This window comes from Platalea leucorodia, assembly GCF_965183815.1.
Source record: "Platalea leucorodia genome assembly, chromosome: 33".
NCBI classification, from domain to species: Eukaryota; Metazoa; Chordata; class Aves; order Pelecaniformes; family Threskiornithidae; genus Platalea; species Platalea leucorodia.
In genome coordinates, this window is record NC_138855.1 from 363717 (window position 1) to 490102 (window position 126386).

A 126386-nucleotide genomic window follows, 5' to 3' on the forward strand; every position below is an offset into this window, starting at 1 on the left:
GGGGGGGCGCTGAAATCTGGGGGGCCAAACCCCCCCCCCCCAATTTGGTCTAAAGAGAACCAGGCGTCCGGGCCCCCCCGCAGCCAGGGCTGGGGGGGGGGCCCTGATTTTTTTGGCTAAGTCCAACGGGGGTCCCCCGCCCCCCCCCCCCCCCGTTGTGAGGCGCTTTTTGGGGGGCGTCCCCCCCCCTCAGCCCCAGCATCACCCCCCCCCATTGCACAGGGGGTGGGGGGGCACTGAGGGGGTCCCCCCCTTTGGCAGTGGAGGGGGGTGGGGGGGGCCCTTCAAGGGGGGGGTGAGGAGGGGGCTGGGGTCCCCTTTGGCTTGGGGAGGGGGGGACCCTTTGCTGGGGGGGGGCTCTGGGGGTCCCCCTTTGGCTTGGGGGGGGGGCCTCAGTGCCGGGGGGGGCTCCCACTTTGCTGGGGGGGGAGGGGGGTCCCCAGTGCCGTGGGGGGCTCCCCCAGTGCTGGGGGGGGGTCCCCAGGGGGGGTCCCCGTCCCCCGCCAGCCCGGGTGGTCCCGGCTAGTCGAGGGGGGGGGCGCGGCGGAGGGGCTGGCGGGGGCCGGAGCTGCCGGCGGCGGTGCCGGTGCCGCGGGCGCCGCTGTACTGGCCGATGAAGGACCCGTCCTCGTTGAACTGGACGTCGGCGCTGCCCCCCGTACCCCGCCAGGCTGTCGTCACTGCCCAGCGCCGCCCCGGTGGCGCCCAGCGACCGCCCCGAGCTGCCCGAGGCCTTCTCCTCCCCGTCGCTGCGCCGGCACCCGCACCGTCACCGCCACCGCCACCGCCACCATCACCAGCCACCACGCCATCACCCCCCCGCCATCACCCCCACCGCCATCACCCCCGCCGCCACCGCCACCAGCCATCACCCCCACCGCCGCCACCACCGCCACCCCACTGCCACCACCGCCACCCCCCTACGCTGGAGGACGCAGGGGATGGGGCGGGGGCCGCTGCGAGGGGGGGGACACGTGCGTGAGACCCCCCCCCCGCCCCCCCTTACCCGAGGACCCCCCCCGGCACAAGGACGCATGCCCAGGCTGCCCCCCCCCCCCCAGGGCCCAACAGCCTCCCCCCCGCCCCACCAAGGGACCCAGGTGGCCCCCCAGGGGCACGGATGTCACCCCTAGGGGGCGCGGTGTCACCCCCAGGGGCGTGGTGACCCCCCCCCCAGGGGCGCGGTGACCCCCCCCAGGGGCCCCAGCCCCCCCTTACCTCTCCAGGGACCTGCGTTAGCCAAGGCAGCAGCGGGGGAGAGACAAAGCATCAGGGGGAGCAAAAGCGGGGGGGGGGGGAGTTAACGAGGAGACGAGCAATTAGTGAGGGGGGCAATTGGGGGGGGGGCAATTAGTGGGGGGGGCAATTAATGAGGGGGGCAATTGGGGAGGGGAAGGGAGCGGAGGGGGCAGCTCGGCGGGGTGCAGCAGAGGGAGCTCAGCAGCTCTGGCCCCGCCCCACCGCGATAAGCCCCGCCCCTCCGTCAGACCACGCCCTTCCAGGCCCCGCCCCTCCGGGCCCCGCCCCTCCAGGCCCCCGCCCCTCACCTGTACTCCCCGAAGGTCTCGTCCTTCATGGGCCGGGCCTCCGAGTCCACCTGCGTGTCCTCCTTGTCCTTCACTGGGGGGGGCACGGCGCGGGTCGGGGGGGCGCCGGCACCCCCGGGACCCCCCCCAGCCACGGGGACGCCCCCGGGGACCCCCCCTGCAGCCCCACAGCCCTCCCCCCCCCCCCCCAAAACCAGGGACCCCCTCCCCAAGCCTCGGGGACGCCCAGCACCTCGAGAAACCCCTCTATGTCCCCTGCGCCGGGGGGAGTTTGCGGGGTGCCCGGGGCCCCGGGGGGGGTTTGGGGGTCCGGGGGGGGCTCACCCGAATACTTGCCCCCCTTGCTGCGCTTGATGAAGCAGAGGATGAGGAGGAGGAGGAGCAGCAGCACCACGGCGCTGACGAAGCCGATGAACCAGCCCTCGGTGGCGAAGCCGCCTGCGGGGCTCGGCACCACTGCGGGGGGTGAAACCAGCCTTAGGGACCCCCCCCAGCACCCCCCCGGCGGCCCGGCCCAGGAAAGAGCAGCTTTGGGGGAGCCCCACAGGCGCCTGAGGGGGGGCAGGGGGGGTCCCCATGGGGAAAAGGGGGGGTTCAGGGGGCTCTGATGCAGCTGCAGGGGTTTAGGGGTCCCCTTAACAGAGAAAAGGGGGGTTCAGGGGGCTCTGATGCAGCTGGAGGGGTTTAGGGGTCCCCCTTAACAGAGAAAAGGGGGGCTCAGGGGGCTCTGATGCAGCTGGAGGGGGTTTAGGGGTCCCCTTAATAAAGAAAAGGGGGGTTCAGGGGGCTCTGATGCAGCTGGAGGGGGTTTTAGGGGTCCCCTTAATAAAGAAAAGGGGGGTTCAGGGGGCTCTGATGCAGCTGGAGGGGGTTTAGGGGGGGTCCCCTTAACAGCAAAAAGGGGGGTTCAGGGGGCTCTGATGCAGCTGGAGGGGGTTCAGGGGGTCCCCCAAGGGGGAAAAGTGAGGCGAGTTTTTGAGGTGCCTTGAAGCAGCTTGAGGGGTTTTAGGGGTCCGCTTAATAAAGAAAAGGGGGGTTCAGGGGGCTCTGATGCGGCTGGAGGGGTTTAGGGGGGTCCCTTGGGAGAAAAGGGGGTTTCGGCGCGCCCCGGCCCGGCCGGAGATGGTTTCAGGGGTGCTGTCGGGGGAGAAAAGGGGGTTTCGTGGGTCGCCGGCGCAGCGGCGGCGGTTGCCAGGCGGCCCGCGGGGGGGAAGGCGTGTTGGGGGGTGCGCGGGGGGGACTCACGCGTGCCGTTGGTCTGCACCTCGCTCTCCCAGAAGGCCACGGGGTGGCCCGAGTGGTTGTGCCCCACGAACTGGACGCGGTAGGAGGTGCCGGGGCGCAGGTCGCCCAGGCGGTACAGCCCCAGCGAGGAGTTGGCGTGCCCCGAGGTCTGCCAGGACTCCTTCGCTGCGGGGGGGGGCTGCGGGCGGGGGGCACGGACAGTGGGGAGACCCCCCCACGCCTCACCCAGCCCCACGGGACACCCCCACACTCCTCACCCCCTCTTTTTGCGGGACGTCCTAAGCCCCGATCCCCCCCAAAACGTGCCCCCAGAGCCCCTGTGGGACCCCCCCCGCCGCCGTTACCCAAGGACCACCCAAACCCCTCCTCCCCTTGCCCAGAGCCACCCAAGCCCCACATGGGACCCCCAAACCCCCTCCCCACCTCACCTCTCCCCCCCCCAGGAGCCCCAAAACCCCACACCGGACCCCCCCCCCAAGCCTCCCCCCAGTCCCAGCGGGCCGCCCTTACTGGTTTTGCTCATGTACTGGACCTCGAACTCGATGTTGGCCTGGGGGGTGGGCGAGGGTCCAGTGCAGGACGGTGAAGTCCTCCCCCACCTCGCCCACCACCACTCTCCCCAGCACCGGCAGCACTGCGGGGGGCAACGGGGGGGGGGCTCAGCGAAAACGGGGGGACCCCCCTTTCCCCCATGTTCAGCAGACCCCCCCCCGAGGTGGAGGGACGGCAGCCGGCACCTGGGGTCCCCGAGAACGGAGCACCCCCAGGATCTGCCCTGCCCTCGGCATTTCCAGACCCCCCCCCCCGCCCCGTGGTGGTTTTGGGGGTACCGCGGTGGCCTCCGAGCCCCCCGGGGCGGCGTGGCGGGGCCCCCCCCGGGGCGGCGGGTACCCACCGGGCTCGGGGAGCAGGCTGCCCTGGCGCAGCAGCGGGGGGCCGGGCCCCAGGCGGGTCAGGGGCGCGCAGGGCGAAGCGGTAGCGGCCGCGGGGGGGCCAGGCGCCCCAGGGTGGTGTTGAGGGTCTCGGCGGGGAAGGAGATCTCGTCGGGCAGCCCCCCCTCCGTCTGGTTCACTGTGGGGCAGCCTCAGCACCCCCGCCCCAAACACCCCCCCCGCGGCCCCCCAGACGCCCCCCCAGCCCCCCCAACCCCCCCCCACCCCCCCCGCCCCCCAAAGGCCCTTCCCAAATCCCACACGTTCCCCTGCGCCCCCCCGTTCCCCCACCTCCCCTGAAGCCCCCCCAGACCCACACCCCCCCCCCAATCCCCAAACACCCCCAGATGCCCCCCAAGCACCCCCAGTGCTCTTAGCCCCCCCCCCCAGTGCTCCCAGTAGCCTCACCCAGCACCCCCAGTGCCCAACGCCGAGCTCCCAGTGCCCCCTAGCAGCCCCAGTATCCCCTCCCAGTGCTCCCAGTACCCCTCCCAGCACTCACAGAGCCTGCCCTATGCTCCCAGTGCCCCCAGAGGCCCCTCCCAGTGCCCCCCAGTGCCTCCCAGTGCCCCTAGCAGCGGACCTTGGTGGTACTGGAGCAGGAAGCCGGTGAGAATGCCGTTGGGGTGCCGCGGGCGCTTCCACTCCAGGGCCAGGGTCGTCTCACCCACACGCTCCACGTGCAGCTCCTCAGGGGGGCCCGGCACTGGGCGGGGGGCAGCGTCAGGGACCCCCGAACCGCCGAGGTGGGGGTCCCCCCACCGGGGAGTGTGGGGAGCCCCCCGGGGACAGAGGGGACCCCCAAAATGGGGAGAGGGGACAACCGTGCTGGGGCCGGAGGGGAGCCAGGAGGGAGCTGGGGGTCCCCTGGGCAGGGTTGGGGGTCCCTGGGATGGAGGTAGGGGCTCTCAGGGGCAGCTGGGGGGGCTCAGAGGTTTTTGGGGGTCCCCAAGACAGGGCTGGGGGGTCCCTAGGACAGATTCGGGGGGTCGGGGGAGGTGGGGGGTCCCCCGGAGGGGCCTCACCTCCCTCGGGGGTGTCGAAGTGGATCTCGTCGCTGGGGGGGCCGTCCCCCCGCCCGTTGAAGACGACGACCTGGAGGCGGTAGCGGCTCCAGGGGCGCAGCCCCCCCAGCAGCACCCCGCTGGCCTCGCCGGGCACCGTTAGCACCCCGGGGTGCCCCCCGGGCGGGGCGAGGGGGGCCTGCCGGCGCGCCCGCTCCCCCACCCAGCCCTCGCGCCAGTACAGCACCTGGGAGGGACGCACGTCAGGCAGCGGGGACCCCCCCAGGCTGCCTCGGCACCCCCAAACCCCGCAGCCCCCCTGTGCCCCCCATCCCCACCCCCAGCAGCCCCCCCCTTACCCGAAATCCCCGGAGGTGCCCGCGCAGGTCTCGGGGGGCCCCCGCCAGGCTCCAGCGCACCCGCACGCTGGTGCTGTTCAGGATCTCCACCCCCACGTTTTCGGGGTACACCAGTGGCACTGGGGGGGAGGGGGCAGCAGCGTGAGCCCCCAAAACCACGGGCTGGGGGGGGCTGCGAACCCCCAACGTGGGCATCCCCTGCGAAACCCCCAGATAGAGCCCCCCACAAAACGGGGAGCCTCCAACCCCACGCCCAATACGGGTTAGTCCCAGAGGGGCCCCCCAAAAGGCACCCCCAGGTCTGGGTCTCCCCCCTTCGTGACTCTCTGCAGCCCAGATTCGGGGTCCCCCCACCCTGGGGTCTCTCAGCTCCCCCCGCTCTGAGACTCGCTCCCCTCCCCGGGGTCCCTCCGCCCCCAGAACTGGGGACCTCCACCTTGGGGTCTCTCAGCACCCCTAGATTTGGGGTCTCCCCACCTTTGGTTCTGGCACGCCTCGATTTGGGGTCCGCTCCCGCTGGGGGTCTCCCAGCGCCCCCGAATTTGGGGTCTTTCCCCCCCCAAGAGCCTCTCTGCCCCCACAGTTGCCCCCCACCCCACAGAGGGGGTTTTGGGGGGCCCCCCGACTCACGGTCCTCTCCCGAGTAGCCGACGATGACGGGGGGCTCGGGGCCCTTCCCGGCGTCATTGACCGCCTGCACCCGGATCTCGTAGGGGCTGAAGGTGGGGGTGCCCCCCACCACGACGGGGGGGCCCCCCACCGTCTCCTCACGCCAGCGGCCCAGCGCTGGCTCCAGCGGCCGCCACTGCACCCGGTACCGCACCTCGGCTGCGTTCCACTCCCCCGGTGCCAGCGGCTGCGGGCAGGACCTCAGCATCGCCCCCGAACCCCCAAATCCACCCCCCCGGCCCCCCAAACCCACTCTGGCCTGGAGGGACCCCCCCAGCTCCCCAGACCTCCTCCAAGATAGAGGGACCCCCCAAACCTGCCCCATGTCCCCCAGAACCTGGCCTAAGAGAGAGGAACCCCCCCAACCAGCTCTGGGCCCCTCTGACCCCCCCAAACCTGCCCCAAGCTGAAGGGACCCTCCCCCAAACCCCCCCAAGCCCCCCCAAACCTTTCCCGAGCCCACCTCAAGCACCCCAGAGCCCCCCAAGTCTTTTCTGAGACCGCCAGAGTCCCCCCAAACCTGCCCCCAGCCAAAGGGATGCTCCCCAAACCTGCCCCAGCCCCCCCCGGTCCCCCCCAAACCCCCACCGGGGTCCCCCACCCCCCAGGCTGGGCTCCCCGGTCCCCCCGGCTCCCCACAGCCCCCGCTCCGGACGCCCGGGCCCCGGTACCTGCCAGGTGATGACCAGGTTGTTGGTCTCGTTGCCTTCCCCCTTGACCCCCCCAGGGTTGCGCTCGGGGGCTGGTGGGGGAACGGAGGCTCAGAGACCCCCCCCCAAATTCCCACAGACCCTTTGGGGGGGCTCAGAGACACCCCCCAACCCCTTTGGGTGGTCGGTACCAGTTGGATATGGGTTATGGGGGGCATAGGGGTAGGGTTTGGGGTCTCCCTGGGAGATTTGGGGTCCCCAGGAGCATTTGGGGGGGTCTTACCTGGGTGGGACGAGGGCTTTTGGGGTCCCCAGGGTGCCTGGGAGGCACCCGCCAGGGGGGTGGCAACGGGCCACTGCAGGGGGCCGCAGGTCCCCGGGCAGAATCTGGGGGCACTTACCCACCGGGGGGGTTTTGGGGTCCCAGGGGGCACTTGCGGGCGGGGCAGATGGGGGTTTGGGGGTCCCGGGGGGGCACTCACCGGCGGGGGGGGTGGAGATGGGGGCGCTGGGGGCGCTGGGCTCCCCCCGGCCGTAGGCGTTGGCCGCCAGCACGCGGAAGCGGTAGCGGCCGTAGGGCGAGAGGGTGAGGGGGGCCCAGGGCTGCTCCCCCGGCACCGTCAGCCGCTCCACGAAGCGCCCGGGCGTGAAGATGCCTTCCTCCTCCTCCACCACGAACTCTGGGGGGGCGCGGGGCGTGAGGCGTGCCCCCAAACCCCCCAGCACCCCCAAATCTCCACCACCTCCACCCTCCTCCTCCAGCCCTGACAACCGCAGACCCCTCCCCAAACACCAGGAGACCCCCTGAACCCCTCCAGTTCCCCCCAAACCCCTCACCCCCCCATGACCTCTGAACCCCTCCAAGACCACTCTGACCCCCCCCAGACACCCCAAATCCCCCCAGGACCCCCTGAAGCCCCCCAGACTCCCCTCCAGGACCCCATCAACCCCCAAGAGCCCTGACGCCTCCTGACCTCCCCATAGACCCCCCAGACACCCCAGGTCCCCCCGACCTCCCCTCAGTCCCACCCTGGAGACCCCTGGGACCCCCCAGACCCCCCCAGACCCCCCCTTACTCTCCACGGGGCTGTTGTGCTCGTCCCCCGGGGTCCAGGTGAGCCGGACTTGGCGCTCGCCCATCTCCAGCACCTGCAGCTCCCGCACGGGGCCCGGCCGGCCTGGGGGGGCCAGGGCAGTTAGTGGGGGGCAGTGGAGCAGAACTGGGGGAACTGGGGCAGAATCACAGCAGAACCAGGGGTAACAGAGGCAGAACTGGGGCAGAACTGGGGGAACGGAGGCAGAACCAGAGCAGACCCAGCCACGGGCGCGCGGTGGCACCCCGGGAGGATTTGGGGGGCCCCCGCAGCAGGGTCCCGTGTTCCCCCCGGGGCTTGAGGGGGGCTCACCCACAACACGGAGCTGCGCCTCGGCCTCAACGGCGTCCAGGAGGGTCCAGGCGCGGCAGGAGAAGGTGCCCTGGTCGGCGTAGTCCACCCCGGCCACCGTCAGCGTGTCCCCGGTCAGCGAGTACCTGCGGGGAGGGGGTGGGCGCTGTCAGCCGCCCAGGGGGGTGGGGGACCCCCCAGCCCCCTCCCCAGCCCCCTCACTTGTCGCTGTCGGCCGTCTCGCGCAGCAGCCGCCCGTCCCGGCGCCACTCCAGGCCGTGGGGGGCCAGCCCGGGGTCGAAGGCGGCCACGCAGCGGAAGGTCACCGTCTCCCCCTTCTTCGCCGTCGTGCTCTGGGGGGGCACCTCGATCCGCGTCGCCGCTGCCATGGGCAGAAAAGGGTTAACGGAGGGGGGCAAAGGGCACCGGGAAGGGTTGGGGGGGGGGGGGGCCTGGAGCACTCGGAGGGGGTCCAGGAAGAATTTGGGGGAACCTGAAGGGGCTCTGAGGGTCCCAGGAAGGATCTGGGAGGGCTCGGGGGGGGTCCCAATAAGGATATAGGAGGATTTGGAGGGCGCAGGAGGGCTCAGGGGGGTCCCAGGAAGGAGTTAGGGGTCCCTGGAAGGCTCTGGGGAGTCCCGGGAAGGATCTGGGGGAGACTGGAGAGCTCTGGGAGGTCCCGGGAAGGATTTAGGGGGTCCCTGGGGAGCCCTGAGGGATGCCAGGAAGGATTTGGGGGTCCCAAAGGCGCTCCAGGGGAATAAGGGGCATCCCAGGGGGTCACTGAGCAACCTTGGGCAGTCCTGGGGGGGCAAGGGGGGGTCCCCGGGGGTCCTGGTACCTTTGACATCGAGGTGGGCGGTGACGCTGGCGTTGCTGTGGGCGTTGTGGGCCCGGCAGGTGAAGGGGCCCCCGTCCCCCCGCACCGCCGGGCCCAGCCGCAGGGTCCCGTTGGTGAAGACGAAAGCCCGGTCGTCCTGCAGGGCCGGCTCCAGCCCCGGCGTCAGCCTGGGGGGGGGGGCGGGGGGAAGAGCGTCGGGGGGGGGCACTGGGGGTGCTGGGGGGGTCTGGGAGGGGTCCCGGGGGGGCTCTCACCACTCGACGGTGGGCGCGGGGGCCCCGAAGGCCCGGCAGTGCAGGAACACCGTCCGGTTCTCCACCACTGCATACGGTGTCTCGTCTGGCGTCAGGATCTTCACCGGCAGCTCTGGGGGGGGCATGGGGCAGTGAACGGGGTGCCCGGACCCCCCCGGGACCCCAAATCCACCCCCCGGGCCCCCCAAACCTCCCACTCCCCTCCCAGGACATAGAGGCAGCCCCGGCCATCACCACGGCAACAGGTACCCCCAGTTGCCATAGAGACTGCTGTCACCATGGCAACAACTGCCCAGCAGGGTTGCTGTGGGAGCAGTGATTGATAAGGCAGGTTTCCATGGCAACCGTCTCCAGGCTGGGTTGCCACAGTGATGGCTAGGTGAGGGGCCTGTTGCCCAGTTGCTGTGGCAATGGAAAGGGTTGCTACGGGTGGGGGGGAACGTTGCCATGGGGCTGGTTGCTCAGGGGTTGCCAGGGAAGGGTGTCACCCGGGGCTGGTTGCTAGGGAGACACGGTTGCCACGGGGATGTGGTTGCTAGGGGGATGTGGTTGCTAGGGGGATGTGGGTTGCCGTGGGGGATGTGGGTTGCCGTGGGGACGTGGTCACGGCAGGGACCACATCCGTGGCTGGGGAACACCATCACACGGGGATGCCGTCGCCAAGGCGACGCCATCACCGCAGGGACAGTCGCCAGGGGGGATGCGCCTGTAGGGGGGATGCCGCCGCCGCCGCAGGGACGGTTGCCAGGGGCAGCCTGTTGCCGTAGGGATGCGGTTGCCCAGGGGAACGCCCTTGGCAGAGAGAGGGCTGCGGGGGGATGTGGGTGCCCGAGGAGGGGTCCCGGTGACCCGGGGGGGTCCCGGTGGCCGGGACACCCCTCCACGCCCCCCACGCACCCACAACGTAGATGAAGGCGTTGGCCAACAGGCGCCCGTGGTGGTTGTGGGCCTCGCACTGGGCCACCAGCGTGTCGTTGGGCTCCAGGCGGGACAGCACCAGCGCCCCGTCCCGCACCGCCCGCCGGCCGGCCCCCGGCACCTCTGCAACGGTGGGGTGAGGGCACCCGCAGCACTCCACTGTCTCCCGGGGACCCCCACACCCCCCGGGGACCCCCTGCTGCCTCCCTGGGGACCCCCGGCCACCCCCAGGGACTCCCCGCTGCCTCCCCGGGGACCCCCGGCCACCCCCAGGGACCCCAACACCCCTCCAGGGACCTAATATCTTCCAGAGAGGCCCCAAACCCCCCAGGGACCCCCCCAGGGACCCTGACACCCGCCTCCAGGGACCCCAATAACCCCACCCCAAAAAGCCAGAGACACCCAAAGGGACCCTACCCCTGCCCACAGGGCCTCTACCCGCCCCCCCCAGCCCCCGGCACCCCCCCCCAAGGACCCCAATAACGCCCAAGGACCCCAGCACCCCCCCCGCCCTCTCAGGACTGTCCCAGGGACCCCAGCTCACCCCCGGGACCCCGCAGCCCCCCTACCTTCGATGGGGACCCCGTTGAGGCGCCAGGTGACGCGGGGCCGGGGCTTGCCCTCCACCAGGCAGTCCAGCCGCGCCGTCTCCCCGGGGCCGAACACCCCGCTCTGGGGGTGGCGCACCCAGTACGGGGCCGCTGCGGGGGGGGGGGGGGGGGGGAATGTCAGGGACACCCCGCTGCCCCCCGGAACCCCCCAGACCCGCCCCCGTGCCTCCCAGTATCTCCCACTGCCCACTCCAGCAGATCCCAGTGCCTCCCAGTGCCCCCCAGCACTCCCAGTACCCACCTCAGCAGATCCCAGTGTCTTCCAGTGCCCCCAGCAGCCACCCCAGTGTCTCCCAGTGCTCCTAGCTTCCACCCCTGTGCCTCCCACCGCCTCCCAGCACCGCACCAGTGCCCCCCAGCGCCCCCAATACCCATGCTAGTGCCCCCCAGTACTCCCAGCACCCACCCCAGTGCCTCCCAGCCACCCCAGTCCCAATCCCAGCGTCTCTGTCCGCTTCCCAGCGCCCCCAGCACCTACCCCAGCGGGTCCCAGTGCCTCCCAGTGCCCCCAGCACGCACCCCAGAGGGTCCCAGCGCCCCCCCCCGCCCCGTACCCTCGACGGTGACGTGGTGGCTGCGGCGCGCCTGTCCCTGGCTGTTCTCGGCCACGCACTCGTACTCGCCGTCGTCCGCCTCCTCCACCGCCCGCAGCCGCAGCGTCTTGTTGAAGTTCTCCAGCGAGGCCCGGCCCGGCGGCAGGGGCCCGTTCAGCCGCTGCCACCGCACCGCCGGCGTGGGGCTGGGGACCCGCGTCACCGGGGGGGGCCGGAACCCCCCCGGGCCCCACGCCGGCCCCGGCATCCCCCCCCGGCCCTCCCTCAGCGCCCCAGGGACCCTCCAGGACCTCCCCGACACCCCCAGCCCCCCCCCGGGCCCCCCCAGACTCACAGCCCCTCGGCAATGCACTCGAGGACCAGGGTACCCCCCCGCAGGGCGACGTGGCGGGGCTGCGGGTCCCGGGGCACCACGAGCTGGGGACGGCGAGACTGCACCGAGTTACCTGGGGGGGGGGAAGGGGGTTAGCGGGGGCTGGGGGCACCCCTAGAGACCCCCCCAGAACCCCCCCAAACCCCAGGGATCCTCCATACACCAACAGCCCCCCTCACCAGCCCCGAGGCCCCTCCCCATATTTCTGAGGACCCCCCCCATTCACCAAGGGACCCCCCAGAGCCCCAGGGATGCCCCATATGCCAACAGACCCCCCCAGTGCCCCCCAGACTCCCAGTGACCCCCCTATACACCAAGGGACCCCCGAGAGACACCCCCCCCCCAGACCATCCTCCCGAGGAGTGGGGGGCTCCAGGGGACTTTTTGAGGGGGGGACCCCAAGGTGGGGCAGCTCTGGGGGGTTGAGGGGGGGAGATCCCAAAGCGGGGTCCTCTCTGGGGGGCCCCCATGGGCTGGGGGGGGTTCTGCTGGACGGGGCAGTTTTATGGGTGCTGGAGGGCTGCGGGAGAGTTTCAGGGGGGATTTTAAGGTGGGGTCCCCTGGAGAGTGCCCCATAAAAGTGATTTGGGGGGCTCCCACAGAAGTGACTTTGGAGGGTTAGAGGGAAGGTGGGTTCTGGGGGGGGGGGCTCTGGGGACAACTCTGGGGGTCCCAGGGGGAAGTTGGGGGTCCCGGGCCCCCCACGCACTGGGGGCGACGCGGAGGTCGAGGGGCTCCTTCTGGATGATGGTGCGGGGGCCGAGGTAGTGGGCGTGGCAGATGTAGTCGGGGTGGCTGTCGCCCACCAGCGCGTTGGCGAAATAGAGGAACCCGTCCTGCCCCATGCTCACCCGCGCGTCCTGCGCGATGTGCACGATGCCTGGGGGGACACGCAGGGAGGTCAGGGGGTCCCCGCTGCCCCCAGGCCCCTGCCTTGCCCGCGGGGAGGACAGGGAGTGGGGAAATGGGGGGGGCGGCACGCTTGGGAGGGGGCGGTGGGGTGCAAGGGGGTGTCAGGAGGGCGACAGGGCGCAGTGAGGGGCAAGGGGTCACTGAGGGACGAGGGGTATCGGGACCCCAGGGGTGCTGTGGGGGTGCAACGGGGTGCGGGGCGATCGGGGGGTCCCAGGGGTGCAACAGGGTGCAGGGGAGTTACGGGGGCGCGGGGGGGATTATGGGGGTAAGGGGGTGCAGAGGGGTTGGGGTCGCTGGGGCAGTATGGGGGTGCAGCGGGGTGAGGGGATAAGGGGGTGCAGGGGAGCCGCGTACAAGGGGTGCAGGATCAGCCCCCCCAGCCCCGCCCCGGTTGCTCACGGCTGTTGAGCCAGTAGATCTTGGGGGGCACGGCGCTCTTGGGGGGGTCACAGGGCAGCACCACGGGGTCCCCCTCCTCCACCTCCACCGGCGTCACCTTCTCCTTGGGCCACTGCGGCGTGTCTGGGGACCACAACGGCTGGGGGGGCACGGGCGTCCGGGGGGGTCCCCCAAACCAGCCGGGGATCCCCCGTGTCTCGGGGGTTCCCCCTGCCCTCCCAAACCAGCCTGGGACCCCCCACATCCAGGGGGTTCCCCTCACCCCCCCCCCCAAACCATCCGGGCCCGGAGTGAGGGGTTGTGGCAGGGAAATTGGGGTTGGGGGGGGGATCTAGGAGGACCCTGTGGGATCTGGGGGCTCCCAGAGGGATTTTAGGGGACCCCCACTGGGCTCTGGGGGGATTTCAGGGACCCTCAGGGGGCTCTGGGGGGATTTCGGGGAGCCCAGGGCAGCTTTTGGGGGATTCAGGGAGGACTGAGGGGATCCTCAGGGCAGGTTTTGGGTCACCCGGGGGGGGGGGATTTGGAGGGGCCCCAGAGGGGGGTGGAGGCTGCCCGGGGGGTCTCGGGGTGCCCGGGGGGTTTGGGGTCCCCGTCTCACTCTCAGCGATGACGCGGGTCTCGAGGGAGAGGGCGGTGCCCAGGGCGTTGGCGGCGAAGCAGCGGTACCGGCCCTGCAGGCGGCCGGCCAGGGTGGCGTTGATGACCAGGGTCCCCGCGCCCGGGGCCACCGTCACCCCCGGGTGCTCCTCGGGGAGGAAGGGCTGGTCCTCCCGCATCCAGCGGTACCTGCGGGCGGGGGCGTCACCGTCACCGCGGGGGGACGGGGGGGACACGGGGGACACACGGCGGGGACACTCACTGGACGGGGGGGTTGCCGGTGGCGGCGCACTTGAGGACGACGTCGTCGCTGGGGAAGATGACGAGCTGCTCCGGGGGCTGCTCCGTCAGCTCGGGGGGCTGCAGGACTGCGGGGGGGTCAGCGGGTGGCACCCCAGGGGCACCCCAGGCACCCCAAGGCCCCCCCCAGGGACCCCATAGGGCCCTCAAGACCACCCCCAGGGACCCCTCCCAAGGGAGCCCTCCCTGGGACCCCCCCAGGGACCCCAGGAGCCCCCTAAAGACACTCGGGGACCCCAGACCACCCTGGCACCCCCCAGGGACCCCACAGGAACCCCCCAGGACGCTGGACACCACCCTGGGCACCTCAGGGACCCCCCTGGAGACCCCAGGGACCCTCCCCAGGCCCCACAGAGACCCCCAGGGTCCTCAGAGCCACCCAGAGGCCCCCCAGGACCCTCCCCAGGGACCCCAGAACCACCCAGGACCCCCCGGGGCCCCCCAGACTCACGCTCGTGCAGACCATCTGCACCGTTCCGGGGGGCAGCGGGGGGAGAGACACAGTGGTGAGCGGGGGACGCCCCTGGGCGTGCGGGGCCCTCGTGAGCAGCCGTGCGGGACGAGCGTGCGAGGGGTCCTCATGCCAGGGGGGTGGGCGTGCAAAGGGTCCTCGTGTGAGGGGGTGAGCGTGCGAGGGGGTGAGAGTGCAGGGGTTCCTCATGCAAGGGGCTGAGCGTGCGAGGGGTCCTCGTGCGAGGGGTCCTTGTGCAAAGGCGCCGGCAGCCCTCGTGCAAGCGTGCAAGCCCCTCCCCGCCCCCGTGCGAGGCCCCCCCGCCCCACTCACACTCCGGGGGGATGGTGATGGCGGCGCCGGGCCCCCCCAGCGCCAGCAGCAGGAGGAGGCCAAGCCCCCGGGGCAGAGCCATGGCCCGGGCCGGCGGCAGCAGCGGCCTGGGGGGGGGGACGGGGTAACTCGGGGGACCGTCGGGGGGACGGGGGGGGTGTCAGACCCCCCCGGGGGGACCCAAGCGTCCGGGACCCCCCCCCCCACAGCTCCATTGTGTGGCGGCCACCGCCTCCCCTCCCCCCCCCACGGATGCGCCCGTTACCATGGCAACGGCTAATGAGGGAACCTGTCACCTTGGCTCGGGACCCAGGCGTCCGAGCGACCCCCCCCACCCCCCCACCCCCTGCCCCCCGCAGGGGACCCAGGCGCCCGAGCAGCCCGCCCGCCCCCCCCCGCCAGCACCCTGGACAGGGGACCCGGGCGCCGGGGACAGCTCCCTCCCGCAGCGGGGACCCCCCGGCGGGGCCCCGGGGCGGAAGCGGGGGCGGCCCCGGCGGGAACAAAGATCCCTTGTTGACCCCGCATTCCTGGGGGGGGGCGGGGGGGGGGGGGCTGGGAGGGGACCCAGGCGCCCGGGACCCCCCCCCACCGGAGCCGGGGCCCGTCACGGCGGCGGGGGGCGGCCGCGGGGTGACGGGGCCGGGGGCAGCTGCCGGGGCCGGTTACATCGTGGCCGTCCCCCCCCCCCCGCACAGGCGGCCCCCCCCCCCCACCGGCCCCACCCATCTGTTGGACGCGGGCCGGGATCCTATGGAGCCCCTATGCAGACCCTATAGAGACCCCCGCCCCGAGCTCCCTGGCCTCTTAGGGACCCTACGGAGCCCCCCCCCGAGGTCCCTGTCCCCATAGGGACCCCATGGAGCCCCCCAGCCCCCTAGAAACCGCACGAAGACCCTACAGAGCCTCCAGCAGAGCTCCCCGGCCCTATAGAGACCCTGTAGAAACCCTATGGAGCCCCCAGCAGAGCTCCCCGGCCCCACAGAGCCCCACAGCGGACAGCAGGTACCCCCACCCAGAGGCACTTGGCCCCACAGGGACGCCCGGACCCCCCTCCCTGCTCGGCTTCAGCCCCATAAAGGCCCCCCGAGCCCCCTCCCCACACAGCCCCGGCCCCACAGACACCCCACTGCCTCAGCCCAGCCCCACGGAGACCCTATGGAGCCGCCTTTACCTCAGCCCAGCCCCACAGACACCCTATAGAGCCGCCTTTACCTCAGCCCCGGCCCCACAGAGACCCTATAGAGCCACTTCTACTTCAGCCCCGGCCCCACAGAGACCCTATAGAGCCGCCTTTACCTCAGCCCCGGCCCCACGGAGACCCTGTAGAGCCGCCTTTACCTCAGCCCAGCCCCACGGAGACCCTGTAGAGCCGCCTTTACCTCAGCCCAGCCCCACGGAGACCCTGTAGAGCCACCTTTACCTCAGCCCAGCCCCACGGAGACCCTATGGAGCCGCCTTTACCTCAGCCCCGGCCCCACGGAGACCCTATAGAGCCGCCTTTACCTCAGCCCAGCCCCACGGAGACCCTATAGAGCCGCCTTTACCTCAGCCCCGGCCCCACGGAGACCCTATAGAGCCGCCTTTACCTCAGCCCAGCCCCACGGAGACCCTATAGAGCCGCCTTTACCTCAGCCCAGCCCCACGGAGACCCTATAGAGCCGCCTTTACCTCAGCCCCGGCCCCACGGAGACCCTATAGAGCCGCCTTTACCTCAGCCCCGGCCCCACGGAGACCCTATAGAGCCGCCTTTACCTCAGCCCCGGCCCCACGGAGACCCTATAGAGCCGCCTTTACCTCAGCCCAGCCCCACGGAGACCCTATAGAGCCGCCTTTACCTCAGCCCCGGCCCCTCAGCGCTGCCTGCCCCACGGAGCTGCAGCCCCTCCGCGCTTCCCGCCTCGGGGAGGACCCCAGAGCCCCAGCCCCAGAGATGCTTTTACCTCAGCCCAGCCCCGTGTAGATACGCTATAGAACCACCTTTACCTCAGCCCGGCCCTATAGAGACCCTATAGGACCACCTTTACCTCAGCCCAAAACCATCGAGACCCCACAGAGCCACCTTTACCTCAGCCCAACCCCACAGACACCGTATAGAGCCGCCTTTACCTCAGCCCAGCCCCACAGACACCCTATAGAGCCGCCTTTACCTCAGCCCCAGCCCCATAGACACCCTATAGAGCCACCTTTACCTCAGCCCAGCCCCACAGACACCCTATAGAGCCACCTTTACCTCAGCCCAGCCCCACAGACACCCTATAGAGCCGCCTTTACCTCAGCCCCAGCCCCTCCGCGCTTCCCGCCTCGCCCAGGGCCCCCCCCGCTCCCCTCAGCCCAGCCCCACCGCGCCCCTGCAGACGCACCTTCCCCTCGGCGCCACCTGCCCCGCAAATCCCCCCGCCGGCAGCCCTTCCCCTCGGCCCCGGCTCCCCCGCGGGCAGCCCCGGGGCCGCGCCCCGGCCCCCCCGGCCCTACCTGCTCGCACCGCTCCCAGCTCGGGGCTGCGGCTGCCGCGGGGCTGACATAATCCGCCCGCAGGCCCCGCCCACCGGCGGGGCGACCCCGCCCACCGCCCCGGCCACGCCCCCTCGGCCACACCCGGGGGGGGGGGGGAAGCCGGGTTCCCCCCCGGGCGGGGCGGGGGGGTCCGGACCCGGAGGGGGGGGGGGGGGGGTTGAGGCCCCCCCCGGGGGCCTGGGTCCCCTCGGGGGGGGGGGGAGCCCCCCGGGACCACTCCCCGGCGGGCGGGGGTCCCGCCTTCCCGGCAGTCAGAGCCTGCAGCCACCCAGGGGATGATGGGAAACGCCCCCCCCCCCCCCCCCCGGGGACCCAGGCATCCGGGCAGCCCCCCCCCAGGAACCCCCAAGCTGCTCACTCCCCCCCCCCCCCCCCCCCCGCCATGAGGTCAGACCGCTTTGTCACTGATGACATCACTGCTGTCTGGGGCTGGGTGTGATGTCATCAGCCAGCCAGGAACAGCCCGGGTCCCTGCTGGGGAGGGGGGAAGGGGGGGGGCACCCCCAAAACAGACACAGGGAGATGGGGGGGGGGGGGGGGGAGACATTTATTGGGGTGCAGCCACGGGGGGGTGGTGTTTGGGGACACCCCCCAGGCAGGAACCGTGGGGGGGGACCCTCGAAACCCCCAGTTTTGGGGGCTAAGGGTGGACCCCCCCAATCTGGGGGCTCCCCCATGCCGAGGACACCCCACAACTCGGGGGGGGGGGCTGCCCCGCTTTTGGGGCCCAGCCCCAGCCAGCCGTTCCCATTGGGGGGGGATCCTTCAGCCCTGCCCCACAGCACCCCCACTTTTACGGGGCACCCCACAGCATCTTTATTTGTGGGGGGGGGCAGTTTTAGGGGCGCCCCACTCCCCACCAGGACCTGGGGACCCTCTCGAGGGGGCCGTGTTTGGGGGGGCGTTTTTGGGGGGGCCTACGCCTGGATGCTGCTCTTGGTGCTGAAGGCCAGGTAATAGACGACGAGGCCGATGGCGGCCGCCACCACCTCTGTCGACACCCAGGGACCGTTCCAGGCGCCCTGCCAAAACAACGGGGGGGGGTGTCACTGCCGCCCCCCGAAACCCTCCCGCACCCCCAAAACCTCCTCCCCGCTCCCCCCGAGCCCCCAGGGGCACACCTAAACCCCGCAGGGTTCCGGGAGCTCCACACCAGTTCTCAAAATCCACCCTCAAATCCTAGTGATGCCCCCCAAAACCCTGGGACACCCCAAAACACCCACCCCCCCCCAGATCCTGGGGACCCCCCCAAGCCCCCCGAAACCCCCTCCGAGAAGCAGCCCCAGCGCCTACCCCAGCAACACTCTCAGGTCACCCAAGGATTCTCCACCACACCCAAATTGCCTCAGTTTCTGCCCAAAACCCTGTGCACCCCCAGCTCCCCCCCTTACTCAGAGGGAGCCGTGCCAAGGACCACCCCAGACCCATGGGGACCCCCAAACCCCCCCAACTCACCCGATGGTCCACGTTGACGGTGAAGAGGGGCCGGATGCGGGAGACGTCCTCGTTATTGCGCTGAGCCTGAGAGTGTGGGGGAGTGAAAAAGGGGTTCAGAGCCGGGCTGGGGGCGCCCCGGGGTGCCCGCCCCTGAGGGACCCCAGCCGCGGGGCGGGGGGCCCACCTTGCGCAGGGCGCTGTACGACTCCTCGTCGAAGAACTTCACCTCGTAGGTGCCCGACTGGGCGCTGCGGTGCTCCAGGCTCCAGGAGACCTGCGGGGGGTGTGCGCGTAGAGAGTGCTGAACCCCCAGACCCCCCTGCACCCCCCGGCCGCCCTCCCCGGGGACCCGGGGCTCACCTGATAGCGCCCCACGTCCTGCCCCCGGGTGACGGGGAACTGCTTCCCGTTGACATCGGCGTAGAGAGCCACGTTCTGCGGGGAAAGGGCGGCGGTGAGACACGGGGGGGGGGGGGGGGCCGGCAGCTCCCCGCCTCCGCGGGGACTCACCTGGGCGCCGTTCTTGCAGGCCAGCGAGATCTCCACCACGAAGACGCTCTCGGAGGAGATGACGGCGTCCGAGGTGGTGTAGTACGAGGGCACGATGGCGGGCTCGGGGCACGGCTCGCCTGCGGGGGGCCGTGAGGACCGGGACGCGCCGGGACCCCCCCCCGGCGCTCACAGGCCCCAGGACCCCCCCCCCCCCCCCGGCCCTCAGAGGACCCCGGTGTCCCGGGACCCCCCGCACCCACGGAGCCCCCCCGGCCCCGGGACCTCCCGCCCGCCCCGTAGCGCCCGCCGGGGCCCCCCCCGTACCTGCGGCGCCGAGCGCCACCGCCAGCAGCCCCGCCAGGAGCGCCAGCACCGCCATAACTGCCCGCCGCACCGCCCTCCCGCCACAGACCCTCGCCCGGCGGCCAATCAGCGCCGCCCGCCGCCGCCGCGCGCCCAATCAGGCCCCGGGGGCGGGCCGCCGCGCGCCCTGCGGCCAATGGGAAGCACGCTTTTCCCTTCGCGGGCGCCTGCCCCGCGCGCGACGTGGCCCGGCCGCCGCCGCTGCCGCCGCGAGGGGGGCGGGGCCAAGCGGCGCACCTGCGCGGCGCCGCCGCCGGCCGGACAAAATGGCCGCCGCGACTTATGTGGCGCGGGGAGGCGGTGCCAGGAAAGGCGCGGCCGCGCCCCGGCGCACGCGCAGCGCGCCAGCCGCGACCCCTTCGCCTCGGCGTTTCCATGGCAACCGCTGCGGGGAGGCGGACCGGGCTCTCCCTGCCGGTTTTAGTAATGTTTCGCCTCAAAAAGGGGGATGAAACGCGGCCGGGGAAAGGGGTCCCCCCACGCGCGCCGCCGGCCCGGGACAAAATGGCGCGCGCCTCCGCCTCGCCCGCGCCCCTCTGAGGGAGCGCGCGCGGGGACACCCTGCGCATGCGCCCCCGCCCCGCACCTCCCAGGCACAAAATGGCCGCCGCGACTTTTGTGGCTCTGCCGGCGGCGTTAGGGAAAGCACGGGGCGGGGGGGGGGGGGGGGCATAGGCGGGAAGTCTCGCGAGACCTCGCGTCCCGCCGTCCGACGACGGTTCCGACATCTCGCGAGAGCTGCGGCTATCGCGGAGAGCAGCCATGGCGGCGGCGCTGGCAGCGGCGCGGCGGCTCTGGGTACCGGCCCTGCTGGGGCCGCGTCCGGTGAGTGCCGGGGCCGCGGGCGGGGCGGCGGGACGGTCCTACCGCCCTCGCCGGGCCCCTCGGGAGCTGGGCGGCGGCCCCGCGGCGCTGGCGGACTGCTGCGCTCCGATTGGCCAGCTGGCGGGCGGGCGGTGCGGGGGTGGACTACGGCGATCTGATTGGAGGCGGTGGCGCGGAGGGGTGGGACTAGCCGTGAGGCGATTCGGGCTCTGGTTGGCTCCCGCCGTGGAGCCGCCCGGGCCCGTGAATGCTGATTGGCTGTACGCCGAGCGAGTGGGCGGGCCGGGGCAGCGCCTTCCTCGCTGATTGGTTGTTATTTCTAGGGGGGGTTGGTCCGTGTGCCGGAGCCGCTGGGTGGGGGGTGACAAAGCGGGGGGGGGGGGGGGTGTCGGTGCTCAGTCCCAGAATCCTCCGCGGTTGGCCGAAGTTGGGGGGGCGGGCGTCGGGGTGCCCCCCCCCCCCCCCGCCCCCCGAGGGCCCCGGGCGCCCAGGCAGCCGCTGCCCTCCAGGTATCCCCCCAGCGCAGCCCCATCTCGGGGCTGGGCAGAGCCCAGTTAGCAGCAGCTGCATTAAGGAGGCACCCGGGGGTCCCGGGGGGACACCCAGGCCGTGACCTCTCCCTCTCCCCCAGGCGTGGATTTCCCACGATGCCGAGCGGCGCCACCTCCCGCCCGTAAGTGCCCCATTTGGGGGGGGGGGGGGTGTCTCCTTCCCCCCCAGTCCCCCAGGGCCCTCTAACACTCGGGGCGGGGCAGGGAGCAGGGTCACAGGGACCATGGGGTGCCCCCTGTCCCGGGGCGGGGGGGGTCCCCAAACCCACCCTGTCCCCTCTCGGGGGCAGGGGGAGGCTTGGGGACCCCCTTGGCCTCTCCGTTGAGGCTGGGGCACGGCAGCGAGAGCCCGCCCTGGGGCGGGGGGTTCCTCAGGGGCTCCCCACGTGCTTCTGCTTGGGCCCCGTTCGGGGGGGAGCGCGGCGTTTTTGCTGTGTGGATTGCGGAGATGGGTTCGGGGGGGCCCTGGCGTTGCCCGGGGGGGGGGGCTCCCTTCCCTCTCCGCCCCCTCCCCTCCCCGTTTGCCGGCACCGTGACTAACTGCCCCCGTTTCTCCCCCGCGCTACGGCCGCCCGCCCCCGCAGCAGCCCAGCATCGTGAGTATGGCCAGGCTGGGGGGGTGGGAACCCGGGGCGGGGGGACCCCGAAAGCATGCTGGGGGGGGGGGGGGGGGCATGCGTGGGTCTGCATGGAGGGTGCCGGGATGGCTGGGTTCCCCAGGCAGGGGATGGGGGAGGCGGGGGGCAAGGAGGAGGGGGACGGGGGGGCCCGGACGCCTGGGTCCTCACCGCCCCGGCGTCCCCGCAGCCACCCCCTGCCAAGTACGGGGGCCGCCACACCGTGACGCTGATCCCCGGCGACGGCATCGGCCCCGAGCTGATGCTGCACGTCAAGGAGGTCTTCAGGTGGGTGCCCCCCTCCCCTCCTCGCCCTGGCGAGGACCCGGGCGTCCGGGCCGTCCGCGGGACCCAGGCGTCCGGGCCGTTCCCCGCCCCCAGGCACGCCTGCGTGCCCGTGGACTTCGAGGAGGTGCGGGTCAGCGCCGAGGCGCCCGAGGACGACGTGCACAACGCCATCATGGCCATCCGCCGCAATGGCGTCGCCCTCAAGGGTGAGTGCGGGGCCGGTGACACCCCCTACCCCCCCACCCCCGGCAGCTTGGGGACACCCTGACCCCCGTCTCCGTCCCCTCCCCAGGGAACATCGAGACCAACCACAACCTCCCGCCCAGCCACAAGTCCCGTAACAACCTCATCCGGTGAGAGCCAGGGGTGCTGGGGGGGACTGGGAGCACTGGTGGGGGGCACTGGGAGCTATAGAGCCAGCAGGGGTGGGAGGAAGTGGGGGACACGGGGCGGCGGGACGCTGGGGGGGGAACTGGGAGCTGTGGGAGGGGCGTGGCCGAGGGGCGGAGCCTGACCTGCCTGTGGGGGCGGGGCAGGACCAGCCTGGACCTGTACGCCAACGTGATCCACTGCCAGAGCCTGCCCGGGGTGGAGACGCGGCACCGCGACATCGACATCCTCATCGTGCGGGAGAACACCGAGGGCGAGTACAGCAGCCTGGAGCACGAGGTGGGCCACGCCCCTGCAGGGCCACGCCCCTGCAGGGCCACGCCCCTGCAGGGCCACACCCCCTGACAGGACTGCTCAGGGCATCGCCCTGGGTACACGCCCTGGCCACGCCCCCGAGCAATGGGGCCACGCCCCCGAGCAATGGGGCCACGCCCCTGGGCAATGGCCACGCCCCCGGGCAAAGCCATTGACCTGTCCACGCCCCCTTGGCCACAACCCCGCCCCCAGTGGCTGGCAGGCTCCCTCTGGCCACACCCCCAGGGGGGGCAGGCCCCGCCCACAGCCTGGTTGTGGCCTGTTCCCTACCTCCGTGGCCCCGCCCCCTGACGGCCCCGCCCCCTGACGGCCCCGCCCCGTCCCGTCCCCAGAGCGTGGCAGGGGTGGTGGAGAGCCTGAAGATCATCACGGCCGGCCGCTCGCGCCGCATCGCCCACTACGCCTTCCGCCTGGCCCGCGCCGCCGCCCGCCGCTCCGTCACCGCCGTCCACAAGGCCAACATCATGTGCGTGGGGGGGGCGGGGGCGGCGGCGGGGGGCGGGGGCGCCCGCTGAGCCCCTCTCCCCGCAGGAAGCTGGGGGACGGGCTGTTCCTGCAGTGCTGCCAGGAGGTGGCTGCCGAGTACCCCGAGATCAGCTTCCGCAGCATGATCGTGGACAACACCACCATGCAGGTGGGCCCCGCCGCCCCGCCCCGCCCCGCCGCCCTCCCCGTCACCCCAGTAACCCCCCCTCCCCGTCCCCCCCCCAGCTGGTGTCGCGCCCGCAGCAGTTCGACGTGATGGTGATGCCCAACCTCTACGGCAACATTGTCAACAACGTCTGCGCCGGGCTGGTGGGGGGCCCCGGCCTCGTCCCCGGCGCCAACTACGGCCACGACTACGCCGTCTTCGAGACCGTGGGTCTGGGGGTCCCCGGGGGGGCGCCTGGCCCTGGTTACGGCCAGCGCGAAGCTGCTGGGGGGGGTGGGGAGGGCGGCGGGGGGTCCCGGGGACCCCCGGTCACCCCCGCCCTCCCCCCCGCAGGCGACGCGGAACACGGGGAAGAGCATCGCCAACCGCAACATCGCCAACCCCACGGCCGCGCTGCTCGCCGCCTGCATGATGCTGGACCACCTCCGGTGGGGCGGGGCCGGGCCGAGGGGGCGGGGCCGCCACCAAGGGGTGGGGCTAGAGCACGGGGGCAGGGCTTCCCCTAGAGGGAGGGACCCCATTGGAGGGGCTGGGTGAGGGGGTGGGGCCTCACCCAGGGCGGTTTCAAGGGATGGTTTCACGCCCTGTGGGCGTGGCTTGCTGATGGAGGCGTGGCCTCTGGCTGCCCCTCCCCCAGGCTGCACAGCCACGCCTCCACCATCCGCCAGGCCGTCCTCGCCTCATTGGACGATCCGCGGGTAAGTCCCCACCCCCACCCCCTTTTCAAGGGCACGGGTCCCCGCCCCCTGCGGGTGGGGTCGCCGCAAGCCCCGCCCCCACGGCTGACCCCGCCCCCAGACGCACACGCCCGACATCGGGGGACAGGGCACCACCTCGGGGGCCGTCCAGAGCATCATCGCGCACCTCCCCCGCGCCTAGGGCGGGCGGGGTCCCGGCCCCCCCGCGGCCGCGCCCCCAATAAACCCCCGAGGACCGCGCTCCCGGCCGTGCCGCGCCTTTATTCACGCTCACGCGGGCGGGGCGGGGCGGTGCTAGGGGCGGAGCCAGGGGTGGCGCAGGCACTGGGCGGCGGTGGCGCGGCGGGCGGGCTCGAAGGCCAGCATGGGCCGCAGGAAGCGGGCGAAGGCGGCGGCCGCCCCCCGGGGCCACTCGTACTTCTCCTGCAGCACCGCCCGCAGCCCCCAGGGCCGCAGGTGGCGGATGTGCCGCAGCTCCCCTGTGGGGCGGGGCGGCGGGGCGTGACCACCGCGCCGGGACACGCCCCCCCCCAATACTGCCCTCTTGCACCCAGAGCCGCCCCCCCCCCCGGCCGTGGGTGTAACTGGTGCACCCCTTCATTTGCATAGCCCCGCCCCAGCGTGCCCCGCCCCATCCCTTGGCCCCGCCCCTCACCGCGGCGGTTGAAGAACTCCCGGGAGTAGCGCCCCGCCAGCGCCACGTGCCGCGGGATCTCCCCCAGCAGCTCGATCACGTGGGCGATGTGGTCTGGGGGAGGGCGGGGCGCGTCAGGCCACGCCCCTCCGCGGCCCCGCCCCATCTCTCGGCCACGCCCCTCCCGCGGCCCCGCCTACCCTCGTCCCGGCTGTAGTCCTCCCCGGAGTGCGGCTCGAACAGGTAGTCGCCCGTCGCCAGCTCGAAGGCCTGGGGGCAGAGCGGGGCGGTGAGGGGCCGCGGGGCGCCGTGGGGCGGGCGCCGTGGGGCCGGCCGTGGGGCGGGCGCCCCTCACCATGCAGGCGGTGCTCCAGATGTCGGCGGGGGGCCCGTAGCCGGCCCCCAGCAGCACCTCCAGCGCCCGGTACTGCCGCGTCTGGATGTCCTCGGTGAAGTGCCGGTGCTGCGCGGGGGCCGGGGCGTCACCCCCCGCCCGGGGGGGGGCGCACCCCCAAGCCCCCCATCTGTCCCAAACCACCCCAAAACCAACCCCGCTGCCCCAGCCCCCCCCCAGTTGCCCCCTCACCACCCAGCAGCCGTTGCCGAGGTCGGCGATCTTGACGCGCAGCCGAGGGGCGCAGCGGGGGTCCAGGGGGTTCTCCTGCCCCCCCAGCACCCCCCCACCTGCGTGGCGGCAGAGGGGACGTCAGCGGGGGCACCCCAATACCCCCCGGCCCCCCACCGCCCCCAGCAGAGTCCCCGCCTGCCCCCCCAGCCCCACCGCTGCCCCCCCAGCACCCCCCGCCGCCCCCCAATTCCCCCCCCAGGACCCCCAATATTCCCCCAGGACCCCCAATTGCCCCCCCCAACCTCCCCCCTGCAACACCAACTGCCCCCCAATTCCACCCTCCACCCCCCCGGCCCCCCAATTGCCCCCACAACCCCAACTGCCCCCCAATTCCACCCCCCTGGTCCCCCAATTGCCCCCACAACCCCAACTGCCCCCCAGTTCCGCCCCCCCGGCCCCCCAATTGCCCCCACAACCCCAACTGCCCCCCAATTGCCCCCACAACCCCAACTGCCCCCCAGTTCCACTCCCCCGGCCCCCCAATTGCCCCCACAACCCCAACTGCCCCCCAATTCCACCCCCCCGGCCCCCCAATTGCCCCCACAACCCCAACTGCCCCCCAATTCCACCCCCCCGGCCCCCCAATTGCCCCCACAACCCCAACTGCCCCCCAATTCCGCCCCCCCAATTGCCCCCACAACCCCAACTGCCCCCCCGCTTCCCCACCTGCCCCCCAACACCCCCCCGGGGCCCCCCCGCTGACCGAGGGGGGCAGGGGGGGCCCCCCCCGAGCCCCCCGAGATGAGAGAGCTGGAGGTGGGGGTGAGGAGGGAGTCGGAGGCAGAGCTGGGGCTGGGGGGGCGGCGGGGGGGGCCCCCCCCCGAGGCGGAGGAGCCCCCCGAGAGCCCGTCGCTGGAGCCGCCGGCCCGCAGGGTGTGCACCCCCGAGGAGGAGGCGCCGCTGGGGGGGCTGCCCCCCTCGTCAGGGTCCGGGGGGGGGGCCTCTGCAGGAGGGAGGAGGCCCTGAGACCCCCAAAGCCTGGGGGCCCCCCGAAAGGGAGAGAGGGGTCCCCACGGCGACGCCCCGCGCTCCCAGGTTTCCCTCCAGCCCTCCCGGGAACCCCTACGCCAGCCTCGGGGGGCCCGAAACCCCCTGGGGCCCCCCCAACCCTCGTGGGACCCCCAAAACCAGCCCCGAGGGACCCAAACCCCCCTGCCAGGGTCCCCAACGCCACCCCTGGGACCCCCAACGCCACCCCTGGGACCCCCAAAACCATTCGCTGGGGCTCCCGCCCCCCCCAGGACTCCCAAACCCGCCCTGGGGACCCCCACCCACCTCGCAGCCACCCCGGAGCGCCGAATCCTCCCCCGGGGACCCCTCTGACCCCCTCCCCGTGCCCCAGGGGACCCCGAGCTCCCCCCGGGGGTCCCAGACCCCCCCCAGGCACTGACCAGCATCATCAGGGGCCCCCGGTGACCCCCCCATCTCCCGCAGGTGCTCCAGGTCCCGCAGGCGCTGGGCCAGGAGGCGGCTCTGGCGCCGCTGCCGCCGCCGTCGCCGCCGCCGCTGGGCGCGGGAGAGCCGCTCCTGCCGCGGCGGAGCGGGAGAGGGCCGCTCGCACGGGGCGGGGGGGGGAAGGCCTCGCGCGAGGGGCGGGGGTGCAAAGCGCGGGGGGCGCGGGGGAGCCGCCGGGGGTCACGCACCCGCGGGAGGAGCCATGCGAGGGCGCGGGCGAGGAGACGTGCGAAGTCACGCAGGCGGGCGAGGAGGCGCGCGAGGGCGGGCGGGCGTGCAAGGAGGCGTGCGAGGAGGGGCCGCCGCCCCGAGACACTCACGGGGACGTCCGGCGGCGCGGAGCTCACTGCGGAGAGAAAAGAGGGCAGAGGGGGAATCGGACGGGGTCCCCCCCAGGGGTCCCGGGGGTCCGGCTCCCCCCGTGGCGCGGCGGCGGGGCTCGGGGGTACCTGCGCTCTGGGGGGGGCCGCCCCCCCGGGCCCAGCGCGCGGCCTCGGCCGCCAGCTGCCGCACGAAGGGCTCCCCCACCCGCAGCAGCACGTTCTCCGGCTTGATGTCCGTGTGGATGATCTTGCACTTGGTGTGCAGGTAGTCCAGCCCCTCCAGCACCTGCGCCCCGACGCAGGGAGAGCACCCCCAAATCAGGGGCGGGGGGGGGGGCGCAGCGACCCTCCCTCACGCCGTCCCCGAGGCCTGCTGGCCCCCCTGCGGGGATCGGGGGGGATACTGGGGGCCTGGGGGGGACCCGGGGGTCTCCAGGGAGGACATTAGGGCTCCCCATGGGGATATTTGGGGTCTCAAGTGGATCTTGGGGTACTGCGGATTGAGGGTAGGCTCTAGAGAGACCACCTGGAGAACCTGCGGGCACACAGAGGGTCCCAGAAAGGATAACGGGGGGCTCTAGGGGGACGTTTGGGGTCCCCATGGGGATCTGGGGGAGCCCACAGGGACACTGGGGAGCCCTAGGGGGACGTTTGGGGTCCCCATGGGGATCTGGGGGAGCCCACAGGGACACTGGGGAGCCCTAGGGGGACGTTTGGGGTCCCCGTAGGGATCTGGGGGAGCCCGCGGGGACACTGGGGAGCCCTAGGGGGACGTTTGGGGTCCCCATGGGGATCTGGGGGAGCCCGCGGGGACACTGGGGAGCCCTAGGGGGGATATTTGGGGTCCCCATGGGGATCTGGGGGAGCCCACAGGGACACTGGGGAGCCCTAGGGGGGACATTTGGGGTCCCCGTGGGGATCTGGGGGAGCCCACGGGGACACTGGGGAGCCCTAGGGGGGATATTTGGGGTCCCCATGGGGATCTGGGGGAGCCCACAGGGACACTGGGGAGCCCTAGGGGGGACATTTGGGGTCCCCGTGGGGATCTGGGGGAGCCCACGGGGACACTGGGGAGCCCTAGGGGGACGTTTGGGGTCCCCGTGGGGATCTGGGGGAGCCCGCGGGGACATTGGGGAGCCCTAGGGGGGACATTTGGGGTCCCCGTGGGGATCTGGGGGAGCCCACGGGGACACTGGGGAGCCCTAGGGGGACGTTTGGGGTCCCCGTGGGGATCTGGGGGAGCCCTAGGGGGACGTTTGGGGTCCCCATGGGGATCTGGGGGAGCCCGCGGGGACATTGGGGAGCCCTAGGGGGACGTTTGGGGTCCCCATGGGGATCTGGGGGAGCCCGCGGGGACATTGGGGAGCCCTAGGGGGGACGTTTGGGGTCCCCATGGGGATCTGGGGGAGCCTGCGGGGACACTGGGGAGCCCTAGGGGGAACACTTGAGGTTCGTGGGGTGGCAGGGGGATGCGGGGGGATTAGGGGGGGCTCTGGGGAGGACATTTGGGGTCCCACAGGGATACGGGGTGCCGGGGGGACGTGGGGGCCCCCCCTCACCTGTCGCACGATGCTCTTGACGCAGGGCAGGGGCAGCCCCTGGTAGTTGGACTTGATGATCCAGCGCAGGAGCTGGTGGCCCAGCACCTCCAGCACCATGCACACGTCTGGGGGGGGTCAAGGAGCGCCCGGATGCCTGGGACCCCCCCACGGGGCGGGGGACGCGGGGCCCCCCACCCGGGACCCCCCCTGGGGAGGAGATGGGGCTCCTGGACGCCTGGGTCCCCGGAAGGATACGGACGCCGTTGACCCCCGAGATCTTGAAGTCGTCGATGAGCTGCACGATGTTCTCCCGCTTGGGGTCGCTGGGGTCCGAGTCGCGGACCTGGGGGGGCACGGGGGGAGTTACGGGGGGTCGGGGGGGAGCCTGGGGGTCCCCGGTTTGCGGGGGCTGGGCGCACTCACGCATTTCAGCAACTTGATCTCGTCCAGAGCCGTCTCGGTGTACTGGGGCGCGCTCTTCACCACCTTCAGCGCCACGAACCGCTTCCGCCTGCGGAGGGGACCCAGGAGTCCGGGGGGGCCCCCCCAAGCCCCCTCCCACGCCCCCCGCGGGGGTCCCAGGGGTCCGGACACTCACCTGATGTCCCAGCAGAGCCAGACGGTGGAGAAGTGCCCCCAGCCCAGCTTGCGCACCACGTGGTAGCGCCCGTTGAAGAGGTCCCCGATCCGCACGGGGTAATACCCGCCTGGGGGGGCACGGAGAGGGGGGGACAGCCTGGCACCCCGGTGCGTGGGGGCTCCCCCTGCCCCCCCGTGGACCCAGGCATCCAGGCACCCCCACCTTTGCAGTAGTCCCGGGGGTCCTCCTGCTCCCCTTCGTCAGAGCCCAGCAGCCCCTCTGACAGCAGGGGCAGGGGAGGGGGGGTCTCTGGCGACACATCCTCAGGGGGGCTGGGGGTCCTGCGGGGGGCAGAGCCAGGCTGGGAACCCCGGCGTCCGGGCTCCCCACACCCCCCAGCCCCAGGGGACCCAGGGCTCTGCACCCCCTCCCCATAGCTGGTCCCCTCAGGGGTCTCCCCCATGCTCGGGGGGCCCACAGCGTGGTCCCTCAGGGGGAAAGGGGGGGCAAATGGTCCCAGGAGAATGCCGGGAGGTCCCAGAGGCCCCCCAGGCCAGAGTGAGGGGGGGTGCGAGGCATGCTGGGACATCACCCCCCCAAAATAGAAATGACCTCACGGCCCCAGGCACCGTGGGGTTAAAAATAGCCCTGGCAGGGGGAAGGGTGGCCCTAGGAATGTGCCCCCCCCCCAGGAAAGGGGGCTCTGCTTGTCCCCCCCAGGGAAGAAGGGCACCCCAAAAGCTCCACCCCCCCCAACAGCAGGTTGTCTCCACTCCCTAAGGGTCACGGGGGGCTCTGGGGAAACCGTGACCCTGCCGCTCCCCCTCGTATCCCCCCTCACCGTGGGGGTGGTTTTCGTTTTTTGTCCTTTTTGCGCTTTTTCTTTCGCTTGCCTGGATCTGAGATGGGTGTCGGGGGGTCACGGGTGCCCCCGGCACCATAGGCACCCCCATGCTCCCCCCCCAGCGACCCCGATTCCCCCCCAGTCCCAAGCCTCACTTTCTCCCATCAACCCCCCCCCCCCAGGGCTGGAAACCACCGGTTTCTCCTCAGAACCCCCCCGGGACCCCCCCGGCCCAGGAACCGCCTGTTTCTTCACAGAAATTCCCTTGAAACACCTCAAAACCCACTCCCCGGACGCCCCCCCGCCCTCCCCCGGTGCCGGGACCCCCACTTTGCCCTCAGAAAATGCCCCAAAATGCCTCAAACCCCTTCCCCGGACCCTCCATGTCCTTCCCCAGCCGCCATTCCCCTCGGTTTTCCTCACGAACCCCCTCAGGACCCTCCAACGGCCCCCCCGGACCCGGGACCCCCAGTTTTCCCTCACGATCCCCCTCAGAACGCCCCCACCCCAGCCCCAGGACCCCCGCTTTCCCCTCACAAACCGCCCCGGGACCCTTCAAAACCCTTCCCGCCCCGGGAACCACCTGTTTCTCCTCAGACACTCCCTTAAAACCTGCTCTCGGGACCCCCCACGGCCCCCCCGGTGGCGGGAACCCAGGATTTCCCTCACGATCCCCCTCAAAACGACCCACAAAGACACTCAGCGCCCCCCCCCCCCCCAGCCCCGGGACCCCCACTTTCTCCTCACACCCCCCCCCCCCCCGGGACGTGCCCCCCCTTCCCCTCGGGCCCCCCCCAGACCCCCCCGCAGGCCCCCGGGCAGAGACCACCCGCTTTTCCCTCACGGCCCCCGCCGCCGCCGCTTTCCCGCCGCAAACCGCGTTTCTCCTCACCGGTCCTCGCGCCCGCCGCCGCCGCCCCCCCGCGCAGCTCCATGCCGCGCGCCGCCGCTCTGCGCGTGCGCCGCCGCCCCCCCCCGCCACGGGCGGGGAGGGGCGGGAGCCCGCCCCGCCCCTTGCCCCGCCCCCGTCGCCATGGAGACCGGGCCGCGCAGGCCCTAGCGCTCTCACGACGTGGCCGGCAGCTTCCAGCACGCCTTCGTCGCGATAAGGCGAGCTCCCCGAAACTGGGCCCCCAAAATAGCGGTGGGCGGCCACCAAAGGGGCCCAGGGCCCCCCCAAACAGCCCTATCCCCCCCCAAAGAGCTCCCCCCCCCCCCGCCCCCCCACCTTGGCATCCAGCAGGGCTAAAGGGCAGCACCCCCAAAGCAGCTCTGCCCCCCCCAGCGATCTTAGAGCCCCCCCCAGGGGGAAGAGAGCCCCCCAGAATGGCCCAGCACCTCCCCACATGGAACACAGTCCCCCCAGAAGGGTCTGGGGACCCCCCCAAGCCTGCCCTGGGGAAGGGGATGATGAACCCCCCCTCCCATGAACAGACGGGGCCGGGGGGCTGCTGGGCATCATTTAATAATAGGGCGCAGGGGGGGCGTCGGGGGAGGGGGGGTTCGGGGGGCAGCACCCCCAGCCCCACCCCGCACCCTCCCCCACCCTGGGGTGCTGGGGGGGGGGGAAGGGGGGCAGGATGCTCCGGGAGGGGCGGGGGGCAGAGAGGGGGACCCCCCTCCCCAAACAGCAAAATCCCACCAGGAAAGAAAGGGGAGACCCTACAAAAAATAGGAGCCCCCCACCCTCCCCCCCCATTCCCCCAGTCCCCCCTCTTCCTTCCAGCTGTAATTATGGGGGGGGGTGCGTGTGTCTTCTCCCCCCCCCCCCAAAAATAGCCGAGGTTTGTCCCGCGGCGTCCAGCGCTGTGTCCCCCTCCCCTCCCCGGTCAGGAGGCGTCCCATGAAAGCGGGGAGGGGGGGTTCCCCGAAATAAAACGCCCCCCCCAGCCTGGGCCGCCATGCACCTAGAGGTCCCTGGGGGGGCCGGGGGGGGGCGGCGAGGGGGGCCAGGGCGCAGTCCGGGGGTTCAATATCAACTCTTGTCGGCGGCGGGGTCTCTGTGGCGGGAGGTCTTCATGGTCTCCAAGTACTCCTGCTGCGAGACGGCCAGCACTGACGCCAGGATCTCGTCGTCCTCCCAGTCGTTCAGGCCTAGGGGGGCCCCAAAAATTGGGGGGCGAGGATGGAGTTTAAAGGGGGGGGGGCACATAACCCCACAGATCTCCCGGGCATCGCCCCAGAAGGGACAGCAATGAGCGCCGACGTGGCAGGGCCAGAGCTTGGCTACTCCCCAAGTGAGGGTTCTGGGGCTGCCTCCCAAATTAGAGATTTTGTGTCATGTCCCGTCCCCCCCAGAGTTGCAGCAAAGGGAGACAAATCCCCCAACAGAGATCTTTTCCCCCAAATCTAGAGCACTGCCAAGCTGAAAAGGCCAAAACTCAAGACTTCCCCCCCCCAAAACCACAACCTAACAGACCCAAACCCAGGATTCCCCCCCTAAACTGAGAAATACCCCCCAACACTCCTAAATCTCCCCCAACCCTAATCCCCCCCCCCCCGAGACACCCCTACAACCCCACAACTCCGCCCCCCGGCCCGAGACCCCCCCCAGCCCCCTGCCCAGGCCCCCCTGCTCACCGAAGGCGGTGGGGGACATCTGCTGCATGATGGCACGGCACTCCAGCGCGGGGTACAGGGACACCAGCGGGGGGGTGGCCCGGCCTCCACCCGCCCCCAGCTGGCTGCTGGTCCCTGGGAGGCAGGCACATCGTGGGGGGGGGCCAGGCACACCGTCCCTGAGACCCCCCCAGCAGCCCCCTGTCCCACCCAGCACCCTCCCACATCCAATTTGGGCCCCCCCCACCCCATAGTGGCCAATTTGGGACTCCCAGCACCCCATAATTCCCATGTTGGGGCCCCATAACCCCCCCCAGCACCTAACTGGGGCTCCCTCATGCCCTTCCCAGCACCACCCAGCACCTGATTTGGACCCTCCACCACCCCATAACAACCAATTTGGGGCCCTCAACTCCCTTTAACACCCAGCTGCCCCCCCCCCAGCACCTTGCAGCACCCAGTTTGGGTCCTCCAGCACCCCATAAGCCCCCGGTTTGTCCCCCCCAGCCCCCAGAGATACCCACCTGGGGCACAGGGCGAGGGGGGCTTGCCTGGGGGGGGGGCACCGGGCGAGGGGGGCTTGGGGCCGGGTGCCTCGGGGTGCAGACCGGGATGCTCAGGCGAGGGGGCGGCGCTGCGGGGCCGGGGCGAGCGCCCGCTCCACTCCTCCAGGCCGCTGGCCGCCGCCGCCGTAGCCGAGCTGCACGTGGCGCTGGCCTTGCGGGGCTGCGGGGACGCGGGGAGGCACGTCACCCGCCCCTGCCCAGGCCAGCGCTGTCCCCGGGCGGGCAGCCAGGGAGAGGTGGGGATGGGGACCCCAGGACCCCGCTGAGGGGGGTCCACGACGGCCCCTACGCCCCCGGGGGGGAAGGCGGGGCGCCCCACCTGCCGGGCCTGCTTCTCCTGGTCGCGCAGCCACTGGAGGTAGGACTCGCGGGCCACCTGCTCCTCGATGGCCTCGTTGGTGGCCTCCCAGTCGGTCGCCCGCTTCTTGTCCTCCAGCATCTGCTGCTCGATCCAGGACTCCTCCGAGGTCTTGATGGCGCTCTTCATCAGCGACTGCTCTGCCAGCTGGGGGCGGGGCCACGCTCGGACACGCCCCCACGACAGGCCACGCCCCCACGACAGGCCACGCCCCCACGACAGGCCACGCCCCCACGACAGGCCACGCCCCCACAGAACCCCCGGGCACACAGCCCCCAGACCCAGCAGTGGGGGGGGGGGGGGGGGGGGCACACTAGGCCACACCCCTACACCGAGGCCACACCCCCTTGATTCCAGCTGGGCCATTAAGAACCCACCCCTCACAGCAGGCTCCACCCCCTCTGGCAGGCCACGCCCCACCCCAGAAGGCTCCACCCCCCCGGCACAGCACCAACCTGGAATGGGGCTGCTGGCAGGGGGCGGGGCCATGCTCAGACACACCCCAAACCACACCCCCAGAGGCAGGCTCCGCCCCCAGACAAGCCCCACCCCCAGACCAGGGCTCCCACCGGGGGGGTGGGGCCACAGACAAAGAAGGCAGTGGGAGGCGGGACTAAGTGTGGCCATGCCCCCTCCATGGCCCCACCCACAGGGGAGGGAGGGGGCAGCCAGGGAGGGCCCCAGGACCCATAGGGCCCCTCCAGAGACCCCCTGGACTGAAGGGGGGCACCCCCACCCCATCGCAATGGGGGGCCCAAGCCCCCCTGACCCCCCCAGCCCCCCTGGACTGAAGGGGGGCACCCCCACCCCATCGCAATGGGGGGCCCAAGCCCCCCTGACCCCCCCAGCCCCCCTGGACTGAAGGGGGGCACCCCCACCCCACGGCAATGGGGGGCCCAAGCCCCCTCCGACCCCCCCAGTCCCCCTGGACTGAAGGGGGGCACCCCCACCCCACGGCAATGGGGGGCCCAAGCCCCCCTGACCCCCCCAGCCCCCCTGGACTGAAGGGGGGCACCCCCACCCCACGGCAATGGGGGGCCCAAGCCCCCCTGACCCCCCCAGCCCCCCTGGACTGAAGGGGGGCACCCCCACCCCACGGCAATGGGGGGCCCAAGCCCCCCTGACCCCCCCAGCCCCCCTGGACTGAAGGAGGGCACCCCCACCCCACGGCAATGGGGGGCCCAAGCCCCCCTGACCTCCCCAGCCCCCCTGGACTGAAGGGGGGCACCCCCACCCCACGGCAATGGGGGTCCCAGGCCCCCCAGCCCCACTGACCCCTGGCTTGAAGGAGGGCAGCCCCAGCCCCACGCCGATGGTGGCCTTGTTGGGGTTGACAACGGAGTTGTAGTGGATGTTGCGGTGGTAGCTGACCCGAATGGGCTCGTCCTCGTTGTGCTGGATCCCGTGGAAGGTGTTGATGGGCTCTGCGGGCACCCCGTCAGCACAGCGGCACCCCCACCACCCCACAGGCACGTGGGGACCCCCCCCCGACAGCACCCAGGGACCTTCAGGTACGCCCCCCAGCAGCACCCTGGGGACCCCACAGCCACCCAGGAGCCCCGACATCAGCACCTTGGGGGGCCCACAGGGACCCCAGATTCCCCTACAGCACCCTGGGGACCCCAGAGACTCCCCCCATGGCACCTTGGGGACCCCAGAGACACCACAGGAAGCCCCCTCAGCACCTTGGGAAAGTCCAGAGCGTTGGGGGACCTCCATGGCACCACAGAGACCCTCCCAGCACCCTGAGGAACCCCAGAAAACCACAGGGACCCCCCTCCCCCAGCACCAACATCGGCACCCTGGGAACCCCTACGGTGCCTTGGGGACCCCCGTGTCGCCTCAGGGCCCTCCCCCTCCCCGCTGTCCCCAGGGCCCCGCGGGGTGGACGCACCAGTGCCGTACTGGTAGACCTCGACGGGGCGGTTGTACATCTCGGCCATGGCCTGCATCTCGATGTGGTTCCCGTGGCACGTGCTCTTGCGCTTACGGTTGATGTAGGTGGTGAAATCCTCCGTCACGTAGTTAGAGAAGTAGTCGGCGTTCTTCATCTGGGAGCGAGGGGATGTTGGGGACGTCAGGGGACATCGAGGCAGCCCCGGGGTGGTGAGGGACACTGGGGGGTGGCGGGGAGCACGGGGACACCACAGGACCGCAGGGCTGCCCCAGGGACCCTGAGGACATTGAGGGGGGGAACCCTGGGGACCTCAGGAAACACCAGGGGACATTGGGGAGGGTGGGGGGATAGCAGCCCAGTCCCCCCCAGCGCTCCTGGCACCCTCCCAGTCCGCCCCAGTGCCCCCAAGTACATCCCCGTGCCTCCCAACGTATCCCAGTGCCCCCCAGCCTCCTTCCAATCCCCCTCCAGTGGCTCCCAGCACATCCTTGCACCCCCCAGAACCCCCAAGTGCCCCCCAGTCCCCTTCCATCAGCCCCCCATATACCTCAGTGCCCTGCAGTTCCCTCCCAGTGCCCCCCAGCGCCTCACCAGATAGTCCATGCAGTGCTTGCGCACCACCTCGTGCATGTCCTGGTCTCCGTACACCTGGTCAGCTGGCGGCACCCAGACAAGGAGGACAGAAAGGGGCAGTGAGGGGGGCGTCAGCCTGGAGGCCTGGGAGCCCCATGCCAGGGCGCAGTAGCAGGGGGGACACGGGGGGGACGCGGGGCTCACCCACGGCCCGGAAGAGACAGGCGCCGTCCTCCTTCATGCGTTTGATGATGAAGCCTTTCTTTTCCCGCAGCGCCTTCTCGAACCGGTGCTCCTGCTGGAGACACAGCTGGGCTCGGTGCCCGCACCCGGAGGGGGGCGAGGGGCACCCTGGGGGGCGAGGGTCCCCCAGGGAAACGCGCCATAGGGACCCGAGCCCTGCGCCACGTGGGGACGAGCGTGACGGTTCCCACGGGACACGGTGCGGCAGACAGGCGTTAGGGGACAACGGGGGGTCCCTGCGGGGGGGGGACACGCGATGGGGACAAACACCTCGTGTGACACGCACGACCGGGGCGGGGTGAAAACATGGGGATGCCCGGGGGGGCCCTGAACACCCCCAGGCCACTGAGGTCCCCCCGGTCCCACGTCCCTCCTGCCCCCGTATCCCCCTGGTGCCCCCAGCCCCAGCACCCCCAGGCCCCCCGGCCCCCGCACCTGCTCGGCCGTGGCCGGGTCCATCTCCACCCGCCCGGCCTCGTACTCGTCCTCGCTGTTGTAGCCGCCTCCCGCCTCGTCGGGGCCGGGGCTGCCGCCGGGGCCCAGCCCCAGCCCCAGCCCCATCCCGCCGGGGCCGCCGCAGCCGGGGCCACCGCCGCCGGGGCCGCCGCTGGGCCCGGCTCCGCCGCGCCGCCGCCGCTTGCTGTGTCCGGGGCCGCCTCCGCCGCCGCCGCCGCCGGGCCCGCGGGGCTCGGGCAGCCCCAGCGCCGCCGCCTCCAGCCCCAGCAGAGACCCGGGCCCATCCCCGCCGCCGGGGCCGCCGCCGCCGGGGCCGCCGGGGCCGGCGGGGGGGGGCGAGCCAGCGGCCGGCAGCCCGGCCCAGCCCCGCAGCGGCGGCGGCGGCGAAGCCCTGGGCCGCGGCCCCCCGACGCCGCCGGGGCCGCCGGGCTCGCCCACGCCGCCGGGGCCGCGCTCGGGGCCGGCGTCCGCGCCGCGCTCGGGGCCGGCGTCCGGGCCCGAGTCGGCGTCGCCGTCGGGCGCCGGCACCGGCTTCTTCTTCGGGAGGATCGTCATGGCGGGGCGCGCATGGGGCGGCGCCGGGGGGACCGGGAAGGGGACCGGGAAGGGGACCAGGGGGGACCGGGAGGCCCCGCCGGGCCGCGGCGGCCGCGGGAGGCGCCGGGTGGCGGGGCCGCTGCTGCTACCCGCGGGCCCCGCGGAGCCGGGGGGGCCTCGCCCAGGCCCCCCCGCGGGCGCGGCGGCGAGGCCGGAGCTGTCGGGCCGCGGAGCGCGGGCGGGGGCGCTGCCGCCGCCGGGCCCGTGTCAACATCAACAGCGGCGCCCTCTGACCCCGCCGCCGCGCTTCCGCCTCGCCCGCCGCCCGCGCTTCCATTGGCCGGCGGCGCCCTCGCCGCGCCCCCATTGGCCGGCGGCCGGATCGGAAGTCCCGCCCGCCCGGAGGCCGGCGGGTCGGGAGGGAGGGGAGGGGGCGGGACCGGCGTCGCCCCGGCGACGGCGCGGCTGCCCGCTGATTGGGCGAGGGGCGGGGGGAAGGGCGCGGAGGGGGCGTGGCGGGGCCCCGAAGGAGCGAGCGCTGATTGGGGCGAGCGCGGGGAGGCGGGGCCGCTCAGGGAGCGGACGCAGATTGGGCGGCGGGCCGGAGGCGGGACTTCAGGAGAGAGCAGGTGCTGATTGGCTGCCGCGCAAACAGCGGCCCATCCATCTTCAACGCGCCGGGGACGGGCGGGAGCAGCGAGAAAGCGCCTAGCCCCGATTGGCCCGAGCCTAACCCCGCCCACCCCACCCTCCCATTGGCCGCCGTAGGCGACCTAATTTCCCATTGGCTGAGGAGCGGCTGAGGCGGAGCCGCCCTCTCCCGTGACACCACCCCGGCAGCTGTCAATCTCCCGCAGGCCCCGCCCCCCGGTCTGCCCCCCCCCCCCCCCCCCCGGACCCAGCACAGACCCACGGCTCCGTTTTCAGCTCCTTTATTAAAAGCTCCCGGTAACGAGGGCGGGGCCCCTCCCTGCCAAGGGGCCCCAGGCCTCCGGGCCGCCGTCCCTGAGCTCTCGGGGCGGGGGGGGAACGGCCCCGGCGCCAGCCTCACCCCGAGGGGACCCAGGCGTCCGACCAGGTGCCGAGTCCATCTCCGGAGGGCTCGGGGACCCCCCGGTGCTGAACTCACCCCGAGCAGCCCCTCGGGGTGGGGGTTCCCGGCTGGGACCCGGGCGTCGCGGAGGGGATCCAGGTATCCGGGCTCAGTGGGCCTTGTGGCGGGGGCGGTCGTGGGCGCGCTGGGCGGCGGCCAGGTGACGGCAGGCGTCAGCCAGGAGGACGCCGGGCACCAGCACCCACAGCCCGTTCAGCCCCACGAAGTAGCCCCAGAAGTACAGAGGCCGGGGGTCGCTGTGGCTCCAGCCCGCCCGCGCCTCCGTGGCGAAGTACAGCACGTCCCCATACAGCTGCCCTGGGCGCAGGGAGGGAGACGGATGTCAGGGAGAGCCGGGCGGCTCCAGGGACACGGGCGGCCCCCCTCACTCGCCCCCTCCAGGGCATGCAGGGGTCCCAGGCGTACCGAGGGAGACGAGGAGCTGCAGGATGTAGCGGGTCGGGTGGCGCCGCAGGAAGGCGAGGAAGGTGAGGAAGCTGAGAGGGCCCCAGGCCCAGGCTGTCACCGTCTCCATGGCAACCGTGAAGTCATCGCTCCTGGCGGGGTGGGGGGAAGACACAGCGGGGTCAGCCCGGACGCCCGGGGCCCTCGGACACCCCTCTCCCCGCCCGCCTCCCCCAACTCACGTCATGTAGCGGCTGTCGGCTTTGGCGTACTCCTTCCCTGCGGGCGGCGCGGGGTTGGCAGGGGGACCCAGGCGCCTGGGGCAGGCAGGTGCCTCCCCCCCCCACCGCACGGGTCCCAGGCACCCGGGGGACTCCCACCCCCACCCCATGGCCCTCCAGCATGCGGGTGTCCCCCTCCCCAGGCGTCCAGGGCCCCCCCCCCCTTTTTCCCTTCGGGGCCCACTGACGCCCCAGGAGACCCCTCCCCAAAGGGACCCAAGTGACCGGGACCCCCCCCAGGGAACCCGGCCCCCCCCCAGGGACCCCGGCACCCCTGTCCGCCCCCCGCCCCGGCGCTCACAGACGTCGGCCAGCAGCCCGGTGGCGGCGGGCAGCTCCCGGTGCCGCAGGCTGAAGTAGCCCTCCAGTATCCCGTGGATCCCCGCGCACAGCAGGAACCAGCCCAGCGCCAGGCGGCGGGCGGGGCTCCGCGACGCCCCGCCCCTCCCGGCCCCGCCCAGCGCCCAGCCCAGCGCCAGCAGCCCCGCCCCGGCCGCCACCACCGCGCCTGCGCACTGCCAGCCGGGGCGCGCGCTGGCTACGTAACCCGGCAACGGCAGCGAGCGCGGCCAATAGGGGTGCGCCGTCGTCGCCATGGCAACGCCGCTACGGTGGCCGCTGCGCTGCGCTGTGAGGGGGGAAGGCGGAAGCGAGGTGAGGGAGCGGGAACCGGACTCCCCCGCGCCCCCGCCCCGGCCGGGCTCCCCCCCCGCCCGCCCCGGCTGATCCGGCCCGGCCCGGCCCCCCCCCCCGCCCCGGCCGGGCCCCCGGGACGCCCCCGCCCCCCTCCCCCCCCCCCGGAGCGCTGCCGCCCTCACCTCAGCCGCGCCGCGCCGCTCTCCCGCGCGCCGCCAGCCCGCCGCCGCTCCCGCCGCCGCGCCCCCGCCCCCGCGGCCAATGGGAGCGCGCTGCCGCCCGGCCGGCCAATGGCGGCACGCCCCCGCCCGCCGACTCCGCGCGCCGATTGGCCGCCCCCGCCGCTGGGGAGATGTGGGGCCAGGGGGCTGGGCGGGAGGGGCGGGGCCTCGCCGTGTGGGCGGAGCCCGGCCCCGGCGCGGGGCTTCCCTCGGGGGTGGGGCTTCGCCGGGGCAGGACGCGGCTCTGGAGGCGTGGCCTCGCTTGGGGGCGTGGCCTCGTGCGGGAAGGGGGCTGCGCCCTGGAGGCGCGGCTCCGCCCAGGGGCGTGGTTCCGCGGGGGGGCGTGGCTCCACCTTGCGGGCGTGGCTCCACCTTGCGGGCGTGGCTTGCCCCCAGAGAGAGCGCCTCCCCATCTCCTCCATAGGGGCATGGGGACCCCCGGACCTATAGGGGCCGTATGGCCCCCCCAGCCCTACACGGGCCCTATGCTCCCTCTCAGGGCCTCGTAGGGTCCCTATGGACCCCCCCCCGGGATGTACAGGAGCTGTACAGACCCCCACAAAATATATAGGGGCTACACGGCCTCCCCTGGGCTGCGTAGACCCGCCCTGCAGGGATATATAGGAGCCACACAGACCCCTCCCAGGAACATACAGACACCCCCAGGGCTGTATGGACCCTCCCATAGGACATACAAGCTTCTCCAGGGCCTACAGGTACCATACAGACCCCCCAAAACTAGATAAGTACTATACAGACTCCTTCCAAAAACATATGGGTACTCCACAGAGGACCCCCAGGATGCATAGGTCCCCCCAGGAATGTGCAGGGGCCTCTTCCCGCCCTGCCAAGCCATACAGACACCCCCCAGGGATGTATGGACACAGGGACCCGCCCCCCAGAGCCATACAGGAGCTATATGGGCGGCGAGGAACCCCAAACCGGCGATGTTTCCCCCCAAGAATGAGTCGGGCGAGGCAGTGGCAGCAGGTCCCTGTATTGAACCCAGCCGTGCGGCCCCCCCGCGCCCCCCCACCGCTGGACCCCCGCTCCCTGGGGGGGCATGCGATAGGGCCCCCCCGCAACCGGCCGCTCGCCAGGAGCGGCTGGGGGGGCCCCGGGTTTGGGGCACCCCACCCAAATCTGGGGACCCCTCCCCACGCACGGGGGGGGGGGGGGCATGGAGTGATTCAGGGGGTGTGACCCCTCGGGTTTGGGGGTCACACCAGGGTGCCGGGGGGCTGCGGGTCCGAGGTGGGGGGGGGGGGCGGCCGCAGGGGGGTCCCCCGAGGCCCTGGGGGGAGGGGAGTGGGGAGAGATGTGTCCAAAAGATGGAGTAAAGTGAAAATAAAGGAAATGAGGAGAAAAAAACAGAAAAAATGGGAAAACAGAAAAAAAAGAGAGAGAAGAGAAACAGCAATTAGCTCCCCCAAACACAGCCCCCACTCCCTCTGCCCGGATGCCTGGGTCCCCCGCTGGCCCCCCCCAGAGCCCCGGGGATGGGGGTCCCCCCCCGGGACCCCCCCTCACCCTGTCCCCAGAATTAAGAAAAGAAAAGAGGAAAAAAAGAAAGGGGGCAGGAGAGACCCCCGGGAAAGGGCCAGGGACGCCGGGTGGGGAGCCCCAGAATGGGGGTTTGGAGGGAAACTGGAGAGGGGACACCCCAGGGAGACCCCAAATGTGGGGTTGCTGGGGGGGGCTGCTGGGGGACCCCGAACTGGGGCACGTGAGGGTTCTGGGGGTCCCCTGTGAGGTGGGGCTGAAGGGGGAGGTTTGGGGGGGCCGAAAGGGAGCATATTTGGGGTGTCCCTCGAGGGGGCTCTGTGAGGTGTGAGGGGTCCCCACGTGGGAGTCCCCAATCTGGGGACATTTGGGGGTCCCTGAAGAACGGGGGGGGGGGGCTCAAATAAGAACTATCAGGGCCCCCAGATCGGGGCCCTCCTTGTCCTCAAGTTGATGATGTTTGGGGGTCCCCAATGGATGGGGGGGTCCCCAAAAGGGGGGACATTCAGGCTCCCCGGCACGGGACACATGATGGTCCCCAATGGACGGGGGGGTCCCCGAACCAGGGATTTCAGCCTCCATGAGGGGGCTCACGTCACGCCCCCAAGCTGGGGCTCGCCCCCACACCCCCCTAAAAGAGGGGCGTGCGGTACCCCCGGGGCACCCCGTACCTGGGTGCCAGGGCCCCAGCGTAGCTGAGCGAGTGGGGCAGGCCGGGGGGGTCGCGGCGGCGGGGGGCCCAGGCGGGGCCGGGGGGCGGCAGGCGGGGGCCGGGGGGGGCCACCGGGGGGGCCCCCGTGTGCCGCAGGTACCAGTCCCGCAGCCCCTCCAGCGCCAGCCACTTCTGGCTGCGGCGTTGCTCGGCCGAGGGGGGGCCCCCCCCGGCCCCGGGCGGCCTCGGGGGCGCTTTCGGGAGGGCCCCCCCAGTCGATCAAGGCCTCCGAGCTGTTGCTGCGGCGGGTGCGGGGGGCCGGCGGGGGGGGGCCGGGCGCCGGGGGCCCCCCCAGCTGTGAGTCCTGGCTGCCCGACCAGGGCCGGGGGGGCAGCCCCAGCGCCTCGGGGCTGGGGAGGGGGGAGACAGGGGGTGAGACGGAGGGGCTGGGGTCCCCCAAAGCCCCCTGCACCCCCTCCACTGCCTTCCCCTCCCCTGCCGTGCTCCCCGCACCCCACGATTGCCCTGTGCACTCCCCAAATTGCCCCCAGGACCCACTATTGCCCCCCCCCCCCCCTTCTCACTCGCCCGCCCCCCCAGCCCCCCGGAACGCTCACCGGCAGAGGGCATGCCCGCGGGCGCAGGGGCTGCGGGCCAGGACAGGGGTGGCTGGGACGCTGCGGCCCTCGAAGCTGGAGGCGCTGCGGGGCAGGGTCCGTGCCGGGCTGGGGGCCATTGCACCCCGTCAGGGGGGGTGGGGGCCCCCCCAGGGCGTTTGGGGGGGGATATGGCGGGGGGAAGGGCTCTGGGGGGCTGGAGAGGGGGGACACGCTCACCTGGCAGGGCTGGCGAGGGAGCTGCGGCGGCCGGGTCCCCCCGCAGGGGCGTCAGGGGCCCAGGGCGGCCGGCGGTCGGGGCTGCCGGATCCGGCCCGGGGGGGCGAGGGGCGGCTGGCTCCGCTCGGGGGGGGCTTCGGGGGGGGCAGCCCCGGCAGGGCCCCTGCGGGGAGGCGCAGCGGGAGCCCCGGGTGACCGGGTGGCCCCCCTGGGGCCGGGCAGAGCCGCCGGGGGGTCCCAGGCGTCCGGCACTCACCGTTCTCCAGCGCCGGCAGGTCGCAGAGGGACCCGTTCTCATCTGGGGGAGCCGAAGGCGGGGGAGAGGGGTCAGCGCCGCCGGGGCCCCCCACACCTGCGCCCCGCCGGTCTGGGGACCCACCACGGGGCTTCGGCCCCCCGCCCCAGGCCAGGCCCTCCCCGGAAGCCTCCCCCTCCCCACGGGAACCCCCCGGTGCCTCGGGGACCCCCCCCCCCCCCCGGTGCTCACCGTGCGCGGCGGCGCCGAGCTGGGCGCGGAGCTGCCGGAGCCGCTGGGCCGCCTCGGCCTGCAGGCGCTGGCGGCGGCGGCGCTGCTCGGGGGGCAGCCCCGGGGCGGCCGCCAGGCGCCGGGCGGCCTCCACCACCTGCAGCTGCACCGCCACCTCACGCCGAGCCGCCCGCGCCGCCTGCGGGAGCCGGGACCGGGCACGGCGGGGCCGGACCGGGCCGGGCCGCCGTACGGAAGCCGGAGGGGGACGCGCCGGGTACGGGCGCCGCCATGGGGGTACGGGGGGGGGGGGGGGGGCGCTACGGGGGGTACGGGGGCCGCGAGGGGACAGGCAGGGGTACGGGGGCCGCCTTGGGACAGACGGGGTGTGGGGGCCGCCATAGGGGTATGGCGGCAGCCGTGGGACACACAGGGGGCCGCCATGGGGATACGGAGGCCGCGAGGGGACAGCCCGGGGTACGGGGGCCGCCGTGGGACACCGCGGGGTACGGGGGCCGCCCTGGGGGTCAGGAGGCCGCGAGGGGACGCACCCAGGTGGGATGGGGCAGGGACAGGGACCCCGGGGGGTGGGCGAAAGGACATTGCTGGGCTCTCTCCGCCCCCCAGCCCCTCGTTCCGCCCCCCCCCGACCCCCCGTTCCCCCCTGCCTACCTCAGGGAGGGGTCCCCGGGGGGGACCCCCGGCCCGGCGGCGCGGGGGGGGCTGGGGCCTCTCGCCGGGCTCCAGGGGGTACTCGGGGGGCAGCTTCCCTGTCAGCTCCTGCGCACAGCGGGGGGGCGATGGGGGGCCAGGGGGCTGGGGGGGCTCTTCGGGGGGGCGGGGGGGCTTGGGGGGGGGGCAGGGGGTTTTGGGGAGGGCTGTGGGGGGCTGTGGGTGGCGGGGGGGGCGCTATGGCGGTCCTGGGGAGGTCTGGAGGGGTCCCGGGGTGGGGCGGAGGGGGCCGGGGGTGTCCCGGGGGGCTGGGGGGGCCCCGGGGGGGGTCTGGGGGGCCGGGGGGAGGCTGGGGCAGGGGGCTGGGGGGGTCCCAGGGGGCTGGGAGGGGACACCTGGGGTTGGGGGGGGCAACCCCGGGGGTCAGAGGTCAGGGGTGGCTGAGGGTGTCCCGTAGGTGGGGGGCTGAGGGGGTGTGGGGGGGTGTGGAACAGGGGTGGGGGTCAGAGGTCAGGGGTCAGGGGTGACTCACGGCCTCCTGCAGGCAGAGGCGCCGCAGCTCCCGCAGGCGCAGCCCCAGGGCCTGGCGCAGCCCCCGCTGCCGCTCCCGCAGCTCCTGCAGCCGCCCCGCAGGCGCCCCTGCGCCGGGCAGAGGTCAGGGGGCAGAGGTCAGGGGGCAGAGGTGGGGGGCACCGGGGGGCAGAGGTGGGAGACACCGGGGGGGACACCGGGGGGCAGAGGTCAGGGGCACCGCAGGTCACCAGGGGGCAGAGGTCGGGGGCACCAGGGGGTCAGGGGACACCAAAGGTCAGGGGGGCACCATGGGGTGAGGGGGACAGAAGGCGGGGGCGCAGCAGGGTGGAGGGAGACACCGGGGTCAGAGGGCAGGAGGGGACGCGGCAGGGTGGGGTCAGGGGGCAGAGGTCAGGGGTCCTCATACCTGCAGGGCTGTAGGTGCCCGGGGGGATGATGTGGCCCCTCACCTCCATCTCGGGGCGGGCGCGAGGCCGGCACCCATCGGCCCTGGGCGCTGCGGGGAGACGTGAACCCGGGCGTCGGGGTGGGGTGGGGTGGGGGGGACCTGGGCCTCCGCCACCCCCCACCCCCGAGATGCTGGGGACCTGGGCGTCCGGGCAGGGGTCGGGGGTCGGAGGTCGGGGCCCGGTGCCCCCCTCACCTGCCCAGACCCGCTTCCCGGCTCTTCCTCCCGCTTCCGCCTGCCCGGCCCCTCCCCCGGGACCCGGGCGTCCCCTCCTCCCCACCCCCAAAGGGACCCAGGCGTCCGGGGGTCCCCACCCCCCCGGAGGGGCCCAGGTGTCGGGGTGTCGTCCCCCCCCCACCAAAGGGACCCAGGCGTTCAGGCCCAGCTCAGCCCCCCGGGCCCCATGGTGGGGGGGGGGGTGGCAAGGCTCAGACGCCTGGGTCCCCCCGGGGGGCTCCAGCCCCCCACCAATCCCCCTGTTTCCCACAATGCCCTGGCGCGGCCCCCCCCCCTTTACCTTAACCCGGCGGGTGCTGCTCCGGGGGGGCTCCCGCCACCCACACGGCTGGGTGGGACCCAGGCGTCCGGGTGGGGGTCAGCCCCGCGCCCCCCCCAGGGGTCCCGGGCGTCCGGGCAGCCCCTCTCCCCCCGCCGCCGGCTGCGGGGGGACCCAGGCGTCCGGGCGCGGGGGGGGGTCTTGCTCCCCGCAAAGGGACCCAGGCCTCTGGGCGGGGGAGCGCGGGCCTTCCCGGGGACCCAGGCGTCCGGGCGGGTGTCGGGGTCCCCCCTGCTTCCCCCCCCCCACCCTGTGATGTCACTTCCTGCCAGCTCCCCCTCCCCCCATCGCCCAGCGCTTCCTGCCTCAGCCCCACAGCCCCCCGCTCGGGGCACCGGGACCCCCCGGCATCCCCCCGGCTCCGCAGGGACCCCCCAGGACCCCTCGGGCACCCTAGTGGCCCCCAGCACCCCCCCGCCGCAGCCCCGCGGCAGCCCCCAGCCCCACAGCCCTCGCAAGGCCTGGGGAAGCCCCAGCCCCGGAGCAATTCGCAGCCCCCCCTACCCCATAGACCCCCCCAGCCCCATAGCAGCTCCCTCAGCCCCATCGTGTCCCCCCCCCGCCCCGTAGGGCCCCCCCCAGCCCCATAGGGAGCCCCTGAGAGGCGCCGTGGGGCGCGGGGGGCGGCGATGTCCCGTGGGGCGGCCGAGGGGGCCCCCGCGCCCCCCGGCCCCCCCCCAGCGCCGCCCCCCGGCCGCCCCACGGTCTATGTCCTGCTGGAGGGGCCCAGCACCCCTGACACCCTCCGCCTGCTCAGGTGAGGGGGGGCCCCATAGCCCCGGGGGGTGCCCTGGCCCTGCCCCACGGCGGGGCTGGGGGGGTCGGGAGGGCTCTGAGGGGGAGCTGAGGGACAGGAGGGGGATGGGGGGTTGGGGGGGGGGCACAGGGGGCTTGAGGGACAGGAGGGTCCAGGAGGGATCTGGGGGGGCATGCAGGGGCGATGGGAGGGATTTTGGGGGGTCCCAGGGGGGCCTGGGGGGATCCGGGAGGGATTGGGGGGTCTGCAGGAGATGTGAGAGGGGTCCCGGAACAGCTGTGGGGGGGATCTGAGGGGTCTGGGGGACCGGTGGGGGGATCTGGGGTGGCTGGGGTCGGATCTGGGGGGCTGTGGGGCCGGTGGGAGCCAACCCCTCTCCCCTGGGACAGCCTGAGCTCCGTGCTGCCCGAGTCGGGGATCGTGGCTGACATCGAGTGGGAGCCGCCTGGCGGGGGGACCCCTGGGGACACCCCCAGTGACCCCCCCGGGGACCCCCCTGGAGACGCCCCCGGGACCCCCGCAGACGCCCCTGGCACCTTCTACTGCCTGAAGAGCCAGCCCCTGCCCCACAGGTACCCGTGACCCCCCCGGACCCCCCCCGGCCCCTTGGCCCCCTGCTGCCATTAACCCCCTCCTCTGCAGCGCGGGGCCAGCCCCTCCGGCGGCCATGGCGGCCCCCCCCGCCGCCCCCCCCCTCCTCCCGGGTGCTGCTGCGGCAGCAGCTGATGCGGGCGCAGGCGCAGGAGCAGGAGCAGAGAGAGAGGAGGGGCCCCCCTGGCCCCCCCCCGGCCCCCGGCCCCCCCGGCCCCTCGCCTGCCATCGCCGTCGGCGCCCCCCCCACCCCGGGCGCCCCCCCACGTGCCCCCCGAGGTGCTCAAGGTGAGACCCCATGGAAAAGGAGGGGGGGGGACGGGGCCCTGATGTGATGCTGGGGCTTTCGGGGGGGCTGGTGTGTGCTGGGAAATGGGGGACCCCAATGGGGGGAAATGGGGGGGCAGAGGGGGATATGGGGGGCCCAGGGCAGGGGGATATGGGGGACCCCAGGGCAGGGGGATATGGGGGGCCTAGGGCAGGGGTATGGGGGGCTCTGAGGCTCGGGGTGGGAGTGGGCTGGGGGAGCAGGGAGGGTACGGGGGACCCCAGGGCAGGGGGATATGGGGGCGTCATGCTGGGAATTGGGGGTCTCTGGGGCTCGGGGAAGAGGGAGGCTGGGGCCCCCTCAGCCCTGAACCCCCCTTGTGCTCCCCAGGTGCAGACCCACCTGGAGAACCCCACGCGCTACCACCTGCGGGCGGCCCAGCGGCAGCAGGTCCGGCAGTACCTCACCTCTGCCCTGGGCCGGGGCCCCCCCAGCCCCCCGGGGCCCCCCCCGGCCCCCCCCGCCCCCCACAGCCCCCTCGCCCTGCTCCACATCGGCCCCGGCTCCGAGAAGGAGGTGAGGGATGAGGGAGCGCTCCCGGCAGGGGGGGGGGATGGCGCAAGGGGGGGCTGTGGCGTCCCACGGGGGGGGCTGCGACGTCACGCGGGGGGCCGTGATGCAACGCGAGAGCAATGTGATGTCACCCCTGCAGAACGGGGTGCGGTACCGGGGGGGGGTGTGAGGTGGCATGGGGGCGGTGAGGCAATCCTGTGATGTCATACGGAGCCGCCGGGCACCAGGCGGGGGGCGGTGACACGATGCCTGGGGGCGGTGATACGGTACAGGGGGCACGAACGTTGCCCCTTTGGGTCTGAGGTGACGCTGGGCAGCTGGGATGGGGATTTGTGGTTTTCTCCACCCCTCTGCAGATCGATGATGTCATCGATGAGATCATCAGCCTGGAATCCAGCTATGACGAGCTGCTCAGCTTCGGTCCGGCCGAGGGCGGTCTCCAGCTCCCGAACACGGTGCGCTGCCCCTTTAAGGGCCTCGGGGGGGCGGGGACTAGCGCAAGCAACGCCCCTTCACGTGGGAGGGGGCGTGGCAGGTGCAAGCCCCGCCCGACACGCCTCATTGGCCGTAACCACGGTGTGGTGTGGCCTAGGCAGAGCCCGGCTGGGGGGAGTGGCTTGTCATAGCCCCGCCCATTGGAGCCATGGGGGCGTGGCCTCCACTCTGTATAATGCAGTGGGATTTGTGGGGGCTTCTTGCCATATAAGGGCAGAGGTGGTGCTGGGTGGGTGGGGCCTGAGAGGTGGGTGTGGCCTTTGCTGCATGTGGGCGTGGTCTGCCCCTCCCAGCTAGTCATGGGAGGGTGGGACCGACTTAAGGGGGTGTGGCCAAAATGGGCAGGACTTGGGGGTGAGTGGGCGTGGTTAATCACGAGGGGGCGTGGCCTCCGAACCTGTGGGCGGGGCCTGCTCACCTCCCAGGCTGGCCAAGGAGGGAGCTGGACCCACTGGGGGGGGGGGGGGGGGAGGTGTGGTCCGGGCTGGGTGGGTGTGGTCTGTGGGGGCGTGGTCATGCCGACCCCACCCTCCCCGGCAGCTGCCCGCCCCCGGGCCCCTCCTGGAGGTGTTCAGCCCCCCCCAGGGGGGCAGCAGCTCCTGCCCCGCCGAGCTGCCCCGCGTCAAGGCTGAGCTCTCAGGTAGGGGGGTTGCTGGGGGGCTGGGAGGGCCTGGGGGTGTCCCTATGGGGCCGGGAAGGGGCTCAGGGTGTCCTGTGGGGTGGGGTGGGGTCCTTATGTGGCTGGAAGGGGTCTGGGGGGTGTCACTGCTGTGGGGAGGTGTCCCAGGCGTCTCTGTGGGGTATGGGAGGGTCCTGGGGATCACTATGAGGCATGGGGGGGGAGGGCTGTGGGGCAGAAAGGGTTCGGGGGGGTCCCTGTGGGGCAGAGAGGCTCAAGGATGTCCCTGTGGGGTGGGAGGGGTCAGGGTCCCACCTTGGGGGGGTTGACGACTGTTCTCCTGTCCCCAGAAACAGAGGCAAAAGCGCTGCTGAAGGAGCGGCAGAAGAAGGACAACCACAACCTGAGTGAGCTGGGGGGCGAAAGGGGGGGCTGGAGGGGCCTGGGGGGCCACCGTGGGGCTGACGTGTTCCCCTTCCCCCTGCAGTTGAGCGGCGCCGACGGTTCAACATCAACGACCGCATCAAGGAACTAGGGACCCTCATCCCCAAATCCAACGACCCGTGAGTGGGGGACCCCGCTCCCCAAGGGACCCCGGCATCCGGGTGGGCGCTGGGGACCCCACGCTGGGTCCCGGGAGGGACCCTCGCATCCGGGGGTCCCCACGGCGGGCACCAGTGGGACTTAGGCATCCCGATGCCGGCAGGGAGATGCGCTGGAACAAGGGCACCATCCTGAAAGCCTCGGTGGATTACATCCGCAAGCTGCAGAAGGAGACGCAGCGCTCCCGCGAGCTCGAGCTGCACCAGCAGCGCCTGGAGCAGGCAAACCGCAGTCTCCAGCTCCGTGTCCAGGTCTGGGGGGGCTGGGGAGGTGGTTTAGGGGGCTGGGAAGGGTGGGATTGGGGGCCTGTGGGGCTGGAGAGGAGCTGGGAGGCTCTGTGGGGGTGGGAGGGGGGGGCGACAGGGGCAGACTGGGGGTTTTGGGGACTTTACGTGTCTGGGATGGGTAGAAGTGGGAGGCTGTGGAGGGGCTATGGGGGGGCTATGGGGGCGTTATGGGGTTGTCAGTCACCTGGAGGCGGGTGCCCATGGGGTCAGGGGGAGCAGAACCAGGGGAACGGAGGCGTTATTGTGAGGCTGGTTGGGCTGAGCTGCGGTCTGGGGGGATCGGTGGGACTGGGGGGTATATTGGGGTCCATGGGTCACTGACCCCCCCCCCGTCCCCCCAGGAGCTGGAGCTGCAGGCGCAGCTGCACGGGCTCCCCCTGAGCCCTCCAGCGGCACCAGCGGCCGAGGGGGGGTGCGAGGAGGCCCCCGGGGGTCCCCCCTTCCCCCCAGGGGGCCCCCCAACTCCCCAGTGCCTCCTGGACCTGGCGCTGGCTGACGACCTGCCCCCAGGGCTGGGCCTGCCCCTGGGCCTGGGGGGACCTGAGGGGAGCTTGGATGACATCCTGATGGACGACGGTGGGGGACTGTCGCCCCTCGGCCCCCCTGGTGCCCTCCTTGCCTCCCCCGAGCCCTCCCGTGCCTCCAGCCCCCGCAGCAGCCTCAGCATGGAGGACGACTCTTGAGCGCCGCCTGCGCCACCCCTTTAAGGACCCTCGGGCGTGGCCCTTTGAAGGACCCTCCCCACCGCATGGCCCTTTTAAGGACCCCCATGCACCCTTTGAGGCCCCCCCCCGCCCCCCGGGCTGTTTCAGATGGGCCCCACAGGGTGCCGTTTTAAGGCCCTTAAAACGGGCAAGCCCTTTTGAGAGATGGCACTGACCTGTGAAGGCGGTGCCACTGTATTGCCCTTTTAAGGTGCCCCATTGGTGGGCCCCGTTAACGGACCTCGGCTGGGCAAGGCCCTTTAACGGAGGTCCCTCCGTGTGGCCCTTTTAAGGCACTGGCGTGGGCCCCACGTAGGTGTGGCCCTTTTAAGGTTTCACTTCAGCCCCGCCCTTTCAAGAGGCAGCCCCGCCCCATGGGGGAAAGCCCCGCCCCTCAGGGAAGCCCTGTCCCCGCCCCATGGCGAGGCCCCGCCCCCCCGGCTGGCCCCGCCCCTTTCCTGGCTCTCCCCAACCAGCGGGCTCCTGGGGGCTGGGCCCTCAGCTATGAAGCCCCGCCCTCCCTGCTGTCACTCTCACACCGCCCCGCCCACCGTACTAACCCCCCCCTCGGTTCCCGCCCTCTTTTAGACGCCCCGCCCACCGGCCCCACTTAAAGGGACCGCCCCCCCCGCCCTAATTTTGTACGGAAAGCGTCACGTGGGAAATAAACGTTTGTTAACGAGGAACCGCCCGGTGCTGGGGGACGGGGCCTATAGAGCCGGGGGGCATATAGAACCCAGCGCGGCCTATAGGGTCTGTAATACATGGGGGGGGGGATCTATGGACCTTATAGAACCTATGGGGCCTGTAGCACCCAGGGGGGGCCGTATGGACTCTATAGCGGTGGGGGACAATCCGTGAGCCTCATGGCCCGCGGGGGGCGCTGCATAGGCCCTACGGTGCCCTGGGGGCCCTACAGGGGCCTACGGTGCCGGGGGGGGGGGCCTGTACCGCCCGCCGCGCCGGCATAGTCTCTATGGTCCCTGTGGGGCCGCTCTGCCCGCCGGGGCGGCCCCGAGCTCTATGGCCGCGGCGTGACATCACTTCCGCGTCTCCACGCCTCTTGCAGGCCCGCCAGAGCGTCCGCTTCCGGCCCCGCCCCGCGGGGTCTTCCCGCGGCGCCAAGATGGCGCAGGCCCTCTCGGCCGAGGAGTTCCAGCGGATGCAGGTGGGGCCCGGCCCCGGCCGGGGCTCTCGGCCCGGGGCTCTCGGCCCGGCGCCGCCCCGCTCACCCCGCTCCCTTCCTCCCAGGTGCAGCTGCTGGAGCTGCGGACGGAGAACTACCGCCTCTCGGACGAGCTGCGGAAGAATGGCGCCGGTACGGGGGTGGGGTGGGATGGGATGGGGTGGGGGGCCTCGGGCGGGTGGCCCGACCGCCGCCTCCCTGACGGCCCGTGTCCCCCCAGAGCTGTCGGGGCTGCGGCAGCGGGTGCAGGCGCTGGACAAGGACCTGGCCAAAGCCAACAAGGTGAGGGGATCCCCTGCCGCGGCCTCTGGCCTGCCCCCCCCCCCCCCCCCCCCCGGCCCCGCTGTGACCCCCTCTCTTCTCTTGTAGGCCCTCAGTAAGAGTAAGAAGGCGCAGGTGGGTGCTGGGGGGGTCTCTGTGGGTGCTGGGGGGCTGCTGGGGGGGGTCTCTGTGGGTGCTGGAGTGCTGCTGGGGGGGTCTCTGTGGGTGCTGGAGTGCTGCTGGGGGGGTCTCTGTGGGTGCTGGGGGGCTGCTGGGGGGTCTCTGTGGGTGCTGGGGGGGGTCTCTGTGGGTGCTGGGGGGGTCTCTGTGGGTGCTGGGGGGCTGCTGGGGGGGGTCTCTGTGGGTGCTGGGGGGGGTCTCTGTGGGTGCTGGGGGGGTCTCTGTGGGTGCTGGGGGGCTGCTGGGGGGGTCTCTGTGGGTGCTGGGGGGTTGCTGGGGGGGTCTCTGTGGGTGCTGGAGTGCTGCTGGGGGGGTCTCTGTGGGTGCTGGGGGGCTGCTGGGGGGTCTCTGTGGGTGCTGGGGGGCTGCTGGGGGGGTCTCTGTGGGTGCTGGGGGGCTGCTGGGGGGTCTCTGTGGGTGCTGGGGGGCTGCTGGGGGGGTCTCTGTGGGTGCTGAGGGGGTCTCTGTGGGTGCTGGGGGGCTGCTGGGGGGGGTCTCTGTGGGTGCTGGGGGGGTCTCTGTGGGTGCTGGGGGGTTCTGGGGGGGTCTCTGTGGCTGCTGGAGGAGGGTTGAGGGGTCCCTGGAGATACTTGGGGGTTTCTGGGGGTGCTGGGGGGCCCTAGAGGGTCTCTCAGGACACTAGGGGGGGTTTTTGGATGTGCTGGGGGATCCTGGGGGCTCTCTAGGGTTGCTGGGGGGTTCTTAAGGGGTCCCTGTGAGTGCTGGTAGGGTCCCTGGGGTGTCTACAAGGGTGCTGGGGGGTCCTAGGGAGTCTGTAGGGATGCTGGGCAGATTCCTGGGGGTCCTGGGTGGTCCCTGGGGAGTCTCTAGGGGGACTGGGGGGTCCCAGGAGATCTTGAGGGGCTGCTGGGTAAGTCCTGTGGATCTTCATAGGGTGTATGTAGGTGCTGGGTGGTGCTAGGGGTTACTGTGGGTGCTGTGGGGGGTGCTATGGGATCTGGGGGGGGCCTGCTGGGGGGAGCTCTGGGGGTCCCAGCCACAGGGTACCAGTGGTGGGGGCCCCCCCTAGGAGGTGGAGGCACTGCTGGGGGAGACGCGGATGCTGCAGGGGAAGCTCCAGAGCCAGGAGGATGATTTCCGTCTCCAAAACAGCACTCTCTTGCGTGAGCTGGCCAAGGTGGGGGCCCCGGGCCACCCAGGGGACCCCAATGTCCCCTAGGCCATCCCATGAGTCCCTAATGCTACCCTGAGCCTCCCAGTATCCCCTTAGATGTTGCTTGGGGGTCTGCGGGGTTTTGCCTTACTGGGGGGGGGGGGGGGGGGAACCAGAGGGTCCCTGGGGATCCCCAGTGTCACTTTCGGGATCTGGGGGGGTGTGTGGTGTGTCTCTTGGTGTCATTTTGGGGTCCCTGAGGTGCCCGGTGTCACCACAGGGGCTCCCCAACCCCTTGTGGGGGGGTCTCTTTGGGCCCCATGGGGGTTCCATGGTCCTGTGAGGGGTCTGGGGTGTCCCATGGGTGCCTGACCTGGGAGCGGGTCCCAGCTGTGTGCGCAGATCGAGGCACTGGAGGAGGAGAATCGGCAGCTGCGGGATGGGGGGCCCCCAGGACCCCCCCGTGACCCCCTGGCCTCCATGGAGCCCCCCCATGATGGGGCCACCGGTGACGGCGGGGCCCCCCCGGCCGCTACAGATGGTGAGGGGGTGCCTGGGGGGGGTGTGTTGGGCTCTCGGGGCAGGGGTTGGGGGCCCCTGGGGGGTTTGGGGATATTCTGGGATCCTTCCTGGGGGATGTTGGGGTCCCAGAGGTCTGGGGGGGTCTCCATGGGGGAGTTGAGTGTGTGTATGGCTTTTATCATTGTCCGTGCGGCAGTATGGACGCTTATGGAGTGGAATATGGGGTCTCTATGGGGCATAGGGTGCCTACTAGGTGGATATGAGGACTCTGTGGGTCCCTATGGGGCTGGGGAGGTTTATGGGGTCCTGTGGGACACCGTGGATCTGACTGCCACCCTCACAGCCCCCCCGGAGCCCCCCAAGGAGCTGCAGCTGGCAGAGGAGGGGGCCGGGGGCGACACTCCCCCCAGGGAACCCCCAGCACCCACTGCTCAGGTATGTTGTGGGGGGAGTATGGGGGGCTTGGGGGTCTATAAAGGATCTGAGGGGGCTAAAGAAGGTTTAGAGGTATGAGGGAGGGGAGTTTTGGGGGAAATATGGGCGTGTGTCAGTTAGTTGGGAAGGGACAAATGGAGGTGGGAAAAAATATAGGTTATAGAGCAGTGGGGTTTGGGGGTCTACAAGGGATCAGGGGGATTGTGAGAGAATATGACAACAAAGGGAGCGGGGCGTATAGCGGGGTTTGGGTCTGTTTACGGGTTGTGATAAAGAGAGTTTCAGAAAAATGTAGAATAAAAGTAAAGTTGAAAAGAGAAAGTAGTTGGATGGAACTTACAGATGTAGGAGACTAGAAACAGGAAATGTATAGATGAAATAGAGATGATGGGGGGGCTCTCTGGGGATCTCACAGGGTCTCTTGCAGGCGGAGGTGGCCCAGCTGCAGGCAGAGGTGGCCAAGGTAAGGTGGGGGACCATTTTGGGGGGCTCCTGAGGAGGATTTGGGGGCATTTGGGACTTGCGGGGGGGTTCCCATAGAGGATTTGGGAGGGTTGGAGTCCCAGAGGCATTTGGGGGCTCCTGGGGGACCTTAGTGGAGTCTATGGGGACTTTTGGGGTCTCAGAGAGCTCAGGGGGAGTCCCAGAGGGATTTGGGGGTGTCTGAGGGGTGTCCCATGAGGATTTCTGGGGTCTCAGAGGGGCCTGGGGGCACCTTGGGGGTTCTGGGGGTCGCGTCTCCCCCCCCACACTGATTTTCGTGTCCCCCCTCACCAGCTGACGGAGAAGCTGAGGAAGAAGCAGGAGAGGTGAGAGCGCCTGGATGCCTGGGTCCCCCTGGGGGGGCCTGGACACCCGTGTTCTTTTTAGGGCACAATGTGGGTTTTTCTAGTGTTTTTTGTTTCCCCCCCCCCCCCCCCCCCATTTTTTGCCTTTTTTTTTTTTTTGCCCCCCCAGTTTACTCCAACTGCAGGCAGAGAAGGAGACACTGCTCAGGGACAGTCGGTGAGTGGCCCCTGAGGGTCATGGGAGGGCCTGGGGTCCCCCCTAGATGCCTGGGACCCCCCCTGGACTCCTGGGTCCCCCTGTGCACCCCAGGACGGAGGTGGAGGAGCTCCGGGCCCGGCGGGACGAGGAATTTCGGGAGCTCCAGGCCCAGAACCAGCGGCTGCAGCAGGAGCTGGAGGCTGCGGCCCAGGTGGGGGCACCTGGGGGGGCACCCCTGGGTGTTGGGGGTTCCTGAGGGGCAGCTTGGGGTCTTAGGGGTGCCCCATGGCATTGTGGGGGTCCTGGGGGACTCCCTGAAGGAGCTGGGGGGCACTTGGGTGTTGGGGGGGCTCCTGGGGGTCACCCTTGGTGCCAGATCTCCTGGGGTGCTGCAGGGGCACCCTATGACGGGGGGGGGGGGGGGGGGGCGGTGCGGGGTGTCCAGCCCCTTATGGCCCCATGGGGGACCTATAGTGTCTGTACAACGCTGTGTGGCAGCTGATGGCCCCAGGTCAGCCTTGCCTGGGTCTGGGCAGCCTGGAGCAGCTCTATACGGCCCCGGGCAGTGCCGCCGGACCCTATAGGGCCCTATAGAGCGCTGTGTGGGGCGGCAGGCGGAGGCGGGGCTGCGGGAGCGGAGCGGGGCCCTGGCCCGGGAGCTGCAGGAGGCCCAGGCACAGCGTGACGCCCTCGACGCCCAGCTCCAGGTGGGGCCAGGGGGGGCTTGGGGGTCCTGGGCGGGGCGGTTGGGCTCCCCAGGATGCCCCTCATCTGGTCCCCAGGGGCTTGGGTGTTCCTGGGGGGTGGTTTGGGGTCTCCTGGGGGGGGTTTAGGGTCCCTGGGAGTGGTTTGGGGCTCCCTTGGGGATAGTTTGGGATCTTTGGGTACACTTTGAGGTCCCCAATGTGCTTCTCACCCTATCCCAGGGGAGTTCTGGGGATCCATGGGTGGGTTTAAGGCTCCCCAAGGTGCTCCTGACCACATCCCTGGGGGGTTTGAGGGTCCCCTGGGAGGATTTGGGGTCCCAGAGGTGCCCTGACCCCATCCCTGGGGGGTTTGGGGGTCCCCTTGGGGGATTTGGGCTCCCCAAGGTGCTCCTGACCGCATCCCTGGGGGGTTTGGGGGTCCCCTGGGAGGATTTGGGGTCCCAGAGGTGCCCTGACCCCATCCCTGGGGAGGTTTGGGGGTCCCTGAAGTGCCCCTGTCCCTGTTCCTGGGGGGTTTTGGGGCCCTGGGAGCACTTGGGGTCCCTGAGGTGCCCCTGAGGTGCCCCGGCTGCACCCCCGCTGTCCTGGGATGCGGGGATGCGTGTGCAAGGCACTGCACCCGCAGGCGTGCGCGGGGGAGCAGGACGGGCTGCGGCGGCGGCTGGCGGAGGCGGAGGACGCCCGCGGGGAGAGTGAGCGGGGCCGGCGGCAGGCGCAGGTCAGCCCCTCTCCCCTGTCGTGCCCCCCCCCTGGGGTGGGGGTCCCCCCGCCCACCCCGTCCCCACCCAGCCCCGTCCCCCCAGGAGCAGCTGGAGCGGCAGGCGCAGGAGCACGCGGCAGCCGCTCGTGCCCGGGCAGAGGAGCACCAGGCCGAGCTGGAGGTGAGCACCCCACCACAGGGGATCCCCCAGGTGTAGGAGCTGCACAGACCCCAGGGGGGCTATAGGCACCCCCGCAGAGCTATGGGGACCATAGGAATGCCTACACTCCTCTCGATCAGAGGGCTTGTGAAGAGTTTTGGAGGGTCGTCAGTGTTGTGGTGTTCGTATAGCTCTGCGTGGCGACGTGAGGATCCCTGGATCGTTACAATGTCTGTTGTGGTCCTATAGAGGACGTAGAAATTGTTGGGGCGATGCAGAGACCGTAAGGATCCTCGTGGCTCTGTGGGGTCCTTGGGATGTTACAGGGTTCAGGGGGACTGTGGGAAGCTGGTATCGTTCTGCGTGAAGCTATAGGTGTCTTATAACATTACAACAGCTGTGGATATCTTTTCTGCGTTTTAACTGCCCAATAGAACATTATAGGGCCTGTGGCAGCAGAGTCTATATGACCCATAAAATCATCTATGCTTCTCTAGAGACTATAGAGACCCACAGATGCTGCAGAATCTATAGGGACCCCGTAAAGAGTTGTATTGATCCAGGGATGCTGTAGGGACCCCACCAGACTTACGGAGTCTGTAGGGGTACCTGGGATGCTATAGGACCCGTGCCCTCTCCCCCGTGGCCCTATAGAGCTCTATAGGTGCCGGGACTGGGTGTGACCCCCCTGCTGTCCCCAGGGCCGTGTGGGGGAGCTGCAGGCGGCGCTGGGGGATGCTGAGCGGCAGCGGGAGCTGCAGGAGGCTGAGGGCCGGGCGCTGCGCCAGGTACCCCCAAATCCACCCCCGTAGGACCCCCAGAGCCCCCCTGTCCCCCTGAGCCCCTCCCTGAGCCTGCCGAGACCCCCTCACAGCCCCCCGGGAACCCCACATACCTCTATGGGATACTCCAGCTCTCCTGGGACCACTAGCAATGTTGCTGGGACTCCCAGTTCCCCTATGGAGGAGCCCTTAGATCCCCCACCAGAGATCCTGAGATGCGCAGGTACCCCCCCAGGACCCCCAAATCCCCTCCCAAGGTCCACACGCTCCTCTGGGACCCATCACCAAATTCTTCCTGCCCCCCACGCATGCTCCTGCGTTCCCTCTGAGCCCCCCCCAGGACCCCCCAGACTCCCCTCAGCACCTGCAAGTACTCTTTTGGACCCCCAAATCCCCCGCAGGAGCCCCCAGACTCCCCTCAGCGGCCACAAGTCTTCTCTGGGACCCCCCTACATCTCTTCCTGACCTTCTCTGTCTCTCCAGGAGCTGAAGGATGTCCGGGATGGGCAGCGCATCCTGGAGAAGAAGGGCAGTGCTGCGGTGAGGAACCTGGGGGTTGGCGGGGAGCCGGAGGCCAGGGTCCCCTGCGCGATCCTGACTCCCCGCGTTGTCCCCCCCCCTCAGCTGAAGGACCTGAAGCGGCAGCTGCAGCTGGAGCGGCGCCGGGCCGACCGCCTACAGGAGCGGCTGCAGGAGCTGCTTGCACCCACCCGTGCCCGCACTGGTCAGCCCGATGCTGGGCTTCCCTGGGGGACTGGGGAGGGGGTTCCAGGCACTGGAGTCTGCTTGAGGGGGGGCTCCTGGATGCCTGGGTCCCCTCAGGGGGGCGGTCCTGGGTCTGTGGTTTGGGGGTTACTGGGGTGTCCTGGTCTCCTGGTGGGAGGAAAATGGGTGCTGGGGGGTCTCCTGGATGCCTGGGTCCCCAGGGAGGGGGTGACAGGGTCTCCTGGGGGATGTGGGGTACAGTAGGGGTGCCCAGGGATGGGGTGCCGCTGTGGTGCAGCCGGGGGGGGGGGAGGGTGCCCCAGAGGGGTGGGCTTGTCCCAGACGCCTGGGTCCCCTTTTTGCCTCAGCAGGGCTGGAGGAGCTGGGGCTGGAGGGGGGGTCCCCTGGGCGGGGGCCGGGGGGCGACAGCAGCAGTCTCTCCTCCCTGGGTCGTGATGGCTCTGCCCCCGGCAGCACCAAGGTGGGCGGGGCCTGGGGTGAGGGGCGGGGCCTGGGGTGAGGGGCGGGGCCTGGGGTGAGGGGCGGGGCCTGGGGTGAGGGGCGGGGCCTGGGGTGAGGGGCGGGGCCTGGGGTGAGGGGCGGGGCCTGGGGTGAGGGGCGGGGCCTGGGGTGAGGGGCGGGGCCTGGGGTGAGGGGCGGGGCCTGGGGTGAGGGGCAGGGCCTGGGGGGCTGCTCTGGGGAGGGGCTATGTGGGTGGAGCCAAGGTGGGGGCATGGCTACAGGTGGGGCTGGGGGGGGCTGGGGGGGCGGGGCTGGGGAAGGGGGGGCGGGGCTGGGGAGGGGGGCGGGGCTGGGGAGGGGGGCGGGGCTGGGGAAGGTTGGGGTCATGGCAGGGGGTGTGGCTATGTTGGGGCTGGGGTGGGGCCATCCTGGCCCCTCCCCATTTGGGGGAGGAGACTGGGGTGGGAGGTGGAGTGCCTTGTGGGTGTGGCTTCAGCGAGGGGGCGTGGCCTTGCCGTCAGTGCAGCCCCCTTGACTCTGTCCCCCTGCAGTCGGGCTCAGGCAGCCCCGGGGGGGGCAGCGGCGGCGGGGGGGTCCCCGGCGGGGGGGGCCTGTCCCCCGCAGAGGTGGCGGAGCTGTTCCAGCGCCTGGCCCAGAGCCAGCAGGAGCGCTGGCTGCTGGAGGAGAAGGTACTGGGTGGGACTGGGCGGCACTGGGAGGGGCGGGGGGTAGCGCTGGGGGGGTCACCAGTGCCCTTTCCCCCCGCCCAGGTCCGTCACCTGGAGGTGAGCAGCGCCTCGATGGCAGAGGACCTGTGCCGCAAGAGCGCCATCATCCAGAGCTTCGTGCGCGACAGCCGCCTGGGTGAGCCCCGGCCCCCCCCCGCGCCCCCGGCCCCCCTGCCACCACCCCCGCTCACCCCGGCTGCGCGTGCCCCCCCCCCCCAGAGGCGGCGGGTCCCCCCGGTGCCCCCCGGCGGGGCGCGGGGCCGGGCGAGGAGGGGCTGCGGGAGATGAACAAGAAGCTGCAGAACATGCTGGAGGAGCAGCTCACCAAGAACCTGCACCTGGGCCAGGTGGGCGGGGCGGGGGCGGGGCCGGGGGCGGGGCGGGGGGCGGGGCCGGGGGGCGGGGGCGGGCCCGCTGACCCCTCCCCTCTCCCCCAGGACCTGGAGGCGCTGTCGCAGGAGCTGGCGCGGCTCAGCAAGGAGAGAGCCGCCCCCCCCGGGCCCCCCTGAGCCCCCGCGGGCCCCGCCCCCCCCGCGGGCCCGGGCAGCCGCCGGGGGCGTTGCTGCTTTAAGGGGACGTTGCCCTTTTAACGAGGGGGCGGTGCCCCTTTAAGGGGGGGAGCCCGCATGCGCCCCCCTCGGTGTCCCCCCCTTCCCTTAATAAACCCGATGTGAACCGCTGCCTCTTGCGTCATTGCCTGCGTCTGCGGGGGGGGAGGGGGCACGATGACATCACGGCGGCTCCCGCTGCCTGTGCCGCCTCGCCTGCTGTCGCGGCAGCGACCGCCCCGCCCGGTGACGTCACTTCCGGGCGCTGACCCGGATGTTGTTGCCGTCGCCGCGGCCGCCGGACGGGGACGATCGCGGCGCCGCTCCGGATTCCCCCCCTCTCCCCCCCTCTCCCCCCCGCGCCTTCCACCGAGGGGGGCGCGGCGTGGAGCCAGCACGGTGACGTAACACCTTTCCCCCCGGTTTCCCGGTAGGGGGGCGGGGGCGGCACGGACATCCCCCCCCCTCCTCCGTTCCCGTTCTGCTCCTTCGCGGAGCCCCCCCCGCCCCGCCCCCGCCATGGCGGCGGCGGGGGGCGGGGCCTGCCCGGGGGGCGGGGCCGCGCTGGAGGAGGAGTGCGAAGTGGTGCGCGTGCGCGTCAAGGTGAGGGGCGGGGCGGAGGGGGCGGGGTTATGGGCGGAGGGGGCGGGGTGTCGGCGGAGGCGGGGCGCCTCGTAGTGGGCGGGGTCATCTGTCGCGGGGGGCGTGGCCTTCGGGTTACCGAGCGCGGGTCGCCGGCGGGGGGGGGTGGGGTGTGGGGTGTTGCCGCCGATCGGGTCACGTGGGGGGCGGTGGCCAATGAGGGGCGCGGAGGGAGTCCTCACGCGGAGGCGCTGTTGCCGGGGCGGCGGGACGCGGCCGCCATTTTGGGCAGCTGTGAGGGGTCGGGCCGGAGGCGGGGGGGCGGCTCGGGGGGCTCCGGCCCGGCCCCCGGGTCCCCCCCGCCGCGCCTGGCTGACGCTGCCCGCAGAAGAGCGAGGGGCTGCTGCCGCCCGAGTTCCGCTCCTTCGCCGTCGACCCGCAGATCACCTCGCTGGACGTGCTGCAGCACATCCTGGCCCGCGCCTTCGACCTCCAGGGGTGAGCCCGGGCCCCGCCCCGGGGCCGCCGGATCCCCTGGGGGTGCCTCGGTTGCTGAGCGCCCCCTCGCATCCCCTCAGGAAGAAGAGCTTCTCCGTCAGCTTCGTGGCCCGCGACCCCCAGGGCCAGGAAACCTTCGTGCCGCTGCTAAGCGATGGGGACCTGGCAGCCGCCTTCGCCTGCGCCCGGCCTGTCCTGCGCCTGCGCCTTGATGTCCGGCCCCCCGCTGAAAGTGAGTGGGGACCCCCGGGCTGAGGAGGGTGGTGGGACTCAGGCGGCTGGGACCCAGGGCGCTCAGTGGAGTCTCTTGTTTTAGAGAGGGGAAACCCCAGCATCCCCAGGGGGGTGGCTGGGGGGGGACCCGGGTGTCCACCCCCTTAGGGTGGGTGTCAGGAAGAGGGCCTGGGTGCCTGGGTGCCCAGTGGAGGGACGCAGGCATCTGGGTGCTGCAGGCCCGCTGCTGGAGGACTGGGACATCATCAGCCCCCGAGAGGTGGCAGCGGCAGAGCCCCTCCCCGAGCGCCGCTCACTCCTGGCTGCAGCACTACCCTTCACCCAGGCCCTGCTGGCACAGGTGAGTAGGACCTGGGCGTCCGGCGGGGCCCTGAGTTCCCCCACCCTGCTGAGACCTGCACCTCCCGTGCTCCCTTGGCCATCCCAGTTCCCTCCCAGTGCCTCCCAGTGCTCCTAGTTCCTCTCAGCACCCTTTCTATGGTGCTAGTTGCTCTCTAGTCCCCTCCCAGTGCTTCCAGTTTGTCCCCGCCATAGCTCCCTGCACATCCAGCCCCCCCCCGCGCCGCTGGTGACCCGTTTCCCCACAGGTGGGCCGGACACTGGCCCGGGCGCAGGCAGCCCTGGCGTGGCCTGAGGGGTCTCCTCCCTCACCCCCCACACCGCCGCCCCCCTGCGCCCCCCTGAGCGACGCTGACCTCCGCACCTACCTGGGCCCCGGCGGGCGGCTGCTGCGCCCCCACGACCTGCGCCTCCACGTCTACCATGGCGGCGTCGAGCCTGGCCTGCGCAAGGTGGGTTCCCCCGGCTTCCCCCGGCCCCCCTGCCCAGGGTCTGCCCGGGGTCCCTGACCGCCCCCCGCCCCATCTCCCCTCCTCCCAGGTGGTCTGGCGGTACCTGCTGAACGTCTTCCCGGCGGGACTGTCGGGGCAGGAGCGGCTGGCCCACCTGCGGCGCAAGGCGGGCGAGTACGCGGCGCTGAAGGCCCTGCTGGCCGCCCGGGCGGCCCCGGCCGAGCTGGCGCTGGTGGGGGCGGCCGTGCGCAAGGACGTGGTGCGCACCGACCGGGGACACCCCTATTTCGGGGGCCCCGAGGAGGGGCACCCCCACCTGGCCGCCTTGCAGGCCCTGCTCACCACCTTTGCCCTGGGCCACCCGCGCCTCTCCTACTGCCAGGGCATGTCGGACGTGGCCGCCCCGCTGCTGGCCGTGCTGGACGACGAGGCCCAGGCCTTCCTCTGCTTCTGCGCCCTCATGCGCCGCCTCGGCCCCCGCTTCCGCCCCGGCGGCCGGGGGCTGGCCCGCGCCTTCGCCCACCTCCGACGCCTCCTGCGCCGTGCCGACCCCCCGTTCTGGGCCTTCCTGGCCGCCCGCGGTGCCCACGACCTGCTCTTCTGCTACCGTTGGCTGCTGCTGGAGCTCAAGCGGGAGTTCGCCTTTGAGGACGCCCTACGGGTGCTGGAGATCACCTGGAGCTCGCTGCCGCCCGCCCCGCCGCCCCCCCCGGACGGCATCCCCCTCCTGGGCGCTCCCCTGGGGCCCCGCCGGGCCCGCCGAGGGCTGCGTGAGCGGCGCGGGCTGCGGCCCCGGCCCCCGCGCCGGCGGCGCCGGCAGCAGGGGGAGAGCGAGGCCCCTGCAGAGGCGGACGGCGGTCGAGGCGGCCACGAGGCCTGTGGGGATGGCCAGGAGGGTCCCAGGAGATCTAGTGACATCCAAGATGGTTCTAAAGCTTCCGCGGATGTCCCAGAGGCTCCCGCAAGCTCCAGCGATGACCAAGAGAAACCAAAGAGCGCCAGCAACGTCCAAGAGGGTGCCGAGAACTCCAGGAACATCCAGAAGGGTCCCAAGAGCTTTGGGGATGACCGAGAGGGTCTTGAGAGCTCCAGCAACGTCCAGGGTGGCTCCAAGAAATCTGGGGGCAACCACGAGAAGCCGGAGGTCTTTGGGGATGTCCAGCCTCGTCCTGACGGCTCCTGGAATGACCAAGAGGATCTGAAGATCTCGCGGGACGTCCGCGGCAGTGCCAAGGTCCCTGGGGATGGCCAGGGTGGCCTTAAGGCCTCCGGGGAGGTCCAAGGTGGTGCTAAGGTCCCCAGGGGCATCCAAGAGGATCCCAAAGTCTCCAGTGATGGTGGCCGAGACCCTGATGGTCCCAAGGACATCAGAGAAGACCCCGATGTCTCTAAGAAGGTTGACCAAGACCTTGGTGTTCCCAAGAAGGTCAATGAAAGCGCCGACGCTTTCAGGGAGATCGGAGAACAACCAAACATCTACAAGGCGGTTCGCGGAGACCGTGATGTCTCTAGGAAAGCTTGTGAAGGTCGCGATATCTCTACGAAGGTATGCGAAGACCTGAACACCCTGGAAAAGGTCGGCGATGATCACGGCGTTTCCAAGAGGATTGGGGGAGACCCTGACGTGCCCAAAGAGATCGGCAAAGACCCCAAAGAGATCGGCAAAGACCCCGAGGTCCACAGAGAGGTTGGTGACACCCTCAAAGAGATTGTCAACGCCCCCAACTCCCCCCAAGAGGTTGGTGAAGACCCCGGAGAGGTATGTGATGACCCCAGCGCGGGCAGGGAGGCTGCTGACACCCCCGAGGACCCCTGGGGGGGCGGTTGGGCCTGGGAGGACTCGTGCTCCTCTTCCTCCTCCTCCTCATCCTCCTCCTCATCCTCGGAGGAGGAGGTGGGTCTGGAGGACGACGGGGCGCCGCTGCCACCGCCAGAGGAGCTGGGGCAGGGGAACCCCTTCCTCCTCTTTCTCTGCCTGGCCATGCTGCTGGAGCAGCGGGAGGCCGTCATGGCGCGGGCCGGGGACTACAACGAGGTGGCCATGCACTTCGACCGCCTGGTGCGGCGCCACCACCTGCCCCGCGTCCTGCGCCGCGCCAAGGGGCTCTTCGCCCGCTACTTGGAGGGCTGGGGGGGGGCACCCCCGGGGGGGCCTGCCACGGGCTAGGGGCGTCGGGGGGCTGGGGGCGGCCCCGGGGCCCTGCTGGGACCCCGTGGGGATCTGGGGACCCCATGGATACCACGTGGGGGCCTGTAGCTCCTCTTTGGGGGCCCCTAGGCCACCATGGGGAGCCCTAAGTCAACGTGGGGACAAGTAGGACAATGTGGGGACCCCACAGGCATCCCATGGGGATCTGTAGGTCCTCTTTGGGGCCCTCTAGGCCGCCACGGGGAGCCCTAGGTCACTGTGGGGGTCCATAGGACAATGTGGGGACCCCGCAGACATCGCAGAGGACCTGTAGGCGGCCATGGGGACCCCACAGACATCCCGGGGGACACACAGATCCTCTTTGGGGACCTGTAGGCCACTGTGGGGACCTGTAGGGCACCACGGGGACTGTAGGTCCTCTCTGGGGACACAGAGGCCACTGTGGGGACCTGTAGGGCAGTGTAGGGACCCCACAGATCCCCCAAGAGGTCCCATAGGTCCCTTCTGGGTACCTGTAGAGCAGCATAGGGACCCCATAAATATCCCCTAGGTCACCTTGGGGGGACCTATAGGCCAACATGGGGGCCCCATAGACACCCCTGGGGACCTCTAGACCCCCTGGAAGCCCATAGATCCCCACAGGGGGTCCAGAGACACCCCAGTATGGACCAGTACAGCCCAGTGCCTCCCCTCTGGGGTTCTACGTCACCTTGCGGCATCCGAGTATAGACCAGTACGGACCACTACAACATCCTAGCTGGGAACTCCTGGATCTACGTTGCCTTGGACCAGACCAGTATGGACCAGGAAGGGTCTGGGGGCCCAACTGGGAGCCCCATGTATGCATCGCCTTGGGTCAGAGCGGGATGGACCAGTACAGCATCCCAACTGGGATCACTGCATTGACATGGCCTTCAGCCATCCCAGTATGGACCAGTACGGCAGCCCAACTGGGAGCTCTTCACCCCCGTGGCCTTGTGTCCTCCCAGTGCGGACCAGCACGCACCAGTACAGCATCTTGCCTGGGATATCTTCACCCGCGTGGCCTTGCGTCCTCCCAGTATGGACCAGTACAGCGTCTTGCCCGGGATGTCTTCATTTGTGTGGCCTTGTGTCGTCCCAGTATGGACCAGTGTGGACCAGTACAGCATCTTGCCCAGGATCTCTTTACTCGCGTGGCCTTGCATTCTCCCAGTATGGACCAGTATGGACCGGTAGGGTGCCCCGACTGGGATCTTAATGCACATGTGGGTTCTCCCAGTATGGACCACTGCAACCCAGTTTCTGCCTGCCCCCCCCCCACCCCCGGGTGCCTTCTCATCCCCCTCCTTATTTATTGCCCCCCTTCCCCCCCTCCTGCGGGAGGGACCCTGGCATCCTGGGGAGGGACCCAGGCGTCCGGGGATCTGTGAGGTGCCGAAGACGCGAATAAACCTGACGCCCATGACTGTCGTTTGGGGGCTCCCAGTATGAACTGGGAAGGGGTGTGGGGGTCTGGTTTGTACTGGGAAGGGAAACGGGGCTCCCAGTATGAAGTGGGGGGTCTCCCAGCATAGACTGGGGAAGGGTAAGGGGTGTCCCAGTCCACACTGGAAAGGGATAGGGGCTCCCAGTATGGACTGGGAAGGGGCTGGGGGCTCCCAGTATGAACTAGGAAGGTGTTGCCGTCTCCATTGCAGGGTGGGAAGTGGAGGTTCCCGGACGCCTGGGTCCCCAGCTTGGGCAGGGGTGGGGAGGAGCAGTACTAGGATCTTCCCAGTGCCCCCCAGTCCCTCCCAGTATCCCCAGTTTCAGTCTCATTGCTGCCTGCATTGGCTGAGGCTGCTCCCAGTTCCGCCCCCATCCCTCCCAGTTCCCCCAGTCCCCTTCCAGTTCCTCCCATTTCCTCCCAGTATCCTCAGTTTCAGCCCTGTCGCTGCCTGTATTTGCAGAGAGGCTGCTCCCAGTCTGTCCCAGTCCCTCCTAGGTCCCCCTCGTTCTTCCCAGTCCCTCCCAGTTACCCCAGTTCCCCCTCCCAGTCCCTCTCAGCCCGGAGGTGACGTCCCCACCACCATGGGGCCCTGGGTGCTTCCGGGCGGAAGCAGCCTCTGCGAGGGACCCAGGCATTCGGGGGGGGACCCAGGCGTTTGGGGGGGTCCCGGGCCTCGAGGGGAGGCACCCAGGCATCCAGGGGATGAGCCGGGGGGGTCGGGGAGGGGCCCCGGGGGGCGACAATGTCCCCTCGGGGCTGCTGCAGCAGCAGGAAAACCTGCGGCTCTTTGAGCTCCTGGGCCGGAAATGTGTGGTGAGGGGCCGGGGGGGCCTGAACAGGGGCCGGGGGGGGCTGGGGGGGGCTCACTGGGGACTGCAGGGGCCTGGGGGGGGCAGCTGGGGGTCCCACGGGATCCTGGGGGTGCTCCTGAGGGGGACTGGGGGGGGCACTTGGGGGCCTCATGAGGGCTAATGGGGAACTGGCGGGGTCGGGGGGGGCGGGAGCTGGGGGTCCCAGGGGGCCCCTGAGGGGGATTCCTGGGGGCCGGGAGGGGGCTGGGGGTCCCGTGGGAGGGTCTGGGGGGGCCTGAGGGGGATTTGGGGGGTCCTGGGAGGGAAACACAGGGCACTGGGGGCTCTTGGGGGGGCCGCGCGGGGAGGTTGGGGGGCCATAGGGTGGTTTGGGGGGGGTCTCAGGAGGGCTTTGGGGGGGTCTGTGCCCACGGTGTCCCTGCAGACGCTGGCGACGGCAGTGGTGCAGCTGGTGGTGGCAGAGCCGGGGGGGACCTGGGCCAAACGCGGATGCGGCGTCGCCTGCCTGGTGCGGGACAGCCCCCGCCGCTCCTACTTCATCCGCCTCTACTGCCTGGCCGTGAGTGGGGGGTCCCGGGGGGGTCCCGGGGTTGGGGATCGTCCCTGAGGGTGTCCTGGGTCGGGGGAGCCCCCGGGGGTCCCTGGAGCTCGGGGGGGGGTGTCCCTGAGCATCTCTCGGGGCTGGGGGGTTTTGGGTGTCAGGGAGGTCCCTGGGGTTGGGGGGGTCTCTGTGGGTCTCTCGGGGCCGGGGGGTCCCCGGGGGTCTCCCGGGGGGTCCCCAGGTGCCCCATGCCGCGGTGCAGGCCGGGAGCCTGCAGTGGGAGCAGGAGCTGCACGGGGAGATGGGCTACGCCGCCCCCGCCCCCTTCTTCCACACCTTCACCTCCCACGTGAGTGGGCGGGGCCAAGGGCAGGGGGCGGGGCCGGGGAGGGGCGGGGCCAAGGGGAGGAGCAACTCCGGGGGCTCCTGGTTGTGGGTGGGGCTGACAGGCGGGCCCCTGTGGGCGGGGCTTAGGGACAGTGGGTGGGGCTCCGGGGCTGGGAGCTCTGGGGTGGAGCTAAGGGGCTGTGGGAGGGGCTAAAGGTGTTGGGGTGGGGCCTGTGGGCGGGGCTGAGGGCACATGGGTGGGGCCAAGGGGTGGGGCTGAGGGCAATGGGCGGGGCTGAGAGCAATGGGAGGGGCCAAGGGGTGGGGCTGAGGGCATTGGGAGGGGCCAAGGGGTGGGGCTGAGGGCATTGGGAGGGGCCAAGGGGTGGGGCTGAGGGCAATGGGAGGGGCCAAGGGGTGGGGCTGAGGGCACATGGGTGGGGCTGAGGGCAATGGGAGGGGCCAAGGGCAAATGGGTGGGGCCAAGGGCACATGGGTGGGGCCAAGGGGTGGGGCTGAGGGCAATGGGAGGGGCCAAGGGGTGGAGCTAAGGGCACATGGGTGGGGCTGAGGGCAATGGGAGGGGCCAAGGGCACATGGGTGGGGCCAAGGGGTGGGGCTGAAGGCAACGGGCGGGTCCCCCGGGGCAGCCCCCTGATTGGCTGTGCAGGAGGGCCGGGCGGGGCTGAACTTCGCGGATGAGGGGGAGGCGGCCGCCTTCGAGGAGCTGGTCCAGGAGCGGCTGCGCCGCCGCCAGCAGCGGGCGGGTGAGAACGCGCCCCTCGCGATGCACCGGGGCGGCCCCCGGCCCCGGCGCAGCCCCCGGCCCCCCGCTCACCCCCTCTCCCCTCTCTCCCCCAGAGAAGCGGCAGCTTCCGCCCCCGCCGCCCCCCGGCGATGGTGAGTCCCCCCGTCCCGGGGGTCTCGGGGGGGGGTCTGACGGGGCGGGGGGCAGAACTGGGGGGACCCAAGGGGACGCCGTGGGGTGCGGCGCCAACGCCCTCTGTCATCACCCCCCACAGAGCGCCGCGGGAGCCTGCCCCGGGCCCCCATGGCCACCGCCGACGGCAGCAGTGAGTGCCTGCCCCACAGCAGGGTCCCGCAGCCCCACAGCAGGGTCTCGCTGCCCCATAGAGAGTTTCTCAGCCGGGTTCTGCCCCTTGCAGCCCCCTCGCTCCCAGCCGTGCCCATCGCCAACCCCGACATCACGGCATCCCGCTACCGGGGGCTGCCCAGCCCCACGGGACCCACGGCGAGCCCCACAGCCGGGGAGCAGAAGAAGGGCCGCAAGAAGATCTCCAAGGCTGACATCGGGGCCCCCTCTGGCTTCAAGTGAGTCTCGGGGGGGGGGGGAGGGAACGTGTGGGGCTGTGGGGCTGGATGGGGCGGAGGGGACCCCACCATGGGTTGAGGGGGCACGCGTGGGTACAGCCGTGGGGCAGGAGGCCCCCCCGCAGGGCAGCCGCTCACCCCCCGCCCCCCTTCCAGGCACGTCAGTCACATCGGCTGGGACCCCAACAACGGCTTCGACGTAGGTGGCTCCCACGTGTGTCCCCCCCAGCGTGGGGTGATGCCGCGGGGGGTGACACCGGTGTGGGGTGCGCAGGTGGCAGCGCTGGACCCCGCCCTGCGGGCGCTCTTCGCCCGGGCCGGCATCAGCGAGGCGCAGCTGGCCGACGCCGAGACCTCCCGCCTCATCCACGACTTCATCCAGGGCCGCGGGGGGCTGCAGGCCGTGCGGGAGGAGATGCGCCGGCAGGGTGAGCCCCCGCGCCTCCAGGCACCCCGGGGGGGCCGTATGGGCCTTCCCGCACAGCCCCGCCTGGGCGTTATAGGATCCATACCCCCCACCCCCCCCCCAAGATTTCAAGGGTCCTGTGCTCCCCCACGCAGCCCCCTCAATTATAGGGTCCATATGGCTCCCGCTGTATAAGATCCATACGCCCCCCCTCCGTTACAATGTCCATACGGACCGCAACCCGTTCCCGGATCTGCCTGCCCCCCATGATGAGGTTCATGGAACCCCCTCCCTACAGCGTACAGCCAGGATCCACACCGCCCCCCCCGTTACAGGACCCCTGCAGCTCCCCCCCCCCGTTATAGGACCCCTGCAGCCCCCCCCCCCGTTATAGGACCCCTGCAGCCCCCCCCCCCGTTATAGGACCCCTGCAGCCCCCCCCCGTTATAGGACCCCTGCAGCCCCCCCCCCCGTTATAGGACCCCTGCAGCCCCCCCCCCCGTTATAGGACCCCTGCAGCCCCCCCCCCCCCCGTTACAGGACCCCTACAGCCCCCCCCCGTTACAGGACCCCTGCAGCCCCCCCACATTATAGGACCCCTGCAGCCCCCCCCCCAGTATAGGACCCATGCAGCCCCCCCCCCCCCCCGTTATAGGACCCCTGCAGCCCCCCCCCCCCCCCCGTTATAGGACCCCTGCAGCCCCCCCCCCATTATAGGACCCATGCAGCCCCCCCCCCGTTATAGGACCCGTGCAGCCCCCCCAGTGCAGGGTGCTCATTAAGGCAGTAATTAACGTCTCCCCCCACAGGTCCCCCGCCCCCGCCGGGCCGGGGGGGCACCCCGCCGCCTCCGCCCCCCCCCGCCGGCCCCCCCCGCAGCCGCTCGGGGCCGCTGCCGCCCCCCCCCGGGGGGCCCCCGCCCCCACCCCGCGGCGGCCCCCCCGCGGCCCCGCCCTCCCGTCCCGTCGCCCCGCCCCCGCCCCGCGGCCCCGCCCCTCCGGGCGCCGCCGCGGCCCCGCCCCCTCCACCGCCCCCCCCGCCCCCGCCGCCCCCCCCCGGCGGCGGCCCCGGCCCCGGCGCCGGCGGCCCCCCCGCGCCCCCCCCGGCCCGGGGGGCTCTGCTGGACCAGATCCGCCAGGGCGTGACGCTGAACAAGGTCAGTGGCGTTGGGGGCCCCGTCTCCCGTGCCCCCCCCGGGCTGGCGGGGGGGGGGGGGCGGCGGTGCTGGCGGCCGCGGGCCGGGGTCCCCGCCGTGGGGCAGCCCTGACCCCCCTCCCCCGTTCCCCCCCCCCCCAGACCCCCGAGGTCTCCGAGGGCGGCGGCGGCGGCGGCGGCCCCAGCTGCGGGGGGCTGGTGGGAGCCCTGATGGACGTCATGCAGAAGCGCAGCAGAGTCATCCACTCCTCGGGTGAGCGCCCCGCGGCCGCCCCGGCGCGGGGGACACGGGCGGCCCCCGCCCGCGCCCCCCCTCACCCCCGCTTTCCCCAGACGAGGGCGAGGAAGGCGAGGAGGAGGAGGAGGAGGACGAGTGGGACGACTGAGGCGACCGCGACCCCGGCTTGAGCCCCCCCCCCGCCCCCAGCAGACGCCAAATAAAGGCACACGCGGACGCTCGCGCTGATTAATTACCGCTACGAACGGCTAATGAGCGCTTACAGCGTCGGGCGGAATCCGGGAGGGTGCGGCGGGGGGGGGGGGGGGGGGGGGGCTCCGCGGCCCGAGCGCGGCGGGGTCCGGCGGGGAAATGGGGCAAAACCGGCCCTTTTCGGGGTGCGCGGCCCGCGCGCGGGGGCCGCTGGGAGCGATGCAAACGGCGCGGCGCCGCCGCCAATGGGAGCCGGGCGGGGGCGGGGGCGGGAGGAGGCCCCGCCCCGCGCCGCGCGCTGCCCGCCGGGCGGAAGTGGAGAAAAAAAAAAAAAAAAACAGGGGAAAAGGAAAAGGAAGGGGAAAAAAAAAAAAAAAAAAAAGAAGCGGCAGAAAATGGCGGAAAATTTAAAAGGTGCGCGCGGGCGAGGGCGCGCGGGGGGCTGGGGCCCGCCGCGGCGGGGGCGGCGCGCGGCTGCGGGCGGCGCGCACCGCTTCCCGCTCTTTTTCTGAGGGGGCGCGCGGCGACCGTTGGCGGCGGCGTGACGGGGCGGGGGGGCCCGGTCCGGTCCGGCCGGGGCCGGGGCCGGGGCCGGGGCCGGGGCCGGGGCTCGGGGCCGGGCCGGCGCTGGGGGGGGGCCCGTCCTCCCGCCGCCGCCGGCGGTAACGCCGCCCGCCCGTCTCCCCCCAGGCTGCTCCGTCTGCTGCAAGTCGTCGTGGTCGGGGCTGCAGGAGCTGTGCCGGCTGGAGCGGCTGCGGTGCCGGGCGCTGGGCGTCACCCGCCGCAACCTGGGGGACTTCGAGGTGGAGTACCTCTGCGACTACAAGCGTGTGCGGGTGAGTGCGGCGTGCGGCGGCCTCCGGCGGGGCGGGGGGGGCCCCTGGGCACCGTGGTCCCCCGTCAGCCCCGGTGACCAACAGGGCCCGAGGGGCCCCTTTAACGTCCCCGGGACCTCGTGAGGCCCTGGACGCCCCGCCACCTTGAGCGTTCCCTTCAGCGTCCCCGGGCTCCCCCTGATGCCCCGCAGGGCTCCCCCCCCCCAGCCCCAGGAGACCCCCGGGGTGCCCCCTTAACCGAAGAGGCCCCCGGATGGCCCGGGCCCCCCCCCGACCCCTGCTCTCCCCCGCTGCAGGACGAGGAGTACTACCTGGTGAAGTGGCGGGGGTACCCCGAGTCCGCCAACACCTGGGAGCCCCGCAAGAACCTGCGGTGCCGCGGGCTGCTGAAGCAGCTGCACCAGGACCTGGCCCGCGCCCCAGGGGGGCCGGTGCGGCCCGGCCCGCGGGGGCTGCCCGCCCGCGCCGCCTCCTACCTGGTGCAGAAGGCGGAGCAGCGCCGGGCCCTGCGGCGCTGGGAGCGGCTCCTCAACAGCACCCGCAGCCACCGGGGCCGCATCGCCGTGGAGAACGAGGTGGACTTGCACGGACCCCCCCGGGACTTCGTCTACATCAACGAGTACAAGGTGGGGGCCGGCATCAGCCTGACGCCGGTGGCGGTGGGCTGCGAGTGCCACGACTGCCTGGCGGAGGCGGCGGGCGGCTGCTGCCCTGGGGCCTCCCGCAACAAGTTCGCCTACAACGAGGCGGGGCAGGTGCGCATCCGGGCGGGGCTGCCCATCTACGAGTGCAACTCGCGGTGCCGCTGCGGCGCCGACTGCCCCAACCGCGTGGTGCAGAAGGGCATCCGCTACGACCTCTGCATCTTCCGCACCGGCAACGGCCGCGGCTGGGGCGTCCGCACCCTCGAGCGCATCCGCAAGAACAGCTTCGTCATGGAGTACGTGGGGGAGGTGAGAGCCGGGCGGGGCGCGGCGGGGCGGGGCACAGGGGTGGCACGGGTGTGACGTGGCGGCCCCCGCCCCAGATCATCACGTCGGAGGAGGCGGAGCGCCGAGGGCAGGTGTACGACCGGCAGGGAGCCACCTACCTCTTCGACCTGGACTACGTGGAGGACGTCTACACCGTGGACGCCGCCCACTACGGCAACATCTCCCACTTCGTCAACCACAGTGTGAGTGGGTGGGGCTGCGGGGGGGGGCGGGGCTTCACCTGGGGCGGCCCCACCCACTGCAGGTGGGGCTGGGGTGGGGCTCGCAGGGAAACGCCCCCCTGCGGCCACACCCACCCACCCACCGCCCCGCGGCAGTGCGACCCCAACCTGCAGGTGTACAACGTCTTCATCGAGAACCTGGACGAGCGGCTGCCGCGCATCGCCCTCTTCGCCACCCGCCCCATCCGCGCCGGCGAGGAGCTCACCTTCGACTACAACATGCACGGTACTGCCCCGCCCCCCACGCACCACGCCCTGCCCTGCGGCACGTCCCCTCGGCGTGCAGGACAGCCCCTCTGCCGTGGGGACCCGCCGGCACCCCCCTCACCCCCGCCCCCGTTTCCCCCCCCTCCCAGTGGACCCGGTGGACGCCGAGAGCACCCGCATGGACTCCAACTTCGGGCTGGCGGGGGGGGGCCTGGGGGGCTCCCCCTGGGCCCGGGGCCGCATCGAGTGCAAGTGCGGGGCTGCCGCCTGCCGCAAGTACCTCTTCTGAGCCACACGGCACCGGGTGCAAACATGCTTGTTAAACGTAGCGGGGGGTCCGTGCCGTGCCGGGGGGACGCGGGGGGGACGCGTGCGGGGTGGGGGGAGTCAGGCGTGCTGGCGGCGCCAGACGATGACGGTGCCGGTGGCGTCGCTGGAGGCCAGCAGGCTCTCGTCGCAGTTGAAGGCGACGGCCAGCACGGCCCCGCCGTGGCCCTGCAGCGTGTTGACGGTGGCCCGCGCCGCCCGCCCCACGTCGAAGAAGTGCACGCAGGCGTCCTCGCTGCCTGTCACTGCGGGGGCGAGAACGGGGGCGCTGGGGCGGGGGGCGTGCGCCCCCTCCGCTCCCTCGCCGCAGGGATCGATCCCCCTTCCTCTGGGCAAGCGCCCCCGGCCCCCGTAGCGCCCCCCCCGCTCACCCCAGCACCCCCGTGCCTACCCGCCGCTGCCCCCCGCCGCCCCCCACGTACCCACGCAGGCGCCCTGCCGGAAGGACATGAGCGGGCAGAAGCAGCTGCGCAGGGGCTGCTCCCGGTGCCGCGTGGGGAAGCTGCGCCGCAGCCGCAGCCCCGGCGCTCCCGAGCCCTCCTCTTCCACCACCCTGCGGGGGAGAGAGGGGGTGAGCCCCGTGGCCGCCCCGCGGTGCCCCCCAGCCCCCCGCCGGGTCCCCTCGCACCGGAAGAGCAGCAGGCGGTCGGGGCAGGCGTTGACCAGCAGGGAGGGGTCCGGGGCCTCCCGGCTGGCCCAGGCCCGGGCCGAGAGCGAGGTGATGGAGCCGCCCGCCTGCACCACCACCCGCGAGGCCTTCGTCAGCCGCCCTGGAGGGGACAAGGGGGGGGGGGGGGTCAGCACCCTGCGCTGCTGCACGGCCCCCCCCCCCCCGCACCCACACTGCCCCTGGCCCCCCACTACCCCCCAGCACCCTTATGGCACCCCCAGTGCCCCCCCCCGCCGCGTACCGGTGCCGGGGTCACAGAGGAAGGAGGAGACGGAGCCGCGGTCGTCGCCGGCCCAGAGGACGCGGCCGGGGGCGTCGAAGCAGAGCGCCAGCACTCGCCCGGGCAGCCGCCCTGCCCCGCCCCGCGCCGCCTTCCCGGTCGAGATGTTCACCACCCGCACCATGTGCCGGGCGCTGCCCACCTGGGGACGCGGCGGGGGGGACGTGGGACACGCTGCGGGACGGGGACGTGCCCCTGCGCCCCCCCCTACCCCTTGGGGGGGTCGCTGGGGGCCGCTGTGCTTGAGGGACGCGTATAGGAGAGGGTTGTGGGGGCACAGGACGGGCCGAGGGGAACCGGGGGGGCGCGGGGGGACGACGGGGGCGTCGCTGACCACGGTGAGGTGGTTACTGAGGGGCCGAGAGAAGCGGCGGGGACCCAGGATGCACCGAGGGGACCCAGGGGGATGGGGGGGGGGGTCCTGGGGGGACGTAGGGGCATCACTGACCACGGTGAGGTTGTTGTTGAGCGGCTGGAAGGCGCAGCAGAGCAGGGCGGCACCGTCGGGGTCGGGCACGCGGCGGATGCAGCGCCCGTCGGCAGGGGCCCAGAGCCGCAGGGTGCCATCCAGGGAGGCCGACACCAGGACGTCGTTGGAGAGGGACCAGGCAAAGTCGGCCACGCCACCCCCGTGGCCCCGCAGCACCCGTAGCACCGCTGGCGGCCCCGGCGCCAGCCGGCACACCGAGATGGTGCCATCCAGCGAGCAGCAGGCCAGCAGGTGCCGGTCGTCATGGGCGAACTGCACCTTGGGCACTGCCCGGCCACCGGTGCCCGTCAGTGCTGGCACGAGCCAGCACCGGCTGCCACCGGCACCCGGGGGAAACCCGCCCTCCCAGCTCCCCCCGGTTACCGGCGCTCTCGGTGTGCTGGTCGAAGACGTGGTAGACGCCGGCGAAGGCGTAGTTCTCGCTCAGTGTCGTGTCCCCGGCCATGGCGCGGCTTGCCTCTGCCAGTGGCGTCGGCACCACCCCGGGGGGACTGCGGACCCAGGCGCCTGGGTGTCAGCACCCTGACCCCCCCCCGCCAGCACCCACTGACCCCAGGGGACCCGGTGTGCTCACCGCTCATCGGGGGCCCCGCGGGGCACCCCAGGGTGGGAGCCGCGGCTGAGGGAGCGCCGGTGTCCCCGGGCCACCCGTGGGTCCTCCTCAAAGTCCTGGGGAAAGGACACGGCTGTGGGGGCCCCTGCACCCCACTGGGTTGCAGGGATCCCAGAGGGGTACCAGGACCCCACAACCCCCCCCAAAACCAGGTGCTGGGACCCCACAGCTCCCCCAAAACGGGTGCTGCAGCCTCCAGGAGCTGTGCCATGACCCCAGAGCCCCCCTGGGTGGGTTCCCCACCCGCTGGGAAGGGCTCACGGCCCCCATCTCCCCTGTCCCCCTCCTGTGGCTGTACCTCCATGCGGTCGAGGGTGGTGCGGCTGGCGCGAAGGGCGCTGCTGCTGTGGGCGCGGCAGCTGCTCTGCTCGGAGAGGGCCCCGTAGCGCTGGGCCAGCAGGCGGGTGCGCACCCGCAGGTACCAGCGCCGGGTGCTCCCCTCCAGCGCCCCACCCTGCGCTTGCTCCCGCAGCAGCTGGCTGCGGCGCCGCACGTACTGCGTCCGGAACTGGGGCCAGCGGGGTGTGCGGTAGGCTGCGTACCTGGGGGACGCGGGGAGGCCCTCACACCTGTGGCAACTGGCATGGCGTGTTGGCGGGGGGGGGGGGCGAGGGAGAAGGGGGGTGGCACCATGGTGCAGGGGGAGTAGACACACACGTGTCAGGGACCCAGGTATCAGGATCCGCCCCCCCAAAGGGTCCTGGGTATCAGGATCCCCCCCCGCAAAGGGACCCCGGCATCAGCATCTGCCGCCCCTAAAAGGGACCCGGGTATCAGGGTGTCCTCCCTGACAGGGACCCAGGTGCCCGGGTCGCATCCCCCCACCAAAAGGGACCAGGCGTCAGGACACCCTCCCCCCCCCCCCGTGGGTGCCCCTCCTGCAAAGGGACCAGGCGTCAGGGGTCGTCACCTCCCCCCCGGGGCTCACCTGGCATCCACGGCGAGCACCTGCTGCCAGACGGCGGCCATGGCGGCGGCGGCCGCCCCGGGGGGGGCCTGCGGAGAGAGCGGGGTGGGGGGAGCGGGGTGAGGCCGGGCCCAGGGCCCGCTGTCAGCCGGGGAGGGCGGGGCGGGGGCGGGCCCGGGGGGGGGGGGGGTGTCCCTGCGGGGACCGAGCGGCCGTACCCGCCCGTCCCGCTCCACCTCCGTCTCCCGCCGCCGCCGGGTCCCTCGCAGGGCTGGGCCGGGCGGGGCGGGGCGGGGCCGCCGGGGGCCGGGGCCGGCCGCGCTCCCCGCCCCTCCGAAATGGCGGCCGCCGCCTCACGCCAAAATGGCGCCGGGCGTCGCCCTGGTGACGGCGCGCGGCGGGCGGGGCCCTGTCCGCGAGAGGGGGCGGGGATTGCCAGCGTGCGCGAAGGGGGCGTGTCGTGGCCGCTCCTCTATGGTGCACCCGCCTTCCTAGCCCAGCCCGGTTACCGGCCCTTCTGCTCGGTGCTGCTCGCCTGCCCCGGGTCCTCCCGCCCGCCGCGTTTGCGACCTCGCGCCGCGCTTGACGGCAGGCCACCCCAGTTTGCGATAGTGGGCGGGCGGGGGAGCTGGGGACGGCTCGCTTGACGGCAGGGGTGGCTGGGGTGTGTGCGGGCCCGGGGCTCCGGGGGGCTCCGGGGCGGGGGTGGCGGGGCCGGGGGGGGGGGTCCCGCTGCCGGCCCCGGCCCTCCGTCACCCCCGCCCCGTCCCCAGGCGCCGTCCCGAGCCCCCGCGATGGCAGCATGCCGCTGGCGGTGAGGTGGCCCTTCCCCGCGGGGCCGCCCCTGCCCTGGGCCCTGGCCAGCCGCCTCGTCACCGGCCTGGTGGGCACCTACAGCTGCGTCTGGACCCGTGAGTCACCCCCCCGGTGCCCCGCCAGCGGCCGGGGGGGCGGAGGCGGCAGGAGGGCGGCGGGGGGGACCCGCCTTTCCCCGCCGCGCCCCCAGGCCCCCGTCCCCCCCTCAGGGTACCTGAACCGGCTGCGGGTGCACAACGCCGAGGTGCTGCACGAGCTGGTGGAGCGCCGGGGGCCCCGCACCCCGCTCCTCACCCTCTCCAACCACCAGTCCTGCATGGACGATCCCCACCTCTGGGGTACGCCGGGGAGGCCCTGAGGGGCCCCCGGGGGATCCCCAGGGTGTTGGGGGTGTCGCCAGTGGATCTTGAGGGAGGTGGGGGTGTTGGGGGGGGGGGTCCCCAGGGTGCTGGGGGGGTCCCCAGAGGTTTCTGAGGGAGCTGGGTGCTCTCTGTGGGTCTGTCTGGGGTCCCTGGCCGGTCTGGGGGTGCCCCTGTGACCCGCCCCTCCTTCCTCCCATCAGGTTCCCTGAAGCTGCGGCACGTCTGGAGCCTGCACAAGATGCGGTGGTGAGGAGGTGGCCGGGGGCGGTCCTGGGGGGGTCCCGGGGAGCCCCCTCCCTGCTCACCCCCCATCTTGCCCCCGCCCCAGGACTCCCACAGCTGCCGACATCTGCTTCACCCGGGAGCTGCACTCACGCTTCTTCAGCCTGGGCCGCTGCGTCCCAGTCTGCCGGGGTGAGTGGGGGCCAACTGGGAGGGACTGGGGGCGACTGGGTGGCGGGGGTGCAGGGCTGAGGGGGGGATCCCCATCTGTACTAGGGGCGTCCCAGTTTGTACTGGGGGTGCCAGGGGCTGCTGGGCCAGGTCCAGCCTGACCTTGGGGGCTCCCAGTCTGTACTGGGGTGGTTGCGGTCTGTACTGGAAGAGATTCTAGTTTACCTTGAGGGAGCGTGGAGGATGGTTGTGCTGGGCTGGTCCCAGTCCGTACTGGAGGCATCCCAGTATGCTGAACTGGTGTTTCCAGGAGACGGCGTGTACCAGCGAGGGATGGACTTCATCCTGGAGAAGCTCAACCAGGGGGACTGGGTGCACGTCTTCCCCGAGGGTACTGGGGGAACTGGGGAAAGGGGGGGCCTCGTGCTTTAGAGGGACTGGGAACACTGGGCTTGGGGAAGGTGTTTATATCAAGGTTACTGGGACCCCCACTGGGGGTCAGGGGGGAACAGGGAGCACTGGGAAGGACTGGGAGCTGTGGGTATCGGCCTGCTTTCTTCTGCAGATGTGGGTGGCGCAGGTGGGGGCCGGGGGGACCCCTGGGGGTCTCCTGTGCTGCCCCCCCGCCACGGCCCCATGTCCCCACAGGCAAAGTGAACATGGGGCAGGAGTTCGTGCGCTTCAAGTGGGGTGAGCCCCCCAACTGTCCCCCCTCTGCCCCTGACCCCTCTCCCAGTCCCCCAGCTGTCCCCGACCCTCAACTGCTCCTCGACCCCAGTTGTCCCCCGCTGGCCCCTTGCTGCCCCCCGGTTGCCATCCACACTTGCCTCCCCTGCCCCCTGCTCGCCTCCTTGGCCCCCCAAGGCCTGCCTGGCCCCCCAAAACAGCCACCTTGCCCTCCGTTGCAGGCATCGGGCGCCTCCTGGCCGAGTGCCGCCTCGACCCGGTCATCCTGCCCCTGTGGCACGGGGGTGAGCGGGGCTGGGGGGCGCGGGGGGGGCCTGGGAGGTTGCGGGGGGGGGGGGCAGGAAGAGCTGGAGGGGGTCCTGCAGCCACGGGGGAGGGTGGGATGGGGGATGCAGGCAGGTGGGGCCGTGGGGGGAGTCAGGAGGGCACAGGGGGCCGGGTCCCGCTGTGGGGCCGGGTCCCGCTGTGGGGCCTGTCCCGCTGCCAGGCTGCGCACGTGCCTGCTGATCCTCGCGCCAGGCATGAACGACGTCCTGCCCAACGCCCCCCCGTACGTGCCCCGCGTGGGGCAGGTGAGTGAGCGGAGGCGGAGGACGGGGGCAGACAGACACCCCAGCTGTGGGGTGCGCTGGGGCAACGGGCGGCTGCAGGGCAGGGAGCAGGGCAGGCTTGGGAAGCGCTGTGGGGCGTTAACGGGGCCGGGTGGCTCTGGGGGGGGGGCTGTGGGCCTGGGGGTGGCTGTGGGGCAGCCTGTGGGGCAGGCTCTGGGCCTGGGGTGGGCTGTGGGGCCCGTGGGGTAGGCTGTGGGGTACTGATGCTATCCCACAGCGGATCACGGTGGTCGTGGGGCGACCGTTCAGTGTCCGGCCCCTCCTGGAGCGGCTCCGGGCCGAGGGCACATCGACGGTGAGTGCTTGGGGGGCTGCCCCATGGCAGGAGGGGGGACACCGCTCTGCCCCATGGCTCTGCGGGGCCTGTTACCCCTGGCCCCAGGCTCGAGGGGCCCAGCCCAGTGCCTCTGTGGGGCCTGGCCCCCTGTCCCCCCCCAGGTGGAGATGCGGAAGGCGCTGACAGATTTCGTGCAGAGGGAGTTTGAAGTGCTGCGGAGCCAGGCCCGGGCCCTGCACCCTGCCCCATAGCATGTGGGGTGCCCCACAGACAGATGGACTGCCCCGCCCATGGCGAGACTTGTCCCACGGTGAGACTGCCGCGTGGCACGACAGCCCCGCAGCCATCCCTGCAGCCTCGCGGGTTCCGAAGACAGACCGCCCCACGGCACAACGGCCCCGCAGCCATCCCCGGAGCGCCGTGGGGCGCTGCCAGAAGGACGGACAGAAGGACAGACAAACAAGCGGCCCCGTAGCAGGCCCCTGCTCCCAGCTCCCGTGCACGGTGCCAATAAAGGTGGTGGAGCCTCAGTGGTCTCCGGAGGGGTAAAGGGGACCTGGGGTGGTCGGGGGGTCCCCGAGGGGCTGGGGGACAGAGACGAGCCTGGCCTGATCCCATGTGTTTATTGAAGCAGAAGCTGGTGGGGGGTGGCCCCACAGCCGGGGACCCCCCCTGAAAGGGGCAAAGGGGGGCTCGGACACCCCCAGAGTGCTGCCACAGAGCAGGGGATCCCCAAACGTAAGTGCGGGCGTGGCCTGGTCCATCACTCCTCCTTCTTGTCCCGGGGGCCATCGTGGGCTGCCTGTGGGGCAGGCGGCAGGCTCAGGGGAGGTGTGGGGTTTGGGGGGGCACGGGGAGGGTTTAGGGCCCCCCCATACCTGCAGGCGGGCGTGCTGGTCCAGCAGCCGGTCGTACTCTCGCGTCAGCCCCTCAGCCTGGCGCCGCATGGCCTGCACCTCGTTCTCTGCCTTCTCCAGAGCTGAGGGGGGGTGGGGGTGTCAGGACCACCCCGAAAACCTGCAGCCCCCCGCCCCCGTAACACCCCCAGCTCCCCCCCCCTGCCCCCATACTGCGCTTGCTGGCCGCCAGCTCCTCCTTCAGCTTCTCCACCTTGGCCTTGAGGGTCTCGTTCTCGTCGTGGCAGGGGGACGGGCTGCCCCCATCACCCCCCGCCTCCTGCAGCTGCTGGAGGGGGGGGACACGGGGGGCACGTCAGGGCCTGAGGCACCCGGGGCACCCCCTTCCCCACCCCGCTGCCGGCTGCAATACCTTCCGCAGGGCATCGTTGTCCTCCATGTAGCGACGGGCGGCCTGGCTGGCACCTTCCGCCTGTTTCCGGAAGGCCTCGCTGGAGGCGCCCAGCACGGCCTGCTGCGAGATGAGGGTGACCAGGCGGCGCAGGAGGCTGCGGGAGGCAGGGTGAGCCGGGCCCCGCGGCCCCCCCGGCCCGCCCCCCCGGGCCCCCCACACTCACAAGGAGAGCAGGAGGGCGAAGCCGGCCAGGTAGAGGTTGCGCTGGGCCCGGAAAAGCTTCATGTGGAAGTGCTCGAGGGCGCCGGGGCTGCTCTGCAGGGCCACCCGCTCTGTCACGTCGTACTTACGGGTCTCCCGCAGGGCATCTGCGGGAAGGGGGTGTCAGTGGGGAGGGGGGGGGCGGCCTGCACCCCCCCACCCCCCCCCGGGGGGGGGCAGTGCCAGCACCCACCGAAGAGCAGGAGAACGAGGATGACGATGAGGACGATGAAGACGGTGTTGCCATAGGCCACGGCCAGGCCCACCAGGCGCGACTTGAAGATCTTCTGCCATCTAGGGGGGCAGAGGCTGGGGATGGGAGCCGGGATCCCCCCCCAGCCCCGGGGATCCCCCCCAGCCCCGGGGATCCCCAGCCCCGGGCCCCCCCCCCCAGCCCCGGGGATCCCCCCCTCACAGCCCCGGGCCCCCCCCCAGCCCCGGGGATCCCCCCCCTCACAGCCCCGGGCCCCCCCCCAGCCCCGGGGATCCCCCTCCCGCCCCACCTGGCAGCCGAGACGAAGGGGACGCAGAGCAGGAGAACGAGGAAGACCTCAGCGTAGAGGAAGGTGGCGACTGCCGTCCACTGCAGGCTCATGGCGGCCTGGGGTGGGGGACAGAGAGGGATGGGGACCCCGGTCGCACCCCCGCCTCACGGGGGACCCTGCCCGGCCCCGGGATCACTATCTGCCCCCCCCCCCCCGCCCCTCAAGCGGCCTCGCCCGTTCTCACTATCTGGCAGCGGCACCCCCGTCCCCGCCGACCACCGCCCCCGCCCCTACCGGAAGCAGGGCTCGGTCCGGAAGGGAAGTCCCGCCCACGCCTGGGAGGCAATGCCCAATCAGAACCGCCGGACGTGCGGGTACACACACCCCCCCCCCCCGCGGCGCGTGCCGAGGCGGAAGGAGGGGCCGCCGCTTCCGGCCGCCATTTTCCCTCCTGCCTGGAGAGGGGGAGCCGCTTCCACCGGGTCCGTCATGGCCACGGCGGTTCCGGAGCGGTGCCGGATCGTGAGCTCGGGCATCCGTTACCGGCGATGGGGTGCCAGATATTGAGCTGCCGCGCTGCGGCTGGGTGCGGGGCTGAGGGGACCGCGGCCCGTGGGGAGAGCTGGAGTCCCGCCGGGCCGCGGGGCATGCCGGGAGCTGTAGTTCTCAGCCAGGGCGGCCCGTCGGCCGTGTTGGTCTGTGGTAGTGGATGTAGGGGTTGCGGCGGGGTTAGGGGCGCTCTGGAGGGCAGCAGGGCCCCCCTGCGGCCCTCGGCAAAGGCCCTGGGGTGCTCTAGAGGGCAGAGGGCTCCTTACCTTGTTGGTGCGATACACAAAGTTGTGGTAAAAATGTTACTGTTGTTGTTGTTTCCAGTAACGGTCCCCCGTGACCCCAAGCCAGAGCAGGAGACTTGCCCAGGTGTCTCTCCACGGCGCTCCCCTTCCCCAGGTGATTGCGGTTGGGGTGGTGTGTGAGGCCGGGGGTATGTCCACCACAAGACGCCGACTCTGCTGGTTGTTCTTGGGATCAGTTGGATCCCACAGTACCACAAGGCCTCTTGGTGGTGTGTTTCCCTTGGCTTTTGCAGCCACTGCGCTGGCTTTCTGCAGAAGTACTGAGGATTTGAGTTAAACTGGGAGAGGTGAGAAGAGCAGAGGGGTGGCAGCCGTAGCTTCTGAGCTGAGCGATGTAGTGCTTCCGAGGAGGACGTTGCTGTGGAAGAGGCCAGCGTTGGCCCATCTGACTGGCAGCGCTCTGTTTGTGCAGGTGATCAAGAAGAACCTGGCGACAGCAGTGACATCTTAAATAGCTGGGGCAGACTTTGTGGAGGATGGGACCTGACCTGTAGCCCTCTGAAGGTAAAGTGCAGGGGCAGATGCCATGGGAGGCGGCGGGGGGTGGAGAGAGGTTGCAAAGTGAGGTAGGCAGGGGGTAGGGCTGAATTCAGCACAGTGGAGAGGGCTCTTCAGGCTCGGCTGCGTTTGGGCACAGGTGGAGGATGCGGGGTCTCTCCCACGCAATGCAGGCGGGTGCCAGGCAGGGCAGTTCCCGCCTGTGCTGTCGCGTAGTCCGTGTCCTTTGTTCTGCCTTCCTCGGGTCTCGATGTCCCCCTTGCTCTTTGTGCTCAGCAAGTTTGGTGTGCCCCTTAGTAGGCATCCGTAGTCTTGAATGCCTTGCCTCACCCGTGTAGAGTCGGTCAAGTTGGACTTGTTTAATAACTTTTTTTTTTGCAGAGGGACAAGATGCGCACCAAAGAGCGATGGAGGAGGCGAGTGGAGCGCCATAAGAAGGTGGGCTGGCATGTGGCGTCGGAGAGAAGATGCGACTGGTGCCTATATGACTACATTACGGTTTGGGTTTGTTTTGTTTTTTATTTTTTTATTTTAAAGGTGTGAAGCCTGGAAGAGCAGCTCTCAAGGAGCGGCTGACACGGGGGGTTCAGGTGTGCAAATACAGAGCAGGAGCTGTCAGGAAGGAGCAGCCTTCCTTCCCTGCCAGTTCAGGAGAAGAGAAGGGGCTTCTAAAGTTTTGGGACCAGGGGCTGGTTGGGAAAGGGAGGCGGGTTCATCAGCCTTACTCAGATGGATTTTGCAGTTGGATTTGGCTTTTCAATGAGGTCTGTTCTGTTTTAGTCTCTCCACAGCCGACGGGAGGTACGACAAAGTCACGAGAGACGCAGTGTAAACTGGGCCTCCGCATCACAACATGCAGGGCCGAACATCAGACAAGTCTCATCTTGGAAAGCATTGGGTACGTTAAGGTACATTAAAATATACCCTCCAGAACTCTGAGGTCTCCTGCGCCACCCTTTGCACACTGTGGTGCCCCCAGCGCCGCCCTCTGCGCCCAGACTTTATAGTGCAGAGTAATAGTGCATTCTGTATGCAAGCAACCTGGGGCAGCCCAGCGTCCTGTCCCGTATATGTCAGCGCTCTCATGCGAGCGTGCTGTCCACTGAGGGGTTCTCCACGCTGCAGTTCATGGAGTCATTTAGGAGTTACTTATCCGTAAAGGAAGAGCCTGTCATTACACCAGCCACGGTCATTTGCTACTTGTAGCTCTTTTGGTGTTTGGGCTATCGGTCTTTGCCTATATTTGAGTCATCTGGCAGTAACTGTAATTTTTGTGTGTCGGTGGGTGGTTTGACTTATTCTTGCGGTTTAAGTAATAGGCCTGGGCTAAGCAGGACCGTTGAGCAAGGCACGACAGTAAAGGCAAGGAATGGCATTGTGGGCCATGATGGAGGTTGAGGTCGATCGTTTGGGATTTGTGCTTTTGGGGTCTCTGTGTTGCCTGAGTATGTAAAAGGGATTTGTTAGTCTGTTTTGCATGGTGGGCTCTCTCTTTTGGAAAGCAGTATATAACATCTGTGTGTGTCTCCGCAGCCTCCCGCGGCGGGCCTGGCATCGAAGGTTATGGTTCCTGAGTCTTTGGAGAAGGACAGACTATGCGAGTGGGCGCCTGACAGGGATGCTGACCCCAGAGGCGCGGCACGGGAGGTGAGCAGAGCTGTGTTAGCCGGCTGGGGAACGGATGGGTCTGGGATGTGGCTATTGGGGTAGGGAAAGAAGAGGGAAGGGCGTCTACTTCTTACAGGTATTACTGTTTGTCTTTTTCTTGAACTCGCTGATGTGCTGCGTCAGCCTGGCAGGTCAGAGCGCAAAGCACGAATCGACAAGGTTAGTAGATGAGAGCGAAGGAGTAGGAATGGGGAAGGCTCACTGTTGGCTAGGGTATTTGTCAGCATCCGTTTGACTTTGTATTATTGTCACTGCAGATGCACAGTAGCGAGCTGGACACCGAAGGGACGAGGCGAGCGGAGCCTTGTGAGAAGGTAGATCGGCATGCAGCGATGGAGGGAAGGTGTCCCCGTCGGCGCCTGTTGGACTGGCTAAGGCTCTGTTTTGAAGGCGTAAAGCGACTCGCAGAACTACATGCCGAGCAGAATGTCCGCCTCGAGCTTGTCGGGCAAGGTGAGCAATGAACAGCAAACCATTTTTAATTCCTCCTTCTCTGCCCTGTTAGCTATTGCCATTTTTATTTTCTCTGTCTCTCTCAGTCCAGTTCAAGATGATGATTTTTTTAAATTCTTCCCTCTCTGCCCTGCAGCCTGTCACTATTTTTCCATTCTCTGTCCCGAGTCTTTAATCGCTCCCTCTTTGCCCTGTAGCTTGTTGGAGTTGGTTCCCCCCACCCCTTTCTTCATCATGCTCTGTCTGGCTCCCTGTCCCCTCCTTTTTGAAATTCCTCCCTCTCTGTCTTGGAGCCCATTGTGGTTTCTCCTTTCTTTGTCTCTCTCTTATGGCTGTCTCCCGCTCCCTGTTTTTCAGTTTCTTCTTTCTCCATCTCTGTCTGGCTCTGGATGCCAATTTTTAAATTCCTCCTTCTCTTCCCTGTAGCCTTTCTCCCCTCCCTGGCCCTGGCTCCCTCTCCCTATGTTTCAGTTCCTCCCTCTCTGCTCTCTAGCTGTTGCTATACTTCCTGCCTGTGTCACGCTGTGTCTGGGTCCTCGTCCCTATATTTTCATTCCTCCCTCTCTTCCCTGTAGCCTGTTGCTATCATTTTCTCTCACTGTCTCTTTCTGTTCAGATCTGGATCCCTGTTTTTTCCTTCCTCCCTCTCTCTGCTCTGTTGCCCCTGGCTATTTTTTCTTTTTCCATCTCTCTCTGCCTAGCTCCGGCTTCCTATTTTTACATTCCTCCTTCTCTGTCCTGTAGCCTGTTGGTATTTTTTCTTTCTCTGGCTCTCTTTGTCTGGCTCCCTGTCCCTATTTCTTAATTCTTCCCTCTCTGCCCTGTAGCATGTAGCTATGTGGTTTGTCTTGTGTTGTTTCCCTCCCTCCTGCCCCTTCCCTCTACCGTACGCTCTCCTGGCTCCTTGTCCCTGGTGTTTAATTCCTCCCTCTCTGCCCTCTTCTTGTCACTTTTTTGTCTTTCCCCTTCTCTCTTGGTCTGGCTTCCTGCCCCTATTCTTATTTCCTCCCTTTCTGTCGTGCTGCCTGTCCCAGGTTTTTCCTGCATCTCCATCCTGCTCGCTGTCCTTCTTTGTCAGTCTCTGTCCTGCTCCCTCTCCTTCTTTCTGCTGCCTCTCTTCCTCTCTCCTTGCTGCTTCTTTCCCCACCTCTCTCGGGCTCCCTTGTCCCCGTCCTTCTCTCGCCGTCCCGTTCCCTGCCTCGTGCTTTCTCGCTACACCCCCCTGTCCAGCCGGCTGCCACTTTTCTCCTCTCTTCTAGTGTCCTGCACCCTGCTCCTCATTTTTGGCGGCCTCCACCTCTGCCCAGCAGCCCATCGCTCCGGGAGCCAGCCGACCGACCATCCGTTCCCAGGTGCGGGCAGTGAGGCTAGTGGCGCCGGCCCCTCCCTGTAAAGGGGTGGCTGCTTGGGAAAACCAAACCGGCAACAAAACCGCACCTCATGCCGCGCCGTGGGGGCCGCGGCGGTAGCAAGGGCTACGCCGCACCGCATGCGCCCGAGTTGGTAAAAACTACAGCTCCCGGCATGGCGGCATGCTGGGTGAGATTCCCAGTGGTGGGTGAGGGCCAGGAGCACCAGGGAGGCGAGCGAGCTCCTTTGAGGGTGCAGGGGTGTCTCCTGCCTGCTGGCCGCCTGGGGATGGTGGGACGGGAAGCTTCAACCTGCCCGCTGCGGCAGGCTCTTGGTCTGCTGGAGGTGAGCTGGGCCAGGGCAGCCCCAGGGAGTTACCTAAAAGCTGATAGAAGGGAAGAGGGGAAGGGGGCGGATATCCCCTAGGCGCAGAGGCGGGGCGCCTCCCCGACTCGCCAGAGCTCCCCCTGAGCCTCCCCTGGCCCTGCTCACCCCGTGCAGCTGCCCCCTGCTCCAGCACCTCCCCTGAAGCCTGTCCCATAGCACCAGATTGCCCCCAAGCCCTGTTGTGAAGACCACAAGCTGGCTCTCAAGTGGGCTGGATTCTCTCTTAACGCGGGTGCCGTTACCAGCAGCGCGGGGAAGGAGCAGCGTCTGCAGAAGCCCCTGCAGAAGGAAGGGCTTCGGCCAGGGGCGATCTACGGTAATAACGGTCGCCGCTTTTTCTTTCCCTGTTCCAGAGGCTGCGCTGAGGCCGCGGTTGTCCATTCCTCCCGTGGGGATGCTGCTGACAGCACCTGCCTCAGGCTTGCGTGGGTTGTCTCTGCCTGACCTCACTCTCCTCGTGGTGTGGGGGCGAAAAGGGACAGGAGGAGCGCTTACTGGCTGCGGACAGGAGCTGCTGCGGCTGAAGCCGGAGAGGCCGGAAAAAGGTAAAGAAGAAGAAATGGAAGGCCGTCTGGCTGACCGCTGCCTCCTGCTGCAGGCAAGAGAGAGCCTGCCTCTCCGGGTGAGGAAGGATCCCTCTTCGTAGTCTGCAGCAGGCCAGACCGCCAGCATGCACCGCAGGGTCTGTATGCGTAACCCAAAGCGCAGCGCGGCCGTGTAGCGCGTGAGCGAGCGAGGCTACGTGTCTGGGAAGCCTCGTCTCGTAAGAGCTGTGAGACACCCGTGTATCCTCTTAGGTGGAGGACAGCCGAGCGACCGGAGTTACAGAAGAGGAAGGGAGAAGAGAAGGAGGAAGAAGCGTCTGAACTGGCCAATTCTCCTGGCAGCACCAAGAGCGAGAGCTGCCGTGAGTTCTGGGCCCTCAGGGCCCTGTCGCCCCTCTTCTGTGTCCTGGGCCCTCCCTCCCTTTCCCCCGGGCCCCTCTCTTTTGCACGCTGCTGTGATTTCCCCCTGCCCCCTTTCCTGTACCTATTTTCTTCTCTCTATTCTTCTGTCCTGCTCCCTCTTCCTCCCTCCCTTTATCCTTGTTTTACTACCCTCCTTTTTTTTCCTCTCTGTGCTTTTGTCCTGCTTCCTCTCACTCCTTTTTTTCATCCTCTGTCTCTGTCCTGCAGCCCACAACTATTTTTGGCTTTCTCCATCTATGTCTGTCTTCCTATCCCCACTTTTTAAATTTTTCCTTGCCTGCCCTTTAGCCCTTCACAATTCCCACCCCTCGCCTCTCTGTCTTCATGTCCCTATTTTTTAATTCCTCTATCCCTGCTCTGTATTCTAGATAGACTTTTTCTTTCTTAAATTCTCTCATTCCAGGTCCCTGTCCCTGTCTTTTAACTTCTTCCCTCTCTGTCCCACAGCTGCTTTTTGTCTTTATCATTCTCTGTCTGGCTCCATGTCCCTATTCTTTAATTCCCGTCTCTCCCCTTCAGCTCATCAAGGTTTTTTGGCATTTCTCAGTTTATCTCTGTCCATCTCACTGTCCCCTTTTTAAAATCCTCCCTCTCTGCTCTGTGTCCCATCGCTATTCTTTTGTTTTTCTCAGTCTCTCTCAGGCTGATTCCCTGTCACTTCCTCCTCTCTGGCCCATCGCTATTTTTCCCCCCCGTACCTCTCCCTCTGTGGCTCCCTTTCCCTATTTTTCAGTCCCCCTTCTCCGCCCTGTAGCCGATCGCTGTTGGATTGGGTTTACGTGGCAAGGTTCTGTTAGCTGGGGCAGGGGAGGGGGTGCAGGGGTGGGTTCTGCGAGAAGACACCAGGAGTTGGCCCCGTGTCAGGCACAGCCAGTTCCGGCTCCAAGACGGATCTGCTGCCGGTCCAAGCTGAGCCCATCGGCAATGATGGTTGTGCCTCTGGGATGGACATTTAAGAAGGGGTAAAAAATGCTGTGCAGATGCTGTGATAGAGAAAACGTGAGTGTGAAACAGCCCTGCAGACGCTAAGGTCGGTAACGAAGGAGGGGGAGGAGATGCTCCAGGCACTGGAGCAGAGATTCCCCTGCAGGCTGTGGTGAAGGCCATGGTGAGGCAGGTCGTCCTCCTGGAGCCCGTGGAGGTCCGCGGTGGAGCAGACATGCACTTGCAGCCCATGGAGGACCCCACGCCGCAGCAGGTGGATGTGCCTGAAGGAAGCTGTGACCCCATGGAGAGCTTGCGCTGGAGCAGGCTCCTGGCAGCACCTGCGGCCCCGTGGAGAGGAGCCCACGCTGGAGCAGAAGAAGAGCGCGAGGAGGAAGGAGCGGCAGAGATGATGTGTGATGAACTGAGTGCGGCCCCTGCTCCCTGTCCCCCTGCATTGCTCGGGGGTGGGATGTAGGGAGGTCAGGAGTCATGGAGATGAGCCCAGGAAAAAAGAGCAGGGTGTTTTTTAGATTTGTTCTTATCTGTTATTGTCCTACTCTTGATTTTGATTGCCAATAAATGGAATTAATTTCCCCAAGCTGGGTCTGTTTTGCCTGTGACAGCAATTGGTGAGTGACCTCTCTGTCCTGTTCTTGACCTCCAAGTTTTTTTTGTTGTATTTTGTCCCCCTGTCTTGTTGAGGAGGGGGAGCGATAGAGCGGCTTGGTGAGCACCCGGTGGCCAGCCGAGGTCAACCCACCACAGTTGCCTTCTATCAGGCTCCCTGTCCCTATTTTTCAATTCTTGCCTATGTTTCTTGTACCCCATCACTTTTGAAACTTTCTTTCTACTTCTCCATCCTTATTTTTTAAATTCTTGCATAGGTTTCTCAAACCCAGTCGCTTTTTAAATTTTCTTGCTACCTTTCCCTCTCTCTGTCTCCCTGACCTAATTTGAATTTCTTGCCGGTGTTTCTTGTACCCCATCGCTTTTCAAATTTTCTTCCTACTTCTCCCTCTCTGCAGCTCCGTGTCCCTGTTCTTTTAATTCTCGTGTATGATTCTTGTATACTGTTGCTTGTAAAATCTATTTACGTCTCCCTCTATCCATCTTCCTGTCTCTAATTGGTAATTCTTCCCTCTCTGTCCTCTACCCTGTCACCTTTTACACTTTCTACATCTCCCTCTTTCTAGCTCCCTGTCCCTATGTGTTCGTTCTTCCCTATGTTTCTTGTACCCTGTTGCTTTTAGAAATTTTTCTTTCTACGTCTACCTCTATCCCGCTGTTTCTGTTTTCTTATTTCTTGCCTATGTTTCCTTTCCCCTGTCACTTCAGAATTTTCCCTGTCCCTTGTCTTGTCTGTCTTGCTGTCCTGCTGGTCCCTTCTGCCTCTCTCTCCTGCTCCCTGTCTCTCTCATTTATTCCTCCATCTCTCTGTCCCTGTTCACCCCTGCAGTCTTTCTTCTGCTCTCCTCTCTCTACACAGTTGTCCTGCTCCCTGTCCCTCTCTTGTTCGCAGCATCCCGTTTTCTGGCTCCCTGTCCCACACCGCTATGTCCCTCTGTCCTTCCTCCTGCTTTTCTCTTCTCTTTTCTCCCTCTGTCCTGCTGCATTTGGGCACTGAGCCTTGCAGCCAACTCACCGCCAAGATTTCTTATGTGCATTAATGAATAAACTTTTCCTGCCTCCTCTGTGCCCCTGGATGTGTTTGCAGCCCCTGGGTGCAGAGCATGTGGCTGTGGAGAGGTGCAGGGGAGGGGGTGATGTGCTGTGGGGCTTTGGCAATGGCCCCTGTTCCTGATGGGCTCCAGCGGGGTCTAGGGCAGCCCCAGGTGTGGCCAGTGAGGCTGAGGATGGGGCTGGCCCTGCTGGGCGAAGGGGCTCCAGCGGGGTCTAGGGCAGCCCCAGGTGTGGCCAGTGAGGCTGAGGATGGGGCTGGCCCTGCTGGGTGAAGGGGCTCCAGCGGGGTCTAGGGCAGCCCCAGGTGTGGCCAGTGAGGCTGAGGATGGGGCTGGCCCTGCTGGGCGAAGGGGCTCCAGCGGGGTCTAGGGCAGCCCCAGGTGTGGCCAGTGAGGCTGAGGATGGGGCTGGCCCTGCTGGGTGAAGGGGCTCCAGCTGGGTCTAGGGCAGCCCCAGGTGTGGCCAGTGAGGCTGAGGATGGGGCTGGCCCTGCTGGGTGAAGGGGCTCCAGCGGGGTCTAGGGCAGCCCCAGGTGTGGCCAGTGAGGCTGAGGATGGGGCTGGCCCTGCTGGGTGAAGGGGCTCCAGCGGGGTCTAGGGCAGCCCCAGGTGTGGCCAGTGAGGCTGAGGATGGGGCTGGCCCTGCTGGGTGAAGGGGCTCCAGCGGGGTCTAGGGCAGCCCCAGGTGTGGCCAGTGAGGCTGAGGATGGGGCTGGCCCTGCTGGGTGAAGGGGCTCCAGCTGGGTCTAGGGCAGCCCCAGGTGTGGCCAGTGAGGCTGAGGATGGGGCTGGCCCTGCTGGGTGAAGGGGCTCCAGCGGGGTCTAGGGCAGCCCCAGGTGTGGCCAGTGAGGCTGAGGATGGGGCTGGCCCTGCTGGGTGAAGGGGCTCCAGCGGGGTCTAGGGCAGCCCCAGGTGTGGCCAGTGAGGCTGAGGATGGGGCTGGCCCTGCTGGGTGAAGGGGCTCCAGCGGGGTCTAGGGCAGCCCCAGGTGTGGCCAGTGAGGCTGAGGATGGGGCTGGCCCTGCTGGGTGAAGGGGCTCCAGCGGGGTCTAGGGCAGCCCCAGGTGTGGCCAGTGAGGCTGAGGATGGGGCTGGCCCTGCTGGGCGAAGGGGCTCCAGCTGTAAAAGGGGCTGCCTGGGCATGCCTGGGGCTCTGTGGGCGAGCCACCAGGTATTGAGGAAGCCTTGCGGATGAGGAGCATCGAGGTGTCCGCTGCATGCTGCTGAATGGGCGAGGGTCTGGCATGCAGCACTGCAGAGGAGGAAGGGGCAGAGGCAGAGAGAGAAGCGTCGAGGCGATGAAGGTCTCCTGCGGGCGCCAGGAGCTGTGGTGAGTCACGCGTCCTCTCCTCTGCATCCTGGCCCGTCTCTGCCACCCTTCTCCAGATGTCTGCCTGCCTCCCTTCCTCGGTCTCCCTCTCTGCCCACCTCCCTGTATGGCTCCCCAAAACTTGTTATTCTTCTGCCAACTCTGGAGAATACCCTATTGCATTTTAAATTTTTTCTATGTCTCTCTCTAGCCAGCTCCCTCTCCCTAGTTTTTAGTTTTTCTGCACTGCCTTGTAGCCTATTACTTTTAAATTTTAATTTCTATATCTCCCCCCTATCCAGCTCCCTGACCCTATGTTTTTTTAATACCTCCCTCTGCTCTGTACCCCGTTGCTTTTCAAGCTTTCTTTCTATGCCTCCCTCTATTTGGCTCCATTCTCCTATTTTTTATTTCTTCTCACTCTTTCCTTCACCCTGTTTGTTTTAAAATTCCTTTATATATATGTATGTCTCTCGCCAGCTCCCTGGCCTTATTTTTTAATTCTCGCCTGTGCGAATTGTACCCCATTGCTTCTGGAATTTTCTTTCTGTTTGTCCCTCTATCTTCCACCCTGTCCCTGTTTTAAAATTCTTTCCTGTGTTTCCTGTACCCCACCACTTTCTCTTTCTGTGTATCCCCTTTTTTGTCTCCCTGTCATTATTTCGTAATGTTTTCCTATTTGTCCTGTACCCCATTGCTTTTTAAGTTTTATTTCTGTGTCTCCCACTACGCGGCTCACTGACAGAAAAGCGTCAGGGCGGCGAAGGTCTCTTGCCGGTGCCAGGAGCTGCGTTGAGTCGCGTGTTCTCTCGTGTGCATCCTGGTCCATCTCTGCTGCCCTTCCCCAGATCTCTGCCTGACTGCCTGCCTGTCCCTGCTCCTGCCTCCCTCTCTGCTGGCCCACCTACCTGTCTGGCTCCCCAACGCTTGTTACTCTGCTGTGAACTCTGCCATGTACCACTTCACCTATTAATTTTTTTTCCTATATTTCCCTCTCTGTGGCTCCCTCTCCCTATTTTTTAATGCTTTCCTGTGTTTTCTGTACCCTGTTGCATTTTAATTTCTCTTTCTATGTTTCCCTCTCTCCAGCACCCCGTCCCTATTTTTAAATTCCTCTCTCTATCTTGCACCCCGTCGCTTTTAAAATTTTCCTTCTATGGCTCCTTCTATCCATCTCCCCGTCCCTGTTGTTTTAATATTCCCGTGTCTCTTGTACCTGATCACTGTTTACATTTTCTTTCTACGTTGTCCTCTATCCATCTCCCTGTCCTTAGGTTTTAATCCTTGTCTATGTTGCTTTTTAAAACTCCTTCTAGGTCTCTCTCTATCAGGCTTCCTTTCTTGATTTTTAAAATTCTTCCCTCTATTTCTTGTACCCCATTGCTATTTGATGTCTCTTTCAAGAAGTCCTTTTATCTGGCTCCCTTTCCCTGAACTTTAATTCCTCTCTTTCATCTGCATACCCTCTCGCTTTTAAGATTTCCTTTCAATATTTCCTTCTATTCTCATCCCTGCTTCTATTTTTTAATTCTTTCCTGTTTCTTGTAGCCTGTCGCTTTTAAAAATTTCTTTCTATGTCTCCCTCTATCTGATTCCCTGTCCCTATTTTTTAATTCCTCCCTCTCTCTCCTGTACCCAGTTGCTTAAAAATTTTTCTTTCTATATCTCCATTTATTTAGTTTCCTGTCCTCCTTTTTTGTTTTTTCCTGTTGATACTACATCAATTTTAAATTTTTTTTTTCTATGGCTAATTTTAGCTAGTTCACTGTCTTTATTTTCTAATTCTCTCCTGTCTGTCCTGTACCCTGTCGCTTCTTCAATTTTCTTTCTATGCCTGCTTTTATCAAGCTCCCTATCCATAGTTTTTAATTCTTTCCTGTGTTGTGTACCCTGTTGCCTTTAAAATTTACTTTTATGTGTGTGTCTATTTTTTCCCCATTCTTATTTTTTGATTTATTCCTGTCTTTCCTTAAAGCCATCACATTTTACATTTTCTTTCTATGTCAAAGTTTATCTACTTTGCTGTCCCTATTTTTTGTTTTCCTGTCTATCCTGTACCCTGTAGCTTTTAAAATTTTCTTTCTGTGTCTCCTTTAACCAATTCACTGTCTTTTGCATTTGTTTCTCGTCTGTCTTGTACCTAATTGCTTTTGAAATTTTCTTCCTATGCATCTCTGTATTTTTCTCCCGATTCTTATTTTGTAACTTTTTCCTTGTCTTTCCTTAATGCCTCCGCTTTTATAATTTTCTTCCTATATCTATCACCCTACCCTTATTTTATTTTTTCCCCCGTCTTAATGCTTTTGCTTTTAAAATTTTCTATGTCAACTTTTAACCAGCTTTCTGTTTTTTTTAATTTTCTAAAAAATTTTTAAATTTTTTTCTGCTTGTCCTTTACCCAGTTGCTTTTAAAATTTTCTTTCTGTGTCTACTTTAAGCATTTTACTGTCTTTATTTTTAAATTTTTCCCTGTCTGTCCTGAACCCCGTTGCTTTTTCAACTTTCATTCTAAGTCTACTTTTATAAAGATCCCTATCCAGATTTTTTTATTTATTCCCGTGTGTTGTGTACCCTGTCGCTTTTTAAGTTACATTTCCATGCGTGTTTTAACTTAAGCAAAATTTCAGATTTTCTTTCTCCATCTCTTTTAATTTGCTATTTTTAAATTTTTCCCTTCAATCCTCATTGCTTTAAAAATGTTCTTTCTATGCCTACGTTTTTCCCTTTGATGTCTTTATTTTTAATTATTTCTTCTCTTTCCTCAGTGCCCTCACTCTTAAAATTTTATTTCTATATCTCTGTTTTAGTTTGCTGTCACTTTTTATTAATTTTTCCTTATTTCTTTAATCACTATTGCTTTTAAATCTTTCTGCCTGCTTTTATTCCAATTGCTGTCTTTATATTTAATTATTTCTTGTCTTTCCTTAGTGCCCTCGCTTTTAAAATTCTGTTTCTACATCTCTGTTTTAGTGTGCTGTCCCTAATGCTCATTGCTTTTTAAGTTTTCTTTCTCTGCCTACGTTTATCCCATTCACCGTCTTTATTTTTAATGATTTCTTGTCTTTCCTTAGCGCTGTCGCTTTTAAAAATTTCTGTCTATGTCTGCATTGTAGTTCAGTGTTGCTACTTTGTACTGCTTTCCTCTCTTAATCCTTTGGCTTTTAAAATTTCTACTTGCATCTTGTTTGCTGGCATTAATTTTTAATTATTCTTTCTTGTTTTTCCTTACTGCCATTGCTTTTTAAATCTTCTTTTCCATCTCCATTTTAGTTCACCGATGCTATTTTCAAATTTTTTCCTTATTTCCTTAATCACCATTGCTTTTAAAAGTTTCTGTCTGCTTTTATACCATTTCCTGTCTTTATTTTGATGTATTTATCTTTAATTATTTCTTGTCTTTCCTTAGTGCCCTCCCTTTTAAAATTTTCTTTCTACATCTCTCTTTTAGTTCTCTTTCTTTTTCTTTTAGTTTTCTTTCTATGCCTACTTTTATCCTGTTCACTGTCCTTAGTTTTTAATGATTTCTTGTCTTTCCTTAGTGCCTTTGCTTTTTAAAATTTCTATTTATGTCTGCATGGCAGTTAGCTGTCCCTATTTTTTAGTGCTTTCCTTTCTTGATCTTAATCTTTGGGTTTTTCTTTTTTCCTTTCTTAATCTTTGGGTTTTAAAATTTTCTACTTTTATCTCCTTTGATGTCATTAGGTGTTAATTATTTTTTCTTGTTTCTTCTTACTGCCATTGCTTTTACAATTTTATAATTTTAATTCTACTTCTCTTAGTTCACCGTTTTGATTAGTTTATTCCTTATTTCCTAAATCCTATTTGTTCCTAAAATTTTCTACTTTTATTCCATTCGCTGTCTTTATTTTTAAATTATATCTTGTCTTTATTAGTGCTTTGGCTTTTAAATTTTCTTTTCATAACTCTGTTTTAGTTTGTTGCCCCTGTTTCATAGTTTTTCTCTTTATTGCCCTAATTCCCATAACTATTTAAGTTTTTTATTTCTGTTGTGTTCCCTGTCTTTTCTGTTTTTATTTTTCCAATTGTATCTTGTCTTTCCTTTGCGCCCTCGCTTTTAACATTTCATTTTCTATACCTCCGTTTTAGTTTGTCATCACTAATTCTTAATTTATTCAATATTGCTTTAATCACTATTGCTTTTAAAATGTTCTGTCTGCTTTTATCCCATTCATTATCTTTATCTCACTGTATTTAATTATTTTATTAATGATTTTTTGTCCGTCCTTAGTGCGGTCACCTTTTAAAATTGCCGTTTAAGCCTGTGTTGTAGTTCACCGTGGGTTGGTTCCTTCTTCTCTCAGTCCTTTGGCTTTTAAAATGTTCTACTTTTATCTCGGTTGCTGTCGTTAGTTTTGAATTGTCCTTCCTTGCCTTTCCTTGGTGCCACCGCTTTTGAAATTTTCTTTTCTCTCTCCGTTTCAGTTCACCAATGCTATTTTTTTTTTAGTTTCTTCCTTAGTTCCTTCATCGCCGTTCCCTTTAACGTTTTTCCGTCTCTGACCAATGTCAGCATGAAGTTATTTTAAAACTACAGATGTTTTATTAAAAAGTACATAAAGCACATTCCCATTTTTGGCTTAGGCTTTTAGGTGTGTGTGTGGTTGTGTGTTTTTTTTTTTTTTTTTTTTCTTTTTAAAAACCTGGTCTTTTCACCTGATTTTCTAGCTAAAGTTCTGATCCCCTCCAGATGTCTTCCTTGTGTCCTGAGCCTTCTTTGGTCTCTCTGGCCCATTCGGGACCCCTCTAATGGCATCGCGATGCCTATCTACGCCTTCGAGGTCGCCCTTAGCGCGCCTTTAGCTTTGTAGCGGACCTCGTGCCCCTCTTGTTCCCTCAGAAGACTTCCCGAGTCCAGATCTGTGACCGGCCCGGTTATCCCAGCCTCTCTTCCCTCTAGCTGTGCCTCTATTCATTCCCTGGTCATCCAATGACGAGTTTAGTCGATTCAGATCCCCTCCGGATTTAATCGTCGTGTCCCCAGTCCTTTTTCTTTTTCTCTGCCTCCCTCGGGGCGTTTTTTTCTCCCACTCCTCCAGGGACCATTTCTCCCATGCCTCCAGGGACCTTTCCTTGTGCTCCACCTTGTTCTCGTAGCACTTTGAGCCATACAGCCCTCATTTGTTCCTCTACGCTAAGATTCCCGTGTTCGGTCCCCCGCTGCCCGAGACCATCTGTACTCCGCTCAGACGATCACCCAAGTTCCTCCTTGTCGTCCCAAGCCGCCTCTCGTCCCTCAGCCCCCCTCGGCGCCCCTCTCCCCACAGTCGCGACACCTCCCGAGACCTTCCTCGTTCTCTACAGCACCCCGTAGCACCGTATCTCCCTTCCCATCTCTCTCGTTCAGTCGGAGCCTCCCGTCTTTCTTCGCTACGCAGTGTTCTTTCATCTCTCTGCCGTCGAGGGCGTCTTCGTTCGGTTCCTCTCTCACTCCCATGTGGAGTTTGCCTAGATGTTCTCCTGAGACTCCAAGGCTCTCCCTGTGTCTCCAAGCCATTTTTTCTTACCCTGCCCCCTCATAATTCCTCTACTCTATATAACGATGCCTCCTGAGTCCTTTCTCGTACTCCCCAGCAGTCTCGTAGCACTTTAGCTGCAGTTCAATTTTTTTGTTTTGTGCACTTCAGAGTGCTCTTATCTTCCTCTTTGGTATTTAGGATGCCTTCGTTCAGCCCCCGCCCCCCTGACAACATCTGTACTTGTTGAAATCCCCCTCGGAGTTCCTCATTGATACCTCCTGAGGCTGCTTTGGTCTCTCAGGCCCCCTTGGGACTCCTCCGCTCCCATTGCCGAGCTCTCGTGAGACATCTCCTACGCCCTAGAGCCCCGTTTTAGCTCGGCAGGGCACTTTGCGCACCTCTTTTCCCCTCCAAACCCTTCCTGAGTCCACCTCCATTCCCTCGGTCGGTCCTTCCGTCCTCTCCCTTGTTCGGCGCACCTCCGTTCGGTCCCCGAGGACACCCGTCCTTTGTTCAACTCCCTTTTGAACTCATTGCGTCCTCAAGACTTCTTTGGTCTCTCTGGCGCCTTTGGGGCCTCTCTGAGCCCTGCAACGATGCCTCTCATTCTGTCCGAACCTTTTCTAAAGCCGTCTTTGTGCTCCGCAGCAGTCCCTTAGGTTTTTTGTCTTACGGTACGTTTCTATTTGGTGGTTGGTACCCCAAAGACATTTATCGTCGGCTCAGATCTCCCCTTGACTCTTTCAGGGAAGGCGATAGCCTTCCTCTATTTTTATCGACAGATCTCCTGTGGGTTTTTTGGTTGTGTTTTGCAATTTATGTTTGTTCTAGCTACTTAGGCGTTCATTCAGCTGCTTCATACGGCCTCTGAGACATTTTTTGTATTTCTATAGGGTTTTTGTCTCTTAGGACTCATCTAGTTCCGTTAACGGAGTCTGTCGGAGAGACCGTCGAGGGGACTCTGAACTGTCGGTGATTTACAGTAAGTGATTTACTTTGCAACTGGAGGAATTTTTGAGAAAGGGTTTTTATGGGATCTAATTGTGCTTTGTCATTCAGTCCTATCCAGAACGTACTTCCAGTAGAAGTTAGGTAGCACGCGTGGTCTTGCTAGAAATGAAGCGTAACCCCATAGCATCTTGGGTTTTTTATTTTTTGATAATAACAGTGCTAATGAGTTTAACGAGCTTCTTTCCTAGACAGCTTAGCAGGATGTCGATCTCATTCAATCCACACCCTAGAAAAAAATACATTTAATTCCTTACCCGGTTGCATTGCTGATGCAATAGATGTAGTTGTTGTACAAGAGCAGGTCTTGCTGTTTCTAGTAAGGGTCGCTTTCCCCATTTAAGTGCTTTGTACATTGCAAATCTAAGGCACAGGAGAAACCTCCCTGCTGCTCCTCGGGCAGCCCTTATGCCTTCTGGTGGTTTGCCCCTCCCCTTTCCCAGGGGATTGTGGGAAGGGTGGTGGGCAGGGCCAGGGGTATATGAGCCACAGCCTTGCCTCAGGGGGCTCATTCTGCTCCCTGGCTTCATTGGTGCTAGTGCTCTGCTGTTCCTTCAAGTGACTGCAGATTTTTGACCTGCCTCAACTATTTGGGCAGGTGTGTTTGTTTGAGGTAAGGGCCTCAGGACCAGTCAAGGTTCAGCAGCATTATATAGTAGAAAGTACACTTGTATGCAGCTTTTTTTTCTTTTTTTTTTTTTTTTTTTTCTGCTCAGCAATGTTGTATGGGTGTTCAGGGGTGGCAAGATGGTTTAATAGTCTGAGTTTGTATGGTTTTGTTTTTTTTTTTTTTTTTTTTTTTTTTGTATTGTAAATGCATTGTATTTTTTCTGGAATTCCTGATTTTATTGAAGACAGAACCTTGTTTTCCTCACCAGTTTTGCTGTGTAAGCTGTTGACACTATTTCTTAATAGAAGTGATGGTGAGGTGATCTAGCAGGGGTTAAGGTGGGCATCTGTATATGGAATTTTAGCTTTTTTCAAGAAAGCAGCCAGGTCATAAGGTGTAGAGTCTTTCAGCGTATGGAATAATTAATCACTGTTCCTAATTGTTTCCAGAGTACTATGTTGTCCCTAGAATCTTTTGGGTTTGCAGCAGGCCCCTCCTAGATGATAAGCTTCAGGACTTCAGTTATTTTGTGGGTCTGCTCCAGAGCCCGGAGTCTTTGCGAAGATGAAAGATGAGAGGTGCTCGCAGAACATGGGGCACAGCTCAGAAGAGCAGTTCCCAAGGAGCAGCTGACATGGGGGCTTCAGGGGTGCAAATACAGGGCAGGAGCTGTCGGGAAGGAGCAACCTTCCTTCCCTGCCATGTTGGGAGAAGAGTAGGTGTTTCTCAAGTCTTCGGAGCAGGGGACGGTTGGGAAAGGGAGGCAGGTTCACCAGCCTTTCTCAGATGGGTTGTGCAGTTTTATTTAGATTTTGATCAGGTCTGTTCTGTTTTTGTCTCTCCGTGGCCAACAGGAGAAACAACGGAGTCATGAGAGACGCAGCGTAAACTATCTGGACCTGTGCATCTCAACGTGCGGGGACAAACATCAGACAAGTCTCAACTTGGAAAGCACTGGGTACGTTAAGGTACATGAAAATGTACCCTCTGGAATTCTCGGGTCTCCACTCCTCTGTGCCTCTTTCTCATTTCACTCCCTGAGCTAATTTTTGCATCTGTCCATCAGGATGTCACAGAAACTGTTACTTAGAGGCATTGACTGGACACTTATTTCCAGCGCAGGCTTGTGTTGCTGTCTTCCCTTCCCTTCTCCTCTTCTGGAGAAGAGGATGTGTATTATTTGTGCTCTTAGAAATCTCTAGGGAGGGCTGTGTCTTTTATCGCAGTCCTGGGCACGCAAGCTTTTTCTATTTTTCTTTTTGCCCTTTGCCTTGAGCGCCCAAGGAGGCTTGCTCTAGCGTTGGTCGTGATAATGATGTTCTTGTTTATAGTGTTTTTAGCACTGGTTTCTGTAGTCATCAGGTGCCCATTTCAGATCTCTGAGTTGCCGTGTTAAGCCATTACGGTTTCTCCATCGGTAGACTGCTGGTGTAATTCCCTAAGGGGCTTTGTAGGTCATTGGGCTCAAGGGTCTCGAGCCGCTCTTGAGGCAGACCTCTCGTCCTTGTGGTGGCATCTGTCAGGCAGTCTCGGTTGCCACATGGTACAATGTTCTGAGCTTTTTTTGAGGTTCCTGGGTTTTTCATATTTTCTGGGTTTTGGTTAGAACTTTTTTTGCAGGATTTCTGTTGTTTATTCCTGCAGGTAAGGTCAGGCTTTTGACATCCAGGTCCCTGTGGCTGTCTTTCCTCTCTTTTTTTGTTTTTTTCTTTTGTACTTATCCTCACCAGCATTTTCCCATGATGAGAGCGGAGCTCTGGGGGCATCTGGGGAGGCAGTGTCAGGATTCCTCCTGTCTCTGCAGGTCTGACCCTGAGGAAGTCTGGTATGCGGGTCGATAGTGTGAGTATGTATTATGTGGGTGCACTAATCCCTTTCAGAGTGTGTCAGAGGGTAAGGATTTTGTTATGTCTGGTGTCACGTTGCTCTGTTTTGTGTATTTGTTGAAGATGTGAGTTTTGTGTAGGAGGAAGCCAGCTATCTGACTGTTTTGGGATCAGGTGGAGTACACGTGTTTTTAGGTTGTATCTTATTTGCCAGGTGTTTTGAACTAATTATATTGGATTTTCCTAGGGAGTCACAAATGGGTTTGGGGCACCCTGATGGTGGGTGCTGGTGCCACAAGGCAAAGCAGGGTTGTAGCAGAGTTTTCTGTTTATGGGGAGGGGCTCAGCCATCTCCTGCACAGACTCCTGTTGTGTAGTGGTCAGGGATGGTAGCTTTCTTTTGATTTCTTGAACAAGAGGAGGATGGAGCGTGTTGTTAGGAGCATAATCATTTTCTCTTCCTTCAGCAGTAGAGGCATCCGAGGGCCAGCCCGCATTCAAGGAACAGCACCAGGATAGTAGTGTTGACTGTCAGCAGAGGAAGGAAGCTTCTTTAGGAGGCCAAGGTGATCAAGTAGAGTCCTTATTTGTTCTGTTTGATTTTCATCACGGGGGTGGCCAGGGGCTGGGACATGCACAACACGGTCCCAGATGGGGGAGCTGTCTGTGACATGGGAGGCCATGAGAAATATCACGGACACCGCTGGACACGCGTTAGAACCCGGTGCTTGGGTTTGACTGACCTGGCAGGACTGTCCCGCCATCTGAAGTAATGCATGCTTCTGTACGGAGATTTGAATAGCTCGCTGCGCATCACCTTTGGCTTTTCCTTATTGAGCTTGTATTTTGGCAAGAAGCATCTCTCATCAAGCGTTTGGGGGGTCTGAGGGGCCTCCATGAGATTTTTGGCACCCGTCTCCATGAGATTCTGTGACCATCAAGTCATGTTCAGCATCTGTCTGCTGTCAGGTCTCCTGTAACTACTATGCAGTTCTGGCTTAAGACTTTATAGTGCCGTGTTGTCTAACGGTAGCATTGTGTACGCAAGCAGCTTCTGGCAGCCCACTGTCCTGTCCCGTATATGTCAGCACTCTCGTGAGCATGCTGTCCACCGAGGGGTTCTCCATGCTGCAGTTCATGGAGTCATTTAGGAGTTACTCATCCGTAAAGGAAGAGTCTGTCGTTACACCAGCCACGGTCATTTGCTACTTGTAGCTCTTTTGGTGTTTGGCCTGTTGGTCTTTGCCTATATTTGAGTCATCTGGCAGTAACTAATTTTTGTGTGTCGGTGGGTGGTTTGACCTATTCTTGCAGTTTAAGTAATAGGTCTGGGCAAAGCAGCACAGTCGAGCAAGGAATGACAGCAAAGGTGAGCAGGCGGCATCATGGGCCATGATGGAGGTTGAGGTCAATCATTTTGGGATTTGTGGTTTTGGGGTCTCTGTGTTGCCCGAGTACGTAAGTCAGTCCAAGGGATTTGCATGGTTGGCTCTCTTTTGGAAAGCAGTATATAACATCTGTGTGTGTCTCCGCAATCTCCCAAGGCGGGCTCGGCATCGAAGGTTACGGTTCTCGAGTCATTGGAGATGGACTATACGAGCGTGTACCTGACATCGATGCTGACCCCGGAGGTGTGGCACGGGAGGCCAGTGGAGGAATGTCTGCCCTGAGCTTGTCAGGCAAGGTGAGCAATGAACAGCAAACCATAGCAGCAGTTATTTTTGAGGTGTGTAGAATAGTTTGTGAGCAGGGACCGCTTCCAGGCGCGATGGGCGCTTTGCATCACTGGTTTTCTAGGTGCCACGGGTGGTGCCGGCGGCAACATCTGGCATTAGACCGGGACCGAGTGGCATGCCACGGTGCTTCTGAGGAGGGTGTCCTTGCGGAAGAGGTCAGCGTTGACTGGTGTGTGTAGTCTGTCTTCTGTGTCTCATACCATACCTTACTCAGGTCTTGATGTCTTCAGTCTTCTCTGTGTCCAGTGGGAACATCGAAATACCCAGGGTCTTGCAAGCCTCGGCTCATCAACATAACACTAACTGAGCGCTTCCTTTATCACACTTTAAGTCTAAGGCACGTATCTTTCTTGTGTGTCTTGTGTATCAGATGATTATGGATGGCAATTTATTGTGCTGGTGATTAAGGCAGCGTTAGCATCGTCGCTCAAGAGTGGTTGCTTTTCCCAGAGCACTTTTCTGGGATTTCTTCCCTGCGTCTTAATGTTCTTGGGTCTTTAAGCCTGGCTTCTCATGCATCTGCCGTCACAGTTACGGACATATGTTTATACATATGTTTCCACCATTGGCGATGGCATTTGACTTTTCAGGGGCTGCCGTAGATTCTTCCTTGCGGCCCCGTCGATCTTCTTGACTGACAGCATCTCTGGGCTGGGACTCGTTCCTCTTACTGAGAGTTTTCTTAGGTCTCTGGGTCGTATCGTTTGTAGCGTTTGAGTGCAGCGTCGGTCTGTGCGTGTCTGTGTGTGGGTTGGAGCTGCTCTGCCTAGGGGCGTAGCAATGGTAGAGTCAGGGGAAGATTAGCACTAAGAGCATCTGGTTAATGTTAATATGCCTAGACTGCTTTGGCCAAGGCTGTACAGCCCATCTCAGAGCAAGCAGCTATCGGCAGCAGGCGAGGACAGTAATTTCTGTAGCATTTTGCGGGTGCTGAGGGGATGACCAGAGCTGTTTGGGAGTGGCACTAGGGAGCTGCTAGTTGAGCAGATTGAATCTGAAAGGTGTTAAGGCTTGTATGGGCGGGGCTTCATGTTTGAGTTACATATTTCTTTTAATGGCAGGCTGTAGTTGGGCTCTAGATGGTATTCCTAATGGGAACAAGACCTCTGGAATTGTTAAGCTGTCGCTCTGCATCTGTGTGACTTCTTTGATATTACTGTTTTGCAGATGCGGAAGGACGAGCTGTGCAGGGTGACAGAGTTAAGGTGGGTCGGTGTGTGGTGTTAGAGAGATGTGACTGGCGGGTATACCACTAGGTTACGGTTTGGGTTTTTGGCTTTATTTTGAACATGTGAAGCCACGTGGGATATGGGCACCAGAGCTGACTCAGGCATGGTGAGCAATGACTAGCGGGCAAGCGTAGCAGTTAGTTTTCAGGTGTCATCTTGTGGGTGAAGCTTTAAGGATCCTTTCTTGTTTGGGTTTTACAGGTGGTACCCGCACCTCAACGTGACAACCTGAAAACAACAGAGGCAGTGCAGGCACCTGGCCAAGGTAAAGGAGCAGGAGATGGGAATCGGTGTGGGTGGGCTCTCGTTTTGGGTAGTATCTCAGCATGTGTTTGCTTTGATTGTTGTAGATTATGCATGTAGCGTCAGAGGAGCGAAGCAGCAACTTGCTGAGAGGTCTGAGAAGGTGAGGTGGTTGCAGGCCTGTTGGCGCCCGAGAGTCAAGTATCCTGCGGCAACTCGGTGAAGCTTTTCTCTTTGGTTTTGCAGGTTACGTGCGGGCCGTCTCTGGAATCGGATGAGCATTAGAGGCGAGGTGGGAAGTAGAGAGGAGGAGTGTGGGACTTGTGATTTTTCACAAGCACAAAGGTAATATTGTGTCTCTTAGCATCTTGGGCACCACAAGGAACGACGGCCGCAGCCTCTGGCCTCCGACTCTGGAATGGGCGTGGAGGAGGCGAGCGGAATGCTGCGGCGCTTACGAGGGTGAAGGTGGCGCAGAAGAGGTCGGTTTTCACAGTCGCGATGCTTACTGCTGGTGCCGTGGGGTTTTGTTTTGCAGGTGAGGAAGAGGAACCTGGGGAGTGCGTGTGGCCTGGAGCCGCCCTGCCCGGGGGGTGTAGAGTCAGGGGGTAGGTGGAGTAGCGCGAAGGGTCTGTGGCTAATGCATTGCTCTGCCTAGACTGTTGAGGCAAAGGCGGTTCAGTCGGGTTGGATGGAGTAGCTGAGGGGTTAGAGGGAAGGTGTGACTGGTGGTTCTTTGACTACTTTATGGTGTTTCTGACTTTTTTTTTTTTTTTTTTACCGAGAAGGTTCCAAGCGAGGAGCCATGTGGGGTATGGGCCCTGGAGCTGACTCGGGGATGGGTGGGCTGAAGGAGGGGTTATTTTTCAGGTGCTGCGTGTGGCTGGTGCGGTTCTAAGCCACCCCCGTTGTTTGCATCTTAGAGGTGGTGCGTCAGCCTCCAAGCGGGAACCCAAAGTGACGGAGGCGGGGGAGGCAAGCTGTTGAAGGTAAAGGAGGGGGAGAAGGGGATAGGTGTGGGCAGGCTGTGGTTTTGGGCAGCGTTTCAGGAAGTGCCTTTTGGCTTTGGTGTTTGTAGGTGCCATTTGGAGGGGCAATGCCGCCCGCTGAGGAGCGTTCCTGGAAGGTGAGGTGGTTGTGGTTTGGGTTGGTGTCTCATAGCCAACTCTTGCATGGCCATGGAGTTGCAGTGTTTCTCTTTGGTTTTGCAGGCTCTGTGCGGGTCGCCTTTGGAAGCGGAGGAGCGTTTGAGGTGAGGTGGGGAGTAGGGAGCGTGGGGCTGGTGTGTTTTTGGCAAGCGCATAGGTCATTTTGTGTCTCTTTGTATCCTAGGTGCTGGAAGCGACCAGAGCCGCGGCGTCGGACTCTGGCGTAGGTACGGAGCGGTTCAGCGGCATGCCTTGGCACGTCTGAGGCGGCGGATGTTGTGCGATAGCTCTGTGATGACTGCTGCGATGCTGACTGACGGCGTTGTTCTTGTTTTGCAGACGGTGGAGCGGAACCTGGTGACGGCAGGCTGAATGCAGCGGGCCGAGTGTGGTTTTCCTTGTGCAGGATGGATTTGGACTCGTGGCTGTCTGCAAGCTAAGTTGCGGCTCCGGTGCCGGAGAGGGGTCGGGGGAGGGAGGGTGCAAGGTTGGCCGTTGCGGGGTGGGGTTTCTAAGTGTAGCGCAGCGGAGAGGGCTGCCTGGGAACAGTGCCCTCTGGTCGGGGAAAGGGAGCGGGTTAGTCTTCAGCAGGATGGCAGCGTGTGCCGGGCAGGGCGGTGCCAGGCTGTGTCTGTTGTTGTGCAGTTTGCGTGGTGTGTCTTGTGTGTCTTAGGACTTTGTTGGGTCTGGATGTTGCCTTTGTGCCCAAGGAGGGTGCCGTGCGCCTCAGGTGTTGTGAGTTGGGCATCATCCCTAGCATCTCGAACGCATGTATCCGTCGACTCAGTGCCGATCGGGCACTTCTTTTCTGGCGTTCCAAGCGTGCGGCGTGGATCGGTCTGGCATCTGGGAGGTTTCCAGGCGGTCCTTTTTTGCGGCGTCGTTCTCGGCTGCGTCAGCAGCTCTGCTCTCTTGCGGTCCGTGTTTGTGGACTGGGCTTTCTTGCCTGCGTCCTTACGTTCTTAGGTCTTGAAGCCGGGATTGTTGTGCCTGCGTCCTCTCGGTTTTCAGAATAACCCCTTGTCGGGGGCCGTGACGTTCCTCTCTTTTTCTGGGGCTGCCGTAGAACCTCATCACATGGCCGTCACGGTCCCGCAGGTCTTCTCGCCGGACGGCGTCTTCCGTCCGGGTGTCGTTCCTATTACCGAGAGTTCTCTCTCTCGTCTTTTAAGGCACGTTGTTTGTAGTGCGCTGTGGATCGTCGGGGTGTGCGTGTGGCCTGGAGCCGCCCTGCCCGGGGGGTGTAGAGTCAGGGGGTAGGTGGAGTAGTGCGAAGGGTCTGTGGCTAATGCATTGCTCTGCCTAGACTGTTGAGGCAAAGGCGGTTCAGTCGGGTTGGACGGAGTAGCTGAGGGGTTAGAGGGAAGGTGTGACTGGTGGTTCTTTGACTACTTTATGGTGTTTCTGACTTTTTTTTTTTTTTTTTAACGAGAAGGTTCCAAGCGAGGAGCCATGTGGGGTATGGGCCCTGGAGCTGACTCGGGGATGGGTGGGCTGAAGGAGGGGTTATTTTTCAGGTGCTGCGTGTGGCTGGTGCGGTTCTAAGCCACCCCCGTTGTTTGCATCTTAGAGGTGGTGCGTCAGCCTCCAAGCGGGAACCCAAAGTGACGGAGGCGGGGGAGGCAAGCTGTTGAAGGTAAAGGAGGGGGAGAAGGGGATAGGTGTGGGCAGGCTGTGGTTTTGGGCAGTGTTTCAGGAAGTGCCTTTTGGCTTTGGTTTTTGTCGGTGCCGTTTGGAGGGGCAATGCCGCCCGCTGAGGAGCGTTCCTGGAAGGTGAGGTGGTTGTGGTTTGGGTTGGTGTCTCATAGCCAAGTTTTGTATGGCCATGGAGTTGCAGTGTTTCTCTTTGGTTTTGCAGGCTCTGTGCGGGTCGCCTTTGGAAGCGGAGGAGCGTTTGAGGTGAGGTGGGGAGTAGGGAGCGTGGGGCTGGTGTGTTTTTGGCAAGCGCATAGGTCATTTTGTGTCTCTTTGTATCCTAGGTGCTGGAAGCGACCAGAGCCGCGGCGTCGGACTCTGGCGTAGGTACGGAGCGGTTCAGCGGCACGCCTTGGCACGTCTGAGGCGGCGGATGTTGTGCGATAGCTCCGTGATGACTGCTGCGATGCTGACTGACGGCGTTGTTCTTGTTTTGCAGATGGTGGAGCGGAACCTGGTGACGGCAGGCTGAATGCAGCGGGCCGAGTGTGGTTTTCCTTGTCCAGGATGGATTTGGACTCGTGGCTGTCTGCAAGCTAAGTTGCGGCTCCGGTGCCGGAGAGGGGTCGGGGGAGGGAGGGTGCGAGGTTGGCCGTTGCGGGGTGGGGTTTCTAAGTGTAGCGCAGCGGAGAGGGCTGCCTGGGAACAGTGCCCTCTGGTCGGGGAAAGGGAGCGGGTTAGTCTTCAGCAGGATGGCAGCGTGTGCCGGGCAGGGCGGTGCCAGGCTGTGTCTGTTGTTGTGCAGTTTGCGTGGTGTGTCTTGTGTGTCTTAGGACTTTGTTGGGTCTCGATGTTGCCTTTGTGCCCAAGGAGGGTGCCGTGCGCCTCAGGTGTTGTGAGTTGGGCATCATCCCTAGCATCTTGAACGCGTGTATCCGTCGACTCAGTGCCGATCGGGCACTTCTTTTCTGGCGTCACAAGCGTGCGGCGTGGATCGGTCTGGCATCTGGGAGGTTTCCAGGCGGTCCTTTTTTGCGGCGTCGTTCTCGGCTGCGTCAGCAGCTCTGCTCTCTTGCGGTCCGTTTCTGTGGACTGGGCTTTCTTGCCTGCGTCCTTACGTTCTTAGGTCTTGAAGCCGGGATTGTTGCGCCTGCGTCCCCTCGGTTTTCAGAATAACCCCTTGTCGGGGGCCGTGACGTTCCTCTCTTTTTCTGGGGCTGCCGTAGAACCTCATCACATGGCCGTCACGGTCCCGCAGGTCTTCTCGCCGGACGGCGTCTTCCGTCCGGGTGTCGTTCTTCTTACCGAGAGTTCTCTCTCTCGTCTTTTAAGGCACGTTGTTTGTAGTGCGCTGTGGATCGTCGGGGTGTGCGTGTGTGCGTGTGGCCTGGAGCCGCCCTGCCCGGGGGGTGTAGAGTCAGGGGGTAGGTGGAGTAGTGCGAAGGGTCTGTGGCTAATGCCTTGCTCTGCCTAGACTGTTGAGGCAAAGGCGGTTCAGTCGGGTTGGACGGAGTAGCTGAGGGGTTAGAGGGAAGATGTGACTGGTGGTTCTTTGACTACTTTATGGTGTTTCTGACTTTTTTTTTTTTTTTTTTTTTTTTTTTTTAACGAGAAGGTTCCAAGCGAGGAGCCATGTGGGGTATGGGCCCTGGAGCTGACTCGGGGATGGGTGGGCTGAAGGAGGGGTTATTTTTCAGGTGCTGCGTGTGGCTGGTGCGGTTCTAAGCCACCCCCGTTGTTTGCATGTTAGAGGTGGTGCGTCAGCCTCCAAGCGGGAACCCAAAGTGACGGAGGCGGGGGAGGCAAGCTGTTGAAGGTAAAGGAGGGGGAGAAGGGGATAGGTGTGGGCAGGCTGTGGTTTTGGGCAGTGTTTCAGGAAGTGCCTTTTGGCTTTGGTTTTTGTCGGTGCCGTTTGGAGGGGCAATGCCGCCCGCTGAGGAGCGTTCCTGGAAGGTGAGGTGGTTGTGGTTTGGGTTGGTGTCTCATAGCCAAGTCTTGTATGGCCATGGAGTTGCAGCGTTTCTCTTTGGTTTTGCAGGCTCTGTGCGGGTCGCCTTTGGAAGCGGAGGAGCGTTTGAGGTGAGCTGGGGAGTAGGGAGCGTGGGGCTGGTGTGTTTTTGGCAAGCGCATAGGTCATTTTGTGTCTCTCTGTATCCTAGGTGCTGGAAGCGACCAGAGCCGCGGCGTCGGACTCTGGCGTAGGTACGGAGCGGTTCAGCGGCACGCCTTGGCACGTCTGAGGCGGCGGATGTTGTGCGATAGCTCTGTGATGACTGCTGCGATGCCGACTGACAGCGTTGTTCTTGTTTTGCAGACGGTGGAGCGGAACCTGGTGACGGCAGGCTGAATGCAGCGGGCCGAGTGTGGTTTTCCTTGCGCAGGATGGATTTGGACTCGTGGCTGTCTGCAAGCTAAGTTGCGGCTCCGGTGCCGGAGAGGGGTCGGGGGAGGGAGGGTGCGAGGTTGGCCGTTGCGGGGTGGGGTTTCTAAGTGTAGCGCAGCGGAGAGGGCTGCCTGGGAACAGTGCCCTCTGGTCGGGGAAAGGGAGCGGGTTAGTCTTCAGCAGGATGGCAGCGTGTGCCGGGCAGGGCGGTGCCAGGCTGTGTCTGTTGTTGTGCAGTTTGCGTGGTGTGTCTTGTGTGTCTTAGGACTTTGTTGGGTCTCGATGTTGCCTTTGTGCCCAAGGAGGGGGCCGTGCGCCTCGGGTGTTGTGAGTTGGGCATCGTCCCTAGCATCTCGAACGCGTGTATCCGTCGACTCAGTGCCGATCGGGCACTTCTTTTCTGGCGTCACAAGCGTGCGGCGTGGATCGGTCTGGCATCTGGGAGGTTTCCAGGCGGTCCTTTTTTGCGGCGTCGTTCTCGGCTGCGTCAGCAGCTCTGCTCTCTTGCGGTCTGTTTTTGTGGACTGGGCTTTCTTGCCTGCGTCCTTACGTTCTTAGGTCTTGAAGCCGGGATTGTTGCGCCTGCGTCCCCTCGGTTTTCAGAATAACCCCTTGTCGGGGGCCGTGACGTTCCTCTCTTTTTCTGGGGCTGCCGTAGAACCTCATCACGTGGCCGTCACGGTCCCGCAGGTCTTCTCGCCGGACGGCGTCTTCCGTCCGGGTGTCGTTCTTCTTACCGAGAGTTCTCTCTCTCGTCTTTTAAGGCACGTTGTTTGTAGTGCGCTGTGGATCGTCGGGGTGTGCGAGTGTGCGTGTGGCCTGGAGCCGCCCTGCCCGGGGGGTGTAGAGTCAGGGGGTAGGTGGAGTAGTGCGAAGGGTCTGTGGCTAATGCATTGCTCTGCCTAGACTGTTGAGGCAAAGGCGGTTCAATCGGGTTGGACGGAGTAGCTGAGGGGTTAGAGGGAAGATGTGACTGGTGGTTCTTTGACTACTTTATGGTGTTTCTGACTTTTTTTTTAACGTGAAGGTTCCAAGCGAGGAGCCATGTGGGGTATGGGCCCTGGAGCTGACTCGGGGATGGGTGGGCTGAAGGAGGGGTTATTTTTCAGGTGCTGCGTGTGGCTGGTGCGGTTCTAAGCCACCCCCGTTGTTTGCATGTTAGAGGTGGTGCGTCAGCCTCCAAGCGGGAACCCAAAGTGACGGAGGCGGGGGAGGCAAGCTGTTGAAGGTAAAGGAGGGGGAGAAGGGGATAGGTGTGGGCAGGCTGTGGTTTTGGGCAGTGTTTCAGGAAGTGCCTTTTGGCTTTGGTTTTTGTAGGTGCTGTTTGGAGGGGCAATGCCGCCCGCTGAGGAGCGTTCCTGGAAGGTGAGGTGGTTGTGGTTTGGGTTGGTGTCTCATAGCCAAGTTTTGTATGGCCATGGAGTTGCAGTGTTTCTCTTTGGTTTTGCAGGCTCTGTGCGGGTCGCCTTTGGAAGCGGAGGAGCGTTTGAGGTGAGGTGGGGAGTAGGGAGCGTGGGGCTGGTGTGTTTTTGGCAAGCGCATAGGTCATTTTGTGTCTCTTTGTATCCTAGGTGCTGGAAGCGACCAGAGCCGCGGCGTCGGACTCTGGCGTAGGTACGGAGCGGTTCAGCGGCACGCCTTGGCACGTCTGAGGCGGCGGATGTTGTGCGATAGCTCTGTGATGACTGCTGCGATGCCGACTGACGGCGTTGTTCTTGTTTTGCAGACGGTGGAGCGGAACCTGGTGACGGCAGGCTGAATGCAGCGGGCCGAGTGTGGTTTTCCTTGTGCAGGATGGATTTGGACTCGTGGCTGTCTGCAAGCTAAGTTGAGGCTCCGGTGCCGGAGAGGGGTCGGGGGAGGGAGGGTGCGAGGTTGGCCGTTGCGGGGTGGGGTTTCTAAGTGTAGCGCAGCGGAGAGGGCTGCCTGGGAACAGTGCCCTCTGGTCGGGGAAAGGGAGCGGGTTAGTCTTCAGCAGGATGGCAGCGTGTGCCGGGCAGGGCGGTGCCAGGCTGTGTCTGTTGTTGTGCAGTTTGCGTGGTGTGTCTTGTGTGTCTTAGGACTTTGTTGGGTCTCGATGTTGCCTTTGTGCCCAAGGAGGGGGCCGTGCGCCTCGGGTGTTGTGAGTTGGGCATCATCCCTAGCATCTCGAACGCGTGTATCCGTCGACTCAGTGCCGATCGGGCACTTCTTTTCTGGCGTCACAAGCGTGCGGCGTGGATCGGTCTGGCATCTGGGAGGTTTCCAGGTGGTCCTTTTTTGCGGCGTCGTTCTCGGCTGCGTCAGCAGCTCCGCTCTCTTGCGGTCCGTTTTTGTGGACTGGGCTTTCTTGCCTGCGTCCTTACGTTCTTAGGTCTTGAAGCCGGGATTGTTGCGCCTGCGTCCCCTCGGTTTTCAGAATAACCCCTTGTCGGGGGCCGTGACGTTCCTCTCTTTTTCTGGGGCTGCCGTAGAACCTCATCACGTGGCCGTCACGGTCCCGCAGGTCTTCTTGCCGGACGGCGTCTTCCGTCCGGGTGTCGTTCTTCTTACCGAGAGTTCTCTCTCTCGTCTTTTAAGGCACGTTGTTTGTAGTGCGCTGTGGATCGTCGGGGTGTGCGAGTGTGCGTGTGGCCTGGAGCCGCCCTGCCCGGGGGGTGTAGAGTCAGGGGGTAGGTGGAGTAGTGCGAAGGGTCTGTGGCTAATGCCTTGCTCTGCCTAGACTGTTGAGGCAAAGGTGGTTCAGTCGGGTTGGACGGAGTAGCTGAGGGGTTAGAGGGAAGGTGTGACTGGTGGTTCTTTGACTACTTTATGGTGTTTCTGACTTTTTTTTTAATGTGAAGGTTCCAAGCGAGGAGCAATGTGGGGTATGGGCCCTGGAGCTGACTCGGGGATGGGTGGGCTGAAGGAGGGGTTATTTTTCAGGTGCTGCGTGTGGCTGGTGCGGTTCTAAGCCACCCCCGTTGTTTGCATCTTAGAGGTGGTGCGTCAGCCTCCAAGCGGGAACCCAAAGTGACGGAGGCGGGGGAGGCAAGCTGTTGAAGGTAAAGGAGGGGGAGAAGGGGATAGGTGTGGGCAGGCTGTGGTTTTGGGCAGTGTTTCAGGAAGTGCCTTTTGGCTTTGGTTTCTGTAGGTGCCGTTTGGAGGGGCAATGCCGCCCGCTGAGGAGCGTTCCTGGAAGGCGAGGCGGTTGTGGTTTGGGTTGGTGTCTCATAGCCAAGTCTTGTATGGCCATGGAGTTGCAGTGTTTCTCTTTGGTTTTGCAGGCTCTGTGCGGGTCGCCTTTGGAAGCGGAGGAGCGTTTGAGGTGAGGTGGGGAGTAGGGAGCGTGGGGCTGGTGTGTTTTTGGCAAGCGCATAGGTCATTTTGTGTCTCTTTGTATCCTAGGTGCTGGAAGCGACCAGAGCCGCGGCGTCGGGCTCTGGCGTAGGTACGGAGCGGTTCAGCGGCACGCCTTGGCACGTCTGAGGCGGCGGATGTTGTGCGATAGCTCCGTGATGACTGCTGCGATGCCGACTGACGGCGTTGTTCTTGTTGTGCAGACGGTGGAGCGGAACCTGGTGACGGCAGGCTGAATGCAGCGGGCCGAGTGTGGTTTTCCTTGTCCAGGATGGATTTGGACTCGTGGCTGTCTGCAAGCTAAGTTGCGGCTCCGGTGCCGGAGAGGGGTCGGGGGAGGGAGGGTGCGAGATTGGCCGTTGCGGGGTGGGGTTTCTAAGTGTAGCGCAGCGGAGAGGGCTGCCTGGGAACAGTGCCCTCTGGTCGGGGAAAGGGAGCGGGTTAGTCTTCAGCAGGATGGCAGCGTGTGCCGGGCAGGGCGGTGCCAGGCTGTGTCTGTTGTTGTGCAGTTTGCGTGGTGTGTCTTGTGTGTCTTAGGACTTTGTTGGGTCTCGATGTTGCCTTTGTGCCCAAGGAGGGGGCCGTGCGCCTCGGGTGTTGTGAGTTGGGCATCGTCCCTAGCATCTCGAACGCGTGTATCCGTCGACTCAGTGCCGATCGGGCACTTCTTTTCTGGCGTTCCAAGCGTGCGGCGTGGATCGGTCTGGCATCTGGGAGGTTTCCAGGCGGTCCTTTTTTGCGGCGTCGTTCTCGGCTGCGTCAGCAGCTCCGCTCTCTTGCGGTCCGTGTTTGTGGACTGGGCTTTCTTGCCTGCGTCCTTACGTTCTTAGGTCTTGAAGCCGGGATTGTTGCGCCTGCGTCCTCTCGGTTTTGAGAATAACCCCTTGTCGGGGGCCGTGACGTTCCTCTCTTTTTCTGGGGCTGCCGTAGAACCTCATCACGTGGCCGTCACGGTCCCGCAGGTCTTCTCGCCGGACGGCGTCTTCCGTCCGGGTGTCGTTCTTCTTACCGAGAGTTCTCTCTCTCGTCTTTTAAGGCACGTTGTTTGTAGTGCGCTGTGGATCGTCGGGGTGTGCGTGTGTGCGTGTGGCCTGGAGCCGCCCTGCCCGGGGGGTGTAGAGTCAGGGGGTAGGTGGAGTAGTGCGAAGGGTCTGTGGCTAATGCCTTGCTCTGCCTAGACTGTTGAGGCAAAGGTGGTTCAGTCGGGTTGGACGGAGTAGCTGAGGGGTTAGAGGGAAGATGTGACTGGTGGTTCTTTGACTACTTTATGGTGTTTCTGACTTTTTTTTTTGTTTTTTTTAACGTGAAGGTTCCAAGCGAGGAGCAATGTGGTGTATGGGCCCTGGAGCTGACTCGGGGACGGGTGGGCTGAAGGAGGGGTTATTTTTCAGGTGCTGCGTGTGGCTGGTGCGGTTCTAAGCCACCCCCGTTGTTTGCATCTTAGAGGTGGTGCGTCAGCCTCCAAGCGGGAACCCAAAGTGACGGAGGCGGGGGAGGCAAGCTGTTGAAGGTAAAGGAGGGGGAGAAGGGGATAGGTGTGGGCAGGCTGTGGTTTTGGGCAGCGTTTCAGGAAGTGCCTTTTGGCTTTGGTTTTTGTCGGTGCCGTTTGGAGGGGCAATGCCGCCCGCTGAGGAGCGTTCCTGGAAGGTGAGGTGGTTGTGGTTTGGGTTGGTGTCTCATAGCCAAGTCTTGTATGGCCATGGAGTTGCAGTGTTTCTCTTTGGTTTTGCAGGCTCTGTGCGGGTCGCCTTTGGAAGCGGAGGAGCGTTTGAGGTGAGGTGGGGAGTAGGGAGCGTGGGGCTGGTGTGTTTTTGGCAAGCGCATAGGTCATTTTGTGTCTCTCTGTATCCTAGGTGCTGGAAGCGACCAGAGCCGCGGCGTCGGGCTCTGGCGTAGGTACGGAGCGGTTCAGCGGCACGCCTTGGCACGTCTGAGGCGGCGGATGTTGTGCGATAGCTCCGTGATGACTGCTGCGATGCTGACTGACGGCGTTGTTCTTGTTTTGCAGACGGTGGAGCGGAACGTGGTGACGGCAGGCTGAATGCAGCGGGCCGAGTGTGGTTTTCCTTGTCCAGGATGGATTTGGACTCGTGGCTGTCTGCAAGCTAAGTTGCGGCTCCGGTGCCGGAGAGGGGTCGGGGGAGGGAGGGTGCGAGGTTGGCCGTTGCGGGGTGGGGTTTCTAAGTGTAGCGCAGCGGAGAGGGCTGCCTGGGAACAGTGCCCTCTGGTCGGGGAAAGGGAGCGGGTTAGTCTTCAGCAGGATGGCAGCATGCGCCGGGCAGGACGGTGCCAGGCTGTGTCTGTTGTTGTGCAGTTTGCGTGGTGTGTCTTGTGTGTCTTAGGACTTTGTTGGGTCTCGATGTTGCCTTTGTGCCCAAGGAGGGTGCCGTGCGCCTCAGGTGTTGTGAGTTGGGCATCATCCCTAGCATCTCGAACGCGTGTATCCGTCGACTCAGTGCCGATCGGGCACTTCTTTTCTGGCGTTACAAACGTGCGGCGTGGATCGGTCTGGCATCTGGGAGGTTTCCAGGCGGTCCTTTTTTGCGGCGTCGTTCTCGGCTGCGTCAGCAGCTCTGCTCTCTTGCGGTCCGTGTTTGTGGACTGGGCTTTCTTGCCTGCGTCCTTACGTTCTTAGGTCTTGAAGCCGGGATTGTTGCGCCTGCGTCCTCTCGGTTTTCAGAATAACCCCTTGTCGGGGGCCGTGACGTTCCTCTCTTTTTCTGGGGCTGCCGTAGAACCTCATCACGTGGCCGTCACGGTCCCGCAGGTCTTCTCGCCGGACGGCGTCTTCCGTCCGGGTGTCGTTCTTCTTACCGAGAGTTCTCTCTCTCGTCTTTTAAGGCACGTTGTTTGTAGTGCGCTGTGGATCGTCGGGGTGTGCGTGTGGCCTGGAGCCGCCCTGCCCGGGGGGTGTAGAGTCAGGGGGTAGGTGGAGTAGTGCGAAGGGTCTGTGGCTAATGCATTGCTCTGCCTAGACTGTTGAGGCAAAGGTGGTTCGGTCGGGTTGGACGGAGTAGCTGAGGGGTTAGAGGGAAGGTGTGACTGGTGGTTCTTTGACTACTTTATGGTGTTTCTGACTTTTTTTTTAAACGAGAAGGTTCCAAGCGAGGAGCCATGTGGGGTATGGGCCCTGGAGCTGACTCGGGGATGGGTGGGCTGAAGGAGGGGTTATTTTTCAGGTGCTGCGTGTGGCTGGTGCGGTTCTAAGCCACCCCCGTTGTTTGCATGTTAGAGGTGGTGCGTCAGCCTCCAAGCGGGAACCCAAAGTGACGGAGGCGGGGGAGGCAAGCTGTTGAAGGTAAAGGAGGGGGAGAAGGGGATAGGTGTGGGCAGGCTGTGGTTTTGGGCAGTGTTTCAGGAAGTGCCTTTTGGCTTTGGTTTTTGTCGGTGCCGTTTGGAGGGGCAATGCCGCCCGCTGAGGAGCGTTCCTGGAAGGTGAGGTGGTTGTGGTTTGGGTTGGTGTCTCGTAGCCAAGTCTTGCATGGCCATGGAGTTGCGGTGTTTCTCTTTGGTTTTGCAGGCTCTGTGCGGGTCGCCTTTGGAAGCGGAGGAGCGTTTGAGGTGAGGTGGGGAGTAGGGAGCGTGGGGCTGGTGTGTTTTTGGCAAGCGCATAGGTCATTTTGTGTCTCTTTGTATCCTAGGTGCTGGAAGCGACCAGAGCCGCGGCGTCGGACTCTGGCGTAGGTACGGAGCGGTTCAGCGGCACGCCTTGGCACGTCTGAGGCGGCGGATGTTGTGCGATAGCTCCGTGATGACTGCTGCGATGCCGACTGACGGCGTTGTTCTTGTTTTGCAGACGGTGGAGCGGAACCTGGTGACGGCAGGCTGAATGCAGCGGGCCGAGTGTGGTTTTCCTTGTCCAGGATGGATTTGGACTCGTGGCTGTCTGCAAGCTAAGTTGCGGCTCCGGTGCCGGAGAGGGGTCGGGGGAGGGAGGGTGCGAGGTTGGCCGTTGCGGGGTGGGGTTTCTAAGTGTAGCGCAGCGGAGAGGGCTGTCTGGGAACAGTGCCCTCTGGTCGGGGAAAGGGAGCGGGTTAGTCTTCAGCAGGATGGCAGCGTGTGCCGGGCAGGGCGGTGCCAGGCTGTGTCTGTTGTTGTGCAGTTTGCGTGGTGTGTCTTGTGTGTCTTAGGACTTTGTTGGGTCTCGATGTTGCCTTTGTGCCCAAGGAGGGTGCCGTGCGCCTCAGGTGTTGTGAGTTGGGCATCATCCCTAGCATCTTGAACGCGTGTATCCGTCGACTCAGTGCCGATCGGGCACTTCTTTTCTGGCGTTCCAAGCGTGCGGCGTGGATCGGTCTGGCATCTGGGAGGTTTCCAGGCGGTCCTTTTTTGCGGCGTCGTTCTCGGCTGCGTCAGCAGCTCTGCTCTCTTGCGGTCCGTTTTTGTGGACTGGGCTTTCTTGCCTGCGTCCTTACGTTCTTAGGTCTTGAAGCCGGGATTGTCGCGCCTGCGTCCCCTCGGTTTTCAGAATAACCCCTTGTCGGGGGCCGTGACGTTCCTCTCTTTTTCTGGGGCTGCCGTAGAACCTCATCACGTGGCCGTCACGGTCCCGCAGGTCTTCTCGCCGGACGGCGTCTTCCGTCCGGGTGTCGTTCTTCTTACCGAGAGTTCTCTCTCTCATCTTTTAAGGCACGTTGTTTGTAGTGCGCTGTGGATCGTCGGGGTGTGCGTGTGGCCTGGAGCCGCCCTACCCGGGGGGTGTAGAGTCAGGGGGTAGGTGGAGTAGTGCGAAGGGTCTGTGGCTAATGCATTGCTCTGCCTAGACTGTTGAGGCAAAGGCGGTTCAGTCGGGTTGGACGGAGTAGCTGAGGGGTTAGAGGGAAGATGTGACTGGTGGTTCTTTGACTACTTTATGGTGTTTCTGACTTTTTTTTTTTTTTTTTTAAACGAGAAGGTTCCAAGCGAGGAGCAATGTGGTGTATGGGCCCTGGAGCTGACTCGGGGATGGGTGGGCTGAAGGAGGGGTTATTTTTCAGGTGCTGCGTGTGGCTGGTGCGGTTCTAAGCCACCCCCGTTGTTTGCATCTTAGAGGTGGTGCGTCAGCCTCCAAGCGGGAACCCAAAGTGACGGAGGCGGGGGAGGCAAGCTGTTGAAGGTAAAGGAGGGGGAGAAGGGGATAGGTGTGGGCAGGCTGTGGTTTTGGGCAGCGTTTCAGGAAGTGCCTTTTGGCTTTGGTTTTTGTCGGTGCCGTTTGGAGGGGCAATGCCGCCCGCTGAGGAGCGTTCCTGGAAGGTGAGGTGGTTGTGGTTTGGGTTGGTGTCTCATAGCCAAGTCTTGTATGGCCATGGAGTTGCGGTGTTTCTCTTTGGTTTTGCAGGCTCTGTGCGGGTCGCATTTGGAAGCGGAGGAGCGTTTGAGGTGAGGTGGGGAGTAGGGAGCGTGGGGCTGGTGTGTTTTTGGCAAGCGCATAGGTCATTTTGTGTCTCTTTGTATCCTAGGTGCTGGAAGCGACCAGAGCCACGGCGTCGGACTCTGGCGTAGGTACGGAGCGGTTCAGCGGCACGCCTTGGCACGTCTGAGGCGGCGGATGTTGTGCGATAGCTCCGTGATGACTGCTGCGATGCCGACTGACGGCGTTGTTCTTGTTGTGCAGACGGTGGAGCGGAACCTGGTGACGGAAGGCCGAATGCAGCGGGCCGAGTGTGGTTTTCCTTGTCCAGGATGGATTTGGACTCGTGGCTGTCTGCAAGCTAAGTTGAGGCTCCGGTGCCGGAGAGGGGTTGGGGGAGGGAGGGTGCGAGGTTGGCCGTTGCGGGGTGGGGTTTCTAAGTGTAGCGCAGCGGAGAGGGCTGCCTGGGAACAGTGCCCTCTGGTCGGGGAAAGGGAGCAGGTTAGTCTTCAGCAGGATGGCAGCGTGTGCCGGGTAGGGCGGTTCCAGGCTGTGTCTGTTGTTGTGCAGTTTGCGTGGTGCGTCTTGTGTGTCTTAGGACTTTGTTGGGTCTCGATGTTGCCTTTGTGCCCACGGAGGGTGCCGTGCGCCTCAGGTGTTGTGAGTTGGGCATCATGCCTAGCATCTCGAACGCGTGTATCCGTCGACTCAGTGCCGATCGGGCACTTCTTTTCTGGCGTTCCAAGCGTGCGGCGTGGATCGGTCTGGCATCTGGGAGGTTTCCAGGCGGTCCTTTTTTGCGGCGTCGTTCTCGGCTGCGTCAGCAGCTCTGCTCGCTTGCGGTCCGTTTTTGTGGACTGGGCTTTCTTGCCTGCGTCCTTACGTTCTTAGGTCTTGAAGCCGGGATTGTTGCGCCTGCGTCCTCTCGGTTTTCAGAATAACCCCTTGTCGGGGGCCGTGACGTTCCTCTCTTTTTCTGGGGCTGCCGTAGAACCTCATCACGTGGCCGTCACGGTCCCGCAGGTCTTCTCGCCGGACGGCGTCTTCCGTCCGGGTGTCGTTCTTCTTACCGAGAGTTCTCTCTCTCGTCTTTTAAGGCACGTTGTTTGTAGTGCGCTGTGGATCGTCGGGGTGTGCGAGTGTGCGTGTGGCCTGGAGCCGCCCTGCCCGGGGGGTGTAGAGTCAGGGGGTAGGTGGAGTAGTGCGAAGGGTCTGTGGCTAATGCCTTGCTCTGCCTAGACTGTTGAGGCAAAGGTGGTTCAGTCGGGTTGGACGGAGTAGCTGAGGGGTTAGAGGGAAGGTGTGACTGGTGGTTCTTTGACTACTTTATGGTGTTTCTGACTTTTTTTTTTTTTTTTTTAATAACGTGAAGGTTCCAAGCGAGGAGCAATGTGGGGTATGGGCCCTGGAGCTGACTCGGGGATGGGTGGGCTGAAGGAGGGGTTATTTTTCAGGTGCTGCGTGTGGCTGGTGCGGTTCTAAGCCACCCCCGTTGTTTGCATGTTAGAGGTGGTGCGTCAGCCTCCAAGCGGGAACCCAAAGTGACGGAGGCGGGGGAGGCAAGCTGTTGAAGGTAAAGGAGGGGGAGAAGGGGATAGGTGTGGGCAGGCTGTGGTTTTGGGCAGTGTTTCAGGAAGTGCCTTTTGGCTTTGGTTTTTGTAGGTGCCGTTTGGAGGGGCAATGCCGCCCGCTGAGGAGCGTTCCTGGAAGGTGAGGTGGTTGTGGTTTGGGTTGGTGTCTCATAGCCAAGTCTTGTATGGCCATGGAGTTGCAGTGTTTCTCTTTGGTTTTGCAGGCTCTGTGCGGGTCGCCTTTGGAAGCGGAGGAGCGTTTGAGGTGAGCTGGGGAGTAGGGAGCGTGGGGCTGGTGTGTTTTTGGCAAGCGCATAGGTCATTTTGTGTCTCTCTGTATCCTAGGTGCTGGAAGCGACCAGAGCCGCGGCGTCGGGCTCTGGCGTAGGTACGGAGCGGTTCAGCGGCATGCCTTGGCACGTCTGAGGCGGCGGATGTTGTGCGATAGCTCCGTGATGACTGCTGCGATGCCGACTGACGGCGTTGTTCTTGTTCTGCAGACGGTGGAGCGGACCCGGTGACGGAAGGCCGAATGCAGTGGGCCGAGTGTGGTTTTCCTTGTCCAGGATGGATTTGGACTCGTGGCTGTCTGCAAGCTAAGTTGCGGCTCCGGTGCCGGAGAGGGGTCGGGGGAGGGAGGGTGCGAGGTTGGCCGTTGCGGGGTGGGGTTTCTAAGTGTAGCGCAGCGGAGAGGGCTGTCTGGGAACAGTGCCCTCTGGTCGGGTAAAGGGAGCGGGTTAGTCTTCAGCAGGATGGCAGCGTGTGCCGGGCAGGGCGGTGCCAGGCTGTGTCTGTTGTTGTGCAGTTTGCGTGGTGTCTTGTGTGTCTTAGGACTTTGTTGGGTCTCGATGTTGCCTTTGTGCCCAAGGAGGGGGCCGTGCGCCTCAGGTGTTGTGAGTTGGGCATCATCCCTAGCATCTTGAACGCGTGTATCCGTCGACTCAGTGCCGATCGGGCACTTCTTTTCTGGCGTTCCAAGCGTGCGGCGTGGATCGGTCTGGCATCTGGGAGGTTTCCAGGCGGTCCTTTTTTGCGGCGTCGTTCTCGGCTGCGTCAGCAGCTCTGCTCTCTTGCGGTCCGTGTTTGTGGACTGGGCTTTCTTGCCTGCGTCCTTACGTTCTTAGGTCTTGAAGCTGGGATTGTTGCGCCTGCGTCCTCTCGGTTTTCAGAATAACCCCTTGTCGGGGGCCGTGACGTTCCTCTCTTTTTCTGGGGCTGCCGTAGAACCTCATCACATGGCCGTCACGGTCCCGCAGGTCTTCTCGCCGGACGGCGTCTTCCGTCCGGGTGTCGTTCTTCTTACCGAGAGTTCTCTCTCTCGTCTTTTAAGGCACGTTGTTTGTAGTGCGCTGTGGATCGTCGGGGTGTGCGTGTGGCCTGGAGCCGCCCTGCCCGGGGGGTGTAGAGTCAGGGGGTAGGTGGAGTAGTGCGAAGGGTCTGTGGCTAATGCCTTGCTCTGCCTAGGCTGTTGAGGCAAAGGTGGTTCAGTCGGGTTGGACGGAGTAGCTGAGGGGTTAGAGGGAAGGTGTGACTGGTGGTTCTTTGACTACTTTATGGTGTTTCTGACTTTTTTTTTTTTTTTTTAACGAGAAGGTTCCAAGCGAGGAGCCATGTGGGGTATGGGCCCTGGAGCTGACTCGGGGATGGGTGGGCTGAAGGAGGGGTTATTTTTCAGGTGCTGCGTGTGGCTGGTGCGGTTCTAAGCCACCCCCGTTGTTTGCATGTTAGAGGTGGTGCGTCAGCCTCCAAGCGGGAACCCAAAGTGACGGAGGCGGGGGAGGCAAGCTGTTGAAGGTAAAGGAGGGGGAGAAGGGGATAGGTGTGGGCAGGCTGTGGTTTTGGGCAGCGTTTCAGGAAGTGCCTTTTGGCTTTGGTTTCTGTAGGTGCCGTTTGGAGGGGCAATGCCGCCCGCTGAGGAGCGTTCCTGGAAGGTGAGGCGGTTGTGGTTTGGGTTGGTGTCTCATAGCCAAGTCTTGTATGGCCATGGAGTTGCAGTGTTTCTCTTTGGTTTTGCAGGCTCTGTGCGGGTCGCCTTTGGAAGTGGAGGAGCGTTTGAGGTGAGGTGGGGAGTAGGGAGCGTGGGGCTGGTGTGTTTTTGGCAAGCGCATAGGTCATTTTGTGTCTCTTTGTATCCTAGGTGCTGGAAGCGACCAGAGCCGCGGCGTCGGACTCTGGCGTAGGTACGGAGCGGTTCAGCGGCACGCCTTGGCACGTCTGAGGCGGCGGATGTTGTGCGATAGCTCCGTGATGACTGCTGCGATGCTGACTGACGGCGTTGTTCTTGTTTTGCAGACGGTGGAGCGGAACCTGGTGACGGCAGGCTGAATGCAGCGGGCCGAGTGTGGTTTTCCTTGTCCAGGATGGATTTGGACTCGTGGCTGTCTGCAAGCTAAGTTGCGGCTCCGGTGCCGGAGAGGGGTCGGGGGAGGGAGGGTGCGAGGTTGGCCGTTGCGGGGTGGGGTTTCTAAGTGTAGCGCAGCGGAGAGGGCTGCCTGGGAACAGTGCCCTCTGGTCGGGGAAAGGGAGCGGGTTAGTCTTCAGCAGGATGGCAGCGTGTGCCGGGCAGGGCGGTGCCAGGCTGTGTCTGTTGTTGTGCAGTTTGCGTGGTGCGTCTTGTGTGTCTTAGGACTTTGTTGGGTCTCGATGTTGCCTTTGTGCCCAAGGAGGGTGCCGTGCGCCTCAGGTGTTGTGAGTTGGGCATCATCCCTAGCATCTTGAACGCGTGTATCCGTCGACTCAGTGCCGATCGGGCACTTCTTTTCTGGCGTCACAAGCGTGCGGCGTGGATCGGTCTGGCATCTGGGAGGTTTCCAGGCGGTCCTTTTTTGCGGCGTCGTTCTCGGCTGCGTCAGCAGCTCTGCTCTCTTGCGGTCCGTTTCTGTGGACTGGGCTTTCTTGCCTGCGTCCTTACGTTCTTAGGTCTTGAAGCCGGGATTGTTGCGCCTGCGTCCCCTCGGTTTTCAGAATAACCCCTTGTCGGGGGCCGTGACGTTCCTCTCTTTTTCTGGGGCTGCCGTAGAACCTCATCACGTGGCCGTCACGGTCCCGCAGGTCTTCTCGCCGGACGGCGTCTTCCGTCCGGGTGTCGTTCCTATTACCGAGAGTTCTCTCTCTCGTCTTTTAAGGCACGTTGTTTGTAGTGCGCTGTGGATCGTCGGGGTGTGCGTGTGTGCGTGTGGCCTGGAGCCGCCCTGCCCGGGGGGTGTAGAGTCAGGGGGTAGGTGGAGTAGTGCGAAGGGTCTGTGGCTAATGCATTGCTCTGCCTAGACTGTTGAGGCAAAGGCGGTTCAATCGGGTTGGACGGAGTAGCTGAGGGGTTAGAGGGAAGATGTGACTGGTGGTTCTTTGACTACTTTATGGTGTTTCTGACTTTTTTTTTAACGTGAAGGTTCCAAGCGAGGAGCCATGTGGGGTATGGGCCCTGGAGCTGACTCGGGGATGGGTGGGCTGAAGGAGGGGTTATTTTTCAGGTGCTGCGTGTGGCTGGTGCGGTTCTAAGCCACCCCCGTTGTTTGCATGTTAGAGGTGGTGCGTCAGCCTCCAAGCGGGAACCCAAAGTGACGGAGGCGGGGGAGGCAAGCTGTTGAAGGTAAAGGAGGGGGAGAAGGGGATAGGTGTGGGCAGGCTGTGGTTTTGGGCAGTGTTTCAGGAAGTGCCTTTTGGCTTTGGTTTTTGTAGGTGCTGTTTGGAGGGGCAATGCCGCCCGCTGAGGAGCGTTCCTGGAAGGTGAGGTGGTTGTGGTTTGGGTTGGTGTCTCATAGCCAAGTTTTGTATGGCCATGGAGTTGCAGTGTTTCTCTTTGGTTTTGCAGGCTCTGTGCGGGTCGCCTTTGGAAGCGGAGGAGCGTTTGAGGTGAGGTGGGGAGTAGGGAGCGTGGGGCTGGTGTGTTTTTGGCAAGCGCATAGGTCATTTTGTGTCTCTTTGTATCCTAGGTGCTGGAAGCGACCAGAGCCGCGGCGTCGGACTCTGGCGTAGGTACGGAGCGGTTCAGCGGCATGCCTTGGCACATCTGAGGCGGCGGATGTTGTGCGATAGCTCCGTGATGACTGCTGCGATGCCGACTGACGGCGTTGTTCTTGTTTTGCAGACGGTGGAGCGGAACCTGGTGACGGCAGGCTGAATGCAGCGGGCCGAGTGTGGTTTTCCTTGTCCAGGATGGATTTGGACTCGTGGCTGTCTGCAAGCTAAGTTGAGGCTCCGGTGCCGGAGAGGGGTCGGGGGAGGGAGGGTGCGAGGTTGGCCGTTGCGGGGTGGGGTTTCTAAGTGTAGCGCAGCGGAGAGGGCTGCCTGGGAACAGTGCCCTCTGGTCGGGGAAAGGGAGCGGGTTAGTCTTCAGCAGGATGGCAGCGTGTGCCGGGCAGGGCGGTGCCAGGCTGTGTCTGTTGTTGTGCAGTTTGCGTGGTGTGTCTTGTGTGTCTTAGGACTTTGTTGGGTCTCGATGTTGCCTTTGTGCCCAAGGAGGGGGCCGTGCGCCTCGGGTGTTGTGAGTTGGGCATCATCCCTAGCATCTCGAACGCGTGTATCCGTCGACTCAGTGCCGATCGGGCACTTCTTTTCTGGCGTCACAAGCGTGCGGCGTGGATCGGTCTGGCATCTGGGAGGTTTCCAGGTGGTCCTTTTTTGCGGCGTCGTTCTCGGCTGCGTCAGCAGCTCCGCTCTCTTGCGGTCCGTTTTTGTGGACTGGGCTTTCTTGCCTGCGTCCTTACGTTCTTAGGTCTTGAAGCCGGGATTGTTGCGCCTGCGTCCCCTCGGTTTTCAGAATAACCCCTTGTCGGGGGCCGTGACGTTCCTCTCTTTTTCTGGGGCTGCCGTAGAACCTCATCACGTGGCCGTCACGGTCCCGCAGGTCTTCTCGCCGGACGGCGTCTTCCGTCCGGGTGTCGTTCTTCTTACCGAGAGTTCTCTCTCTCGTCTTTTAAGGCACGTTGTTTGTAGTGCGCTGTGGATCGTCGGGGTGTGCGTGTGGCCTGGAGCCGCCCTGCCCGGGGGGTGTAGAGTCAGGGGGTAGGTGGAGTAGTGCGAAGGGTCTGTGGCTAATGCCTTGCTCTGCCTAGACTGTTGAGGCAAAGGTGGTTCGGTCGGGTTGGACGGAGTAGCTGAGGGGTTAGAGGGAAGGTGTGACTGGTGGTTCTTTGACTACTTTATGGTGTTTCTGACTTTTTTTTTTTTTTTTTTTTAACGAGAAGGTTCCAAGCGAGGAGCCATGTGGGGTATGGGCCCTGGAGCTGACTCGGGGACGGGTGGGCTGAAGGAGGGGTTATTTTTCAGGTGCTGCGTGTGGCTGGTGCGGTTCTAAGCCACCCCCGTTGTTTGCATGTTAGAGGTGGTGCGTCAGCCTCCAAGCGGGAACCCAAAGTGACGGAGGCGGGGGAGGCAAGCTGTTGAAGGTAAAGGAGGGGGAGAAGGGGATAGGTGTGGGCAGGCTGTGGTTTTGGGCAGTGTTTCAGGAAGTGCCTTTTGGCTTTGGTTTTTGTAGGTGCCGTTTGGAGGGGCAATGCTGCCTGCTGAGGAGCGTTCCTGGAAGGTGAGGTGGTTGTGGTTTGGGTTGGTGTCTCATAGCCAAGTCTTGTATGGCCATGGAGTTGCAGTGTTTCTCTTTGGTTTTGCAGGCTCTGTGCGGGTCGCCTTTGGAAGCGGAGGGGCGTTTGAGGTGAGCTGGGGAGTAGGGAGCGTGGGGCTGGTGTGTTTTTGGCAAGCGCATAGGTCATTTTGTGTCTCTCTGTATCCTAGGTGCTGGAAGCGACCAGAGCCGTGGCGTCGGACTCTGGCGTAGGTACGGAGCGGTTCAGCGGCACGCCTTGGCACGTCTGAGGCGGCGGATGTTGTGCGATAGCTCCGTGATGACTGCTGCGATGCCGACTGACGGCGTTGTTCTTGTTGTGCAGACGGTGGAGCGGAACCTGGTGACGGCAGGCTGAATGCAGCGGGCCGAGTGTGGTTTTCCTTGTCCAGGATGGATTTGGACTCGTGGCTGTCTGCAAGCTAAGTTGCGGCTCCGGTGCCGGAGAGGGGTCGGGGGAGGGAGGGTGCGAGGTTGGCCGTTGCGGGGTGGGGTTTCTAAGTGTAGCGCAGCGGAGAGGGCTGCCTGGGAACAGTGCCCTCTGGTCGGGGAAAGGGAGCGGGTTAGTCTTCAGCAGGATGGCAGCGTGTGCCGGGCAGGGCGGTGCCAGGCTGTGTCTGTTGTTGTGCAGTTTGCGTGGTGCGTCTTGTGTGTCTTAGGACTTTGTTGGGTCTCGATGTTGCCTTTGTGCCCAAGGAGGGCGCCGTGCGCCTCGGGTGTTGTGAGTTGGGCATCATCCCTAGCATCTCGAACGCGTGTATCCGTCCACTCAGTGCCGATCGGGCACTTCTTTTCTGGCGTTCCAAGCGTGCGGCGTGGATCGGTCTGGCATCTGGGAGGTTTCCAGGCGGTCCTTTTTTGCGGCGTTGTTCTCGGCTGCGTCAGCAGCTCTGCTCTCTTGCGGTCCGTGTTTGTGGACTGGGCTTTCTTGCCTGCGTCCTTACGTTTTTAGGTCTTGAAGCCGGGATTGTTGCGCCTGCGTCCTCTCGGTTTTCAGAATAACCCCTTGTCGGGGGCCGTGACGTTCCTCTCTTTTTCTGGGGCTGCCGTAGAACCTCATCACATGGCCGTCACGGTCCCGCAGGTCTTCTCGCCGGACGGCGTCTTCCGTCCGGGTGTCGTTCTTCTTACCGAGAGTTCTCTCTCACTCATCTTTTAAGGCATTTTGTAGTGCGCTGTGGATCGTCGGGGTGTGCGTGTGGCCTGGAGCCGCCCTGCCCGGGGGGTGTAGAGTCAGGGGGTAGGTGGAGTAGTGCGAAGGGTCTGTGGCTAATGCCTTGCTCTGCCTAGACTGTTGAGGCAAAGGCGGTTCAGTCGGGTTGGACGGAGTAGCTGAGGGGTTAGAGGGAAGATGTGACTGGTGGTTCTTTGACTACTTTATGGTGTTTCTGACTTTTTTTTTAATGTGAAGGTTCCAAGCGAGGAGCCATGTGGGGTATGGGCCCTGGAGCTGACTCGGGGACGGGTGGGCTGAAGGAGGGGTTATTTTTCAGGTGCTGCGTGTGGCTGGTGCGGTTCTAAGCCACCCCCGTTGTTTGCATCTTAGAGGTGGTGCGTCAGCCTCCAAGCGGGAACCCAAAGTGACGGAGGCGGGGGAGGCAAGCTGTTGAAGGTAAAGGAGGGGGAGAAGGGGATAGGTGTGGGCAGGCTGTGGTTTTGGGCAGTGTTTCAGGAAGTGCCTTTTGGCTTTGGTTTTTGTCGGTGCCGTTTGGAGGGGCAATGCCGCCCGCTGAGGAGCGTTCCTGGAAGGTGAGGTGGTTGTGGTTTGGGTTGGTGTCTCATAGCCAACTCTTGCATGGCCATGGAGTTGCAGTGTTTCTCTTTGGTTTTGCAGGCTCTGTGCGGGTCGCATTTGGAAGCGGAGGAGCGTTTGAGGTGAGGTGGGGAGTAGGGAGCGTGGGGCTGGTGTGTTTTTGGCAAGCGCATAGGTCATTTTGTGTCTCTTTGTATCCTAGGTGCTGGAAGCGACCAGAGCCGCGGCGTCGGGCTCTGGCGTAGGTACGGAGCGGTTCAGCGGCACGCCTTGGCACGTCTGAGGCGGCGGATGTTGTGTGATAGCTCTGTGATGACTGCTGCGATGCTGACTGACGGCGTTGTTCTTGTTTTGCAGACGGTGGAGCGGAACCTGGTGACGGCAGGCTGAATGCAGCGGGCCGAGTGTGGTTTTCCTTGTCCAGGATGGATTTGGACTCGTGGCTGTCTGCAAGCTAAGTTGCGGCTCCGGTGCCGGAGAGGGGTCGGGGGAGGGAGGGTGCGAGGTTGGCCGTTGCGGGGTGGGGTTTCTAAGTGTAGCGCAGCGGAGAGGGCTGCCTGGGAACAGTGCCCTCTGGTCGGGGAAAGGGAGCGGGTTAGTCTTCAGCAGGATGGCAGCGTGTGCCGGGCAGGGCGGTGCCAGGCTGTGTCTGTTGTTGTGCAGTTTGCGTGGTGTATCTTGTGTGTCTTGGGACTT

At 65.7% G+C, this 126386-nt stretch overlaps 14 protein-coding genes across 48 annotated transcripts; 7 read left to right on the forward strand and 7 right to left on the reverse strand.

Annotated features, from left to right (window-relative positions):
- Nucleotides 1–522: 522 nt before the first annotated feature.
- Nucleotides 523–16865, reverse strand: L1CAM (L1 cell adhesion molecule; the record flags this gene model as incomplete). Its single annotated transcript, XM_082334320.1, is given in 32 exon segments — nt 523–657; nt 659–749; nt 1548–1620; nt 1872–2003; nt 2793–2957; nt 3303–3348; nt 3350–3426; nt 3688–3748; nt 3750–3782; nt 3784–3863; nt 4308–4430; nt 4750–4975; nt 5088–5206; nt 5718–5943; nt 6428–6498; nt 6889–7086; nt 7483–7584; nt 7813–7937; nt 8014–8173; nt 8633–8799; nt 8887–8998; nt 9784–9927; nt 10374–10505; nt 10970–11154; nt 11304–11415; nt 12052–12222; nt 12657–12779; nt 13258–13445; nt 13519–13624; nt 14008–14022; nt 14341–14447; nt 16816–16865. Coding segments are annotated over 32 exon segments (3855 nt in total).
- Nucleotides 16866–17397: 532 nt separating this feature from the next.
- On the reverse strand, nt 17398–19215 carry SSR4 (signal sequence receptor subunit 4). Its single transcript, XM_082334321.1, has 6 exons — nt 19111–19215; nt 18805–18923; nt 18655–18729; nt 18479–18568; nt 18313–18378; nt 17398–17879 (listed from the first exon to the last, which is right to left on the reverse strand). Exons 1-6 carry the CDS (start codon nt 19163–19165, stop codon nt 17775–17777), a joined length of 510 nt encoding a protein of 169 aa, XP_082190447.1. The 5' UTR covers nt 19166–19215; the 3' UTR covers nt 17398–17774.
- Nucleotides 19216–19896: 681 nt separating this feature from the next.
- On the forward strand, nt 19897–23725 carry IDH3G (isocitrate dehydrogenase (NAD(+)) 3 non-catalytic subunit gamma). The gene is made up of 12 exons (XM_082334302.1): nt 19897–19974; nt 20606–20647; nt 21333–21430; nt 21524–21636; nt 21723–21783; nt 21967–22099; nt 22468–22601; nt 22667–22769; nt 22847–22993; nt 23121–23215; nt 23425–23485; nt 23586–23725. The coding sequence occupies exons 1-12, from the start codon at nt 19912–19914 to the stop codon at nt 23664–23666; spliced, it is 1131 nt and encodes a 376-aa protein (XP_082190428.1). The 5' UTR covers nt 19897–19911; the 3' UTR covers nt 23667–23725.
- Nucleotide 23726: 1 nt separating this feature from the next.
- Nucleotides 23727–30442, reverse strand: SRPK3 (SRSF protein kinase 3). Its single transcript, XM_082334301.1, has 16 exons — nt 30383–30442; nt 29488–29545; nt 28869–28987; nt 28665–28773; nt 28490–28577; nt 28322–28409; nt 28085–28191; nt 26652–26811; nt 26523–26548; nt 26139–26274; nt 25451–25690; nt 24706–24803; nt 24475–24582; nt 24320–24389; nt 24141–24233; nt 23727–23964 (listed from the first exon to the last, which is right to left on the reverse strand). Exons 1-16 carry the CDS (start codon nt 30423–30425, stop codon nt 23780–23782), a joined length of 1728 nt encoding a protein of 575 aa, XP_082190427.1. The 5' UTR covers nt 30426–30442; the 3' UTR covers nt 23727–23779.
- Nucleotides 30443–30957: 515 nt separating this feature from the next.
- OTUD5 (OTU deubiquitinase 5) lies at nt 30958–36906 on the reverse strand. 2 transcript variants are annotated; one of them, XM_082334303.1, is made up of 9 exons: nt 36122–36906; nt 35648–35741; nt 35462–35526; nt 34868–35024; nt 34249–34397; nt 32935–33120; nt 32574–32775; nt 32071–32184; nt 30958–31584 (listed from the first exon to the last, which is right to left on the reverse strand). In XM_082334303.1, exons 1-9 carry the CDS (start codon nt 36695–36697, stop codon nt 31466–31468), a joined length of 1662 nt encoding a protein of 553 aa, XP_082190429.1. In that variant the 5' UTR covers nt 36698–36906; the 3' UTR covers nt 30958–31465. The 2 variants fall into 2 exon arrangements, with proteins under 2 accessions (XP_082190429.1, XP_082190430.1); XM_082334304.1 differs by having other exon boundaries at nt 30967–31584; nt 35648–35738; nt 36122–36298.
- A 689-nt stretch (nt 36907–37595) lies between these two features.
- On the reverse strand, nt 37596–45381 carry LOC309601381 (coiled-coil domain-containing protein 120-like). 2 transcript variants are annotated; one of them, XM_082334342.1, is made up of 9 exons: nt 44944–45381; nt 44385–44474; nt 43977–44083; nt 43445–43552; nt 42794–42971; nt 42563–42604; nt 42307–42469; nt 38199–38329; nt 37596–38090 (listed from the first exon to the last, which is right to left on the reverse strand). In XM_082334342.1, exons 2-9 carry the CDS (start codon nt 44431–44433, stop codon nt 37882–37884), a joined length of 987 nt encoding a protein of 328 aa, XP_082190468.1. In that variant the 5' UTR covers nt 44434–44474; nt 44944–45381; the 3' UTR covers nt 37596–37881. The 2 variants fall into 2 exon arrangements, with proteins under 2 accessions (XP_082190468.1, XP_082190467.1); XM_082334341.1 differs by lacking the exons at nt 37596–38090; nt 38199–38329 and adding exons at nt 40496–41880; nt 42088–42195.
- On the forward strand, nt 43988–50530 carry LOC309601380 (transcription factor E3-like). The gene is given in 13 exon segments (XM_082334340.1): nt 43988–44098; nt 45553–45739; nt 46129–46311; nt 46382–46426; nt 46428–46572; nt 46574–46618; nt 46989–47174; nt 47528–47626; nt 48207–48306; nt 48636–48692; nt 48773–48848; nt 48992–49139; nt 49517–50530. Coding segments are annotated over 12 exon segments (1554 nt in total). The 5' UTR covers nt 43988–44098; nt 45553–45611; the 3' UTR covers nt 49859–50530.
- An 86-nt stretch (nt 50531–50616) lies between these two features.
- Nucleotides 50617–59481, forward strand: GRIPAP1 (GRIP1 associated protein 1). 4 transcript variants are annotated; one of them, XM_082334335.1, is made up of 23 exons: nt 50617–50632; nt 50949–51047; nt 51131–51197; nt 51286–51347; nt 51435–51461; nt 52537–52644; nt 53011–53161; nt 53486–53577; nt 53993–54040; nt 54355–54386; nt 54535–54582; nt 54676–54775; nt 55149–55271; nt 55897–55989; nt 56075–56152; nt 56833–56919; nt 57397–57453; nt 57538–57637; nt 57987–58099; nt 58632–58769; nt 58851–58944; nt 59028–59155; nt 59246–59451. In XM_082334335.1, the coding sequence occupies exons 2-23, from the start codon at nt 51006–51008 to the stop codon at nt 59315–59317; spliced, it is 1860 nt and encodes a 619-aa protein (XP_082190461.1). In that variant the 5' UTR covers nt 50617–50632; nt 50949–51005; the 3' UTR covers nt 59318–59451. The 4 variants fall into 4 exon arrangements, with proteins under 4 accessions (XP_082190461.1, XP_082190462.1, XP_082190463.1 ...); XM_082334336.1 differs by having other exon boundaries at nt 57990–58099; XM_082334337.1 differs by having other exon boundaries at nt 55179–55271; nt 57990–58099.
- Nucleotides 59482–59631: 150 nt separating this feature from the next.
- Nucleotides 59632–65062, forward strand: TBC1D25 (TBC1 domain family member 25). 3 transcript variants are annotated; one of them, XM_082334389.1, is made up of 7 exons: nt 59632–59959; nt 60327–60436; nt 60517–60668; nt 60889–61010; nt 61258–61461; nt 61550–63220; nt 64368–65062. In XM_082334389.1, the coding sequence occupies exons 1-7, from the start codon at nt 59876–59878 to the stop codon at nt 64848–64850; spliced, it is 2826 nt and encodes a 941-aa protein (XP_082190515.1). In that variant the 5' UTR covers nt 59632–59875; the 3' UTR covers nt 64851–65062. The 3 variants fall into 3 exon arrangements, with proteins under 3 accessions (XP_082190515.1, XP_082190517.1, XP_082190516.1); XM_082334391.1 differs by having other exon boundaries at nt 64340–64652; XM_082334390.1 differs by having other exon boundaries at nt 61550–64480.
- A 138-nt stretch (nt 65063–65200) lies between these two features.
- On the forward strand, nt 65201–72696 carry SUV39H1 (SUV39H1 histone lysine methyltransferase). Of its 4 annotated transcripts, XR_014230560.1 has the most exons (13): nt 65201–65894; nt 66318–66452; nt 66697–66783; nt 67432–67528; nt 67623–67661; nt 67784–67834; nt 67928–68093; nt 68250–68292; nt 68368–68521; nt 69309–69655; nt 69796–69907; nt 69988–70097; nt 70775–70912. XR_014230560.1 is itself a non-coding variant. In XM_082334395.1 (6 exons), the coding sequence occupies exons 1-6, from the start codon at nt 70480–70482 to the stop codon at nt 72627–72629; spliced, it is 1239 nt and encodes a 412-aa protein (XP_082190521.1). In that variant the 5' UTR covers nt 70445–70479; the 3' UTR covers nt 72630–72686. The 4 variants fall into 4 exon arrangements, 2 of the variants coding, with proteins under 2 accessions (XP_082190521.1, XP_082190520.1); XR_014230561.1 differs by lacking the exons at nt 66697–66783; nt 67432–67528 and having other exon boundaries at nt 65800–65894; XM_082334395.1 differs by lacking the exons at nt 65201–65894; nt 66318–66452; nt 66697–66783; ... (7 more) ...; nt 69796–69907; nt 69988–70097 and adding exons at nt 70445–70498; nt 71217–71873; nt 71948–72094; nt 72230–72359; nt 72490–72686 and having other exon boundaries at nt 70775–70920.
- On the reverse strand, nt 72641–75990 carry WDR13 (WD repeat domain 13). Of its 2 annotated transcripts, none has more exons than XM_082334393.1 (10): nt 75846–75990; nt 75649–75716; nt 75019–75262; nt 74682–74776; nt 74471–74598; nt 74066–74373; nt 73579–73759; nt 73296–73437; nt 73090–73220; nt 72641–72912 (listed from the first exon to the last, which is right to left on the reverse strand). In XM_082334393.1, exons 2-10 carry the CDS (start codon nt 75687–75689, stop codon nt 72728–72730), a joined length of 1455 nt encoding a protein of 484 aa, XP_082190519.1. In that variant the 5' UTR covers nt 75690–75716; nt 75846–75990; the 3' UTR covers nt 72641–72727. The 2 variants fall into 2 exon arrangements, with proteins under 2 accessions (XP_082190519.1, XP_082190518.1); XM_082334392.1 differs by having other exon boundaries at nt 75019–75298.
- A 107-nt stretch (nt 75991–76097) lies between these two features.
- TAFAZZIN (tafazzin, phospholipid-lysophospholipid transacylase) lies at nt 76098–79303 on the forward strand. Of its 11 annotated transcripts, none has more exons than XM_082334372.1 (11): nt 76209–76291; nt 76401–76538; nt 76653–76781; nt 77006–77051; nt 77134–77219; nt 77509–77589; nt 77847–77888; nt 78107–78169; nt 78405–78457; nt 78714–78791; nt 78935–79303. In XM_082334372.1, exons 2-11 carry the CDS (start codon nt 76430–76432, stop codon nt 79022–79024), a joined length of 777 nt encoding a protein of 258 aa, XP_082190498.1. In that variant the 5' UTR covers nt 76209–76291; nt 76401–76429; the 3' UTR covers nt 79025–79303. The 11 variants fall into 11 exon arrangements, with proteins under 11 accessions (XP_082190493.1, XP_082190498.1, XP_082190499.1 ...); XM_082334373.1 differs by having other exon boundaries at nt 77006–77048; XM_082334367.1 differs by having other exon boundaries at nt 76098–76215; nt 76401–76781.
- Nucleotides 79304–79380: 77 nt separating this feature from the next.
- BCAP31 (B cell receptor associated protein 31) lies at nt 79381–81136 on the reverse strand. 4 transcript variants are annotated; one of them, XM_082334377.1, is made up of 8 exons: nt 81065–81136; nt 80789–80886; nt 80479–80579; nt 80248–80392; nt 80043–80178; nt 79844–79958; nt 79652–79752; nt 79381–79575 (listed from the first exon to the last, which is right to left on the reverse strand). In XM_082334377.1, the coding sequence occupies exons 2-8, from the start codon at nt 80878–80880 to the stop codon at nt 79537–79539; spliced, it is 729 nt and encodes a 242-aa protein (XP_082190503.1). In that variant the 5' UTR covers nt 80881–80886; nt 81065–81136; the 3' UTR covers nt 79381–79536. The 4 variants fall into 4 exon arrangements, with proteins under 4 accessions (XP_082190503.1, XP_082190504.1, XP_082190505.1 ...); XM_082334378.1 differs by lacking the exon at nt 81065–81136 and adding an exon at nt 81015–81055; XM_082334379.1 differs by lacking the exon at nt 81065–81136 and having other exon boundaries at nt 79844–79955; nt 80789–81003.
- A 56-nt stretch (nt 81137–81192) lies between these two features.
- On the forward strand, nt 81193–88459 carry LOC309601390 (uncharacterized protein). Of its 11 annotated transcripts, XM_082334361.1 has the most exons (11): nt 81193–81323; nt 81644–81718; nt 82037–82128; nt 82504–82626; nt 82903–83030; nt 83656–83769; nt 83914–83949; nt 84048–84104; nt 84181–84243; nt 85503–85595; nt 86334–86554. In XM_082334361.1, exons 1-11 carry the CDS (start codon nt 81260–81262, stop codon nt 86422–86424), a joined length of 936 nt encoding a protein of 311 aa, XP_082190487.1. In that variant the 5' UTR covers nt 81193–81259; the 3' UTR covers nt 86425–86554. The 11 variants fall into 11 exon arrangements, 8 of the variants coding, with proteins under 8 accessions (XP_082190487.1, XP_082190482.1, XP_082190483.1 ...); XM_082334356.1 differs by having other exon boundaries at nt 81233–81718; XM_082334357.1 differs by having other exon boundaries at nt 81233–81718; nt 82504–82620.
- Nucleotides 88460–126386: the final 37927 nt, after the last annotated feature.

Bases quoted from the DNA above. Each gene is read 5' to 3' on its own strand.
- TBC1D25 (XM_082334389.1), top strand. From the start codon at position 59,876: ATGGCGGCGGCGGGGGGCGGGGCCTGCCCGGGGGGCGGGGCCGCGCTG. The intron at 59,960-60,326 runs GTGAGGGGCGGG...CGCTGCCCGCAG, and splicing joins TGGTGCGCGTGCGCGTCAAG to AAGAGCGAGGGGCTGCTGCC. The intron at 61,011-61,257 runs GTGAGTAGGACC...GTTTCCCCACAG, and splicing joins CCCAGGCCCTGCTGGCACAG to GTGGGCCGGACACTGGCCCG.
- LOC309601381 (XM_082334341.1), bottom strand. From the start codon at position 44,433: ATGGAGGTGAGGGGCCACATCATCCCCCCGGGCACCTACAGCCCTGCA. The intron at 44,084-44,384 runs GTATGAGGACCC...TGCCCGGCGCAG, and splicing joins GGGCACCTACAGCCCTGCAG to GGGCGCCTGCGGGGCGGCTG. The intron at 42,605-42,793 runs GTGAGCACCGGG...CGGCTCCCCCAG, and splicing joins GCTCGGCGCCGCCGCGCACG to ATGAGAACGGGTCCCTCTGC.
- SRPK3 (XM_082334301.1), bottom strand. From the start codon at position 30,425: ATGGAGCTGCGCGGGGGGGCGGCGGCGGCGGGCGCGAGGACCG. The intron at 28,410-28,489 runs GTGAGTGCGCCC...GTGCCCCCCCAG, and splicing joins AGATCAAGTTGCTGAAATGC to GTCCGCGACTCGGACCCCAG. The intron at 23,965-24,140 runs GTGAGGGGCGGG...CCCGCCCCACAG, and splicing joins GGAGTTCTTCAACCGCCGCG to GGGAGCTGCGGCACATCCGC.
- IDH3G (XM_082334302.1), top strand. From the start codon at position 19,912: ATGGCGGCGGCGCTGGCAGCGGCGCGGCGGCTCTGGGTACCGGCCCTG. The intron at 22,994-23,120 runs GTGGGTCTGGGG...TCCCCCCCGCAG, and splicing joins ACTACGCCGTCTTCGAGACC to GCGACGCGGAACACGGGGAA. The intron at 23,216-23,424 runs GTGGGGCGGGGC...CCCCTCCCCCAG, and splicing joins ATGATGCTGGACCACCTCCG to GCTGCACAGCCACGCCTCCA.
- OTUD5 (XM_082334303.1), bottom strand. From the start codon at position 36,697: ATGACGATCCTCCCGAAGAAGAAGCCGGTGCCGGCGCCCGACGGCGAC. The intron at 33,121-34,248 runs GTCAGTGGGGCT...CCCCGCCCCCAG, and splicing joins TGCCCTCCTTCAAGCCAGGG to CTGGCAGAGCAGTCGCTGAT. The intron at 31,585-32,070 runs GTGAGCAGGGGG...GGGCCCCCCTAG, and splicing joins GATGTCCCCCACCGCCTTCG to GCCTGAACGACTGGGAGGAC.
- SSR4 (XM_082334321.1), bottom strand. From the start codon at position 19,165: ATGGCGGTGCTGGCGCTCCTGGCGGGGCTGCTGGCGGTGGCGCTCGGC. The intron at 18,569-18,654 runs GTGAGCCCCGGG...CACCCCCCGCAG, and splicing joins AGGACGTGGGGCGCTATCAG to GTCTCCTGGAGCCTGGAGCA. The intron at 17,880-18,312 runs GTGAGTTGGGGG...TTGTTTTGGCAG, and splicing joins CCGTCAACGTGGACCATCGG to GGCGCCTGGAACGGTCCCTG.
- WDR13 (XM_082334392.1), bottom strand. From the start codon at position 75,689: ATGGCCGCCGTCTGGCAGCAGGTGCTCGCCGTGGATGCCAG. The intron at 74,374-74,470 runs GTAACCGGGGGG...GTGGCCGGGCAG, and splicing joins CCAGCACACCGAGAGCGCCG to TGCCCAAGGTGCAGTTCGCC. The intron at 72,913-73,089 runs GTACGTGGGGGG...TCGCCCCCGCAG, and splicing joins CCGGCAGGGCGCCTGCGTGG to TGACAGGCAGCGAGGACGCC.
- SUV39H1 (XM_082334394.1), top strand. The intron at 70,921-71,216 runs GTGAGTGCGGCG...CCCCCGCTGCAG, and splicing joins GCGACTACAAGCGTGTGCGG to GACGAGGAGTACTACCTGGT. The intron at 71,874-71,947 runs GTGAGAGCCGGG...CCCCCGCCCCAG, and splicing joins TCATGGAGTACGTGGGGGAG to ATCATCACGTCGGAGGAGGC.
- BCAP31 (XM_082334377.1), bottom strand. From the start codon at position 80,880: ATGAGCCTGCAGTGGACGGCAGTCGCCACCTTCCTCTACGCTGAGGTC. The intron at 80,580-80,788 runs GTGGGGCGGGAG...CTGCCCCCCTAG, and splicing joins CCCTTCGTCTCGGCTGCCAG to ATGGCAGAAGATCTTCAAGT. The intron at 80,393-80,478 runs GTGGGTGCTGGC...CCCTTCCCGCAG, and splicing joins CCTCGTTCTCCTGCTCTTCG to ATGCCCTGCGGGAGACCCGT.
- GRIPAP1 (XM_082334335.1), top strand. From the start codon at position 51,006: ATGGCGCAGGCCCTCTCGGCCGAGGAGTTCCAGCGGATGCAG. The intron at 51,348-51,434 runs GTGAGGGGATCC...CTTCTCTTGTAG, and splicing joins ACCTGGCCAAAGCCAACAAG to GCCCTCAGTAAGAGTAAGAA. The intron at 53,162-53,485 runs GTGAGGGGGTGC...CCACCCTCACAG, and splicing joins CCCCCCGGCCGCTACAGATG to CCCCCCCGGAGCCCCCCAAG.
- LOC309601390 (XM_082334356.1), top strand. From the start codon at position 81,319: ATGGGGTGCCAGATATTGAGCTGCCGCGCTGCGGCTGGGTGCGGGGCT. The intron at 81,719-82,036 runs GTGATTGCGGTT...CTGTTTGTGCAG, and splicing joins ACGGCGCTCCCCTTCCCCAG to GTGATCAAGAAGAACCTGGC. The intron at 83,950-84,047 runs GTTAGTAGATGA...TTGTCACTGCAG, and splicing joins GCAAAGCACGAATCGACAAG to ATGCACAGTAGCGAGCTGGA.
- TAFAZZIN (XM_082334367.1), top strand. From the start codon at position 76,430: ATGCCGCTGGCGGTGAGGTGGCCCTTCCCCGCGGGGCCGCCCCTGCCC. The intron at 77,590-77,846 runs GTACTGGGGGAA...ATGTCCCCACAG, and splicing joins GGTGCACGTCTTCCCCGAGG to GCAAAGTGAACATGGGGCAG. The intron at 78,170-78,404 runs GTGAGCGGGGCT...TCCTCGCGCCAG, and splicing joins CCTGCCCCTGTGGCACGGGG to GCATGAACGACGTCCTGCCC.